General features: G+C 33.9%; 11 protein-coding genes and 1 pseudogene across 13 annotated transcripts; 5 read left to right on the forward strand and 7 right to left on the reverse strand.

The window, feature by feature from the left end:
- The first annotated feature begins 12,152 nt into the window (after positions 1 to 12,152).
- On the forward strand, positions 12,153 to 20,377 carry LOC148199631 (protein REVEILLE 6-like). Its single transcript, XM_088114219.1, has 8 exons — positions 12,153 to 12,471; positions 14,313 to 14,370; positions 17,082 to 17,205; positions 17,284 to 17,448; positions 17,605 to 17,718; positions 18,255 to 18,364; positions 18,903 to 18,962; positions 19,878 to 20,377. Exons 1-8 carry the CDS (start codon positions 12,239 to 12,241, stop codon positions 19,935 to 19,937), a joined length of 924 nt encoding a protein of 307 aa, XP_087970345.1. The 5' UTR covers positions 12,153 to 12,238; the 3' UTR covers positions 19,938 to 20,377.
- A 7,879-nt stretch (positions 20,378 to 28,256) lies between these two features.
- On the reverse strand, positions 28,257 to 31,570 carry LOC148199632 (heat shock protein 83). Its single transcript, XM_047316526.2, has 4 exons — positions 31,265 to 31,570; positions 30,547 to 30,688; positions 30,160 to 30,440; positions 28,257 to 30,044 (listed from the first exon to the last, which is right to left on the reverse strand). The coding sequence occupies exons 1-4, from the start codon at positions 31,385 to 31,387 to the stop codon at positions 28,491 to 28,493; spliced, it is 2,100 nt and encodes a 699-aa protein (XP_047172482.1). The 5' UTR covers positions 31,388 to 31,570; the 3' UTR covers positions 28,257 to 28,490.
- Positions 31,571 to 31,616: 46 nt separating this feature from the next.
- LOC124840471 (uncharacterized) lies at positions 31,617 to 33,408 on the reverse strand. The gene is made up of 3 exons (XM_088112732.1): positions 32,875 to 33,408; positions 32,373 to 32,609; positions 31,617 to 31,745 (listed from the first exon to the last, which is right to left on the reverse strand). Exons 1-3 carry the CDS (start codon positions 33,406 to 33,408, stop codon positions 31,617 to 31,619), a joined length of 900 nt encoding a protein of 299 aa, XP_087968858.1.
- Positions 33,409 to 35,506: 2,098 nt separating this feature from the next.
- LOC148199633 (uncharacterized) lies at positions 35,507 to 35,968 on the forward strand. The gene has a single exon (XM_088112733.1). It carries the CDS (start codon positions 35,507 to 35,509, stop codon positions 35,966 to 35,968), a length of 462 nt encoding a protein of 153 aa, XP_087968859.1.
- A 3,684-nt stretch (positions 35,969 to 39,652) lies between these two features.
- LOC148199634 (glutaminyl-peptide cyclotransferase-like) lies at positions 39,653 to 47,196 on the forward strand. The gene is made up of 11 exons (XM_088114364.1): positions 39,653 to 40,048; positions 41,049 to 41,105; positions 42,060 to 42,095; positions 42,897 to 42,961; positions 43,865 to 43,928; positions 44,456 to 44,573; positions 44,728 to 44,825; positions 44,916 to 44,986; positions 45,291 to 45,318; positions 45,525 to 45,579; positions 46,663 to 47,196. The coding sequence occupies exons 1-11, from the start codon at positions 39,797 to 39,799 to the stop codon at positions 46,776 to 46,778; spliced, it is 960 nt and encodes a 319-aa protein (XP_087970490.1). The 5' UTR covers positions 39,653 to 39,796; the 3' UTR covers positions 46,779 to 47,196.
- Positions 47,197 to 60,682: 13,486 nt separating this feature from the next.
- Positions 60,683 to 61,120, forward strand: LOC148199635 (uncharacterized). The gene has a single exon (XM_088112735.1). The coding sequence runs from the start codon at positions 60,683 to 60,685 to the stop codon at positions 61,118 to 61,120; it is 438 nt and encodes a 145-aa protein (XP_087968861.1).
- Positions 61,121 to 72,277: 11,157 nt separating this feature from the next.
- On the reverse strand, positions 72,278 to 74,146 carry LOC148199636 (uncharacterized). Its single transcript, XM_088112736.1, has 3 exons — positions 73,919 to 74,146; positions 73,459 to 73,789; positions 72,278 to 72,783 (listed from the first exon to the last, which is right to left on the reverse strand). The coding sequence occupies exons 1-3, from the start codon at positions 74,144 to 74,146 to the stop codon at positions 72,278 to 72,280; spliced, it is 1,065 nt and encodes a 354-aa protein (XP_087968862.1).
- A 4,991-nt stretch (positions 74,147 to 79,137) lies between these two features.
- Positions 79,138 to 80,020, reverse strand: LOC148199637 (uncharacterized; annotated as a pseudogene).
- A 719-nt stretch (positions 80,021 to 80,739) lies between these two features.
- Positions 80,740 to 85,628, reverse strand: LOC124833874 (receptor-like protein EIX2). 3 transcript variants are annotated; one of them, XM_088111439.1, is made up of 3 exons: positions 83,832 to 85,628; positions 82,177 to 83,612; positions 80,740 to 81,279 (listed from the first exon to the last, which is right to left on the reverse strand). In XM_088111439.1, exons 1-3 carry the CDS (start codon positions 85,537 to 85,539, stop codon positions 81,202 to 81,204), a joined length of 3,222 nt encoding a protein of 1,073 aa, XP_087967565.1. In that variant the 5' UTR covers positions 85,540 to 85,628; the 3' UTR covers positions 80,740 to 81,201. The 3 variants fall into 3 exon arrangements, with proteins under 3 accessions (XP_087967565.1, XP_087967563.1, XP_087967564.1); XM_088111437.1 differs by having other exon boundaries at positions 82,177 to 85,624; XM_088111438.1 differs by having other exon boundaries at positions 80,740 to 81,282; positions 82,177 to 85,624.
- Positions 85,629 to 120,442: 34,814 nt separating this feature from the next.
- On the forward strand, positions 120,443 to 124,476 carry LOC148199638 (mannan endo-1,4-beta-mannosidase 2-like). The gene is made up of 5 exons (XM_088113866.1): positions 120,443 to 121,344; positions 122,018 to 122,215; positions 123,063 to 123,185; positions 123,540 to 123,751; positions 123,979 to 124,476. Exons 1-5 carry the CDS (start codon positions 120,985 to 120,987, stop codon positions 124,370 to 124,372), a joined length of 1,287 nt encoding a protein of 428 aa, XP_087969992.1. The 5' UTR covers positions 120,443 to 120,984; the 3' UTR covers positions 124,373 to 124,476.
- A 180-nt stretch (positions 124,477 to 124,656) lies between these two features.
- On the reverse strand, positions 124,657 to 125,655 carry LOC148199639 (uncharacterized). The gene has a single exon (XM_088113867.1). The coding sequence runs from the start codon at positions 125,488 to 125,490 to the stop codon at positions 124,828 to 124,830; it is 663 nt and encodes a 220-aa protein (XP_087969993.1). The 5' UTR covers positions 125,491 to 125,655; the 3' UTR covers positions 124,657 to 124,827.
- An 8,346-nt stretch (positions 125,656 to 134,001) lies between these two features.
- On the reverse strand, positions 134,002 to 134,853 carry LOC148199640 (uncharacterized). Its single transcript, XM_088114376.1, has one exon. It carries the CDS (start codon positions 134,752 to 134,754, stop codon positions 134,134 to 134,136), a length of 621 nt encoding a protein of 206 aa, XP_087970502.1. The 5' UTR covers positions 134,755 to 134,853; the 3' UTR covers positions 134,002 to 134,133.
- Positions 134,854 to 139,898: the final 5,045 nt, after the last annotated feature.

The raw sequence follows: 139,898 nt of genomic DNA on the forward strand, positions 1-139,898 counted from the left end.
ACACATCATATGATCAACCTATATGAGATAACTACATCCAAAAGATTGTGCATGAAATAGAGCCCAAAGATTTTACACTTGTCATAAGGATCCCGATAGCATTTTGGCTTACAAGCCATGACTTTACCAACCTTCCTACACGACAAGGTTAGTTCACCTATATTAGCTATAAAAGGTTCTCATTCAAACATATTCATTTCCATTAAAATCTTCATTGACTCTCATTAACTAAGTATCTTAACTCCATGTGTGTTGGGATGCCCAGTAGAATTTGGATAATCTCCTTCTGAGCCCCTATTAAATACATTTAACACAAGAGTGAATTGTGTTGGTTAAAAACAACTGGTATCGTAGAGTCGCGCAGCGGAATAAAAAATTAGCGAATAGCGGAAAGCATGTTACGGTTACAACTCAAGTTACGATAGTCCGTTTTAGAAAATTTATTTTCTTAGAGAAAATTTATCGAACAGTTGATGTGCGAAAATTATAAAGAGTGTAGGGAGTAGAAAAATTCACACACAAAATTTTTATCCTGGTTCGAATTAAAAGATTCTACGTCCAGTTGTTAATCACTATAAAAAGTTATTAACGTTTTTCACTACAAACAGTTCAACACATTACAATAGAGTGAAAGATAACTATAATGATAAAACCTTCCTTCGACGAACGAACCGGAAGGGTGCTTCCTTCGACCAACGAACCGGAAGCGAGCAACCACACTTTCCTTCGAACAACGAACCAGAACAGTGCAGTCAGAATCTTCCTTCAACCAACGAACCGGAAGATAGCAGCGTTGCCAACTCGAAGAGAACCGCTCCGACCTTTGACACACTCCTATTCACGAGACCAGGCAATGCAATGAACCAGCTTTTTAGAACTTCCTCAGTTTCACTGTATTCTTAAAAAGCTCAGAGTCACTTGCTAAAGTGTTTGGCAAAGGTGTATAAAGCCTACTGGTCTGAAAATGAAAAGACGCATTACAACTGTCAGTGATAATCGATTATTGTAAGTGATAATCGATTATATGCGAGACTTGGAACATTTTGGATTTTTAACTCTTCAACCGATCGGCTCGAGTTCTTCATCTTCTGCCGCTCGATTTGATTTGTCACAGCCTCCTGTCGTTCGTTCTTCAACTATGTTTGGCCTGAGCCCTTATCACCTTTTATCATTCGGCTTGGTTACTTATATCTTTCTAACGTTCGATGCTAGCTGCTCAGTCTTAGTCATTCCTCGCTACCGCTCGGTCCGAACTACTTGGTCTCAATCAAGTCTTAAATCGTTCAGTCATGCCTTGAAGTGTTACAAATTGTTCGGTCTTTTACTGTTATGCTCCATTCAGCCTTTCATCAGTGTTTAGCCTTCAACTATGTTCAACACCGTTCGGTCTCAGTTATGCCTTTGCTCTAAACTTCAGCATCCACCCGCTTGGTCTCGTTCATGCCCCAGTTGATCTTGGTCATGCCTTCTACCGTTCGGTCTTAAGCTGTGTTGGGCCATGAAAAGTGTCCGGCCATAAATAGTACTCGGCCTTTATCTGATTGTAGTCGTTCGGTCTTCATCTGCTCGGTCCTGGTGTCTTCTCTTATACAAAAATGATTTTAAACTTCATAATGCAAGAGTCTTCATATACTTCACTTTGTAGCATCATCAAAATCATTAACTTCAAGACACCAATGCTCCACATTGGTAACAAATTGCTTTCAACATTGAAAATCTTTCCACTTTCATCGAATCCCAAACTATATCATCATATATTCTCATATTAAATCACAACAAACATCACTGTTAGCAAAAAGAAGAAGATGAACATCTTGCTTCAATAAAGGATTTTGATGATGATTGAGGTAATCTCTTTCCTTTTCTTTGGACCCGAACGAAATTAGTGTCTTTATCTTTATTTAGCTTTTACTATGATAACACAAAAACTCTAAGGTTCGTGTTATCTAGCAAAATCTAAATAGAGAGGGGCAACTGTCAACACCCAATTTCGTCTGGGTAGGTAAATAAATAAAAATAGAGAATAAGAGAATAATAATTAATGGTGGGTAAAAAAAAGGAAAAAGAAAATAATAAAATAAATTTCCTTAATGCAGGACACATCACTAAAAAATATTTTTGAAATATTAGTTTGATATGGTAATAATTTGAATCAATATTATGCCAATAATTATGAGCAGTAATTAAAATAGTATATTTTGTTGCGTCAATTGCTTTTAAAGAGGAACAAATGATTTTAAAAATGGACAAATTTTCTGACAATAATTATAATCAATGTCTTGAATATTATTTGATTTCTTTTTCTTGGAACCAAGACATTTTCTTTCCCTATTTTGTTCATTGTCAATTAATTCACAATTAAGGGCAAAATTATCATAATATTATAATGTGTGTATATAAATACGCACACTGTCATGGAAAAAGAGGGATGAAAAATAGAGAGAGACACTCTAAAATCATAGAGATAGAAAGAGTATGAGAGAGTATAGAGAAAAGTAAGTTCTCACGCTAGAGGGACTCTGTCAACAGAAACTATCAAGGAAGAACTAGAGGACTATTGAAAGCTGAAAAGGTATGTCATCTATGCACCCTTCTTTTTCTCTTTTCGTTGAATGTCTTTCTAAAGGTATTATTTTTTTTACTACATACCAATAATGTTTTTATCAAAAAAAAAAAGAATATCTTCTCTCATCTCTTTTGATATTGGTTATATCTTCTGCATCACGTGATATTTATTTTTTATAAAAATAAATAAAACAATATTTCTTATAACGTATTTTCCTATAAAAAAAATAATAATAAGTCATAAAATAAATTCTATAAGTACTCGTCGACCTATGGCCGACTTCTTTCCTTTTTCCCGCCATTTTCAAAATAAAACAATTTTTTCAAAATAAAAAAAACGATGTCAATTCTAATCGAGTTCACTTTTCAAAAATCCAAAATAATCCATAATAATTTTCAAACAAACTCATAAACATTTTTTCTAGATAAAGAACTATGTGATCCCTGATTTTCCATTAAATGGATATACGTAGGAGCAAGGTCAATCCTTGTCGGGTTCATAAAACAAAAAAATATTTTTGTTTCTTTGTATTTTTTTATTAGGAAAAATTAAACATTTTGAAAAACCACGTCAACTTTACACATTTAATTCAAACAAATGATTGATGAAGTAAAAAATATAAAGATGAGGAATAAAAAAGGTTTAAAAAAAATGTTTTAGTGAAGTGATATTTTTTATAAAATAAAACTCAATTAAATATATATTTTTATTATAAACTGACTTTTAATAATAAAATAATAAAATTTATATAATTTACATGTCCTTACAAAAATGATATATATGTAACTATTAAATTCACTTTTAGTTCATATAGACCAGTCAATTTATAATATAAAAGAATAACAACATATATTTATCTTTTTAAATGTCCAAAATTAAGTAATTATAATCAATTTAATATACATCATCTAATCATTAAAAAATTAGAATGAATTTTTTTTTTGTAAATGTTAAAATTTATGATAAAATATAGTATTAATAGTTTTATAAATTAGTATATAATATTGTTATTATGGGACCGTCATCATTTTTATTGGTAATTAAAAAGTACATTATATTAGATAAAATTGCACAATTTAAAAGTTTGATGGATTAAACGTGGAATTGAATGTTTGTAAAGCCTAAAATTTTACATCTGAAAATTATAAGCACCAAGAGTCATCTAAACCATATTTTTAATATTTGGTAATAGGTTTGATGTAATTGGCCTGTCTATCTATACCTTGTTAAGTCCCAATCCGGGCCATAGTAGAAGTAATAATGGCGTAGAAAAATTAAAACTAAACATGTTGAGTGTATTCTTAACAATAATACTATAAATAGACAAATGACGTCATACGTACTTACTTGAATGGCATAGAACATGGAAATTATTTGTTAACTATATTTTTTCTAAACATGTTCTTACAATTTTTCAACTAAGTTGGAAAATTTGACAACCGAATGAAAAATAATGATAATAAAGTATAATATAGTGTTGTAACAACAATAAAGTTTTTCATGATACATCAAATGACTACAAAATTTTAACTATTTAAGGGTTAAATATGTTTTTAGTCCGATATTTTTATTTTTAGTTTCTCTCCCAAATTTTGGTACACTTTGATTCTTGTCCTTAAGGAAACTCTAAATTTTCGTCCTCCATGACTAACGATGTTAATTTTTTTCTGACGTGATTAACAGTGTGCCACGTGAAAGGCCAATTTAAATCTTGTTTCTGATTCTAATTAAAATTAAAAGGAAAAACATTAAATTGTAGGGTCAAAACTGGAATTTTTTTTCTTCGTTCAAGGGTTTTATGGGCACTCTTCTCTTCTCCATCTCCAATCAGCCATGTTCAACACTTGGTAATACTTTTTCTCCTCTCCTTCCCAATTTCTCTCTCTATCCTTACACACACCACTGAGTAAAACAGTGTCAACTAAACACTCTTTTAGTATAGCTTTTTTCCAATAACCCATTTGTTTATTCTCAATTTTCCTGTTGAATTTTAACTTCAATAGGTAAATTGCGATTTCCCCACCAGAAAGCCTAGCCATTTCTAGATAACCCACTTGTAAATTTGCAATTTTGTTGCTGAATTCCAGTTGTGTTTGATAGTTTCTTTGCATCTTCTTCACCAATTTTGGAGAAAAAATGTCAGAACTCGATTTGTTCAAGAAAGTAGCCAATGGGTATCTCAAGCGTGAGACTCTGGGTGAAGGTACATACAAGGTTGTGTACAAAGCCATCAATACGCATGTAGCTTTTTTCGAATGTTTCTCTTGTTCTTTTCGAAAAACAAAGTAAAAGAACAATTATGAATAAAATTACGACGATATTTTTAGGGAAATATGTTTTCCTATGGATTGTGAGAAATGGGTTTGAATAAAATTTGGAACTTGGAGAGGAGTTGAAATCTCCTATATTGAAGGTTGGTTGGAAAAATCTTAGGATAGAGAGGATGATGATGAGAGGATTCTTGCAGAAACTGGGAAGAAGAGGGGACCATGGCTGATTGGAGATGGAGAAGAAAGGAGTGTCCAGAGAACCTTGAACGAAGAAAAAAAAAGAGATTCCAGTTTTGACCCTATAATTTAATGTTTTTCCTTTTAATTTTAATTAGAGTGAGAAACAAAATTTGAATTGACCTTCCACGTGGCACACCGTTAGCCACGTCAGGAAAAAATTAACGCCTTTACTCATGGAGGACGAAAATTTACAGTTTCCTTAAGGACAAGGATCAAAGTGTATAAAAGTTTGCGAGATGGACTAAAAATAAAAACGCTTAATAGTTAAGGGACTAAAAATATATTTAACCCACTATTTAATTACACCATACTGTAATAATATATATATATATATATATATATATATATATATATATATATATATATATATATATATATATATATATATATTCTAGAAAAGATTTTCATAAAACAATCTTTAACTTATTGGCTACCTCATCATCACCTGCATTCCCATTTGTTCACATTTCAAAATAATCATTGCAAAATAGATACAGTAACTAACAAATAAAGAAAGGGTAAGTAAATGATAATTTAAAAATTACAATTATTATATAGAGATAAATTAGAACCAACTTAGTGAATCATTACCTCATTTATCATAAACCAATTATTAATCATTCACAAATATATAACTAGACTCGATTATTTGGATTTATGCATCCATTAGAAATTTTTCTTTGTCATGTAAAATGAAATCATCATTGTTACAATTCTAGTAGTAGTACCAGTTTCTTCTCTCTCATGACAAAGTGAGTTCACTTATAGTCTAAAAGAAATGGAATCCATGACTCCAAGAGCAATTATAAGAACCTCTTTCGCTTTTCACCACCTAAACTCTTTCTTCTAAATGAGTTTATGAGTCTTGTAGAGTATAAGAATAGTTTCTAAATAGTGTCTATAGTAAATGAATAACACTAAACTGAAATGTCATCATCCTTATTTAGGAATGATATGACCATAAAAATCAACTACAATACTTAATCACATATCACATTCTACTTAACCTTGTAATACTCTTCTTGAATCAAAATCAATCACATTTCATTTCATATTTCTCCTCAATGAATTATACCTGAAATGCATAGACTTTCCCTGTGAGCACATGCATACACTTAGTTAGTGATCCTTGGAGGTTTACTTGCCCAATGACTGAATAGCTCACCTAGCGAGTCCGACACTGGAATTAATTTCAGATTAATTCGCCTAACGAGATAGACTCGTTCAATGAATCCTCATCCTCGTGACTCTCGACCAAAATCAAATTCAGCATTCACTGAGCAAGAGTCTCCTCTCCTAGCAAGAAGACCTCCTTGACTCTCTGCCAAATTCACTTTTAGTTGTTGCCTAATGAGAATGGAGCTCGTCCAACGAGTCTGCATAACACAAACAACAAAGTCCTAAAATCAGGCAGTGCAACCCACAAAAAATATCATTCCATACATCATACAAGTTACAAGTCAATTAACTTCACATTGAAAACTATTCAAACTAATCTATACAGAGACATTTATAGTATTTCCATTGGAAACCCCAAATTCTCAACCAAAGAAAGAAATTCCAAAAAATTTAAACCATCAACATATACTAATTTAACTAATTTCACTATTAACATGTTTTATGCAACCCAAACACTTATTCAAAGAAATAATACAATTCCACATTCAAAAACATATCTTCATTTAACAACCAATAATTAAAATTAAATTCACATGAAATAACTAAAATTTTAGCTTCTTTCACCTAAGACGAAGAGAGTTTCCCTTTCATATACTACTCTCTAAAGTTCAAAATGTAGACACCTAAACAACCAATCAAAAATGTCTATTAGAGTTCTAAGCATAACATCATGTTCATAAAACAACATAGATATATGTTATGAATATTAGTAAGTGTATCAAATCGTACAAGTAATAAAGTGATTAAGTTTAGATATTGTTTTCCCCATAGAGACTTGCGTTGTTCAAAAAAATTATGTTTATTCACTAATTAAGGCTAAAAAAAATGAAAATTGTTAATGTGTATGAAATAAATCTAAAACTAAGAAAACAATAAAATTTATGAAATTACTATATGGTAAAAGTTTCACTAAAGTTGAATTTTATGCATAAAATCAATATGAAAAACACTAGACAAAATACGTCTAATTTCTACTTTAACATTCACACTACTATTTAACAAGTCTTAATGTCTTAGAGATAAGTCTAAACTTATTAATAAGAACCCTAATGTCTTAGATCTTTTCTTATTAAAAGTTTACATTAAGCATTAAATTTGGATTCTATGAAACCAACGATGAAATTCTATGTCTAGATCCTTAATCAATTAGTAGTTTTATCCTAGTCTAGGTTTTAATATTGTGTTCAATGATCATATACCCATAAATATACAATCAATTAATTCATGACATTAAGATTGAGAATATAACACAAGAATAATGGGAAATAAATATATTGATGGGTAAAATATCACAATGAGTTAAAATACATTATGTCAACCTCGTGAATGAGAACGTTAGTTACTCATATACATCTTAAACATTGTTTTGGATGTGGGATCAAGAATCCTAATTAACACTTCACACTTTCCTTCCAATCCTTTGACAGTGTCTTAAGTCTTCGTTACAAAGTTATCCTTAATTCTTCGTCTTCAAACTCCAAGTCGAGTGAGTGAATACCTGTCAAAGACACTCTAACGCTCAAGTCAGTTATATGTGTTTGATCGATTATCACAACAAAGTCTTAACTTGATAATAAATGAAATCACTTGCTTTTTTAAATTACTTCCATATTTATGGGTTTCGAAGTGGATTTTTCATTAGAGTTGGTTTAATCACAGTTCAAAAGTCAATAAATATGTTTTGCTCATAATTATGTTGAATTTGTAATGTTGGTGCGTAAGTCGTCCAGTTTACACAAACTTAGACTCAATTAATGAAAGACCATGTGTATAAACACTATAAATTAATAATAATAAATGTATCCGATTTTCTGTAGATTTATTTTCTTAATTCCTATTTTAGATATTTTAAAAGGGTAAAATTGAGTAAGAGGATTATTTTCCCGGTAATATATTCCGTAAGAATATTTTTTTTTATTTGCTACATTTACCAGGATTAGTTAATTTAAATTGTATTTTTAAATTGGTATTATTTTCTGTAAATAACTTTTGAAGAGTTTCTTTTTACTATACTAATAGGTGTCTCTTACGCAATTTATATTTGCGTCGGAATTGATTAGAGTTATGAAAGTTATGGAATATTCTTAATTAATTTTACTTGTAATTCTTGTTGCAAGGTTTTAATCCTATTAATTAGAGCCGTGTCTGGTTGAAATTAAGTCTTCTTGGTTATCCTAATTTTTTTTATAATTATATGAATCTTGAATTATTTATGACTTCATATTCTTTTAATCTTTTCAATTTTAGTTTAATTTCTTTTTTCTTTTTTTTTAAAATCTTTTATGGCCATTCTTTCCGAGATCTTGTAAATTGTTATAATATTTTTGAGATGAAGAAAAACTCTATATTTATTGAACTCTTGATACCGAACTTTTTCTTAATGTAACGAAAGAAACTTCCAGAGCTCTTGAATAATATTTAATTATAGTATCTCATTACATTTTTTATTCTAATAAACATTTTAATCCACTTATTATTTCGATGTACTATTACATTTTTAAGACCAAAACATTTTACCTTTTCAAGATTTGTTATTAAAATAGTAGTTTCATTGTCAAGAAACATTATAATTTTGGAGCTAAAGTTTTCACTACATTATACTATATTGTGTAAATTACAATCATAGGTATAGAATTTAATTGTCACGCCCCAATAATTACTTCGCTGAGTCACCACTGTGCTCCCATTAATGCACCGTGACACGCACATCCTTCCATTAAAACGCACTCACACTCACACTGCATGCATGCTGACAAGTGTCCCTTTGGAACGTTCTAAAACATTAGTGGGATCCAAGTGGCAGCCGGCGAGTGGACGTTCGTCCTGCTTGGGAAGAGAAAAGAAAAATTGATTTCTAGAAAACTCTTCCCCTTCTCTGCACACTTCATCTCCTTCCTCAAACTCTCTGACCTCTCAAATTCTCTACCTTCTCTCTAGAACCTCCATTCTTCTCTCTACCATAACTCACGTTCTCCTTCTCCGATCCAATTTCAGAAACCGAAGAGGAGATCCAGACGTCCTGAGCTTTCCATCAAACCGAACCATTTCCAGTTCTAGTAAGTTCACTTGGACGTTCGTTTATGGAATCTCTGCAAACTTTGATCCAACTACATGCATGGGCGTGAACTCAGTTCTTTCGTCTTCTTTTTGTATCTTTTAGTGGAAGAGTTTAAGAGGAACGTTGAGAATAGAAAGTCACCTTGGTCAAGTAGAAACCACTCATCTTAGAACGCGCACTACAATCCGGGTAAGGGAAGCTTATTAGATTTAATTCATGTGATCTCTGTACTGCATGTGCGCGTGTGAAGTTTGAAAATATGATTATGATTCTGAGATGATATATGAAAAGTGATGCATGTATGTACTGAGAATTCTATGCTTGTGTATATGAATGATTTGTAAAGTTGTATGTTGTATGATCTAGGTATTGGATGATTGGATATGATTTTTAATTCAAAGCTTGAGAAGTATAAGATATGTTATGATATGATTAAATGAATGTAAGTATACTGGAAAATATGGTTACTGTATGTGGAATGTAAATATGAAAATCCTATGAAAATGAACGTTCGTATCGATACGGTCATTGACCGTTCGGTAGTCTTGGTAAATTCCTTGAAGTAGTCGAACCCTTTCATTTGGAAAGGATTTCCTTTGAGGACGAACGCCCTCTTATATAGCTTTACGTTTGAGCATTTGGCCAGACGTACACTTCATGAGTGTGGCGTGAGAATTGAGAAGCTTGATAACATCCTTTTGAATACTTAGTCAAATTGTAAGACATAAATTTTAAGTATCTTATCTTATAGAAATCCCAAACTTCTTTGATTTAGAATCTGTGATAGTTCCCTACCTAAAAGCGTACGTCTTGAAGTGGCGCTCGGCCTTAGACTGAACGTTCGTCCTAAAATTGTAAATGTTAAGTAGCGCTCGGTCTGATACCGAACGCTCGTCCAAATGCGTATGTGATAAAGAACGCTCGGTCATATACCGAACGTTCGTTCCTTCTTTAATTATCAACGAGCGGTAATAGCGTTCGCCCTTAAAATCTAAATAGCGTTCGTCCAAAAGTTCTAGTGACGTTCGTCCAAGACTTCAGTGACGTTCGTCCAAAAGTTTCATTTTAACGCTCGGTCATTGACTGGCGGTTGACTCTTGAATTAAATCGTGTACGGATTCTTTATCTAAACAATTTGTGATGTATCTATCCATTTGATTCGTTCCAGAGTTAGTGAATTTAAATTATTCTAAGTATTATTCGGGTCGTACTACAGCCATTTCATTTAATTGATTCAAAGGAGTCTTTCTCGGTCTCGTCCTCGACGTTTGTCCTCGTTATGAAGGGGAGTGAACGTTCGTCTTTTTATGCAAGTGGAACATAGAATGAAAATGTATTTAAGAGAAAGAATTAAGATGTGCGAACACTATGAAAACTGAAATTGTGATTATGGTTTATGAACGAGCGTTCCAGGGAGGAACGACTCTTGAATGGAAATTGAGATTTGTAAGTATGAACGTGGTAAGCTTAGATGGTGGTTCATCCTGATATTCCGTGAGTGCTCGTTCTCAAGTAGAGATGAGTATGTCATGCGTGGGAATGGCAGGAGGTCTAGTCCATAACTGTAACTTGGACAGAAAAGACTAACCTCAGGTGGCTACTGATGAGCATTCCAGTTACCCACCTGAGTGCACGGACGCCTTAGCTACACAGGATTCATACAGTCCGGACGGTCGGTCTAATATCAGGATTTTGGATTGAATAAATGTATGAATTGTATGAATATGTTGTGAATTTACTTGCTGGATTTTGATATGTATGAAATGTATGTTTGACTTGAATTAAATTCAATAAGCTTACCCTTGCATTTTCCATTGTGTTGTCTTGTCTATGTATGTCCGTCTTGTCAAATGCAATGATCATCCGTGTGGATGTGAGCAGAGGGTGATGCATCTTTGGAGCAAACACTTGAGGAGGAAATCATTGCTGAAGAAAACTTAGTGGAAGTCGAGGTGAAGGCCGAACCGTAAATGCGTTCGGTTTTAGTTAGTGTAGATAGGATATCGAGCGGCTGTGAGCGAGTGTTCTTTTGTTGCTGTACATATTTGGACGTTCGGTCAATTCTTTTGTAAATCGTTCGTCCTCATTTCTTTTGTAAACGCTCGTTAATTTATACATGAAAGGCCGTTCGGCCATTTATTTAAATCTGTTTCCTTCACTTTTAAAACTGTTTTGAGTTATTGATACGTGTAATTATTCTAAGTATATGGTTGATGACTGTATAATTTTTGGGATGTTACATTAATTCTTCACTAATAATTATAATATCTAATATACTTTTTATATATATTGGATATTATAATTTTCATAAAAATATAAAGGTCTATTATTTTTTTAATATATGGCAAAAACATGTCTATTTAATGTTTGCCTTTTATTGCTATTTGGATTGGCCTATGGTTCTTATATTCTTCAATATTATGATCGAACTCATATTTTAAATATTTTATGTGAAGTTAGGTAATCTATAGATGAAATTTGCCCAACTATCTATTATCATGTTAAGTTCCCATCTAGAACAAAGTAGAAGCAATAATAGCACACACAAAAAATTAAAAAAAGTATTATGAATTAATAAAATAAATTTTTGTTCTCTCTTAGGAGAAATAGAAAATATAACTATTAATTAATTGAGTAGAAAGTGATTAAGTGAAGAGAGAACACATTTGATTTTCTGTTAAATTCCTTTTAACAAAATTTAGGCATCTAAAAGTTTGAAAATATAACTTTAGAAAAATAATACAAATTATTAACTATTTTAACATTTATACCTAAATAAATAGTTTTTTTTAATATTTCTCTGTGTAGAAATAGCGCCAGTCGTATACCATACCTAACAATTGTTCTTACATAAATTTGCCATACGTTTCGCCACAAATTCAACGTTAAATCTCTCTCTCCTCTTTCTCTCTCTAGAATCTTTGAATGGTATCCAAAAACCCGAACCCGCCGGAGGGATTCTACTTGGATCCGACTGTCATGGCTCTCCCAGGGATGCCTCCCTTCGCCTCCGTCTCTGCTGCTGCTGCTGCCGCCGTCTCCGCCTCCAACTCCTCGGAAGATGCAGCCAAGAAGATCCGTAAGCCCTACACAATCACCAAGTCGCGGGAGAACTGGACCGAACCAGAACACGACAAGTTCCTCGAAGCCCTTCAACTGTAATAAAGTTCGCTCCTTTTATTGTTGTTCAATTCTGGTTTTGCTTCTGAGAATTATTCAGTGATTGAGGTTTAAAGCTCGGTTGAGGTATTGAGTAGTTGAATTTTAGTGCTCGGGGATGGTTTTCTGAGTTGCATGTGCTGAGTTGTGTGTGAGGGTGTGGGAATTAGGGTTTTGGGGTGGGTTTGGCGGAGGAAGAATTGGGGTTTGTGTTTTATGACGGTGAGTGTGTTAAAATGGATAGGGTAAAGCTTGGTTTTTTATGCTGCTTTAACATTGTCAAAGCAGTGCTGAATTAAGGGCGTATTTGGTGTGATAAAATGTTTTATGTTTTTAATTTATCTTTTCCCTAAAGAAATGGGTATTGTTTTTTCTTTCATTTTTAAATTTTTTAATGTAGAAATATTTAAAAATAAGAAAAAATGGTTGGAAAACAAAGTAGGATTTATTTAATTGTGAATGAAAATAGGAGAAAAATTAAAAACACAGGGAAAACAGGTAGAACACGTTATCTCAAACCAAACTGGTCCACGGGTGTGGTATTGCTAATATTAGCATGGATTCTCGTTAGAACTTAGAAATGGTGAATAATGTGATGGGATGCTTTAAAAGAGAGTATTGGAAACCGAAGCTAGTTTCTTTCAAAATGTTTTGTTACATGCTGGCATTGACATAGTTACTTATTCTTTATGGTGTCTAATTATCATTGCTGGTTGAAACCCTGTCTGGCACGCAAACCATGGTGAAGGAGTTTAATTTGAGATATCAATTGGATAAGTGGTAGATTCGGGATCTTAAGCAAAGTTTGAATGTCCATACCAAGGACAGAGAGTGGGGATTGGGGACATCTGGACAATACTCAATATTTTAGTTGATACTAAAGCAAAACAATAAAAGTTCTATTCAACGTACCTTGTAATCCTCCGATTGCTTCTATTACTATTGTTGGCTGGGGTTTAACCAGTTGAAGATGGCTGTCGTCTTCCCTTCTGACCAGTGCTTGCTTGGCTCCAAATATGGACTAGCCGGAATAATTGGAATTAGTTGTTTGAACCTTTTACTATTTCCGTTCTGATCTTTCCACTTGTAATTATAACGAAAGCTGATTTTTCCTTACAATGATAAATAAGCTAGTAAGAATAGGTGCATTTGAGCCCAAAGACATTGGCAATCACAACGTTAACAAAATAGATCAGACAAAAGAAAAGGATTACTGCACTAAGTAATCTTAAGAACATTTTAATATATTTAAGATTTCTTTTTCCTGCACATAATGCCTATATTTTGACATGATGTTTCTTCTTGGGATTGTATTAATGTGTGTTATTAGTTCATGATAGGACACAGAATTACCTGAAGCTGCATTAATGTAGATTCCTTAGTTTAATTTATATGATCATATTAGGAAGATTATTACCTCTTTTGGTTGAGGAAAATATTATTAAGTACAAATAAGAGATATATATAAGTGAAAGATAAGAACTCTACCTTAAAAGGAAAAAAAAAGGATCTAATGGGCCAAAGTGACTAAAAAGGCGTAGTTATGTGAGTTTTTTGTCTTTCAGTAATAGAACTTCCATTGAAACATATATTAGGGCACCAGAGAGAAACCATATACACTGCTATCCAATAAAATATTATTGAAAATAAAAATACTGTTCAAATTATCTTTCTCTTTATTTTAAATTTTGGAAAAACTTGATAATGTTGTAAATCATTGGATTATTGTGGTGGACAGCTTCATTGAGAGGTCATACTTAATACCATTCCCTAGTGTTGCAATTTAAAGCTAGTATTTGTTTCTGCCCTCACATTGCTTTGCTCCTTCATTTGTTTACAGGTTTGACCGTGACTGGAAAAAGATTGAAGCATTTGTTGGATCAAAGACTGTTATACAGGTAATTCTAATGAGCAAAAATCCCGTTTTTGCTAGAAGTGCATAATTTTCTTTAACATTTCTGGAGTTAAGTATAGATATTTCATTTTAGCTTGTACAGTTAAAGTATGCCATCTCTCATTTTCTTGTTAAATTTTCTGTTCTCAATTTTTTGGGATGAGATTCAATAGATCCTAGGCTAGAAAAGGCTTATGCACAGTTAAAAATTTGGGCCAGGGTATCATGTTAAGTGTGAACATTACGTAAAAATAATTTGAAATCCTTGGTGTTGGAATGTCGTTAATTGATTATGTAGTTTTCAAATTTTCCCGAAGGAACTATATCTTGTTGGAAATTAAATGTCAAAAGATAGGTGATAGGACTCCTAATAAGGATCATGGGAAGTGCACATGGGCTTGTTACTCAGCAAGGAAAAATTATAGAAGGAATAGATAGGCCCAAAATATGGAATGTGTATGTAAGAAGAAAGAAAATGGGGTTAGGAAAAGAAATAGGGAGAAGTTAGTTAGGATGGGGAATGACGTGTCAAGAATCCAAGGATGGGGGAAATTCTGTTATAAGAGAGAGTAGGGAGAGTGTGGGGGTACGGGAGTAGGAGGTTGTGAGTTGGTTAGGTTGGTTAGGAGGAGAATAATCCTCTGGAGGAGTCTAGGACTCTGGGGTTTTCCTTGTGGCTGTAGAGCTTTCAGCTCAATCATCTTTTTACTGCATAATACTCTAAATAATACAACTTTGATATTCAGTAATTGTTTGGTTTCTATCAATAGGTCTTATTCCCACCCACCCCAAAGAAATGCTCTTTATTCAACCATATTCTCCTTGATTCACCATGTATTTCTCACTGTCATATTGTGCTCGCTGCTATAGTAAGGTTGGTTTGTTGACTTGCAGTCCATTTAAGGAAGGTTATATGAGTCAAAAAAATGTTAAACCTAATACCCATTTTACTCCTGTTTTTGAGGCAAGATACTTTAATTTAAAATTTGAGGTATAACGTGAATTTCCTGTTCTTTCTTTCTATTCAATGCAAGTTATTGCATTATAGTGTTATTGAGCTTTCTATTACTTCATTGTCAAACAAATTGTTTATTCCATAAACTAGATTAGTAGTATAGGTATTCTAATTGTGGTCACTTTGTGATATATGTTAATATATGCATCGTTTTAACCTTTTGAATTTTAATCCTTTATCATTAAATTATTGTTACAGTTTATACCCATCATTCATATCATAACTTGTTACTCTCTTAAAAAATGTCATGTACCTAAAAGCTTAGGTGTTAGATGCAGATTCAGCATGGTTTTGTAATCTTTAACTTAGCTACACATGTGGGTAGGGAATGGTTTTTCCTCTGAAAGAAATAATGAAAAATTGCTTTTGATGACATGCTGATTCTTTTGACTGAAAGAAAAGCAAGTGTGACAAGGAGGAGTATTTTATGTTAGATATTATTTATGACAGAACATTTAAAGTGTAATTTGATCCATGCCACTGACCACGCTTAGTGGGAAAATGCTTTTTTGTTGTTTTGGTTGAGACAGAAGTATGGAGCTGAGCTGGCTTGAAAATCTGAATATAAATGAATGTTTGAGTTGTTAGGGCTTGTGTTATTTTTTTTTTTCGACTTTAGATTTCAATTTCCATTCCTTAAGGTAGTTTCTGGATAGAGAATCTTAAAAGTTCTAAGGAATTTGAATTGCATGGGAATTTACTTACTTTAATTACATTCCTTTCATTTTCGTAATTCTTTATTTTGGATAAACAATTCAAATTCATATTATATTTTCAATTCTTTGTGCAGATAAAATTATTTAATATCCATCATATGTGAAATTAAATGAGTAATTATATAATTTTTTCATAGGTAATCTTTAACTACAAAGTCAAATATTAAGCAGTTTGTGATCTGATTTTAATGTAATTTTGTAACTAAAAATGTATTGTTTAGCAAGGAGGGGGAAAAGTAAATATTGTTAACATTTTAATAAATAAAGTGTAATTTTGTTTCATATAAACTAAAAAGTATATATATTTGCTAATGGATAGAAAGAGGTGCGGAAGAGAGGGCAGAGTGAGGGCGAGAAGAGAAGTGATAAAATGATTGGGGGAGGTGTGAAAGAGAGATGCTTAGAAAAGGGATAGAAAGGGAGGAGCAGCGTGGATAGCACATACGAAAGAAAGGTCAGAGATGAGAGTTTGCAGTGACACTGATAGAGAAGAGAGGAACTACAAAATGCTTTTATTTTAGATGTTATTCGTGTGAAACTCTAGGGAAAGAGAAACATTAAGCTGAAACCTTGTGTTTCTAAGACATCGTAGGTGCTTTATTTATATTGAGAAAAGAGTAATTCAATACAATAAATAGAGGAGCTTTGATATCCTCTAATAACAAAGATATGATGTGTAAATAAATAAAAATATTCCTAATAATACATATATAATCTATATTCCTGATTATATAAGACCAACTCCTTATTTCTATAATTTCTATAATTATAACAATTTGAAATCCCTTCATTTTACTTGAAAATAAAACCTCTTTAAAATTCCCAGCATTATGAATTTTATTTGCATTTGATATCCAAGTAACTCATTTTGATATGCTATATGGTTTTAAATCCATTTAAAACTTGAATGCCTCTTTCAATTCCTCATCCAAATTCACTATAATTTAGCTTAAGGACTAATTATAATTTCTACTGGGTTTGTAGATACGTAGTCATGCACAGAAATACTTTCTCAAAGTTCAGAAGAGTGGAGCAAGTGAACATCTTCCGCCACCCAGACCTAAAAGAAAAGCAGCACATCCATATCCCCAAAAAGCTTCCAGAAATGGTAATAATCTTTTGCCATGTTTTTTGTAGACAATTTAAGTTGATTTACATCTAATAATTCAAAATTGATATCTGGCAGCTCCTGTACTCCCACAAGTATCAGGATCTTTTCAATCTTCATCTTCTTTGCTTGAACCTGGATATATCCTGAAAAATGATTCCCCAGCAATGCTTAAAATTCCTATGAACACTGTGGTGTCATCCTGGTCAAACAACACCTTGCAAACTGTCAATTTATCCCCTGGTACTAAATGCTACAACTTTCTGTACCTTCTTTATTTTATTGATCCTGGGATTTTGTTCATGAAAAGTAGACTTATTATTGAAGATACTTGTTGAGAATTTTTTTTAGATATACTAACTAACTACTTATGTTTGCTACATTATATGTGTATTGCAGTGACAAAAGTGAACAATCCTTGCAGTAGTGGTGAAAGCACTCCTAAAGTGCGCCCAGCTGTTGAATCTCATGGTCAAGGACCTCATCAAGGGAATAAAATCCATCCATTGAGAGGCAAGGGTTTAGTAGTTTTCCTTTATAGTTTGAAGTTGATTTTTTTATGGTTACATGCATGCATCATGAGTTCACGGAATATTGTTATAGGAAATGTTTGTCTGATAGTGGCGTATAATGTACATTCAGTGTGTGCTTTACGTGAATTTTATGCTAAAAACTAATTAAATGGGATTGAAGTAACTTAATTTTCAATCTTGGATACGGATTGTCTTATGCACAAAAATTTCACTTGAACTGTGATATAACTGGAATGCTGAAAATTATAAGCTTTCAGCTTTTATTTGAATTCAACAAGTATGATGTTTTTGGGACTCATTTCATCTCATATTCATCATGTCATGTCTCCAAAGCTGTTTGAATAGCTTTATTTATACAAACTCCCACTTTAACCCTCATACGGACAGACTTAAAATTTCCTTATACAAATATAACTTTTTCTTGTCATGCAAGTTTTACTTTTACAGTAATATTGATTTTTATATTCATTATTGTCTTGATTTTCAAATTGACAGTTTTTAATTTTTGTTATGCAGTTCTTCCAGATTTTACTCAGGTATATGGTTTCATAGGCAGTGTATTTGATCCAAATGCAACTGAACATCTGCAGAAGCTAAAAAAGATGGACCGTATAGACGTTGAGACAGTATGTTTACGTTCCTCCATCTAGTATTTGTTATTCTTTTCAGCTAGGTTGGATTGTGTTATAGATACTTATCAAATTGGTTTTTAATATGATTCAGGCAATTAATTACTACTCCTTAAGTGTATTTTGGTCTCAGACTGGGTTTTCTAGAATCACTTTGAAATACCAGTTAATTTGATTTTAAATTAATTTCCATATGTTTGGTTTCACACTAAATAATTCATGCTGGATATAGAATTGATTCAGAATTGAAACTACTTGATTAGCTTTTGCATTGGATAAAAAGTTGTATGCTGACTTTAGTTACTAACATGCCTTTACAATAAAAACATCCAAACATAAATCACATGATCACATCACATAAAGGCAATTTTAACCAAAATCAGTTTTGTCATCATTCATCCAGACATACAACTAAGTTGACATTGAAGATTTATTTGAATCTGACTTTTTATTAGCTCATGTCTACTACAGTTATATAAATGAATTTATGTTTGTTCAAAAGTACTTACAAATAAATTTTCATGGATATTTTTAGGTGCTACTGCTAATGAGAAACCTGTCTATCAATTTAACTAGCCCAGATTTTGAGGATCATGTAAGTATTTATGTCCCTGATATTTAGATTGCTATAAATATGTATATGTCATGATGAATAATTATATAAGTACCGTTTGTCTTTATAATATAACTATCATGTGAGTTCATTTTTGTAAGTGTTGTCTTCTTTTTTCCTTCATTTTTTACTGCCGTGTAAGTTTGAATAAGACTTTCACTGTTGGTGTTGCAAGTGATCTTCTTATCATTTTATCGTATGTATTTCTCTCTCTCTCTCCTAATAAGGTATTTCTTGTCATCTTATCAAAGGAAGCAAAAGAGTATTTATAAAAACATGTTAATTTAGAAACAATTATCAATACCAGTTACTTGTTAACTCCATTATGTCAACTAATCAAGTGGTTGATATTCTGTAAACTGTATACTTTTTGGCAAGAAAAATGAAACTTTGTTATAGCCTTCTTCTGGATACCAATGTTTCATATGTTGTCATGGAACTTATAAAATACCAGGCATGCGTCTATAGTCTCATTGTACTATCTGTACTATCCTTATTCATTTTGTACTTGAGCTAGTTCAAGAAACATTAAACTGGGAGCCTTTTAGTAACGAGTTTAATTATTCATTTAATCCTTATAATTGTACAAACTTTACCTGTCCCTATCCTTTAAAAGCGTCCATTTTAGTTCCTGTGTATACCAGTTTTATCCCTTTAGTCCCTATGATTTGGTCTTTTAGAGTTGAAAATATTTTCCTGTTGGTCTTTATACTTTAAAATCATTTATTTTAGTCTTTAAAGTATAAATTCATATGGACTAAAGAAATTAAAAATAGTATGTATTAGGACTAAAATGAATGATTGAATTAATTGGCTGAATGGAATCTCTTAGAGGAAAGAAAGAACAGTAAGGAGCTGGATTTACTAATGTGCATCCATAATTTTTCATTCATACAGAGGAAGTTGCTTTCATCATATGAGGTTGAACCAGAGAGAAATAACTATCAATGTGGATAGAGCATGCACAATAACAAGTTGAAGAGTTCTAATGAGATGGAGGCAGAAAGTGGCTTCTTCTCCCATCAATTGGATGCAGTCATGGTGTTACTATCTTCCATGATTTGGTAAGAGCTCATGGAAAGGCACAAGGTGGAGATGTTGGAGTAACAGCTAAATTTTTACCCTGCACTTGGTTCTTATTGCTGTTGCTCATCATTGTAGCTAAGGAAATCGTTAATTCTCATAATTCAATCATGACTTTGCGTATATATGAATCAACCTTTCAAAAAGAAAACAATAATGTGAGAATGTATATAGCTATTTCTTAGTTTTATAGCACCAATAGTGTATTAAATTTAACCAAATATCAAATATTTGGAAACAAGAATGTTATATTCTAGTTTTGTGAATGTCTGTACAGCTCCTAATATTTCTGTTAGGTTCAACCAAACATTGAATACTTGGAACCAAGAATATTAAATTTACCTATCTAAATGTTATATATGGAAATGATTATAATAAGCAAGAGTATTACATTCCAATTCCATTGCATTAGTTAAATTTTTTTTTTAATTTTAAAAGATAACGTTAAAAATTTGTCAAAACGACCAATACATTTCTAATTTGATAAATATGACTTTAAACTGTCCTTTATAGCAGCGGTCTGCATATTGTTACTACTGTCGCGAAATGTAGTCTGCTTTAATTTTTTTACTTTCTTTATTAAATAATATTTTTATTGAATTTTTAATACTATAATATAGTAATAATGATTAATGTTTTATTTTAATTTATTATATTTTAAAGATTTAAAAGCATGAATAAATTTATCTTAAAAATATAATTCAATTATTTAAATTTGATTTAACAATTTCGATCTTTTTATTTTCAATTAAGTTTTCATTTTATTTGTATATAAAAAAAAGTCAACTTAGTTCCTTCTTTTATACTGGCTTAACCTTTCAGGTTCTGTTTGTTTTAATAAATATTACATATTTTCATAAATGTATAGCCGGAAAAATATAAAGTGAAATATTGATAATTTGATCCACACAACTTTTATATTGGAAAGTTAGAAATCGTGTTGGGAGAAGACAACATCTCCACAATAAAATTGTTTCACTTTGACAAAATTTACTCATTAATATTTTTTTTAATAGTTGTCAATTTTAATAGTTCTCTAGGAAAATTACACCATATTCATAAATTTAAAGAAATTCTATTTCTTCTTCAAACAAACAGCATTGCACTTATAAAGTTAAAATCAAATAAAACATAAATAAAATCATATTCAACATACGATAGTGAAAAAATAAAGATCACACAACCCTCCACTTTAAACTCCTTCTATTTCAAGATTATTTAAAGTGCTTCTAGACTAATTTTCAAAACTTTTTTTTTGTAATTTAAGTTTTAAACTTCATTTAATCTTATAAAGCCAACTTATAAATTATAAATTGTATATTATAAATTATAAATTGATCACAAAGTTATACTTTCAATTAAAATTATGAATAATTGATCTACATTTTCAGAAAAGTAACTATTTTATTTATTGAAAGAAAACATCAATGCTAAAGCAATTATAATAATAAGATACTTTATAAATCCTTACTAACAGATACCTCATTAAAATTAACTATATTGAAATATTTGAAGAAGGAAGAACAAAGAGAAGAAGATTTGAGGAAAAAAGTTTAAAAGAAGAAACAAGAAACATAAAAAATTCGTAATATTCAAAATTATTTTAAAAAATGTGATGAAATATTTTAGAAGCTTTTAGAAAATTCTAGGAACTTACAAATTATTAAAATAAAGAATGAAGTAAAAATGTACCTGAATTCAATTATCAGCTGCTGAAGTTTCACATTATACTCAGAATTTTGGTTATGTAAAGCTGAATATACCGCATTGATTATTTTTTTAACACTTTTTTTAATGATTTTTTAACCCTTCTACGTCTATAAGTAAAAAGTTCCACTTTTGTACTGTAAAAACCTAGAAAATAGAATATTTGATAAGTGTATTAAAATAATGAGATCGAGTATTTTATTATTAATAGAATTTTTTAAGCTTGTCTCATTACTTTAAGAACACTTTATCTCTCTAAAACCTTTTCACTTCGTTCTCTCTCTCACTTCTCTCTAAGAGTTCTTGATCTCAAGTCATATGTTCGATGCTCAGGAGGTGTCTATGTGATCCTAGCGTTGAAGGCTATCTCTTCAATTGATCAATTTGTTCATTAGAGCAAGTAAGTAAAAAACCCATTTTCCTTGGTTTTTAGGGTTTTTGATCATGCACGACAATTCTATTTTGCATGTATCAAGTAATCTTCTTCCTTGATTCTTGGTTAGTTAGTGATTCTAAGGTTGGTTTCATATCATCAATCGGTAAAATTGTAGGTTTTATAGAAATTCCTTCTGCCGCAAGTAATCGACGGAGCGTTTAAAGGATCTTGAGATGTTGAGTTCAGGTAAGGGAAGCTAGATAATTGTTTTAATTGAAGTATGTGGTGTGAGTTGATGGTATATAAGGATTAAATTGTTTAGCTAGAAAAGTGTTGTTTAGTGTTAGTAATAATTTAAGTAATTGGGTGAAATTCATGCTTTGAATGTTGATGGATGTTGTAAACAGGTGTAATCTGTTGTGTGTATGTTTATGATGTTGAAATTGATGTTGATGAAGTGAATTGTGCTAATTGAACTGTTAAAGGAAAAAAGAGTAATTTTGGTTGTTGGTTATTTGGTCTAAAATATAGTTTAAGGTAGTGAAATAGTGAGAAATGGTTGGTAAACTGATGGGATGAAGTTGGAGTTGTTTATGAACTGGTTTGGGGTCATGTTCAACACTTTAGATGGTAGAGAATTTTGTTTGGAGCGAGTGGTGGTGTTTGTGTAGAGTTCAACGTGGTTTAGAACTCAAATGGAGGAAGTGAACTAGTGAAAATGTGAGTTAGGGGTTTTGTGTGCAAATGGTCAGTTTGAGAAGTCTTAGTAAGTCATTTGGGACTTGTTTGAGTTCCTAAGTTGCTTGAAATTGTGCCACAAGTGGTAGAATTCAATTTGAGTCTCTAAGTTGAGTTTTTGGTTGAGATCTTGTAGTCATTTGTTAAAAATGAGTTTAGAAAGGTTTAGGCACACTTAGTTAAGTATAATTGAGTATATAACATGATCTAGGAGGATTAGAAGTTGGGAAAAATATATTCATTTGGTCAAGAGTGGTTTGAGGTGATAATTCTACAATTTTCGTGCTGCAGAATTATGCAGACTCGTTGAGCGAGTAGAGTTGCTCAACGAGAGGACATGAGGTCTGGGTCACTGTTTCAGGGCTTTTGCTCAACGGACTGGGTCGCTAAGCGAGTGAGTTGGGAGTCTAGACCACTGTCTCTGATCTCGCAAGCGAGAGGGTCGCTAAGCGAGTGGGTTGAGGTCTGGGATCACTATCTTTGTATTCGCTCAACGAGTGTGGTCGCTGAGCGAGAGAACTCTGTGGTCGCTCAGCGAGCTTGGTCATTGAGCGACTAGTTCAGAGGGTGTCTTATTCTTTCTTTTCTTGTTTTCTTATGGAGTGGAGTTACATTTCTATTCATTGTGAATGATGTATAAATATGTATGAGATTTTATGATCAAAGAGGTGGTGTGATGATGATGTTCAAGTTATGTGTGAAGTGTGAATTTCAAGTACCATGTGAGAAAGGAATTCCAAGGAGGAGTATCCTAAGTTGGTTATGTGGTGTTATGTATTGATGTAGGGGCTTCTAGATTGGGGAATGATCCTGACACTCTCAATAACCTCATTTCATGTAGAGATGGGTGATTATGTCGTGAAGAGTAGTAGGAGGTCCTAGTCTATGGTCATTGGTTAAGGCTATAGATGTTTGACAGATTAACCTTGGTGTAGGGTATTATTGGTGGTGGTTGAGGATGCGGTTATTATTATTTCTGAGTTAGGTTGCTCCACCATACACGGGTGCAGTTCCCCATGAGTCCGATATCAATGCATCTATCCGGATAGTAAAAAGTGTTTCAAGTGGATTGGACAAGTTAATGTGTTGTTTGATTCATAATATGCATGTATATTGTTATTGTTTTAAATAGTATGTAAAATCTTTTGATACTCTAGCTTACCCTTGTTTTTCTGTGGTATGTCTTTGTATGTTGTTTCTCTTTTGCAATGATCACCTTAATGGTATGAGCTTAGGAATACAGTCTTTTCAATTGGAGCAGCTGAGGTGGGAAGTGAAACTTATAGTATAGGTAATTATTTTGTTTTTCAGGTGAAATTTTTTGTATTCACCAAATTTGTAGTTGTTGTTCTATCATTATACATGTAATGTTCAGTTTAGTAGTTTTATATTACTAAATTTAGGATGTTACACAAATAAAATTAGTAAATTTCGTAAGAATTTTAGAATCTATAAAATATGATTAATTTTAGTATTTTGAAAATATAATGTTTTTTACCTTATATTCTCATATTGAGAATCATTATTATATTTGTTTTTGAAAAAAAAAATGATAGGTAACATATTCACCCTAAATTTTTTTTTTTAATTTTTCCTTATTTAATGTTTATTTATGCTTTTTCTGGATGGTAAAACATAACGTTCTTTGAATTGAATACATCTTCATTAAATTCAAAAGGACGTTGTGAAGAAAAGTATAAAAAAAATGTTAGTTGTTACTCTTTCACCATAATTTAATCATTTACAAAAGATATGAAAAATGTCGACTACTAATCTTTCACAATAATAAAACTATCCATATGTTTTATAAAATTAGGATACAATGTTAGTTTGTTTAAATACTTATCAAATTTCTTTTAATTTTAAAGAGTTTGAAACTTGTATTTTCTTTAATTCCTAATACAATGAAAAGCTAGAAATGAAGCTAGTTATTTTATATTTGATTGAATTTAACTAAAATTTAAATTCTCATAAGTTTATATCTTTTTTACTAAAATCTCTCATTAACTTTTTATATTTTTTAATAAATTTTTTACTGTTATTTTTACTTATTAATATAAAAAATATATTATATAACTATGAATAACCAACATTTATTATTTTAGTTAAAATATTTTGAATAACTGTAACATCCCAAAATATATAGCATAAACCATATAAAGGAGTTATCATATAATAATATTGTAAGACACTTAAAGATGTTATAATAAGATTACAATTATCCTAAGATAACCATAAAATTTAAAACTTTAAAGAAGTTCTACACAATCCCAAAGCTATAAACTTAACCGATCGGTAATTCAGTATTACAAAATTCAACCGAACGGTTCAATCCAAAAACTAAAAACAGTAATATGACTAAACGGTCATATTTTAAACTGCAGGATTCCCGCTCTCCAACTCCTGCTCCAGCGTACATTCCACATCCTCTGATCACACCCAAGAGGTGATAATCGCAAGGGAAAAAGCGAACAGGAACATGGACAAAACAGGAAATAAGGGTAAGCTAATGTAATTTAGTTATGCAAACATACATACAATTCGTACAAGTACAACTAATGCAGAACCGAATACTCCAACCTCCCAAAATAATACGTATATACATATACAAATGAACACTATACTTCATGCTTAAACCGTACACCTGACTTGACCATCCGGATTGTATGAATATGTAGTTTGAGGTCGTTCATGCACTCAGGTGGTGTAGTAACTGGAAAACCATCAGCTTCCACCCGAGGTTAGTCTGTTATAACTCACCCAAGAACCTATGGGCTAGGACCTCCTGCCATTTTCACACAATGTCTTACCCCTCTCTACTTGAGAATTAGTAATCATCAGAACATCAGGATGAACTCCGTGAATTTACCACTTCAATACACTTTTCACTTGAGACATTTACCACTTCAATACACTTTTCACTGAGACATTCTTCCTTGAAATTCTCTTCCACATTACTTGAAACATATGCCTTGTTTGAAATATCAATACAATTCCCCATACTCAGTAGATCAATACAACTATCTCAACCCACCAAAGTCAAACAGTGATAATATCATTTAAAGACCAAATATTCATTCATAGCAGAAAATCAAACGTCAAAAACACAAATAACGAGTACGACCGAACGAAAGATCAACAAATCTTATGGACCAGACCAGACGGTAAATCAATCCCCAAATGAGAACATGACCGAATGGTCATTTAAATGGTAAGACCCAAACAGGAGTCGAACAATATTGGCTTAGGTCAAACACTATTAACTTAGAACAAATACGATATTGAGCACTAGTATAAGAATGAGCGCTCATAAGAGACCACACAACCCAATAATACTAATCGCTAACACTACCATAAATGCTAGTACAAAATCGAACACTATATCAAACGAGAGCTGGTCCAAAACCGAGCACTTACCAAGAACGAGCGCTAGTACAATACTGAGCACTACCAAGACAGCACATGACCGAGCGGTCAATAACAATTAAAACCTATGATAAATCGAACGTTGTTTATACTCAAATGTTATGTCTAGACCGACTACTATATTTACCTGAATATCAATACAAGACCGATCGATCATTAACTAAGGATCCACAAAAGTAGAACTCAGTTAAGACCGAGCACCAATACAAACCGAGTACTATTAATAACGAACGCTAAACTTATTACGACTAGTAGCAAATAATAATACCCACCATGAGACTGTCGAGATAAAAAACTAATACTTTTAAAACTGAACATCAACATTAAATCGAACAACACTTAACCAGATTAATACTACGAAACCTAATATCGCTAAGCCTGATGACATGAACAGACCAAGCGTTCTATACCGATCGTTCGATTTTCTACCAAACTTGCAGAACTTCATAACTGCTACACAGATTTCTTCCAAACACAAAATATTGCATACAATTCAATCAAACATACAATTGTTCATACATTCAAACTTTCAAACAAAGATTCCAACCACAACCACAGAAAACAATTAAATTACTAGCTTCCCTTACCTCTTTAACTGGACAGAGATCTTTCAGTACAGAAATTTGCTCACCACCAAAAGTCTTAGAAACCTAAAGTTCATTGATTTGTGAAAATAAACCAACCATAAGAATAAACCAACCATAAGACCAGAAATGTGATCAGAATTTAATAGAAAGAGGTAATAAACTCATGCAACCAGAAACTTGGTTTGCATGTGCCGAAAAACAAACGTTCTAAGAAGAGGATAAACTTACCAGGTCAAAACGATAACTTGATCGGTGCAAAGTGAAGCTCTTGACACCAGAAAGACTCAAGCGTTGCTTGATTGATGATCGGAAGAAGAAGAAAGTGAGAATTTGTAAAAAGAAGTAAGAGGATGGTAGAAAGAAGGAGGAGAAAAAGAAGAACTCAGAAGATTTGAAGAGAATGAGTGCATGCAAAAGAGTGACACGAAATTTTTGAAAAACTCAATTATATACTATCCTCAAAAACCAATCAACCTAATCGCATGCACCCACATGTCTTCCACTACCTCTGATTTTTTCTCATGACAATAATAGTCACCTATATTAATAATAATAATAATAACTATCAAGATAAATAATTTTTTCATCATTAATATAATTTTATGCTAATCACATAATTTTAAAAGTAAAATTAAAAAAAAAATGAAATAAAAACTAAACTTAACTGAAAAGTATAAATATTTTAAATATTAAAAGAAGAAAGTATCCTGATTTATGATAAACTTAAAAGTCCATTAAAAAAAGAAAATAATTAATATAAATTAAAGTTGCAGTACCATAAAATGACAATAAAAGGTTAATTTTCTAAAATCTCCTTGCAAAAATTTACTTGTCTTCTTATATAACTTGACTTAGAGTGAGATAGAAGTATTTAACCAAAGTTGAGAAGTTTTGTACTTAACTTTCAATTTACTTCAACACAATAACCCTAAAATACTTATTAACAAATTACTTGAAATGGAAGATAGTCCTGCTTAACTATTCTCTTTCTTAATGCATCAGGATTCAAAATAAAATATCCTAAGAACTACGAATACTAAGACCCAATAAAAAGAAACACTAAGACCCAATAAAAAGAAACACCGTTTAATATTTACTTTTCCACAATTGATTTATCTATTTGAATGTCCAATGTTGTTTGAAGTTAAAACATTTCAATTCAAAGGATAGAAATCAAATGATTGAAAGCAAGCAGTTGCAGATAACAACACAAAAAATAACAGAAAAGCTTGTCAAATCTGCATGCTATACCCTCCCCACTCACCCACAAACCTAAACATAGAAACGTAGAATAGAATTACTTAATGAAGGAAGCAAACCAAGGGGAGACAGTGATGCAGAAAAGTGGCGTAACATAGGTTAGCAAAAACACGGTTCCTTTCTTTAATTGATATATCTTAGATTTGACAAAGTAAGATAGATGCAACAGACAGACACATTTTCGCATCACAGAACAGACACATTCTCTCATTACAAAACTAAAAACCTATGAAGCTAAAAAAAAAAAATTTCGCCATCCACGATCGTTTTGTTGACAGACAGACAAACAGACGCGAGACCATAACTGAACATAAAACTATAAAAAACAAGCATTTAGTCCACTTCTTCCATCTTGCTCTCCTCAGCACCTTCCTCTTCCAATGGGGGCATGTCAACATCATCGCCACCAGTCTCATCTTCATCAATGCTCAGACCCAGCTTCAACATCCTGTGAATCCTCGAAGCAAATGTGTTTGGATCATCAAGGCTGAAACCTGAAGTCAAAAGGGCTGTCTCAAACAGAAGCAACACAAGGTCCTTCACAGACTTGTCATTCTTATCAGCTTCAGCTCTCTTCCTCAACTCCTCCATTATACCATTGTCAGGGTTGATTTCCATGGTCTTCTTGCTAGACATGTAGCCACTCATGCTGCTGTCTCTCAGAGCCTGAGCCTTCATAATTCTTTCCATGTTTGCGGTCCATCCATACTCACCAGTAACCAAACAGCAAGGGGAATCAACAATCCTGTCCGAGACAACAACCTTCTCCACTTTGTCTCCCAGAATGTCCTTGATGACCTTGCAGAGCTCCTCAAAGGATTTCTTCTTCTCTTCTTTCTTCTTCTTCTCTTCCTCAGTTTCATCATCCAGTTTCAACCCCTCCTTTGTAGCTGAAACCAATTTCTTCCCATCATACTCCTTTAGTTGTCCGACTGCATACTCATCAATAGCATCCACCATGTACAGAACTTCATAGCCCTTCTTCTTCAGTCTCTCCAAGAAGGGTGAATTCTCCACAGCCTTTTTGCTCTCTCCAGTGATGTAGTAAATGTCCTTCTGTCCCTCCTTCATTCTCGTAACGTAATCCTTCAAGCTTGTCATTTCATCGCCACTTTTTGTTGAGTGGTACCTCAGCAAGTCAGCCAATTTGGACCTGTTCTGGCTATCCTCGTGGATACCCAGTTTCAAGTTCTTTGAAAAAGCATCATAGAACTTATTGTAGTCTTCCTTGTTCTCTGCAATTTCGTTGAACATCTCAATACACTTCTTCACAAGATTCTTTCTGATCACCTTCAAGATCTTGTTCTGTTGCAACATCTCACGAGAGATGTTGAGGGGCAAGTCATCGGAGTCAACAACACCTTTCACAAATCCAAGGTACTCAGGAATGAGCTCTTCACAATTGTCCATGATGAACACCCTCCTGACGTAAAGCTTGATATTGTTCATCTTTTTCCGGGTGTCAAACAGATCAAAGGGTGCTCTCTTCGGAACGAAGAGAATGGCCTTGAACTCAAGCTGACCCTCCACAGAGAAATGCTTCACTGCCAAGTGCTCCTCCCAGTCGTTGGTCAGGCTCTTGTAGAAAGAAGCGTACTCATCTTTGGTGATCTCTTCTGGCTTCCGCAGCCAAATTGGTTTCTGCTTGTTGATCAGTTGCCACTCGTGAGAAACCTCCTTGATCTTCTTCTTTTTCTTAGAATCTTTCTCCTTTTCCTCGTCTACCTCCTCGATATCCCCTTCTTCCTCCTTCTTGGGCTCATCATCTTCGTCATCGCTAATTTCTTTCTCGGTTGTCTTCTCCGTCCAAAGGTAGATAGGATAGCTAATGAATTCAGAGTGCTTCTTTACAAGATCCTTGATCCTCCTTTCCTCCAAGTACTCCAACTGTTGACAATCAAAGAGGTTAATCAGTCAGAACACGAGTAATATAAACCAAAACAACATAAAAAATCCAGCTTCTCAACAACAACATGGGTTCAGATTGATAAATTAACAGTACCTGATCTTCCTTGAGGAAGAGAGTAATCTTAGTTCCCCTTCCGAGTTGCTCGCCCTCAGTGTCCCTAGTAACAGTGAAAGAGCCACCAGCTTGAGATTCCCAAATGTACTGTTCATCGTCATTATGCTTGGTGGTAACAATGACTTTCTCCGCGACAAGGTATGCAGAGTAGAACCCCACACCAAACTGCCCAATCATGCTTACATCAGCACCAGCCTGCAGCGCCTCCATGAATTCCTTGGTTCCAGACCTCGCAATGGTACCCAGGTTGTTCACCAAATCTACAAACAACACAACATAAAAGCACGGTCAACAAAATTTCCTTCCAAATCAACAGTCGAAACTCCAAACACATTCATTCCATCTCATGCATGACTAATGTATTACCTGCTTTAGTCATTCCAATGCCACTGTCAATAATGGAAAGGGTGTTGTTGGCCTTGTCGGGCACGAGTCGAATGAAGAGCTCTGGCTGAGCATCGAGTTTGCTCTTATCGGTTAAACTCTCGAATCGAATCTTATCTAAAGCCTACATTTGAACAAAAATGAAATAAATCAAACACCGTTATATTCAAACATTTACGGTTAAAAAACTAACATTAACATTGCTGCAATTTCGTTTCGTTTGCTCAATGATGCAGTGTACAACTGTTAACGTATCACTATAATGATTAAAACTATGTAATTTACACGGACAAGTAATTTCTTCAAAACAAAGAGTCTCTAAATAAAATATTTCAATCAGTTAAAGTAACCATAAGAATTAAGAATCTCTATGTCACAATGTTGAAATTGTAGCAAAATATCTGGATAATAGCCAGATGACGAATATCTCTAATGACACAGTACCCATGACATTTACAATCTATCATCTTAAATTTGCAACTAACCTAAAACAAAATTGTTCCAACAAAATTCCAACGTATACTTTGTTCATTACACTAATAGCATACATTATTATACACACAATTTAATCTGAAAAACAACTAAATAGAACGAGCAATGTAAGAACAACAAAATACAACCTATATTATACATAGTTGATGGGATTTCATGCATTCAATGAAAAATCTGAAACCAAGAGTGAAGGATAGAAGAGGCTTACATCAGAAGAGTTGCTGATGAGTTCTCGCAAGAAAATCTCCTTGTTGCTGTAGAACGTGTTGATAATGAGGCTCAGAAGTTGGTTGATCTCAGCCTGGAAAGCAAAGGTTTCAGCGTCCGCCATTGAATATCAGATGATACCCGCAGAAAATCACCGATTTATCAGAGAAGAGAAGGAAACGCAAGAAGGAAAATGAGCGAATTGCACAGAGCAGAATGCACAAGTTATAAGAGCGACTCGCAGAGAAATATGTTGTTGAAGGTAGAAGAAATGGAAGAGGTTTATATAGGAATGAGAACATGCGTGAAACAAACAGGTTCTGGAGTGTTCTACCTCTCTCTCGACATTTTTATTAGTAAACTGAACCAGAAGAAACGTTGTCGTTTTGTTTTTTGAGTTTAGCAGCAAAGTATCCGGAACTTTCCATGGCAATGGTTGTGTTTGAGGCACTAGAATGTTCTTTCTCTCTCATGCACAATGACTAAAATAGGGTCCCACAAAAATATTAAGGAGAAAATGTTTTTTACTCCATTATATTATATTTTCAAATTTGTAAAAGCTATTTTAGTTTCTTGAATTTGGAAATACTGTTTTTTACCGTCTTTTGAACTAACGATAATTTTATAAATTATTTTAATGTTTCTAATTTATTAATAAGGAAGTATAAATATATCTTTTCCAATTTAAAATACTAAAATAATTTATAAATTTCAACAAAATAATTTTTACCTCCTCTAGACATGGTTTATTTCAATTAAGCTAGATCAATATGAATTAACCCTAACAGTTCAGTTTGGCGTTTTACAGAAAAATATGTTTTCTTTGTTATTTTAGATTTTACACATATATCACACTTACTACTCTGTTTATCATGTATATTAATCAATTCTGATAGTTGTAATTTCAAAACATACGAGAAATTCACATGTCCTAATCTAACATGCCATATATCATACGAGTCAACAATATAAGCAGAAGAACTTGATTCATTAATATTTTTAGAAACATTTAGAATGAAGAGTCCTTGATCACAATATCCCTTCCTCATGAAAACATTATTTTTTGTCATAATGATATTGTATGACTCAAATGACACTTTAACCCCCACCTTTCCCAATAGTGCTACAGAGATTAAATTAACTCTGATTGATGGCACATGTAACACATCACTCAAGGCCAAAATCTTTCCAGATGTGAATTTGAGAAGAACTTTTCCTTTTCCCAGAACAGGAGTGGTTCTGGAATCACCGAGGTAAACGTATTCTTTTCCATCCCCAACACTAGTGTAAAAGGTAAAGGCACTTATGTTTGCACAAATATGTCTGGCAGCATCAGAGTCTACCACCTACTTGCTCACATTGGTCATCAGGTTTACTTGAGAAACAACCGCAATAATAATGTCATCTCCTTCGCTATATTGGCTCTAGAAGGATTGTCGTTCGCCCTGCTCCTGCACTGTGGTGCATGATGGCCCGACTTCACACGTACGAAGCAATTTTCTTTCTTCTTAAAGGTGAGTTTAGATTCATTGGGACGTGATTTAAGAAAATTATTTTTCTTTTTGTGATCATGTTTGTATTTGTACCTTTTTGGAGCAGTTTTACTTCTACCATATTTGCTTTTGCAGATAAACCTTTGGCCGTTGCAGTAGCAAACTCCTTCCTGTTGGTATCTTCAATTATTATGCGTGTAATGAGTTCTGGTAGAGACATCTGTTTGTGCATGTGTTTCAAATGTTGTTTGTAATCTGTCCAAGATGGCGACAGTTTCTCGATCAGAAGTTCTGAAACAAATTCATCCGGTAGAAGAATATTTTCTGCTTTGATATCTTCCAACAGCTTATGATACTCATTGATTTGGGTTTTTATGTCCTTGTCTTCAATCATCTCCCAATGGTAGTAGTTTCCTATGACGAATCTTTGTCTGACGACATCTTCGGCAATGTATTTGAGAATCAACGAGTCCCAAATGTCCTTTGCTTCCTTGTAGGAACAATACACATCGAACAAATAATTAGAAAGTGCATTAAGCAGAGTGTGTCGGCATACCTTGTTTGCGTAAGTCCACTCTTCAACTAGTTTTGAGTTTGAAGGAATAGTGTAGTCGGGCTTCGAAGATGAAAGAGCAACAACAACTCCATACATGTCTAAAAGGGTGGCACGCGTTCTTGTCAGCGCCGAAAATTTTGTCTAGAGAAAACCTCGATTTTTGACACGTCCGGAATTGATTTTGCAAAGACAGTCTAGGTTCTGGAAACAATGGTTTGGCTCTCCGAAGGCATGTTGTTGATGTCAACCATAAGTCCTTAAGATAGTTGTAAAAAGGTCACAAAATAATATTTAGGCGTGTAGAGTCATTGTCCTTAAGGACTTATCCATAGTGTATTGCGCAAGTGCCCCAGGATACAACATGAACTTCTCATAATATCTGACAATCTCAAAACTACCAAGGATCACTAAAAAGAGTATAAAATAACCTAGAATATTTTTAGAAGAAGAAAAGAGGATGAAACTAGGAAGGAAAGGAGAATATTGATTTTGGTGTGTTTTGGAATGGAGGAAGAGTTCTCTATTTATAGAGCTAGGGAAGAATCAAGAAAATAAAAATAATAAATGATTTGAACGTTTGCAGTTAGTTTTTCTTTCCTTTTGTCATTGTGAAAATACTTCACGTACACACCATGTTCTGTAACGTACCTCTCAAAACCAATCTAATTGAGAAAACTATCAATACGAAGATTCTAAGCTCTTGGAGCTTGTTTGAGGCCATATAAAGCCTTGTTTAGCTTGTACACTTTGTGTAATTGTCCCTTAATTTCAAAACCTTGAGGCTGCATAACGTATACTGCTTCATCAATTGGCCTATTCAAGAAGGCTAATTTCACATCTAATTGGTGTGTATACCAATTCTCATATATTGAGACAACGACACGAACAGTTTCAATTCTTCCTACTAGAACGCATATCACACCATAATGAAGCCCATCCTTCTGCAAAAGGACCTTTTGGCACTAGTCTGACTTTATGTCTCACTACTTCCCCCTTTGGATTCATCTTTACTTTGTAAATCCATTTTAATGTTATACGTCTTTTGTTGAGAGGCAGATCAACTAACGCCCAAGTTTGATTCTTTTCTATAAAGTTGATTTCTTCATGCATTGCCTTCAACCAATTTGCATCCGTGATGGCATCTTCGAATTCTACAGGTTCAACTTCTGCAACTAATGCAAAGTGCACTAGATTTTCTTCAAATGTGATTGCTGAGACATTGAACATCTCATAATCCTAGAAATGTGATGGCAATTGAGTGATCCTGTGAGATCTTCTTACTTTTTGACCACTTCGTTGTTTGTCCCCCCTATAGTAGAATTGTCATCTAGTATGATGTTAGGTTGTGACATATCTCCAAATCATTTCTTTGATTACTTGATTTTCAACTCTAACATGATGTCTCATCAACTACAACATCCATACTGATTGAGACTCTTCTTGTTTCAAGATCAAATAACTTGTAGCTGCCAATTGAGTGATACCTTATTAAGACAAGAGGTACCTTTGTCGTCCATTTTTTGCAACAGTTGGTTTGGTACATGTTGGTAACACGTTGAGCCAAAATTTCTCAAGTGTGTATTTTCCTCTCGGTCCAGGCTTCTTCTGGAGTTATTCCCTCAAGAGGTTTGATGGGTGATCAGTTCAAAATATAGGTGGCTGTCAGCACAACTTCTTCCCAAAAAATCATAGGTAAACCTTTGCTTTTTAATATGCACCACACCATGTTGAGGAGAGTTTTGTTTCTCCTTTGAGCAATACCATTGTGTTGTAGTGTATATGGAGGAGTTATCTCATGAGTGATACCAACCTCTTCAAAAAATTTCTTGAATTCGTTAGAGGTATACTCTCCACCACCATCAGTTTTCAAGATCTTCAGACATTGTCCACTCTGATTTTCAACCATACTCCTAAACTTCTTGAAAACAGCAAATGCATTGAGCAGATATGTCCACATCTTTCTTGTTAGATCATCAACAAAAATGATGAAGTATTTACTTCAACCAAGAGTTTCAACTTGCAATGGTCCACATATGCCTGAATGCACCATCTCTAGCTTCTTGGTTACCTTTTGTGTCACAATTTTATAGAAACGATTTCTTATTTGTTTGCACTGCACACATGAGGCAATCCAACAACCCATTTTTGTTGGCTTAGATCATGTAGATGTCTAAAATTTAGGTGTCCAAACTTCATGCAAAATAAGAGAAGAAGGCCTTTGGAGTTCACTATAGGAGAGCATGTTTTTCTTAGACTGAATCCAACCACTGGAGTGGGCAGAGTCGTTCATCCTAAGAAGCTGTCTCCCAAGTTCGTTGGCCCTTATCAAATCCTAAGGAGAATCAGACCAGTGGCGTACAAGTTATCCTTGCCTCCTCAACTATCCAATCTTCATCCAGTCTTCCACGTTTCTCAACTTCGGAAGTACATAGCAGACCCTTCTCATGTACTGGAGTTAGAAGACGTTCGTCTTCGTCAAGACCGAACGGTTGAGATGCAACCAGTTCGTATTGAAGATAGTCGCACCAAGTACTACAAGAGGAAAGCCATTAGATTGGTGAGAGTGGTCTGGGACGAGAAGACTAGCGACTTTACATGGAAAATGGAAGATGCCATGAGAGATTTATATCCTCATCTATTTTCGGGTAAGCATTAATTTTCGAGGACAAAAATTTTTGTAGTTAGGGGGAATGTCAGACCTCATTTAAAACGCACCCAAAAACCCTCTGAACGGACGCCAAGTTTCAAGCGAAGGGGATCCAGAAATTAGATAGTGGAAGGCAGGTGTCGGCAGATGAGCGGACGCTCGTTTTGACGTGGGAAGCAAAACTGATTTTTCAGAAATTCACGTCACACTCTCTGCATGCACCCTTCTTCCCCAAACTCTGAAAAATCTCATTTCTCCTCCTTCTCACTAAAAGATCTCGCTTCTCTTTACGAAATCTCACCATTTCTCTTCTCCGATCTCCGTTCAGGCACTGTAGAAGCACTTTCGGCGTCAAGAGCTTCAGTTTGAACCGATCGGTTTCGAGTTCTGAACTGGTAAGTTCTCATTCTCCTTTAGTCGTTCGTTCTCTGACACATGCAAACCAAGTTCTGGTTGCATGAGTTCATAGTCTCGTTCTGAACCATTTTGGTCTGTTGTTTGGTTTAGTTTGAAGAATTGTTGAGCGTTGAGGGTAGAAGGAATTGTAGTCAGGCGAACCTTATTTCTGCCTCTAGGAATGTTCGTTCATGCTCAGAGGTAAGGGAAGCTTATTAATTTAATTTGTATGATTAATTGCATTGCATGAACGTTCGTTGGATTGACTGAATTAATATGATATATGATGGTTGATATGTTTGGATTGTATGAAGTATGAAAATTGCCTATGATATGAATGTATGAAATTATGAAAATATATGTTGAGAAATGAGTTTTAAGATAAATGATTTCTGAATATGAAATTTCCCCTATGAGAATGTACGTTCGTAATTGAACGGTCCTTGATCGTTCGGTTTTTCTAATAAAATTGGAGTCTTTCATTTAGGAAGAATCCTAATTAAGGACGAGCGTCTTCGTTTCGAAATACTATGCATGAGCGTTCGGCCAAGCATAGTTGGTTCTTAGCGTTCGGTTATAAACTTAAGTATATATATGTATTTGCATATTTTCGTTTATTCTTAAACACTACTCCAATAGTATCTTATTATATTTATCAAGCCTTCTAAGACAATGTTATTAGTGCTCGGTCTTATACCAAGCGCTCTTACTGAGTAGTGCTCGGTCTTACACCAAGCGCTCATTCTCTTTCCTATAATCTATCTTGATGAAAATAACGTTCGTCCAACTTCAATAGAGTTCTTTCTCTACCGTGTTCGGTCATTGACTGACATTCAGTTTTTCTTGATGGTAAACTCAAATAATCTCAGTATTTATAAGCGTTCGGTTTCTTCATGTGAATCCTTTTAAATATTATTCTTTGAATATCTTGAAATGTCTGCATCCATTGGTTACAGCCTAGAGTCTTAGTACTTGGCATGGTTTTTCAGTGTTCGGTTGAAGCTCTCAAGAGTCAGTTCATCTAATTGGCTCACTTTGTAATTAATGTTCGTTCCATTCTTTTCTTGTGATATTTATTGCCCTTCTTTCTCTACCGTGTTCGGTCATTGACTGACATTCGATTTTTCTTGATGGTAAACTCAAATAATCTCAGTATTTATAAGCGTTCGGTTTCTTCATGTGAATCCTTTTAAGTATTATTCTTTGAATATCTTGAAGTGTCTGCATCCATTGGTTACAGCCTAGAGTCTTAGTACTTGACATGGTTTTTCGGTGTTCGGTTGAAGCTCTCAAGAGTCAGTTCATCTAATTGGCTCACTTTGTAATTAATGTTCGTTCCATTCTTTTCTTGTGATATTTATTGCCCTCGGTTTCTTTCTCAACTCGATAGTAACCCTCTTGGTCTTAATCCATTATGGAACTGGAGACCTCTCGGTCTCGCTCAAAAGTGTTCGGTCTATTTAAAGGTGAAAGTTGAACGTTAGGTATTTGGTACCCTTAGTGAGCTTGTACAAATGGTTAAAGTGAGATGATTGATAATGAAAGATGAAGAGAATATGATATGGATGAAATGTGTGAATTATGGACGAGCGTTCCGGAGAGGAATGACTCATGAATGAATATTGGAATTGGTAAAGTATGAATGTGGGCATGATAAGCTGATGATTCATCCTGATGTTCCGTGAGTACTCGTCCTCACGTAGAGGAGGATAGGTCATGTGTGGGAACGGTAGGAGGTCCTAGTCCTTATGGTTGATTTGGACAGATAGGATTAACCTCGGGTGACAACTGTTGAGGGTATCCCAGTTACTACATCACCCGGGTGCACGAACGTCGTAGCTACACAGATTTTATACCGTCTGGACAGTCAGTCTAGTGTTAGGCTTTGCATGAAATGTATGATGAAATTTATCTTGTGTGAAATGTATATTTATACATGAATTAAGTTACATAAGCTTACCCTGTGTTTCATGTCTTGTCTGTTTTGTACGTTCGTCTTTGTCATTGCAATGATCATCCATGTGGATGTGAGCAGAAGGAGACGAACTGTTGGAAGAGGCGCTGGAAGAAGAAAACCTGGTCGAGGTAGAAGTTAAGACCGAATAGTAGAACGTTTGGTCAGTAGTTTAGTTTGATTGTAAGGTGGTCGTTCGATCACCTTCTCCTTTTGTTTTGAGTGACCGTTCGGTATAGGTTTTTGTAAACCGTTCGGTCAGAATTGTACCTCTGTACGACTTTAATTTCTCGTACTGCTTTGTAAGACCGTTCGGCCATAAACGTGCACTCTACTTTAGTGTAAGACTGATCTGTATTATTATTCAATGTAATTATTCTATTATATAGTTTTAGACTGTATTTTTAGAATGTTACAAATATCAAACGAATAAAATACTAATTTTTAAAATACTTATCATTAAAATAAACATAAATCATAAAATAAATTTATTAATATTTTTTTTCCTTATATCATAATATATTAAATGAGAAATGAACTTTAGTGTGTGGTCGAAAATTTAGTCATTTGACTCAAAATAGGAATAGTCATTTAAAAGAAAAAAGTAATTACAAATCGACTTATTTTCTCATTTTTCAATAAATCAGTGACTGTTTTTCATTCAAAATTGTTCTCAAATTACTATTTTACTATTTCTTATTTAGAACAATAAATTTATTTAAAGAATACAATTATTTCGTTAAAATTGATTAAAAATTAGTTTATTAATTGTATTTAAGGTTGTTATTGATATACATGAAAATTAATGTAAATATATATGCAATTGAGTAAACGAGAATTCTCGTCGCTTAATCAAGTCAAAAGTTTTGAAAATGACAAAAGTGCAGAAAACTCGAGTTAAAAGTAAAATTCACCTATCTTTTCAATAGTAGAGAAGGGAAAACGGTGAAAAAATAATGAAGAATACTTGTTTTTATTTTTTAATTTTTAAAAATAAATCAATATAATTTTTTAAACTCAATTATATTATTTTTTTTAACATATCAAGCCTATTTTCCAGTTGATATTAAAAACAAATGTGTTACACGATATTATAATTAACATAAAATATTTTATGTTTGATACGTTAAAAGATATAATATAATTAAATTAAAAAAATAATTTTTTTTTTAGAATTTAAAGATCAAAATCTATGTTGAAAAAAACAAATTTTAATTTCGAATGAAATTGGAGACTAAAAAATACTTATTCTTCATTTTTAACAGAAAAATAAAATAAAATAATAATATATAAAATTATAAATAATTAAATAAGGTCAATATGCGACAGATCTGATTTACGTTAACCCTGTCACTGTCCTTTGATCTTACAACCCCAAACACAGACAGAGAAACTACTAGCGCATGTTAGAAACATCGCTGACCTGCCACGACCACCCCTGTTATCGTGCGCTGTCTCTCTCTCTTACATGAGGAGCCATTGCCTCCATGGGAACCAAATTACTGAAGCGGAGACTCCGTGAGTCGCAGAACCCTCCCATGGCCGCCGCGGTTCCTCCGCGGCGCAAGCCTCGGTCCTACGTCACGCTCTCCATGCTTCTCTCCGCTGTCCTCATTGTTTCCGTCATCGCTCTCTTGGTCCTTTCGTCGAACAATTGGCGCGCGTTCCAAAGCAGGCCTTCCTATGGAACGGTCACCGTCGTCAATGTGTTTCCTCATGATCCAGAGGCCTTCACTCAGGTCAACCTTTTTCTTTCGTTGTTTGAGTTAGTTTACAACTTGATGACTTGTGTGTTTATCTATACAAATTAGCCCTTTGAGAGATGAACTTGATACTCTAATCTGATGACTTCGATTTTGGTGCATTTTCTGTGTAAAAATTGTTGTAGTGTTTGATCAATCAGAACTTACGATCAAGGTTTTTGAAAACAGTCCGCTACTGCTAGGATTGAATTGCAAGCTATAGGACTGGAGTTCCACATTGGAAATTTAAGATTGTAGTGTGGGGTTTATTAGGCCTTCGGTTCTCCGACTACAACAACTAGTTGTACCGGACTTGAATGCATTTGTCTGTAATATTTGGTAATATCAAGAAATGTGGCTAAACCTTGCTTTATATATATAACTTTCGCTACACAGTTACATAAGTCAACAATTTTATCATGGACGGTAATCTATGATTGGATGACTGTGTAAAGATCATACTGTGTTTTCTTCTGTAGTTTTATTTTCAAGTAGTTATTTCTCAGGCAACTAGCTCATTTGGAGAGTGAATGCAATGAGAAATCTAGGTATTTTAGTTGGGAAAAGTAAGAGATTTGTTGGAAAGAATTAGCCCTTGGTTAAATATCTTATTATTAAAACCATGTATTTATTCTGTGAAGAATGTTTACATAAAAGAAGCTGTCACAAGGACTCTTGAAGGGATATTTTAACATAAGTTCCTTAAAGGGATACTTTTAAGTATAGTGGATTTCAGTTAATTTCGAAGAAACTGTTGGCTTCTGCACAAAACGAAGATAAGAAATGATATAAAAGAAAAACTGAATTCAGTGTTGGATGCAAGAACATATGGAGCACATTGTCTTCCTGGTAAAAATGAATGTTGAGCTTTATGCTGAGGAGACATTTTTTGAAATTATTAGTTGAAGTGCACACTGCTTTGTTAATGAAATGCATGTTGATTTGACTAGTATTTGTTTTGTTACTCAAAAATGGCTGTCTCATGTTTTGATTTCAGGGCCTTGTTTACGATAGAAATGACACCTTATTTGAGTCAACTGGTCTCTATGGGAGGGTAATAGTACTCATCTTTCCCTACATTTCCTTTCTCTTTCTCCCTGCTTTCTTTATGACCTTTTCTAATTAGATTTTTGCCTCACTCTTTTCCTTTTTAAATTTGCAGTGGGATAAGAAATTGTGTATTTTTTTATTGTAAATCTCTCACCAGCCATCTTTACCTCAATTTGCTCAAAAAATCGTTATATAATTTATTTGAGGGTTAATCTTGGGCACTGCTCTAGGTTGCTACCTTGTGACCTGGTGGTGGTCATGGGTTTCCACAAAATAAACTACTTGGTGCTGGATGACTTTGCACATCCGGTCCTCCCCATACCCAACAATGATAGGAGACTCGTGCACTGGGACACCCCTTAATGATCATAAGATTTGGTTTGGAATGGATAATATTAATGTAAAATTGAGCGTTTGACCTTTCTGTGTATATTAGTTAGGTTAGTGAACTAGAGTAGCGTCTCTGTTGCCTTTTTTAATTTTTGCTCATCTGTCTTGAGATACTGATAAAATAATAAGGACTCTTTACTCTGGATATTTTCTCTTGCAAGTCTTATTTTTGGTTACTCATTCTCCTGGTAGAGTGTAAACACATATTTGATATTTCTCATTTATAAACCATCTGGAAATTCATATCTCCCCTGGGGTCAAATGACTCAAATCCTTTGTCTGGACCCTTACTCTTAACACGATTAACACTAATGACTCTTTACTGAAGCACAGACCTCTCAGTGGTTGTTGGTTGTCCCAGCATTAGAACTCCAGATAATAGTAATACAGTACAATTGCCATCTATTGGATAAGACCAACATTTTTTCAAGTTCTATTTATCCTAAAATTTATCACGATTAAGTTTATTTTCTAATTACATTCTAATCTTTGTTTTATATGCCTACAACTAATATTGCTTATTCTGTGAAATCTTGTATTTTAACATTTTAATTATTTCTTGTTTCAGTCCTCTGTCCGCAAAGTTTCCCTTCACACTGGGAAGGTACGAATTGATCCATTTCTTGAACTCTGATGTACCTTTTCCAATGCCTAGGTTATTTGGTTTTCTAATTACTCTACACTTGTATGAATAAAAATTGGTGGAAAACAAGCTATGCAGTTAGTTTGTGCAGTATGAGACAAGTTCTTATGTGAGTCTACTTGTATTTTGGGACGAGAGACAGTTTCTCCGACAAGAAATATTGCACTTGTTATATCATATGAAAAGAAGGATAAACATGTACTCTGTTAACTTACCTGTAGGTTTGGATGTACATGTTATGTGGATAAGGTACATTTATAGAGGTCAGAGGGATTAACCACACTAATACAAATATATGCATGAGTTGGCTTCAAAGTAGATGACTATAATTGTGCATCAAGGATTTATAAACTATAGTCTGCTTGTGACATAAAACACAAAAATTATGGTGATGATTGATACGTGCCTTTCTGATGAAAAAAGGATATTTGACTTATTAATCATGGTAAAATATATGTTATTGGTATCAATGTAGCATGCTCATTATTAACTAAACTAATACAAATATATGCATGAGTTGGCTTCAGAGTAGATGACTATAATTGTGCATCAAGGATTTAGAAACTATAGTGTGCTTGTGACACAAAACACAAAAATCATGGTGATAATTGATACTCATCTTTCTGATGAAAAAAAGGATATTTGACTTATTGATCATGGTAAAATATGTTATTGATATCTATGTACCATGCTCATTATGTTTTATAAGTGTTGGAAACTATTGAGATTATTCTAAATTTTGTAGACTCATTATTTTTTCAGGTTGAGGACATACAGAAGATGGATAGTTCTATATTTGGTGAAGGTTTAACTCTCCTCAATAATAGGTGCGAAAGGCAAATTTTGTTGCATTTTACTTTGTTTTTTAGTTGTGCTGATAGATTAGCTAACTTTGGAGTTGATACTAGGCAGGATTTTGTCTAGTGGGACATGACACTGAGTATTATTGGTACTGATGTTTTTAGGAATCAAATTTGGGTTTCCTTTTCTCAGATTCTCCTAGTGGAGAATGCCATGAGGTTTGGTTGATGTCCCCTCATGATTTGTTTGTATGTATCTTTTCTTTTCTTTTTTATTTCAGGGCTAGCTGTATTATTATTGGACTTGGGTATTTCCACTTTTGTTGAGATGCCATTGTTCATGTCATATATTCCAGTCATATATGGTTCTATATATGTGTGTGTGTGTATATATATATATATATATATTTATGTATGTATATATATATATATATGTATATATATATATATATATATATATATATATATATATATGTGTGTGTGTGTGTGTGTGTGTATGTATGTATATATGTATGTATGTATATACACACTTTCTTTTTATGTAGTCTACTAGGCTTATAGTGATTCTGTTGCCAATGAGTTTTAGGAGGTGGAAAAGAAAGAGGGGGAAAATGTCCGCATATCTTATGAAGTGTTTCTTGAATATAATAGTCTCAGCTGTTTCCTTTAAAAGGATAGGACTTTGTTATGCATCTTAAGCGCCATGTATTTTTGTGATAGACATGAAAACTTCATAGTGACTGCCAAATTTTCTCTTTACTGCTATGTTGCAATTATTCTCATTGCTTCTAGATGTCGTAGAGGATGTTTACTTCAATTATATCTTAACAAATTTTTTTTTGGCTGTGATTAAGACATTAAGTTATTCTCACCCTGACATTTGATGTTTGGATTGGTTCCCAGTATATTTATTTGTTGCACTTTTTGTAGGCTGTTCCAAGTAACTTGGTTGCAGAAAGCTGGTTTCATTTACGACCCAAAAAATTTAAGCCAAGTTTGTTGCTTCACCTTCCGTCTCTTCTAATCCTTTCTGAATCATTCTCTGTTTTGATTCTACTAGATTCTGGAGGAAAAGGACTGCACTATCAAACTATAGGAGATTTGAAAGCATTTTTTTTATTCTGCATTATTTTGTAAATATTTCGCCTAAAAGTTTATACTGTATAACCTCACATACCATTTCCATTTTAAATTTATTACAATCTTAAACTGATTTGCTTCTTGGCAGCTACGACGTGAAATTTTATTAACATTTATGTTAGAAGTAATATAAGTGATTGCATGGTTATATAAGTGATTTTAGCTTACTATATGTACAAGCTGGTTGGGTTTTATCTGAAACAGTATAATGCTGAGTTGGTCCCCATGGTGTTGTTTACATGAAATTTGTGAATATCAATCTTGTATTTGTTGTTTCAAAATTTTTCCTGAGATGCTATCATCAGCTATAGACGAATGCCCCAAATTGCCTGTTATCATAGCTAGCCAGATTCAAATAGTATATCTTTACAATTTCTGTAGACAGGGACATTTAATCATGGTATGAAAGATGGTTGGGGTCTGGCAACTGATGGAAAAGTCTTGTTTGGAAGTGATGGCAGTTCAACATTGTATCAAATTGATCCTCAAACGTTTAAAGGTTTGTCCGTTCAATAAAGTTATATTCCTTTCCTTTCACCAATTAAGTGCATAACCCCTTTCTCAAACTGTTTTATGTTCATCTTTCAAACTTGACAGTACTTTTTTGTTTGCTTTGCATTTTCATGGAACTTACATTCCCCTCCTTGTTGTAGCTTTATCAAAACAAGTTGTCCACTATAAGAGTCATGAAGTATACAATCTCAATGAATTGGAATACATTAATGGTGAAATTTGGGCAAATGTTTTTATGGTATATCTTTGTCTAATCAATCATGATGTCTATGGCCCAAGATTCTATGTTTGGCCTAATGGTTTGAAGTTGACCCTTCTTTTTGTGTAGACTGACTGCATTGCGAGAATCTCTCCCAATGATGGCAGTGTTCTTGGATGGGTTCTTCTCCAAAATTTAAGGTGTCTTTTTCTTTCTCAGTTGAAAAATAATTTCTTACTGCTATTGTGTATGTTGATAATATAATTTGTGAATTAAATCCCAAGGTGGTTAAAGATTAGTTGACGTCAAATTGGACCTCAATGATTATTCATTTCATGACATCAAATTGGTGCTACTAAATGGTTAACTTTTGGCATTATTTTGATGCCAAAGTTATTATCCGAGGGTCATTGATTAATAATCCTTTTGAGAAGCAAACTGATACTGTACTCTAGTATTTTTGTCCACTTACATGAAGTTACATTTAGTCTATATCATGTGCAGGAAAGGACTTATGGAAGCTGGAAATAATGTAAGGAGTCTGTACCTTTTGATATCAGGAGATAAGATTTTTGTCCTGTTATTCAGTGCAAATATTACATTTTTATGCCTCAGCTATGATTTAAGAACAGCAAAAAATAAAAACCCTCTTTAAACTGCTAATCTTCCTTAGTTACTCTTTTGTGATTATAGCCATTAGAAGTAGCTGTTGCACTAATGTTATCTTTTATATTTTAGAATATTGATGTTTTGAATGGGATAGCATGGGATGATGAACAAAAACGTATTTTTGGTAAGTTCTTGTCTTATTAATTAAATTTTCAATTTGAAATTTGTCATTCCTGCATATTATTTCCATTTCAACCCATCTGAGACTTTTTCCTTTTTAAATATTAGTACTATCAGGCATGGCATATGCTGAAAAAGAAATGATTTTATCGTAAAATCCACCTGTTAGTCGTGTGTTTGGATTTCAACTAGAAAAGGTTCATACCATGGTTTTGTAGTTATCTTTTATCAACTCAAAGAGATGCTAACTACACGTTTTTTAATTCACCTTTTGTTATTAGCTGAAAGTGCATAATATATTTTTTGTTCCTCTATCTAAAATATCTAAAGTTCAGTTTTAATCCCTTTAATTTCTTCTCTGTTTTCACACACATTTTTTTTTGTGATGAGTTGAAAGGGTATAATATATTTTTTGTTTCTCTAAAATATTTAAAGTTCAGTTTTAATCCCTCTAAATTCTCGTCTCTTTATTCCTTCTTATTTTGAAATGCACCACTTTTAGTTTTCCAAAATTTATCTAAATAATTTTTTTCTCCTATATGAAGTGTAATATAAACTACTTAAAGGACTAAAAATGATATTTCAAAATTAGAGAACTAAGAACGAACAAAATTTTTAGAAGAACTAAAACTGAACTTAACTATTTCTTGTCTATCCTAGTTTAAAGTGATATATTCTGTAAAGTGTTATCTAAACCACTTAGAAGATGACAAGTTTTTATGCTAAAATTAATATAAAATACTCATTCCAATGTGATCAGAATATCGATTTTCGTTTTGGGATATAATTCTCAACACTCTTATGTTTTTATCTTAGCATTTTATATCTGTTTATAGATAAATTATTTGTTCATTACATGGTGTATTTTTTTCCTTTAGATTTTTTAATGACAATATCTTCGCCATTAAATTTAAATAATAATTTTCCATTTTATATTTGTGCTAATTTTAATAGGTCAAATGCCATGTTCTTTTTCCATGTAAGAGTTGTCTAGTATGCATCAATGAATGAAAGTTGAAGCTTTTGCCTCTTCCCTTTTTTCCATTTACAACTCAAATAAGATCATGTAACATGTCTTTGCTTGCAGTGACTGGGAAACTATGGCCAAAGCTGTATGAAATAAAGGTTTCTCCTGTAAAGAAACCAATTGAAGAAGGGATCATTGAGCAGCTTTGCTTGCGTAGGCCTTTCAAATATCCATGATTGGTTTAGCTATTTCTGCTCTGCTTTCTGCAATATACTTGGGAGATGCAGCAGCTGAACTTAGTTTTGGAATAGTATATATTATGACACTATCATTTTCAATTCAGTTGGTAGAATGCTGCCTCCTTCATTACCTTTTATATTATCATTCTTCTATAGCAGGTAAAGAATTTTAGTTTAGTAGTTCACTAAGAGAGAGGTCAATCAATCTGTGTATGATACGGTTGGTTTTGTAAGTAGCTGGAAAGTGCTAAAGAAAAGGAAATTTGAGATGTTATTTTGTATTGCAAAAGGATAGAATGAAACACAATCAAAACAAAAGAATAAATGATGTCTTCAGAGGTTGAGGTGTCCTCATTCAAAGACTATTGGTTCAAGTAAAGATTGAGTTTTAGCATATTGATAAAGTTTTTCTCTTGATTGTGTTTTACCTTATTTTGGCTGTTCTAATATACATAGAATTCAAATATTTTTCCCACTTGACATCTGTTTCATGCTTAAAGGTTTTACTGTCATTCAAAGTCCGGTTTATTGTTAGATATATCTATCTTAACTTATTTTAAATATTTTCATTTTGATAATTTTTCAAAAATTTACTCCAAAAAGGAAACAAAAAATTCCCACTTTTGTTTATGCTTGTGAGAAGGATTTTGACATCGAATGACGGAGTTTGAAAGTAACTAATTTATTTTAAATAACTTTATAATTTTGCAATCAAACTTTTATGGTATTTATTCGTGTTAATTTCCTTTTTTTTGTAGGTTATATTTTAGGAGTTTTGAGATGTTTGATTTGTGTATTATTTCTCACATTATAATTTATTTATTTAGTTATTGAACTATTAAAATTATTTAAAACAAATAAAAATTGAGCGTCAAAGTCAACTAAATTCAATGCATTCATGTGAGTATTTTATTTGGACATTTATTCCACTTATAAAAATGTTAAACTATTTAACAAAAATAAACACTGAACAAAAGTAAAGTTTAAATTGACTTTTTTTGCCTTTATCTTTCACCATAAATCTACAACAGAAATTATTTTCCGTCTTAATATGAAAAATAGTTTCCATAAAGTTTTACAATTTTGAATTCAATTATACAATTTGTATGGAAACATATTTTGAATTTGATTATACAATTTAAAACTATATTTCAAAATTTTAAGATTGCATAAGTATCTTAGAATTACAAAATTCAAAAGAAATATGTGAAATTCAAAAATATATTTTTAAATTTAAAAGATATATTTTAAATTGTATGATCTAAAATATATTTTTAAATTATATAATCTAAAATAAATAGATTATACGATATAAAATATTTTAAACCATAATTTACAACAAATTGATAATGTTCATGTTGAGTTTGGAAAAGAACCTATAGTTGAAGAAAGGACAAAAAGAACAATGGAGAGTTGATTATCCTAAGGTAGACACTCTACAATGGCAGAAGAAAAATATTTTTTTTTAGCTTCCTTATTGGGTAGATAACTTATTGCACCACAATCTAGATGTTATGCACGTTAAAAAAAATGTTTGTGACAATATAGTGTTTACATTATTGAATGATAGTACAAATTATAAATGCAAAGACAATGTAAAGACAAGAAAGGACTTACAACTTTTGGGTATTAGACCAGATTTATGGCCTGATGAGAATGGTAGATATCTTCTTCCTATATATACATTGTCAAATGTAACTAAGAATATGTTTCTCAAAACTTTGAAGAAAATAATTGTACCTAATGGTTACTCAAAAGCCATGACTCACATGTGTTGATTGAGCAACTTCTTCCTTTGGCAAGGAGAAAGACACTCCCTAAAGAAGTGTCCTCTATTTTGATTGATCTATGCTATTTTTTAGAAAATTATGTAATAAAGTTTTGAAGATAGATGAACTTGTCTAATTACAGATAGAGTTGTCCTCACATTGTGTCACAGAGAGATGTTATTCCCTCCTTTTTTCATTGTGATGGTTCATTTGATTGTTCATTTAGTAGAATGGATGTATCCTATTGAAAGGTACTTGGGAAAATTGAAGTCTTATGTGCGTAATAAAGCACAAGTTGAAGGCTCAATAGCTGAAGGGTACATGGCTAAAGAGTGCTTAACCTTTTATTCTAGATACTTAGATGAAATTGAGACTGTGTTCAATAGATTGTATCGTGTCAATGATGAACCAAACATTAGCCCTTCTACTATAATCACTTTGTTCCCACCGGTCGGAAAAGCAGTTGAAGGTTTCACTTATTTCACTCTATCTGCAAAGGAAAAGTTACAAACACATCGTCATATCCTAATGAACAATGCCATAGTTGAGCATTTCTTTAGTAAGTATGATCACTTTATATGTTAATTAGTCTTTTTTGGAAAGTAACTATGTATACTTTCGACACATCTTAGAGACACTGTACAAAGACAATTGAGAAATTGGACACGATTCTCATCTTTGATAAACAAGAGAGTTCATAAGGAATTTGCATATTGGTTTTCATGTCATGTAGGTATATTTATACCATTGAACATTGATTTCTTTCTATGTTATAATTGATAATTGACATGAACATTTTTTTTTCCTTTTAGATAAGGAATGACTCAACTAGTCTCAAATCAACTAATTTAAAATTCTTAGCCATGAGTCCGATTGACTGTGCAAAGCGATATAATGCTTACAATGTTAACATATTCAAGTTTAGGATATTAGAACGTGACTTATGGCTTAAAACACAAAAATAGTGGAGTGTTTGGTACATTTAGGACAAGGAGTTATACAAGTAGTAGTGATAATCAAATGCAATTTGGACATAACATTGAAATAAACTACTATGGTTGTTTCTCAGTTGTCTTGTTCAAATGTATGTGGGCTAATACAACTACTTTTAGAGGGATTGTGATTGATGAGTTGGGATTTACAAATGTATGTTTTGGACGCTTGATTCATACCAGTGATGATGATGAACCATACATTGAGACATTAGAAGCACAAATGGTATACTACGTAAAAGATGAGTTTGATAAAAATTGTGCATCTCTGTAATAAAGCCTAGAATTGTACAACATAGGTGAAGATAATGTTGACAATTTTTTTTGAATGCGAACCATTTCAACAACAAAACTTAGATATATTATTTGCAGATGAAAGAAATATACCATTAACAAGGTTTTAATTTTAAAAACAAGGTTTTAATTTTAATTGTTAGTTATTATATATTTTCTTATTATATTTATTTACTTATTCATTACGTTATACAGGTGGTTTATGTTTTGTTTATGTAATTGTTTGTAGAGCACCGAAAGATGGAGAGAATGACAATTAACAACAAGACACACAACTGAATACATTCCAAAGTGTCTCTTGTACATGGGTCATGTAGTTAATCATCTACCACCACCTTAAAGTGAAGTTTTTCAAGTCCAATCCTCTTCCTCTCTGTCTGTCTCTCAGAGAAGTAAGTTTCCTTTATTGCATGTTTGATTATAGTTTTTTCATGTTGTAATTTTATGTCATTAATTTATTTGTAGGAACATTGAAACTCAAGCTACCTTCGACGAGCCAAACCCTATCCACTCTTGCATTTCTCCAGCTCCCAAATCCAACTGCAAATGATTGGTTTCTTCAGCCCCCAAATGAAGCTGTCGTTCATTCACCTGTTCAAGTTGGAGTAAGTGTTATGATCCTCTGTATAGTACAGATTAAAAGAGAACTTTGAGATATTTGTTATTTTATATAAATTAAATACAATTAGGTAAGTGTGAGTTGGAAGTTTTTGTGGTGGATGTAACATTGTTTAAGATACAAGTAAGAAATATAAGATTAGTCATTAAAATTTAAACACAAGTACAGAGCCATGAATGCAAAATTTCCATGTATTTCTCCAAGTTCTATACTACATTATAAGCAGCACCAAAATTCTAGCCATTAAAGAAAGACAACACAGCTAAGAAGAAGCTAAAAAAATAATCTTCAAGAAACTATATATATGCACAGACGAAGCAATGAAGCATATGAACTTGCAAGGTAGCTCTGATGTTGTACTGAAAATGGTTTACATGATTAAACATGCATTGGGTTTGTCATCACTGAAGAAAGAGGTGAGTTTGTCATCATTTGGGTTGGGGAGTGCCTGTTCAATGTTTTTCACATACCCAGATGGTGCCTTCTTGTCATCTGCTTGTGCCATGTTGGGATATGCCACCAAGTTGTACTAAATATAAGGCCAAAACTCAGCTCTTTTTATGACACAAGACAAAATTTAGATATGTACTACTGTAATAAACTTAAAAAAGTAAATATTAGTATTGTTTATTCAGATAAAACTGTAATAAACTTAAAAAAGTACTTATGATATAGTGTATATGCTGATTTACCACGATAAAAGGTGAAAATAGTAAGAACAGTAAGGTATATTTTTCATAATTCCTTGAAAAATTTGAAACTGAGAGTGATTATAAAGAAGAAAGATACACACATACGATTTAGGAGCTCATGAAAACCTGCATTGGTTTGCATTTCTTTTTTGGGGTGGAAACTGAGAACTAGTCAGAAAGGAAATAGAGAGCACCCATTTTGTTGGTTCTTTTTTAGCACAAAAAATGAATGAAGAACTAAAACAGAAGTTTGAACAAGGAATTTGTCTCTAATTATGTTGTCTTCATAAATATGTGACTTGATTTGACTTCAGGCTGCTTGACTCCCCTGAAAGTTCATTTAAATCTCCTTTCTTTGAGCTACTGATTCACATAAATATTACTAAAACCATTTCCTGTGGTGGTTCTTTGTTGTTGTATTGTTCTTCCCTTGTCCCCTAACAAACCAAAATTTAGATGGTGATCAATCACAAGGGTGACCTCTAATTCCCTATAGAAGTCAATCTCTGTTTGTTCATTGATGTGTTGGCTACTGCTATGAATTTGTTGGGTTTGGGCTTGTATTTCTTTTTCTCTATTTACGGGTATTAATTGGATTACTCTCTCGTTTCCTAACTTCATTCAATGGCCTGTACCTGCACCAGAACATCTCAAGCCGTTATTCCTTTTATTTTTCTCCACTCATTAACATTTGTTCTTCTAATACAAAAAGAAAGTGTTTATCTTGAGTGTAGAGAGATATGATATCAGAGTATTTGAATATAGTACAAGCATTTCAAGTTTTGACACTAATGACAGATTTGATTAGGAAATTGAAGCATGGTGGAATATTCTTGAGATTGAAATGGAACAGTGTGAATAATGTGTTACTTAAAATTCAGTGATTAGTACTAGTAAATTTGAATTTTATTTGAGTAAAATGTGATGGTTAAAAGGATATAGATTTGGTAATGGAGATATAGAGAAAAGAAAAGATGTATGTAAGAATGTGTTAAAGAGATTTTAGCAGTGTCTGCATTAGTTGGAGGTAGAAATCTGTGTGCTATCATGGTCTAGGCTTCCATAAAAGCCAGTTTAATTTAATTCCTTTTTTATTTTTTTTTGTTCAGAAGAATTGCCCTGAGTTTGGGGATCATCATTTCAAATATGGAAAATGAGGTGTCTGCTTGTAATATTACTTTTATTGTTTTATATAGAAAATGTAACGATGTCACTTTCTATCACTGCTTTAAATGAGAGGTGTTATAGAACCTGTAATTCAATGTTATGGAATTATTCATCTGGCATTTATAAGCATCATTCACAATATCACAAGTATGTACTAATTATACGTGTAAAATAAACATAAAAATAATGCTTGCTTTCAAGGCTCTATATATGCATTGCAAACTCAGACTTGTCTAAATTGTAAATGCATCTTCCATTAGAAACTCTATATAATATTTTGTTGATATTTGTTTAATATTCTTCTAACTTTCCATACATATACAAAAATACCAAATGAAGCTATTCTTCATTTACCACCTCAAGTTTGAGGAACTTCACATGTTAAGTCTCAACATCAAGATGAAAATAAGGATATTTTGTTGGAAGTGCAACAAGAAAGGCTAGCAACATACAAGAAATCATGGTTGGTTGACTTTATTGGTAAGACACTCTACACGTATAAATGCTTGCATTATATCGTATATCAATATTTATTGCTGAATGGGTTTGAAACAAGGATATTTGACACAATTTTGATTTCTTTACAGATGACCAATGAAGATGACAAAAAAACACTTAAAAACAAATGATGTTTGGAATTTGCCTCAGAATGAAAGGATTGTTGTACGTTATAATGATGAGTGTCAATCAATTGGAGATGATGGAGCATTGTTGAATTAGTTCTTAGGGAGTATGGTTAGAAACTTCAAGGCATTCCCTATTTGCTACTTTACTTGGAAGAAGATTCCTAAAGAATACAAAGAAGACATAATATAGAATATCATTCAAGTAAGTAATGTAATTTTTCAATTTACAATTCAGTTTTTAGGAAATTGTTGTTAATTTTTATTAAAAATTGCTTTGAAGGCAAAGTTTGTAGTCAATTCCGATCTTCAAATAAATTACATCTTGAAATATTAACCTTAAACAAATGTGAGTATCTGTCAGCGTATGTCAACATCCGTTAAAGGTAAAACAGATGTTGACATCTGTTTTACCTTAAACGGATGTTGAAATCCGCTGACGGATACTCACATCCGTTGACGGATAGGTTAATAAATTTTTTTCTTTTTTTTATTAGTATATTGTTATTGTTATTTTTGAAGATATTTTAATAATGTAATTTATATGTTTTGATGTATTATTTTTTAATATATTTTTGATGTATTTTAATAATGTATTTTTAAAGATCATTATTGTTATTAGTTTATATTTATATTTTTGTATTTAGCACGTGTAATTAGTTTTAAACTTCATGTTTTTTTGTATAATATATTAGTTTTTTGTTATTCATTATGATAGTTTAACAATGTAGATATATACTTTTATATGTGATTTTTGTATTTTTTAATTGTTTAACAATTTTATAATTATATAAAAAATTACTTATTAGTTTAAGTATATGAAATATATAATTTAATTATATTAATATTTTTATATTTATTTGATTAATTATTAATTATGTTAATGAGAGTCATTATAATGTTATAGGTGATTATTGTTTAAAATGGATGAATATCTTCGTATAGATTCTCAAATTGATTCTAGTTTCATATCCGATTTCTCTTCATTCTTCAACGAAGTTGTAGAGGGAGATTTGACAAATAAATTTATCACAAATGAAATTTTTCGGTCACGGAACACTTAATTGAATGAGTAAGTAGGATGACTTATGATTTAAGATTTGTTGTGGTAATTGTAAGATCTGACATAGCTACTGGTGTACGGGGAAGAAAAACGTTCGTCATACTTGGATGTGAAAGAGGGGGTAAATATCGGAAATACAAAGCTGATGCGGTGACTAGTGTATACGACACTCGTAAATGTGAGTGTCTGTTTAGATTAAAGGGTAAATCATGTTTAGATGGGGACGAATGGGTGTTAAAGGTGATGTGTGGACATCATGATGAACCAATATTTTCCTCACTTCACTTAGTTTAATGTGCTATAATTAGTCGGGGAATTATGCTTAAACGTCCAGTATTTTCTTGTTTTTCCTAATTGTGCTTAATTTGATCGGAAATTCTTATTTTAACTAATTTGAATTATCTGAGCTTATTGTTTTGCATTATTAATTATGGGAAAATTTTGGATAACTTTTTGGGACATTAGAAAGCTAAATGAGAAATGGAAATTGAGCCAATGCATCTTAGCCATTTTTATTTTCGCTGGCTGCCGCGTGAATGTTGTGTCAACTTGTGTGTCTTCGTTTGAGTTCAATTCTTATCCGTTTTCCATGCAATTTTTTTTCATAGTTTCGTCTAGATGTCTATTTTCACGTATAGTTTTTACTTTGTTCAAATTCATTCTGTGCTGTTCCCAGTATTTATTTTACTCTCATATGTCAGTCCAATGATTACTGCTGTTTGAGTGATTTCTAATCTGTTGCATTGTTTGCTTGCTGTTTAGTACTTGTGGTGGCTGGAATTTATCATTGGACAATGCATCTCATGGCCTAAGACAAAATGGAGGAATATTTTATTCTTTTTGGAAGGAAGTGGGAGACACCAAAATAAACAAAAGAGGAGACCACCACATTGCAAACTCACGGTTTTATAACTCTTTTGGAAGATAACAATTTTATTTTGGAGGAAACCACACTCTTTAAGTGAATGCCACAGCAATATAAAAGAATAGATGGACTTGAAGTGGAATCAATGAAGGGGACCACATTCCTTGAGAGACGACCTAGGAGTCAAATCCTAGCACTATACTGCATTCTTTTATGCACAACTTTTGTTGGGAGGTGCGACCCTCTCATCAAAATGGCGCCGTTGCCGGGGACCAATGGTTCAGTCTTAGGTCTTTTTGTTGTGTCAGTGTGTGTTGTGTCTTGTCTTGTGTTGTGATGTGATATTCTGTTTTGTGTGTGCGTGTTGCATGTATAAATGTGTTGTGTTTTATTTGTTTCGTAATTTTTAGTATTTTTTTTCCTATGTCTACCTATTCTGGTTATGTGAATAGTGCTTATTCTGTGAGTGCCTCTGATTATGATTCTCCTTCTGCATGTTACTCTGATTGTAATTCACATTCTGCTGATTTGTATGTTGAGAACAATATGGCTCATCCTCCGACTTTTGAGAGTTCTCTTCGGGAACCGGTTTCACCTACTGAGGATGATGTTCATTGCGTTCTCAAGACTGAACTGATACATTTGCTGCCTAAGTTTCATGGTTTTGCAGGTGAATGCCCACACAAACATTTGGAGGAATTCCACAGCATTTGCTCTTCAATGAAGCCTCCACATGTACCGGTTGATCACATGTTCTTAAGGGCATTCCCACATTCATTACAAGAAGCAGCAAGGGATTGGCTGTATTGTCTTCCTCCAGGATGCATCACTTCTTGGGAAGATCTTAAGCATCTGTTCTTGGATGAATTTTTCCCCGCTCAGTATGGTTACAACAACGATCCTGGATGGAATGACCCTAGCTTGGGATGGTATGATGCTCCACAGCAATATCAGAAAGCACCATTTCATAATACTTATATGCCTCAACCAGTCCAGCAACAACAACAGCTGCAACTTTATGAGTCTGCTCAGATAGCTCCTCAGCGTTCTACTTCTGAGCCTACATTGCAGGAGTTGTTGGAGCAGATGACCATGCAGAACTTTCAGTTTCAGCAAGAGAACATGCAATTTCAACAAGAAATAGGAGCTGTCATTCATAGTATGACTGATCAGATAGGGCAGATGACCACTCAACTCACTGAGGAACAGTCTCAAGATTCAGAGTTACCATTTCAGACCGTTCAGATCCCAGATGATGTTAGTGTCATTCGCATAGGAGATGGGGAGCAGAGTCATGAGTTTACCATTGCGCCACCTACTTTCCCATCGCCCTATGTCCCCACTCTTGCACCTGAGGAGACTGCTGAAGATCTTGAGGACCAGGCAGGTATAAGCAGTAATTCTGAACCAGGTAGACCACCTTCATCTTCCCACACTTTAGCAATCTTCAAGGAAGAGGAGGTAAGCATACCTCAATTTGATTATGTTGATGATTATGTTATTGAGAGGTATGCTGATGATTGTATTGTTGATGAGTCTGTTTTTAATTCTTGCTCTCTGCATGATGAGAATCAATTTTTGATATCAAATTCGTATGTTTATTCTCCATGCACTGAACATGAATCTGAGTCTGTGGTTGATATTGTTTCTGAATTTGAAATTGATTCATGTTCTGAGAGTTTATCTGTTGTTCAGCCTGTTACACTGGGATTGGGTGTTATACCCCTGTGTGTCAATTCTTTGGAGCCACAATGTACTAACCATGCTGCAGGAGGTACAAATGAATTTGATCAACAAACACCCACAGTGGACAATAAAGGTGCTAACACTGACAAAAGCTTCAAGATCAATAGGCACCAACTGAACCTGCTCATCAACAATCTTTGCTTCTTAGATCCAGCTGTGGATGATATCTCCCTGCTAGATCAAATCTGGAGGATGAAGCAGTTCGTCCTCAAAACTTCCTGGCTGAACCCTAAGATGGAAGACATCTCCCTGCAAGTCCAAAATTGGCAACTGCCACCATGATCAGGGGAGTTTCCTTTCTCTCTTCTCCCCCTTTCCCTACTGTTATTGCACTTGTCCATGATCTGTTGACTATTATGATTTATGATCTTATGCTTATGACACATTGAGGACACTGTGTAGTTTAAGTGTGGTCTATTGGGGGAGATTTTTATTTTTCTTTGTTAGTTTTTGTTTTTCTTGGTTAAATTTTTTCTTTTCTAGGTTATTTTTGTCGTGTCTTGTATACAGTTTTACATGTTTCTCTTGATTTCTGGACTTTGTTTAAGTTGTAGATGTGTCTTTCACTTCATTGATACTCTGATTTGTTTGAAATCCTTGCTTTTCTCTGCTTGGGAAAATGATTATGATTTTTGAGAGTTGAATTGATTGTGACAGAATTACCCTGTGTGAGAATTTGAGCCACTTTATGTTCTTTCTTGTGTGTGATATGTCTCTTAATTGCTTGCGCATATGCCTTGGCTTGACTCTTGTTGATGATTCTTGATTGATATGCATGTTTGGAAGTGATAAAGGCAGTTTTGTTCTTGAGCCTCTCTAGCCAAATAAGCCTACCTTATTGTGATCCTTTGATAACCCTTTTGAGCCTATACTTTCCCCCAATTCTTTGTTTTGAAGCTCATGCACTAGCCCTAAGTGAAAAACCATGTTTAACTTAACCTTAGGGAATTTTGGAGCTTTGGAAGTGTTTTGGGAACAAGTGTGGTCTTCTTGGGGATTCATATGAATTGGCTAGTTGGTTCCTCTTCTTGTTTTATGTTTGTAAATATGTTGTGTATCTTGTCTCTTATAGTTGTGTCCTAAACGGAGAGAAAAGAAAAGAGACAGGATGAAAAAAGTGAGAAAGATGAAAAAGAAAAATGAAGAAAAAAAATTGTGAATAATTGTGAATAATGGAGTCAAGAAGAGGATGGAATTAGAGGTTGTGGGTGTGTTTGAATGTGTTTACACTTGTTCCCCATTGCTCCTCTGTTCCTTATGGTTTGTAGCTTCTTATCCAGATATATCCTGCCTTGTCCTTGGCGCCATTACAACCATGAAAAGACCTTTTGATTTGAACATGCATATGTTTTTGAGTGTTGATATTAGAGGCTTGCCAAGTCTGTTGTTGTTTGCTTTCTTGAGTGCATTGAGTGACATTGATTTACCCCAAACACTTGAGAGAAACACTGATAGTGCATCTGTGAGGTTTTGTTACTTTTGATTCACCTCTTGAGCTGATTAATCATTTTGCCATGTCTTGAATTGCTTGGATGATTTCATGAGTATCTGCTTTCTCTGGTTCATTCTGTGTTGGAATTGTCTACTTCTTTTCTCTGTCCAGATTTCTTGAGGACGGTGTAAATTCTGTTTGTTTCCTTGTGAGTCTTTATTTTCTGTGTGTCGACGTTGTGTCACCTTCTTAAAAGCCCTTTGAACTATTCCCTGATTTGCGTCTTGATTTTGCCCAGGAGTGCAAAAGACTAAGTGTGGTCTATTTTGATGAACCAATATTTTCCTCACTTCACTTAGTTTAATGTGCTATAATTAGTCGGGGAATTATGCTTAAACGTCCAGTATTTTCTTGTTTTTCCTAATTGTGCTTAATTTGATCGGAAATTCTTATTTTAACTAATTTGAATTATCTGAGCTTATTGTTTTGCATTATTAATTATGGGAAAATTTTGGATAACTTTTTGGGACATTAGAAAGCTAAATGAGAAATGGAAATTGAGCCAATGCATCTTAGCCATTTTTATTTTCGCTGGCTGCCGCGTGAATGTTGTGTCAACTTGTGTGTCTTCGTTTGAGTTCAATTCTTATCCGTTTTCCATGCAATTTTTTTTCATAGTTTCGTCTAGATGTCTATTTTCACGTATAGTTTTTACTTTGTTCAAATTCATTCTGTGCTGTTCCCAGTATTTATTTTACTCTCATATGTCAGTCCAATGATTACTGCTGTTTGAGTGATTTCTAATCTGTTGCATTGTTTGCTTGCTGTTTAGTACTTGTGGTGGCTGGAATTTATCATTGGACAATGCATCTCATGGCCTAAGACAAAATGGAGGAATATTTTATTCTTTTTGGAAGGAAGTGGGAGACACCAAAATAAACAAAAGAGGAGACCACCACATTGCAAACTCACGGTTTTATAACTCTTTTGGAAGATAACAATTTTATTTTGGAGGAAACCACACTCTTTAAGTGAATGCCACAGCAATATAAAAGAATAGATGGACTTGAAGTGGAATCAATGAAGGGGACCACATTCCTTGAGAGACGACCTAGGAGTCAAATCCTAGCACTATACTGCATTCTTTTATGCACAACTTTTGTTGGGAGGTGCGACCCTCTCATCACATCACAACCATGAGTTGGCTGAAACTTTAGTTGGTCACCATTATGCTGACAAGTTAAATATGAGTGAACAGTCATTATTGGTTGATATGACAAAGAGTAAAGTTACACCTACAAATATTTTATTAACCCTCAAAGAAAATAATGATTGAAATGTCACAATGATTAAACAAATCTACAACGCAAGGCAAACATATAAATGATCATTGAGAGGATCCAGAACTGAACTACAACAACTTATGATGTTGTTGGACCGAGATAAGTACATTCATTGGAGCAGGTGTGCCGACGATTCAAAGGGGCTTACTGACCTGTTTTGGACACATCTTGATGCATTGAAATTGTTAAACTCATTTAATGTTGTATTTTTGATGGATTCCACTTATAAAACAAAAAAATATAGACTTCTGTTGTTTGAGATTGTGGACATGACGTCTACATAATTAACCTTCTCAGCCGCATTTGGTTTCTTGTCTACTGAAAGGAAAAGAAATTTCACATGGGCTTTGGAAAAGCTGAAAGGTTTATTTTTAACATCTGAGGGTGGTCCTAAAGTCATTGTCACTACAAATGTATTTCCTAAGTCATATAAGATGTTATGTCGGTTCCACATCCTTAAAAATGTTAAAGCTAAAAGCAAAATGTTAGTTGCTTCTACTGAGGCTTGGGATGTGTTGATAGATGCATAGGAAAATGTGATGGATTGTGCTGATCAAAGCTTGTTTGCTGAGTATGTGAATGGTCTTCAATATGCAGCGATTCATTGCCTCTGTTCTTTAAATATGTGAATCAGACATGGATTATTCCGTACAATACATACTTTGTAAAGTTCTGGACGAACATAGTAATACATTTAGGGAACACAACCACAAATAGGTATGTTGTAATGTTATTTTACTTTTTTTTTTCTAGATAAGTATTTTTTTGCACTTGTTGATGTTTTTTTTTATTTCAGGGTTGAGTCTGCTCATTGGAACCTGAAGAAAGTTCTGGGGAATAGTATGTGTGATTTGTGTTCTTGTTGGGATAATACACAACAAGATTAAGGCGTCATTTGAAAGAAGTCTGTTGCTCACGAGCGACTCTTTTAAAGGATACAAATATAGAAAACTTATTGGGCGTGTATCTCGATATGCATTAGATCTCATTGTTGAGGAATTGGAAATAGTGTAACATATAGGATTGAACTCATCAAAATGTGGATGCATATTGAGACGTATATTTGGTGTCCCCTGTGCATATGAATTAGCACGCTATGATCCTGGGATGATCCCTCTCGGTGAATTTCATATCATGTGGCGAAGATTGCATTTCTCAAATGTTGAATTAAATGAAACCGAGCCCTAGTTATCCATTAAAGATGAGTTGAAACAAGTAGAAGAACGATTCAATAAGGTTGACATTAGAGGTAAAGTCACCATCAAGCAGAAGTTACTTGACATTACTTGTCCTACAATGACATCAATGGTCCCTCCATTACATAAAGTCAAGACAGAGGGTGCACAAAAAAGTAAAGTCCAACGAAGAGAAAGGTCTACTACGCGGGATCTATCATATTTTGAGCATGTGGACGCCTTTCATTCAACCTATGAATCTTCATCTGTGAAAAGTAAATTACAATCAAATCCAAATGCAGTGAAGAAAACGAGAGTTCCAATTATAGACCAGTTTCAATCTATTACTCACCCCTTCATTGTAGACGTTGTTGATGTTGTGGCTGATGGTCACTATGGATATAGATGCATTGCTACGTCGTTGGGACTCGGAGAAGATTCATGGCCCGTTATCAGAAATGATCTGTACAAAGAACTTAGTCAATGTCGTGATGAATACGCAAGCCTAGTAGGAGGCTATGATAGACCAGAAGAACCGAGAGAGTCTTTATCGGTGTAGTCATAGTCGGCGGTAAGTGTTTCCCGTTTTATGTATTTTATTTATTATATGTATTTTTTCTAACAACTTGTTTTATTCATTACAGACTAACAGGAAAAAGTGGATGACATTACCAGACATTGGTTATGCAATTGCTAAAAGATATAATGTCATCTTAGTGTGTATGTCACTATCACAAAATTATACTATCTTCCCACTATGTTCTACACCACCTTCTGGTATAACTCAACATCACTTAATTTGTATAGGACACGTTCATGGATGTCATTTCGTGCAGGTAATTGTATTATTTTGTGCTTTCATTTTAAATTTACTTATGACTCAATTAACTATTGTAATTTGTATAATGCAAGTTAAGGTACAAAAGGGTTGTCCTTTGCCCATGGTGAATATCATCTCTTCAACCCATTATTATCCTAAGGCACGAGCGTGGTCATCTATTTATACTAATAGGATGCAAACATTTGCACAGTTGATGGGCATAACGAAATCTTATATTGTGCCTCGTGATATTTATATTATGTCTTAAGATATGTAAAAATTCACTATTACTTGTTAATTAAGTACTTATTCATTTACTTTTAAATCGTATAAATCTCGTATAATCTCTATAAACAATAAAATAACATGTAAATGAAAATGAAATCGTTAATAAAAAGTGAAAGCGATATCACTATTCGTTGGATTCTTAAACGGATGAAATGAAATGAAGAAACGAAATAGAAATTGATAGTCCTAATACAAAGTGAAACAATGAAACACAAAGTCCTATCAATTAGACTTTGACTGTCTACCACGTACATGCCTCTAACCTCTCCTACTCGGGGAATATTCCTCAATGTCCTCATTAGCAATCTGAAGCCAGTCTACCATCGTCTGATGTGCAACAGTTTCCTCGGTCACATGACGACACGATAGCATGGACTGTAACATTCTTGCCATTCGCCTAAATTTGGCATGCATTATAATTATGTCTAACAATTAAATAAACAAGGTGAATAAAATTTAATGATATAAGTAATGAAAAATAACATACTAGGGCACCAAATGGTGAAGGTGGAGACGGTCTACGATGGAGTCGCGCCACTTGTGGAACATCGGGGCATTGTGTAAGCATAAGAGTCGATCGCGCATCATCTGCAGCAGCAATAATACAAGGATGCAAAACCCTCCTTAAACACTTAATGTACCATCAATATAGTCAGAAGGGGATGCTGCATGTCTGACATTACTCACAACGTGAGCTCTAAAGTGCGACCAGGCATGATCAATGGCAATTATATATGCATCTAGAACGACAATGGGTGATCGTGAAATGTTATGCTAAAACCCAAATTACCTCAGCATACGCTCAGGAAAATGACGACTAAGGGTGTCACCAATCCGAATCCATCAAGAATACATACAAATGCCGAAGAATGGTCAAATGCCTCGATGTCCCTCATACGGATGTCATACAACTCCACTGTATGTCAAGGCATCCAACTGTGACCGAATCTCCTCGAGAGTGATCATGCAGTTAATCAAAGTAGATTCTTAATCAAATGTAAGACATTTCTAGATTATTCACATTAAATTCAACCAAAGTACATTCTCAATCAAATTCCATTGTGTTTAATCATGTCTATTCTTAATTCTCCTAACCAAATTAAAAACAAATTAATCAAAGTAAATTCTCAATTAATTATAGTTGAAATTATTATGGTTATAATTAATGGACCTTGTTTCTCAACACCAAGAGGGGGTGAATTGGTGTTTTATCAAAACATGCACTTTTTAAATCTTTTTCGCAAATATGAATGATCTTGAAATCCTTCTTGTGCAGTAAGCAAATATATATGCAATGAAATTTGAAATGTAAAGAGATAAGGAGAGAAAATCAAACACAATTTTTATCCTGGTTCGCCACAATGCCTACATCCAATCACCCTCCCAATTAACCTTAGATTGGAGAGTATTTCACTATAATGATCATAGCATTACAACCAAGGCTTTATAGAGCATACTCAAATGTAAACACCTTACAAACTCTCAATCAAATATAGAACAAAATACACCTGCAAACACAAAACCCCTTGTTCCTGTTGTAGAAACCCTTTGAGAATCCCCTCTTAGAGTCAAGAGCTCCTCACTCTTCTTCCTGATGCATACGTCTAGGGAAACAACAACATAAAGATTGCAAAATCTTCTCCTGATAAAAAAAGATGCACCTTCAGTCGTGCTAATGTGATAAGCCAATACAGTCTAGTCAATTGCCTCTCAAGAATTCCTCAAGATTCTTCAAATTCCTCAAGAGTGCCTCATCCACACACTTATTCACCACTTACTTCTAACACGATCCATTACTACTTCTTCTTTCCTAAGGTAAGGAACGTATGATTTTTCTTCTTTTCTCATTTGATAATGACTAAAAACAAGGAAAATAGTCTTAAGTCTTAAAGGGTTTTCCAATGGATTAATATTAGGACAAGCTTATTTAGCCAAGTAGCTAAAACAAGAAATGCCTCAATCATTTCAAATCATGCATATCTAAGTTGCACAACATAGCATCAAGTTAAATATTAGAGTATCAACAAAACATGGGCAAATCACTCAAGAAAAATAGGCATGGCACATAGTGATCCATCCTTAACATTAGGCCCAAAACTCACATGGTTCAAATTTCTTTCACAAAAGATTTAATCAAGAAATTCTCAAGCCAACTCAATTAGCAAATCAAAGAAGCAATCCACTCATATCAACATGACTCATTTTTTTTCTCTTGAATTCATGATCATCCCAATTACTGATTCAAACTTTCAAATCCATTGCAAATATTATTTAAAAAAAATAGAATAGGGAACAAATTAAATTGTTTCCCCACACCCTGACACTTAAATCATGCATTGTCCTCAATATATGCCTTACGTAGAATGCAAAGAGGAAGTATGAGGGTACTTACCTCCTTCATGGTGAAATGAGTGTGGAAGTGGTCAAATTCACCTCATCCATTGTCTTGTTCAAAATGTCTTGATTTTTATTGAATGTTCACAGACGATGGCCATTAACTTTGAAGATTCTGTCAGAATAATCTTCCTTGATTTCCACTGTTCCATAGGGAAATACTTGTGTTACAATGAATGGGCCTTCCCATTTGTAGCGTAATTTACCACTCATAGGCCTCATCCTAGACTTGTACAATAACACCTGTAAATACTCAATTTCGTCTGGATAGTTAAAAAATATCTAGAGTTAAGAAGAGGTAATAAAATAAAATAAACGAGTAAAGATAAATTTGATACGAAGTCTCAAAAAAAATATTTTGTTCCGTTTTCATTTTTTTATTATTTTTATCCTCGGTTTTTGCTTTGTTTCGTTTTATTTATTTTCTCTCCTGTTTATATTTTATTTTATTTTTTAGTTTTTTTACTTCGTTTTATTTGGTTTTATTTTATTTTGTTTTATTTTATCTTATTTCTTTGTTTTATCTTTATTTTATTTTATGTTATTCCATTTTGCTTTATGTTTATTTTATGTATTTTACTTTTATATTTTTTATTTTATTTTGTTGTTTTCCTTTTAATTTGTTTTTTATTTTTTATTTTTATATTTTAAATTCAAGAAAAGGTTACTTTTTATATAAAAATTTGCACTGCAATGCTGACATAAAAAAAGGAAGTCAACTTTGTTCCCTCCTCCTGAAGCCATCGGTTGCAGTGTTCGAGCATATAGAGAATGCTTAGAATATGTTTACACGGTGGCAGCGTGAAAAAGGTATTTATTTTTCTTGCTGAAAATTCTTAAAGCAGCAACAACCGCCATACATGGAAGGGGAAAGAGTTTTGAACGAGTATCTGCCAACTGCAAAGTGGAAACATGAAGAAAGAAAAGAGACAAAAGAAAATCCCGCGCCAGAGGATATCCCAGAGTTGCCATGAAGCAGTACAACAGGAAGGAGTGTGCGGTGGTTTTGAAAAGGGAGGGACTATCACATTGGAGAAGGAGGATCACTGATCATCACCACTTAGAGAACGAGAGACCTCAGACCAGAAAAAAAAAGAGAGCGTAAATTGCCTTCACCTTCACTGTGAACTTTGGTGCCCAATCAACTTAACTTTTCGGTGCCCGGAAGATCATTTTGGTAACCAAAAGAGAAGTTCCATAGAAGAGATCAAAAGGAACTAGAACCTAACCAAAAGGAGAAGCTTCTTGAAGCTGTGAAGGTAAGTTTTCGTATACCTAAACTCTTTGGTCATGCTCATCTATATGTTCATAGATATGATTTCCTTATGCATGCTGAGAGATGAATGAAATGGTGTTCGATCAATGTATACGGTTGTATTCGCTTTCCTCTGTTAATCAAAACTGCACCCAAAATGTAGTTTCAACAAGATTCAAGATTCATCAGTAACAATAGAATATAGGTGTGTTTTCCCTCAACACAAAAACTTCAGTATCCATTTACTTGCACCCAAAAAACACGTAAATAAAAAGCAAACGAAAACCGCAAAGATGTTTTCATACCAGCTCTCATGAGAAAATAGAAAAGAGAAGTAGTTTTTCTCTCTAATAGACCATGCGCATGTCTGCCACAGCTGCCTTCCATCTCAAGATCATCTTTCACCTGTAGTAAACACAGTGAACAGACCAAATCATGAATCCCATGCCATTAGGTTCGGAGCTTGTCTTTTGGATCGCCTTATCGTTTGCCATATCCATTGCATTCAAACAAAGGTGCCAGATTAGCCATTTTTCGGACCTTAGCATTAGCTCAACATTCTCAGGATCCATGACTTCAACATCAAGTACCAAAATTCCTCTTAGCTTCTGCCTGTAACACCAAGTACTTCCCCCAAGGGCACTCAAGAATTCATTTCTTCTTTTCCTCTGATCCTGAAGTGGACTCGGTATCTCGGCTTTTCTGCTTCGTACCTCTATCATCTTATTCCCCAAATCACAGCTATTAGTGTTTGCTGCCACCGTTCACCGGAGTGGGTCTACTCCTTGTAAACTCCATGCCAGGGAAAAACTTGCGGTGGAGGAGCTAGAGGGTTTCCCTCTAACGCAGTAAGAGAAAGGAAGAGAAGAGGTGGCCGAATGTAGCTCTGGTGACGCTTGGAGTCGCCGATGACGCCATGGCTCGCGACGGCCGACTTCGGTGGAGACAGTGGCGGCGATGTTGCAGGGTGAAAGGCGAATTCCTCCCTCGCACGCAAAAAAGGAAGAGGGGAAGAGCTGGAGCGACAGCCGGCGATGGTCTCGACGGTGGGCAGAGAAGCTTGGCGCGACAACCAGTGGGGTTTATGGCGGCAATCGACACACTGGTGGCGTCCTGGTTTGCGGCTGGCGGCGGCTAGTGTCGTTCTCAGACCGAAGGAAATTCTCCTCTATCGCACAAAAAGGGTGCAAGAGAGAAGATCTGACGTCGCAGCCAACGGCGGCCCTGGTGGCGTTTGGGGTCGCCGGTGACATCATGGACCAAGCGGAGGGCCTCTTCGCGGTGGCCGTTTGGACGACGGCTGAGGCAGAGTAAGTGGTGAGTGCCTCTAGGGTTTCTCGTCCATGGGGAGAAACTTGAGTCTCTGGGTGCATCAGTGTTTGAAATGAGTTGGGATATGAGAACCCCTAGGGGTTTTCCAAATCTGAGAAGCGAAAAGGGCCTTGGGCCTGATCCAGCTTACAAAAACATAAAACATTTTCTCTCCTATGCGCACCTCCATTTCTCACCCTTACACCCCTACATCCATTCCCTGCCTTGGGCTCAGGCCCGTTCTGTTCCTAAAAAACAAAAAAAAAACGAATTTCTTTTCTATGCCCCCTTATTCTCATTTTCGCACCCCTCTCCGCCTGGGCTTTGGCCTAGTTCGTTTTTTTGTTTAGGCACCCTTGTTTCTTATTTAGCACCTCCGCACCCCTTTTTATTTACTTATTATTTTACTTTTATTTTATTGGTTTAATAGCCAATTTAGTCCCTACTTTGGTTGAAAAATCTCAATTTAGTCCCTCGTTATAAAAGTGTTTTACATTAGTCCTAACTTTTAAAATAGTGGGTCAGATTGGTCCCTTTCGTTAAATATAAGTTAACGAAATTAATGGATGATGATGTAACACAGCTTAAAGCTGATGTGTTAGATTGGTCCCTCGTTAGCTTTAAGTTGTGTCACATCATCATCCATTAATTTTGTTAACTTATATTTAACATAAAGGACCAATCTGACCCACTATTTTAAAAGTTAGGACTAATTCAAAACACTTTTATAACGAGGGACTAAATTGAGATTTTTCAACCAAAGTGAGGACTAAATTGGCTATTAAACCTATTTTATTTTATCCTTTTACTTTTAACTTTATTTTCATTATTTATTTATTTATCCTTTTATTTTATTTTTATTTTTTATTTTTTTTTCTTTTTTTCTCTTTTGTTTCCATTTTAAATATTTATCTACTTTTTAAATGCACTTTTATAAGAAATGATAAAAAAAATATTTTAAAGGTTTAGGCACATGTGTGATCGCACGCATCGTCCTTGTGCTAAAACTTTTTCTTCTTCTCTTCTATAAAATAATAAAAATGTTTTTAAGGTTTAAGCACATGTGTGATCGCACACATCGTCCTTGTGTAAAAACCTTTTCTTCTTCTCTTCTAAAAAATAATAAAAATATTTTAAAGGTTTAGGCACATGTGTGATCGTACGCATCGTCCTTGTGTTAGAACTTTTTCTTCTTCTCTTCTAAAAAAATAATAATAAAAATGTTTTTAAGGTTTAAGCACATGTGTGATCGCACACATCGTCCTTGTGTAAAAACCTTTTCTTCTTCTCTTCTAAAAAATAATAAAGATATTTTAAAGGTTTAGGCACATGTGTGATCGTACACATCGTCCTTGTGTTAGAACCTTTTCTTCTTCTCTTTTAAAAAAATAATAATAAAAATATTTTAAAGGTTTAGGCACATGTGTGATCGCACGCATCGTCCCTGTGTTAGAACATTTTCTTCTTTCTTAAATAATAATAATAAAATTTTTTTGAAAGGTTTAGGCACATGTGTGATCGTTCGCATCGTCCTTGTGCTAAAAAACCTTTTCTCCTTCTCACATAAAAATACCAAAATATAAAGCATTCACATCCTCAAAACAACAATCAACCTTTCAGAAAGAACTACGTAACCCTGATTTCTCATTCTGAATGAGAATACGTAGGAGCAAGGTAAATCCTTGTCGGACCCAAAAAACTAAAACATATATTTTGTTTCTTTAGAGTTTTATTGTAGGGGATAGTTAAACATTTTGAAAAACTACATCACATTCGCGTATTTAGTTAAAGGTATTGCCTTCGAGCAGGCGTTGTAGGGTGTTAATACGTTCCCTACGCGTAACTGACTCCCGAACCAAGAATCTCATTTTCGTAGACCTGACCTTATCATTTTATGGTTTTTCAGTAGTTTTCTAGAATAAACTATGGTGGCGACTCCAAATCTCTTTCCGAAACTCGTTTCTTTTTTTGATCGTTGTCCTGTCGCGATTCCGGTTGCGACAACACCTTTTGACCTATGTTGAAATCCTTTTTGGTCACAAGCTTTTAGTCATGGAATTTCTTGATTTTCTCTTTGTAGAACTTGGTGTTTTCATAGGCTGTGAGTCTAATCTCCTATAGTTCTTGCAATTGGAGCTTTCTCTCTTTCCCTGCTCCATCCATGTCCTAGTTACAAGCTTTCACAGCCTAATAGGTCCAGTGTTGAATCTCCATGGGTAAATGGCAAGCCTTTCCAAAAACAACCCTGAAAGGTAACATGCCTATTAATGCTTTGTAGGTCGCTCGATGTGCCCAAAGTGCATCATCCAATCTTGCGGCCCAATCCTTCCCATTTGGCTTCACCAACTTTCGCAATATCTTCTTGATCTCTCTATTAGAGACCTCAGATTGTCTATTAGTTTGGGGTGATATGGTGTAGCAATGCGACACGTCACCCCATACTTTTTCAACATATTCTCTAACAACTTATTGCAAAAGTGGGTCCTCTGATCACTAACGATGGCTCGTGGTATCCCAAACCTACAGAAATTGTTAGACCTAACAAAACTCATAACAACTCGAGCATCATTAGTCCTTGTAGCTATTGCTTCCACCCACTTGGAAACATAATCTATAGCAAGTAAAATATAAGTAAACCCAGAAGAGGAAGGAAATGGATCCATGAAGTCAATACCCCAAATATCAAATACCTCACAATATAACATGTGTTGTTGAGGCATATCTTTTGGTGATGGATCTGGATGCCCTTTGACATTGCTCACAATTTTCATATAACCTTCGTGCATCTTTAAAAATGCTAGGCTAATATAATTCACAATCCAACACCTTCCTACCTGTCCTTTGCGTGCCATAGTGTCCTCCAAAAGGTTATGAAATAAAAAATTCAAGCATATAAGGTATCTCTATGATAGGAACACACCTCCTTATAACTTGGTGATAACGATTGAAAATATTGTTATCTGTGATGCAATTTTGATATTAAATCAACCATTTTTTACTTAGAAGTTTGCTTGAACTCATGTTTTTAGTTTAGTTTTGTGAATAAGTAATTAGAGGTTATACCTAATGATTTTATCACTAAATTCCCTTAATTTTGTAGGTTATCGGTATGTTTTGGAAGAGGAGCAAAAGTATCAAAGAGACGGAACTCAAGAGAGACAACAAAAGCAAACAAAATAGCAAAAAGAGAGAATTTTGCAGTCGCTGAGCGCCAATTTGTATCGTTGAGCGGTGGAAGTTCAGAAAAGTAGAGCTGAGCGCCAGACATCAAGTGCCGCACACCGCTTGGCTGCCCTCTAAGGGGCCCTGAGTGCCAGTACTCTCGTAAGCTTGCCCGGGCGCCCTTAGCTGGGGCGCTGAGCGCCAGCAACGTTGGCCCATGATCCAATTTTGATCTATTTAAGGACTTGCATGCCCTAGGATTGGTATCTCTTGATGGCTTGAGAACAAAAATACATGTTTCGCCCCTTTGGAGGCAGATTTGGGGATGTAGGAACTCTCCTCTTCAGTTTCTAGGGTTTTTCTATCTTTTCCATTCCATTGTACACATAGTTTCTTCATGACGATGGAGAATTAACTCATTTGTTGTTAGGGAAGATGTAACCTCTAAACATTCATGTATTTGAATATGATTTAAACATTTAATGCTTCTTTCATTGAATGTTAGTGATTTTCATCTATTCTTAATGCTTGTTATGTTTTGTCCATTTATGACTTGATGTTGGATTTATTTAAGTATTGGGAAATATCTTATGAATCATGATCTGGAGGATTTCACCCAAAGGGAATATTTCCTAGGGATAAGGATATGACGTTTGGTTGTCTTAAGCTTCTTTTCTTAATGCGAAATTAATTATTAGGATTTTCAAGGGATTGTTGTCTAATAATCAAGACTAGGCTTTTTACGCCGAGACATTGTTGGTCGATTTCGGCAAGCGTACCGAATCGTTCAAGTAATAAACCGTGGTAAGACCAGGTATCGTTTTCCCAAGAGACTCGTAATACTAGAGAATTGTGCGATTAATAACTCATCTAGACTCAAGAACAACTCAACATTTAAGAATATGTGCAAAAAGATAAATTCATATGTAATTACAAGTTTGGACTTTGGTATTGAAGGCACTTGAAAATGGAAAAGACTAGAAATGGTATGAAATGACATTGTTAAGGTTGGTTTTCACCAATGCACTCTTGTGTAAAATCAATTTCATCTCCTCTCTATCAATTTACTAAAGTCAATCCACTAAAACACTCTAGCCCTAATCCCTTAGGTGAAAGAGCCTAGGTTTTCCTTATCAAACTCCAATCCCTTGGACAATCTAACAAGCAAATCCGCATTAAAGAGCTAGGATCTTAAGACAACATGTGAATCATCTTCCATCCCTAGAATCAATGAACCACAAGGACTCCTATTTCAGTTCTGGGTTCCATCTTACGTCCCCATAACCCATGAAACCCCAAAATCAAGTCATGAACGTCCCCATTACATGCAAGCTTTAAGATCGGAAACAAGAATACTAGCAATTGATAAAAAAGGCATATATATAATCAAATCATTCAACAATTACACAAGAATTCAAAGGCTACAACTAATCCCAACAAGATGGGTTTGGCTCTCCATTTCCATGGAGAGCCTTTAAGCTTACAAAATGGCCATGGAAGAAGATGAAGAACCCAAGAGGAAGAAGGGAGTGTTCCCACGAGCCCTAGCAGCCCTCCAAGCTCTCCTCTCAGTGAAATCGCGCCTCCAACGAACCAAAGACCCAAACCCCTTCGCGTTTTAGGGTTAAATAAGCTGGATCTGACACATCAGCAAAAGTCGCGCCCGGCGCCCTCTCAGTCGCGCCCGGGCGTGAGACTCTCTGGAAAGTCACGCCCGGGCGCCCCATTTCTCACGCCCGGGCGCGACCAGTACGCAGAAACTGGCTTCTGTGCAAGTGGCGTTGGGCGCCCCTGACCCAGGGGGGCCCGAGCCTGACTTTTCAGCACTGCATCATTTTCACTTTTTCCGCAGATCTACTTGCTTCTAGTGGTTGGTTCAGCTTTAGACATTATTAAAGACCCTTCCAAGCACATTATTAGCTACAAAATAGGGGATTACAGATGAAATTACATCAAAGTAGCCAAACACACAATTATTTAGAAAACAAGACAAAAGAAGAGGATTTAACAAGTTATAAGTTAGAAAGGAGTTGATTTTGCTACTAAAATGATGCTTAAATAATGGTAAAATTTAGCATTATCAGACATCACGTTCTAAGTAATTTAGAAAGTGACATTAACATTCCAATGAAAAAGATGAATTCTAATATGCATGAAAATGAAGTAGGTGAAATCTAATCCCAACAACATTATCATCTCATATTATCAACCTCATCCATTCATTCTTGTGTCAAGCCTCAATTGATCAATTTGCATTCATATTTACTTTTGTTGCATTTGCATTTAAAAACCAACAAAATATCTTTTCAGTCTTAATTAGCTAAGTAATTACACAATTGTTAAGTAAACACGAGTCTCTTGGGAACGTTACTTGGTCTTACCAATTTATATTACTTGATACGATTTGGTACACTTGCTAATATGTTAACACTTGGTCACTACCAATGCGTCATAAGAATGGTTTGTCCCATACATAGTACTTCGCATCACCTTTTCAGTTTGGCCTTCTTAGATTTGGAGAAAGATGGAGGAATAACTGAAACAACCAAGTAGTTAACAATGTTAGCAAACCAAGGTTCAGGATACATACCTTTTACAATAGTCAATGCTAGTAAGATTTCATCAGGAAAATCATTCTGAATAGGAATTTCATCATCTTCTTTTTCAATCCTACTAAGATGGTCTATTAGTAGATTATGAGCTCCACTTTTGTCCTGAATCTCAATGTCAAACTCTTGGAGCAATAACATCCATCTGATCAACCTTGGTTTGGAATCTGCTTTATTTAGAAGGAATTTTAATGGAGCATGATTTGTATAAACAATTACCTTGGATCTAAGTATGTACGATCCAAATTTATCTAAGGCAAATAAAATAGCTAGTAATTTCTTCTCAGTTTTGGTATAATTTGCCTGTACAGTAGCCAATGTCCAGGAAGCATAGTATATCACATGTGGTAACTTCCCATCTCTTTGTGCAAGTACCGCTCGTACTGTAAAGTTTAATGCATCACACATAAACTCAAATGGCAATGTCCAATCAGGTGGTTGAATGATAGGAGTGGTAGTGAGTGCCCTTTTCAAGGAATCAAAAGCAACTTTTCACCTCTCTCCAAAGTCAAATGGTATGTTCTTCTGAAGTAAGTTGTAGAGAGGATTAACTATCTTTCTAAAGTCCTGTATAAATCTCCTATAAAACCCTGCATGTCCAAGAAAAGATCGAACCTCTCGTACAGAAGAGGGGTAAGGCAATTGTGAAATAACATCAATTTTAGCAAGGTCAACAGATATACCATTCCTGGAAACAACATGACCCAAAACTATACCTTGTTCCACCATAAAATGATAATTTCCAAAATTCAAGACAAGGTTAGTTTCCTTACATCTTTGCAAAAGTCTTGCAAGGTTAGTTAAACAATTATCAAAAGATGAACCATACACACTGAAATCATCCATAAAAACCTCAATACAATGCTCGAATAAGTCTGTAAAAATACTCAGCATACATCGTTGAAATGTACCAAGAGCATTATAAAGGCCAAATGGAATTTTCCGATAAGAATATGTGTGAAAAGGACAAGTAAAGGTAGTCTTATGTTGGTCCTCCGGGGCTATACAAATTTGAAAATACCCGAAGAATCCATCTAGAAAGAAATAATGTGACTTACCTACCAAGCAATCTAGCATTTGATCAATGAATGGCAAAGGAAAGTGGTCCTTTCGAGTGACTTGGTTCGATCTCCTATAGTCAATACAAACCCTCCAACTCTTATGAATATGAGTAGGAATCAATTCATCCTTCTCGTTCTTAACCACTGTGATTCCAAATTTCTTGGGAACTACATTTATAGGGCTCACCCAAGTGCTATCAGAAATGGGATATATAATACCTGTTTGTAGCAACTTGGTGACCTCTTCCTTTACAACCTCCATCAGTTGAGGATTTAGCCTTCTTTGAGGTTGTCTCATTGGTTTAACATCCTCCTCCAAAAGTATTCTCTGCATACAAAAAGAAGGGCTAATACCAGGAATATCTGCCAAAGTCCAACCTATTGCTTTCTTATGATCTCTAAGAACCTATAATAGTTATTTTTCCTGCTCATCAATAAGTAGTGTAGATATAATAACATGGAGTTTCCCATCCTTCTCAAGATAAGCATATTTCAAATGGGATGGTAAAGGTTTCAACTCCAAAACAGGTGATTGTACCACAAATGGCAACATTTTACTGCCTAAGGTAATCTCAACCACCTCAACATCACACTCGGATGCCACAGAGGTATCATCTATTAACATCACGTCCTCAATATCACCTACTTTACAACTTTCTTCATCGTCTATAGTTAGGCATGACATATTTGAAAAAGAAAAATCCAAAGATGGAGAAAAAGTTGAAAAAATGTCTAAGAAACTAAAAGAAAAATTGTGTAAACATCACTTAATAAATCAATACAAAACAGATAATTCTCTTCCATTGGGTGTTTCATGGCTTCCAATATGTTAAAATGCATCTTCTCGTCTCATATCTCCATGGTCATTGTTCCTGCATGAACATCTATCTTTGTTTGTGTTGTCATCATGAAAGGTCTTCCCAAGATGATAATTGATGACTTGATTCCTTCCTTATCCTTCATATCCAAGATGTAGAAATCTGCAGGAAAAATTAACTTGTCTACTCGGTCAAGGATGTCCTCAAGCACACCTGCAAGGTTAACTATGCTACGGTTGGCCAGTTGAATGACCAAACCAATAGTCTTAAGAGGTCATAGAGATAGAGAAATAAACACTGATAAAGGAATTACATTTATAGAAGCTCCTAAATCTAACATGGCATTGTCAAACCTTGAACTTCCAATAACATAAGGAACAAAAAGCATACCTGGATCCTTGCATTTATGTGGTATCTCGATATGTTTCTATTTGTGCACATTTCTTTCAAAAACTTGGCGTATTTAGGGATTTTCTTAACATTATCTATCAAGGAAATGTTGATATCCACTTTTTTGAAAGTATTTAAGATCTCTTGGTCTAATTCCTCCATGTTTTTTTTTCTCGGCTTCAACCGGTTTGGATATGTTGACCAAACATTAAAGCAGGCAGTTTATCTGACTCTTTAGCCTCTAACTTATCAATCCTCTGAGTCAATTCTGTAATTGATTTCTTCATTTCTGAATTTTGCTCAACTATCATCTTCATAAAATCTTGTACTGACATTTCAGGTTGAAATTGTTGCCTTTGCTGAGGTGGAACATAAGGTTGTTTGTGTTAGTGATATGGTTTATTGCCTCCAAACATGTTTGCAACAAAAGCTTGACATGGTTCCTCCATAGTAGTTTCTGTTATACTAAGACATTCCTCAATATAATGTCTTGTTGAAGAGAAAATTCCACACACTTTAGCAACTTGTGGATTTGAAGTTTTAATCAACCTCACAATTTCATCGAGCTTTTTCTCTAGTTCGTCTATTCTTTTATTTATCATCTTTACTAAACTAATTTTCATCTCATGAACTCCTTTTAACAGGGTCACTGAATGTGCTCTTGTTTCAAACTGCTGGATATATGCTTCCTTTCACTTTATTAGATATATAGCGTCTTCCGGTGATCTGTCTAAGAAGGATCTTCCGCTTGCAGCATCTGCCCATGACCTATCGGTTGAACTTAAGCTTTCATTAAAGTTAAAATGAAATCTTCTATTTGAAACTGAGGGCAGAAAGCACAGAGTTTTTTGAATCTCTCCCAATATTCGCTAAGCGTTTCTCTATCTCTTTGCCTTATATCTTGTATCTCTCTACGGATGGTAGATACTCGAGATGCTGGGAAATATTTTTCAAGAAAAATTCTTTCTATGGCTTCCCAATTAGTAATCCGTGTAGAGAGATAGTACCACCAATCTTGGGCTTCTCCTTGAAGTCTAAAAGGAAAAGCTCTCAGCTTCAGATTTTTTATCGAGATCCTAGGAGATCTAAAATTTTCACACAACATGTGGAACTGTCTAAGGTGTTTATCTGGATGCTCCCTTGACAACCCAATGAATTTTGGTAAGGCATTTAACAAGTCAGGTCTCAACTTTCCCTCCTTATTAGGGTATTCAATGTTACTTCGAATAATTGTATTATGGGAGATGGCTAGTTGTCTGATAGTTCTTTGTGTCATTCTATTTGGGTTAGGATCGTGTAAAGGATGAGATAATATATTTGTTGCTGAAGATAGAGAAGGTGGTATAGCTTCAGCTGTAGGAAGTGTTCCCTCAATAGAACACCCAAATAGCAAATTTTTCCGCAGCTTACGCAAATTCCTTTCAATTTTCGAGTTAACTCGATAAAGTTCTCCCGGGTTAGCTCGAGTCATGCACTACACAATCTGCTTGAGCTTGTTTCTCTATTTTTGACTTCTCTTTTTCTTTTGTTCTTGCTTTAGAAAAAGATTTCAAATAAGAGATAAAAGAGGCTTTGTTTGGGTCCACTCATAGAAAAGAGAGGTGTGTCACAATGGACAACTTAAGTACCAATTCTTTCCTAGCAAGAGTATATTCAAACTTGCCTCAAGTATTTCTCAAGAGAAATTCTTAATTAAAACAAGAACAAAGATGTTGCTAATAATAAGAATAACTAAAGGCTACAAAATAACTCAAACTAAATTAAATGTATGTGCATTAAAAAAACAATTAAAATTAAAAATAAGAATCAAAATACTAACCGTATTCCCTGACAATGGCGCCAAATTTGATACGCTATCGTTGAAGCTATCACATTAATACTACTTTTCAAGGCAACTTCAGTATTGCCAAGTCAATAGTCAAGAAAGTAGGTAGGGTTAAAGTAACCCTGAGTCATCTCCCAACGAATACGGAATTGCTTTTCAATATTTGAATCTTATGAATGCAATGCTAAAAAATAAAAGTGAGAAACTATGGTAATAGAATTAATGTTTGAAGAATGTTTGAAGAACAAAGTGGAAACATAAAAAAATTATGATGAATAGGCTAATTTCACTGCTTTTCCAAGATAGATTCATCATCGATTACCACAGATCATTGTTCAATTGATTATTGTTCAAGTTTCAAATTAATTAAAGTACATTCTTAATTAATTTGTGGGCGATCGTGCAGTTAACCAAAGTAGCTTCTCAATCAAATGCAAGACCTTTCTAGATTATTCACAATGAATTCAATCAAAGTACATTCTCAATCAAATTCTATTGTGTATAATCATGTCTATTCTTAAATCTCCTAACCAAATTAAAAGCTAATTAATGAAAGTAAATTCTTAATTAATTATAGTTGAAATTATTACCACCAATCAAAGTACGTTCTCAATTGATAGCAAAAACTCGTTTAATCATATGAAAGTTCCTAAATTTAATCAAAGTAGATTCTCAATCAAACCTAGAAACCCTTAAACTCATATGATTAATATGCATGTAGATTCAAACACCTTATGATGCAAAAATCATTGCTTTTAATATGATTGAAAGATGAAAGACATAGAAAGAGAGCAACTCAAATCAATAATCAAAAGAAACAATTGCATTAATTCAACTTAACCTCAGAATCCATAATGAAATTAAAATGGAATAGCCCTAGAATATTAGCCCTCCATGAATACAATGAAACACATGATAAAATAAAAGTGAGAGGAGTGGTGGATGCTTGCTTCTAGTGGAGGAGTCTAAGAATGAATGAGTTGTGTGTTTTTGCCTCCCCTGGGTTTCTTTATATAGGCTTGATTGGGCTTGGACTCCGAATCTTCTATTGATAAGATATTTTATCTTATATCTAATATCTTCCAAATATTCAACATATTTAATCGATTTTTGAAAATATTTGATAATATTTTTTCTAGATTCAAAAAGATTTGGCAAATATTATCTTTTGATATTTATTGATATAGTTAAATAAGGTAATTATTTAACAATATCAAATAAAATATCTTAAGATATATTTTCTCCAAATTATCTTTTAAAATATCTAACAGATTTAAACTTGCCCAAAATTACAATTCAACCTTTTTTAATTTATTAAAAATTGCACAGAAGTCTAGAAATTTTCTCTAATTGCACTTTAGCCTTTTCTTTCTTTTCAAAATTGCAATTCAAACTTTAATTCCAACTACATCAACAAATATTAGACTCCCCAAAATAATTTATGCAACTAAAATCATATTTTAAGCCTCTTTAATTCCCAAACCCAATAAAGTCAATCATTCAAAATCTTATTCAAATCAATCATTTAAGCACAATTATCCCATTAAAATTTTGAAATTAAATCTAAAATGTGGGCATAAATATGCACTCATCAGTTTCCAATGGTGCAAGGGATGGTGAAGCTCCCCGGATCTTTCAATTTTGGAGGGAGAGTCTTCTGCATGATGGCATTGCAATTTTCGTGCACTTCAATTGTTTCCTCATCTAAATACTTCTTCTTGTTGAGGATTTGCTTCATGTACTTCGCATAGGCGGGAATTTGTTGCATTGTTTCGGTCAAGGGCCTAGTGATCTCAAGTTGGTTGAATATTTGCTTAAACTGGGTCAATTGCCTCTCCTTCTCTTTATTAGAGGTGCTTTTGGATAAGGCAAGTGTTTTACAATTTCTTTTTCTTTTTGCTTTATCTCTTTTTCTTTGCCTTTATTTTCTTCTTCTCCTTCAACAATCACTTCTTCTACTTCTTTTTCTTCTTGATTCTCTTCTTTTTCCCTCTTTTTTCTTTTCTTTTTCTTCTTCTTTTCTCCCAACCTCTTTTGCAATTCTAGTGAATATGACATTACACTTTTCCTTAGGGTTGGCTTGAGTATTAGTAGAAAATTGTCCACCTTGTTGGTTTGCCAATTGCTTAGCTAATTGACCAACTTGCACTTCTAAATTCTTTATGGATTCATCAGTATTTTTCTAGTTTTGGATGGACTGTTGCTTGAACATTTGCAATGTTTCTTCTAGTTTTGAAGTCCGATCAATCTGATATGGATAATGTTGAGCAGGTTGATATGGATTTCTACTACTAGCAGCTTATTGAGCTTGCCTCCACCCTTTATTGGAAGGATTAGGAAAAAGGTTGTTGAAGAAATTTTGTCTTCCTTGGTTTCCCATATATTGATTTCTTTAGATTGAAAACTACTAGGAATTTGATAATGGCCATTAGGATGGTTATCTTTACATAAATCGCATCTCATTACCTGATGATTCGGTTGAGAATGAGCTTGCATTGCTTGCAACTGTTGAGGTAGCTTGGCCATATGTTGAGTCAGGAGCTCCATTTGTTGAGTGAGAAGTTTGTTCTGTGCTAGTAGTGCATCTTGAGCACTAAGTTCATAAACTCCTCTCTTTTGTGCTTGTGTTCTCCCATGTTGACTCTACACGTCAGTGGAAGCCATATTTTCAATAACAGCAATGGCTTTATCAAAAGTTTTGAATAGAACTGAACCACCAAAGGATGCATCGAGTATCATCTTTGTATGAGGTTGAAAACCATTGCAGAAGGTTTGCACTTGCATTTCTAGGCCAAATCCATGATTGAGACACTTTCTAAATAAAGCTTTAAATATTTCCTAGGCTTCACATAATGGTTCATCCACTCCTTAGACGAAAGTAGAAATTGCAACCTTTATTTCTATGCTTTTTGATGGTGGAAAGAAGCGAGCCAAAAATTTGTGTTCCATATCCTCCCAGCTAGTTAGACTTTGATTAGGTTGTGACTGAAGCTAGGCCTTTGCTTTGCCACTCAAAGAAAATGGAAATAGTCTCATGTACAACGCTTCTTCCTCCTCTCCCATTACACCGACAGAACCACATAATTCGTAGAAAGTGAGTAGATGAGCATGAAGTTCTTCATTGTCCAGGCCAGAAAATTGATTTGAATTGATGAGTTGGAGTAGAGTAGGTTTCATTTTTACCAACTTGTCACTCATAATGGGCTTTACAATGCTTGAGAAATTTCTCGGGCTTGTGTAAGTAATAGAGTCCCCTATGGTTCTCCTTAGAGGTGATCCATTGCTATCCATTTCGTTCACTAAAGAAGTATCAAGAAGCTCACTGTTTTGATTGTTGAAAGAAGATGAAGATTCAAGGGTAGTTTGTTGACTTATAGCTCATCGTCTCCTTGTGTCACTATTGGTTCTACGAGCTATTTTCTCGATCGCAAGATCGACAAGCAGTGGTTCTGATGACACAATCCTCTTTGTACAGATATTTCCCTGCATACACTAAAGAATAACCAAACTCGAGCCACAAGTTAGCCCAAAAATATAGAGATAGTAATTATAATGAAACAGAAAATTAAACACAAAAGAATAGAGTCTAAATTGGTTAAAAATCACACAAAAGTCTAGTTTTAAACACGGGTCCCCAACAGTGGCGTCGAAAACTTGTTGAGACTTTGGCAAGTGTACCAATTTGTATCAAGTAATAAACCGGTAAAACCGAATATCGTTTCAAAAGAGACTCGTGTCATCAAACAATTGTATAATTTCTAACTTAGACTAAAGAATGATTCCATAATTTAGATTTTAATGCAATTAAGATAAATATAAGACAAGAATAGTAAAAGTGAACTTTGGTAACTCAAAAACTTAGGAATGGAAAGATTAGAAATTATATGAAATGATATTGTTGGGGGTATGATTTCACCTACTTCACTCTTATGCATGGTAATTCACTTCCTCTTCATTAAAATGCTAATGTCAATCTACAAATTTACACAAACACAATCCCTTGGTAGAGAGAGCCTAAACTTCCTTATTAGATTCCAATCCCTTGGAAAACCTAACAATTATTTTCGCATTAAGAATTGACATTAACGACAACCAAAGGTCCTAGTTCTATTCCTAGATACAATTTTCTTTAGGTGTTTAATCCAGTTCCATACTCACAATATTTTATAATATTAAGCAAACCCTAAAATCATGTCATGGTTGATTAAATCATAACAAGCTTTAAGTAAAGGAAGTAAACACTAATAATCAATGAAAGAGGCATATAATCATTCAAAACATTATAGTTTACATAAGAAATTTGTGGTTACATCAATCCCCAACAATAAATGAAACTAGTTCTCCATGAATGGAGAGCTTAAGCTTACAACAATGGTGGAAATGGAAGAAGGGAGAGAACCCAAGGAAGAAGAAGGATTGTTCCCACAACTCCTAGTTCGCCTTCAAGTGTTGCAGTAGAGAGAAATCGCATTTAGGTGCCCAAAGATGCAGACCCCTTCGTGTTTTAGGGTTAAATAGGCCTAATCTGCCAAATTAGCGAAAGTTGCGCTAAAGTTTGCGCTCCAACGCGCATCGGTCAGCAAAGACGCACTTAAGCACCCCTATGCAGTGGGCACGCGGGTGTGACCCAGTCAAGCTCAGAAGCTGGTGCACTGGCACTCAAGCGCCCATGGAAAAAAGGCGTTCGGACGCAGTTTCAACAAAATTCTAGTTCTTCATTTTTTGTTGTTTTTCTTGCTTTTCTTGGGTTCTGGTGCCTTCATTTGATGCATAGATTTCTTCCAACTACTTTAAGAACATGAGAGCATGGATTAGTCATTAAATTATCTCATTAAAGCTCACTTAAGAAACTAAATGAAAACCAAGATTTACAAGGCAAAAAGTTAAGAAAGAGTTGACATTTTCTCTTAATTCAATATTGAAATCATTGTAAAATAAGTCATTATCAGTGTTTTTGACCTAATGTTTTTTCTATTTCCTAAGAACCTAAGTGTTTTCTTAAGGTTTTCTATGTTGGGGATTAGATTCTAAGTTTTATGTAGGTTTTCTATGTTGAGAATTTAGGTTCTAAGTTTTTGTGTTTTCACCCTAAGTTATTTTCGGATTATTATCTTGTTTCGATGTTATTTGGTTAAATTCAAAACATGATTTCATGGTAGCAAGGGAAAAAACTAAAGATAGATAAAGATCTCTTAAGTTTAGTAAGGAAAAAAACATGATTTCATGGTAACAAGGAAACAATTGTTTTTTCTTTTTTTATAAGACTATCCAGTATTGAACATAAATTATTTTGTTGCTATTTTATTTTGTGGTCATGCAAACTTTTCATCTAAATTTGCAAAAGGTTGTCAAGGGCATAATTTTATTAAAAAAAACTGAAGTAAATAAACACTAAAGGCACTCAACATTCAAACGAGCAAGAAGTCATTTTCTTGATTACTTAACATGCTATATTTACACATTTAATGGCTCTTGTGCATTCAATCTTATATATTTGACATAATTAGTTTCAAAAGCAACTAATTGAATTGTAAAAATTGGTTCAATATTTAGCATAATAATAATTTGATAATTTTATTTTAATTAATAAAATGCTACAGAAATATGGAAAAAGAGATATATGGTAATGTGCATTTAATACATAGAGAAAACAAAGTTGTATAAAACATATGATATTATTACCTTGTAATCTTTGTCCTGCTTAAGTGCTCTGACAAAAATTGCTATTTTGACATGAACATTGTCTTCTAAGTTGTTCAAGAAGTTGAAATAAGACAGTTGCCAAGAACGTTTGAATAAGATTGAGCCAAACACTGTCCAAAAACTTAGAACAAATCCAATTGCCATACTTATGAAAAATTCATTATTGAAAAATGAATAATCATCTTTACAAACATTGACATTTGGTTTTTGTGTTAGCTCCCCATCAATAATACACAATTTTTCAAGTGGTGGTCCACAAAGATCAAGATTATCTTCATAACTAGATTTATTGAAACTTTGCAATTGTGTGCTTGAAGGAATTTCTCCACTTAGATGATTATGAGACAAATCTAATACACCAAGTCCATAAATTTGAGCGAGACTTCGAGGAATTGAACCAACAAGTCGATTTCTTGACAAATCAAGAGAATCAAGTAATGTTATGTTTCCAATGTTTGAAGGAATTTTTCCAATCAAATTGTTTCTTGATAAGTTCAATGAAATCAGTCTAGATAATTTCTCTATTTCTATAGGAATTTCTCCTGAGAACTGATTACTTGAGATATCAATGTTTTTTAGAAGTGACAAACCATTATTCATAAACATTTGTTTCGAACCTTTCCATGTCAACCATGTATTCAAATAGTATTGTTTGAAGTCCCTAAAATAACCATTTTTCAACACATACTCATGCCTTTCATCAAATATTGAAGATGTTGTTTGAGCCATTGAAGTAAGGTTGTTTATGCATTTCGGAATTTTTCCAGATAAGTTGTTTAGTGAGAGATCCAAGAGATGAAGGTTTCTTAGACAACAAACCGTTAATGGTAAACTCCCAAAGAATTGATTCTTTCTCAGATTTAATATTTGCAACTCTTTTTTTGTCCCAATCCAATCAGGGATAGATCTTGATAATTTGTTTTCTGACAAATCAAACATTACTAGCTTTGTGCAATTTCTTATGGAGAAAGGGATTCCTTCTACTAAATTGTTGTTTCTCAACAATAATACTTGAAGATCAAGAAGCCATCCTATTGAAGTTGGAATTTTTCCTGAAAAGTTATTGTAACTCAAATCTAAATAAACTAATGAGTTAATTTGTTTCCAACAATCTGGGATATCTCCGGATAAGTGATTATACGAAATGTCTAAATGAATATGAACTGAAGTTGCATAATCTTCACACAAAAATGAAAGAGGATTTGAGAATTTATTTTTTGATAAATCAAGAATTTGAGAGTTTCGTAAAAATAGAGGAATAGAACCTTCAAATTGATTTGATCCAAGATGCATGGAAGTAGAAACATACGTTGATGAAACATTTGGAATTGTACCTTGTAGACTGTTGTATGAAATATTCATTGTCATCACTTTTTGTAGAGGTAATTTAGCCCAAAACCATTCAGGAATAATACCTGATATTGTAGCATTTGAAATGTCAATATAGACAAATTTATTTTGTGTCCGCAACCACATGGGAAATGTTGGACCTAACTGGCAAGATCTCAAGTATATAGATAACAATTGAAAAGGTGGAACCCAGTTTTGAGTAAATGCCAAGTCCAATGAGTTGTCAGATAAATCCAAGCGCTCTAACTTAGACATATTAGCAAAGTGGTAGTCAGTAAGCATACCCGTTAAAGAGTTTGAATAGATGTAGAGCTCCTCCAATTTAGGTGGAAATTGAATGTTCTTATGAATCTCTCCATTTAGCTTATTGTTCTGAAGAGATAATATTTTTAAGGATGTGAATGTTGAGAAGTCAGGTAGTGTGCCATTGATTTGATTCCCTTCTAGATATAATTCTTGCAATGAATATCTAGCACATCCAGACAAGTGAGAAATTATCATCGGAAGCTCATCAGTCAGGCCATTCATAGAGATGTCCAATAAAAACAAAGAACATGCATTGCCAAATGATTTTGGAATTCCACCTTGTAAGAAATTTGACCCAACTGACAAATACTCCAAAGTGGACGGTAACTTCACACCTTCCGGTATCCTTCCAGTTAACCGATTTATTTGAAGAAACAATGTTTTCAAAGAGGAGAATACTGAAATGTCAGACAAAGTGCCAGTGATGTGATTCCATGACAGATCCAATTCTTGCAATGAGTGTCTAACGCATCCACTGGACAAATTACCGAGAATGGAGGGAAGGTCTTCAGCCAAATGGTTTGAGAATAGGTTTAAAGAATGTAAAGTGCATATATTAATGAAGGATTTCAAATCCCTGACCTTTAAATTATTAAGTGAGAGGTCAAGATGCCTAAGCGAATTCATGACGATGCCAAAATCACTTGATGTGGAACCCTCCAAGTGGTTGCCACTAAGGTCAAGCTCAACAAGGTTGGAAGTGATGTTTGACACCCACTGGAATACCATTGGTGATGTGAAGATGTTTTGAGAAAGATCAAGGACAGAGAAGGAAGTAGAGAAATTGAACTTCAAATGTTTGGATGAAAGAATGAAATGGTCGGAAAGGCTACAATCAACTAAACTTAGTTCTCTTAGTTCAGGTAGCTCCGCAATCAGTTTCAACCAAGTATGAGAAGTATTAAGATTTGATACAGAGTACAAGTAAAGATGGGTTAAAGAAATGAGATTTGAGAGCCACTGACCTCCGTCACTAATTTTGAGATTGTCCAAATTTTCTCCAAGATAGAGCTCATGCAATTGGGAGAGATTTCCAAGTTGAGGAGGTATATTTCCTTCGAAATAATTGCTTCTGAGATCAAGATGCTGCAATTGGGAGAGATTTCCAAGCTGATAAGGGATTGATCCGTTCAGAGAATTATAAGCAAGATTTAAGTATTCCGAATGAGAAAGAGAGCCTAATTGACTTGGAATTCTTCCGCCAAAATAACACGAAGAGAGATCAAGGTATTTCAAGTTTTTGAGAGAACCAAGAAACTCTGGGATGTGACTGTCTGGAAAATCATTATGACTGAGGTTCAAATACTGTAATTGTGGCAACTCCATCAACGACTTGTGGATCTCTCCGCTCATATAACGTTCTTCATATATATTTCCATGAAAGTCGAAGTTTACAATATAACGTTGTTCATATATATCTCCATGAAGGTCGAGGCTTACAATATGGGAGGTGAGGTTGCTGCAGCGAATCCCCTCCCATTGGCAGCAGTGAGGAGTGGTCCAGGATGATAGCATGCCGTTGTGAACGATAATGGCTGCCTTGAATTGGAGGAGTGCTTCCCTCTCCTCTGGAATGCATCTAATCTTCTCTTCACCATGAACAACCTGCGACACCACACACAGCACAAACATTATGAATCTGAAACGAACTGGATTCTTCATTGAGGTTGTTGAGGGTGTTATCATCACACACAAAAACTGATGGATAGAATTCTGTGAGTATCAAAACTAGATTGCTGTTGTTGAGTTAAAGCACTTTCCATAACCACATATATATAACAAAAGAGTTCTATGATTGCCACAATTGACCTTGTTAGTAATTTTTCCTTAAGGCACATATTCACTAAACTCTATTTAATTTTTTAATGATACTGGTTTTCATTACTTTTATCTTCTTTTTTTATTTTTTTATTTTTTTATTTTATCTTTATAATAACTGTAACTCGAATATCAATGTGTTTACAAATTTTCTTTCTTTCTTCTACCCAAAACGTATTGCACTAAACCCTATTTCATTTATGTGTTAAACCTAAATCCTAAACTGATAATTTCCAATCACGATTCATTCTCAAATCTTCGTTTAATTTCAAATCTCATATCGGTTCGTAAATTCTATGTGAACCTCAATTCTAACCATTCTTACATTCTTTTCGTCAAACACGTGGTGAAGTTTGAACAACAAGACATTTGTAAATATATACGACACACACGGATACATGTGACACATATCCGAACACGCGAAATCATCTGAATTCAAAAATATAATACACATGACACTATTATATATATGTATTAATTATATTTCATAATTTTAAAAAACAAAGAGAAAAATTTATAATAAATTAAATATAAAATATTCATCTCATGTAATTAGATATATTTATCTTAGTTTCTTATGATAAAAATAAATTAAATATAAAAACTTTACTTCAATATAAAAATCAAATAAGGTAATCTAATAGAAGCTAATTTATTTAAATATAAGAAATAAAACATGTCACACATTAGAAATTAATTACGATATAATATATTATATATTTTTAAAATAATATTGAATTCTTAAACTATTTAATATTATGTTATGTTTTTAAAAAATATATTAACATTTAATTTTTTTTCTGAAGTAAAAGTTTAATTTATTTTTTATAGTTTTTATATCTGATAAAACTTTAAGTTTAGTGCATATAACTAGTTTATTTAAGTTTTTTGTAACTAGTTTATTTGAAATATATTATGCTTAGTGTAGGTTTGTAGACATAGGATTGAGAGGGAAATGACTAAGTTGATATGTCTAAATGTAATATTGCATAAACAGTCTTTCCAAGATTCACATATACTTTAACATTTAAAAATGATGAAAGCACAAATCACAATATCCCCATACATATGGCACTCTATATCTCAATTGAAGAAACATAAATCTTACTCACAGATACCACTATAAATTTATATTAACTCTATCAATTTTACTTTTATGCTGTTTCAAAGGTAATACAAATTCTCTAGGAATTTGTATCTTGACTTCAAAATTGATTTCAATTTAAAATAATATATATATATATATATATATATATATATATATATATATATATATATATATATATATATATATATATATATGATTTATAATTAGCGATTATGACTTAAGATTTAGACATTGAACTATAGTTTTAGATATGATAATGGGATGGTTTTTACACCACTTGTTCAAACTTCTCTTCAACAGTCCTAGTCGAATCTAGCACCATCTTAGCAATGACTCATTAATTCCAGTCCAATTCATCTTAGTTCGTTCATTTTTATAATAGTAACAGGACGATAACCCAAAAAAAAAAAACAATTCTGACAACTGTATAAATTATTAGAACTATGTTAGTTATAAATATATATTTTTAAAATTTTTATGTTTGTTTGAATTACATTATAAACATGTTTATGTTGTGTCATTTTGAATTTGATTGTCCTTTTTCTTGTCTAATTAGCTTATTAGTGTATATCTAGAATTTAATGTGTGATAAAAAAATATAATCTACTATACTTAAATCTGTTAGGTCATTTATTGATATATTAATGTTTTGTATAGATCACACAGTTTATCGATGGATATATTTTTTATTTTATAGTTTTTAACAGACATCAATTGTCAATAAATCTAAATTCACAGACTTTATCAGAAAATATAAAAAGTTCATATTGAAAAATGCATATTTCTTATAATTCTCACATAAAGTACTCATAAAAAATAGTTTAAACTATTTTCTATTTTTCTTCAACCTCCCTTTGCATTGGCTCAAATTGTTTTCGTATTATATTTGAATATTTAAATTACCAACGCTGATTTTTTTTCTGACCATTTTCTTAATCACGAAAAATGTATTCAGACATGAATGTCAAATTAAAACATGGTAAAAGTAGGCATTTTTGTAGTATCTTATTCTTTTGTTTTCATTAGTTATTATTTTCGAGTTATATTTAAATACTATTTTATAAAAAAATCATAATACGAATGTAATTAACTTTTTATATTTACTGATTCTAAAAAATAAAAGTTAGAACATTGAAGGTTGTGCTGTGTTTATATATTTCAGGATGACCTTGATTTATATGATATGATTATAGTGTAATGGTTGTTTATTATTATTTTTATTTTATATTAGTCAAAAAGTGAAGTGGTGTAATGCTTTAAGAGTGTTTCATCTGCATCTCCAAATACTAACTAATAATACCTTTATCCGCATTCGAAAACTGATTAAAAAAATTTTCTTAAGTGAATTTGTTAATCGATTTTCGAATATCAATTAAGTAAATTACTGAACGGTTTTTGAACTCCGGTAAAGATATTTTTGAGAAATATAAGAACTGCTCATGCTTTAGATCTTTTGAAGGTTGTGCTGTGTTTTGTCTACTGTTGTTCTCATAAAAGGCAGAGCGCGTGATTCATGACTGTCGATTTGGTGTGTTTTCAAATATGTTTTCAGTGCTGCAGCCACCCAAACTGTACCAAGATCACGCGGTTCTGCAAAACAGCGGCCGTTTGCAAAACGTTGTGTATATCTATTTTTTAATGTTTCGAAAAAGCCAAACACGACTTTGTTGGGAGAGAACAATAACACGAGTTATGAGTGAATGTGGACACCTGTCTGTCCCTCATATCTATGACTTCAACAGGAAAACGTTAGAAAATAATCCAATAATCACATTTAGTCAAAGAAAATATTGGTTATGCAATGTGTAAAACGATAAGTTCTACAAAAAAGAGAAAATGACCATCAATTAACTGTCTCCGTATGAACACGCTGAACTTCAAGGCAACTCTGTCCTCTCTTCCCCACTTAACTATGTCATTCAAATCATATCTCTATCATACTAAAACTAATCTTACCTTCAAAATTTCGTGTTATCTTTTAACTAAATATTAAATAAACTAATAAATTATTGATCGTAATAATTTGAATCATCACTTTGTTGATTTAGTTTACTAGTTGTTTCGGTAGATACTTTTAGGGACCGAGAGACTAACCTGCTGACGCGTCTGGGCCGCTCGCTCGCTTCCAAACTCCTCCTGTTGGCCGATCGGTGTTGGCGCAAACCGATCGGTCTCCTTCTTGACGAAGGGGATGTACCTGCAAAAGGTACTCCGACGCCCAAGTTAGGCGTGTGATTTGAAGAGCCTCGGCTCTTGGTTTAATATTTAGTGAATGGTTATCACTATTGAGTATTTGAGAGTCATGTAGAGTAAGTGGAACGTACCTGGCTTTTGGCCCTGGCTTTGTATTTATAATTTACCTCATGGATTCTGAGCTGATATAAGCCCAATAAAATATAAACAGAATAAGATATAAATAGATTACCTGAATATCCGGTTGGTTGTTTGTAACCACTCGGTTAATATTTTATACTATACATTATGCCCCCCAAGTCCGAGTTAAGCGGTTGGCTTTAACCGTGGTTAACTATAGGACTGATGAGTTTGAGGGAGGCTGCGTTGGCGGAACTGAAAGCGTTTTATCGCTCGACCTTCAACAGTAACCGAGAGGGATTTACCACTCGTCCTTCAACAGGAACCGAGAGGAATTTACCGCTCGGTCTTCTACATTAACCGAGAGCGCTTTACCTCTCGACCTTTGACATTAACCGAGCGGGATTTACCGCTCGTACTTCAATAGGAACCGAGAGGAATTTACCTCTCGGTCTTCAACCTTAATCGAGAGGATTTTACCTCTCGACCTTCGACATTAACCGAGCGGGATTTACCGCTCGTCCTTCAACAGGAACCGAGAGGAATTTACCTCTCGGTCTTCAACCTTAATCGAGAAGATTTTACCTCTCGACCTTCGACATTACCTGAGCGGGATTTACCGCTCGTTCTTCAACAGCTCTCGTTCTTCAACCTTAATCGAGAGGATTTTACCTCTCGACCTTCGACATTAACCGAGCGGGATTTACCGCTCGTCCTTCAACATGAACCGAGAGGGATTTACCTCTCGGCCTTCGACTTTAACCGAGCGGGATTTACCGCTCGTCCTTCAACATGAACCGAGAGGGATTTACCGCTCGGTCTTCGACCTAGGAGTGCTTCCCAGGGAACGGGCTTTACCGTTCGGCTTTGAGAGGGTTTTACCTCTGCTTTGAGCTAGGAGTGTTTCCTAGTGAACAGGATTTACCGTTCGTCTTTGAGAGGGCTTTACCTCTCTCCCGAGAGGGATTTACCGCTCGGTCTTCAACATGAACCGAGAGGGATTTACCTCTCGGCCTTCGACATTAACCGAGCGGGATTTACCGCTCGTCCTTCAACATGAACCGAGAGAGATTTACCTCTGTTTTGAGCTAGGATTGTTTCCTAGTGAACGGGATTTACCGTTCGTCTTTGAGAGGGCTTTACCTCTCTCCCGAGGGGGATTTACCGCTCGGTCTTCGACCTAGGAGTGCTTCCTAGGGAACGGGCTTTACCGTTCGGCTTTGAGAGGGTTTTCCCTCTGTTTTGAGCTAGGATTGTTTCCTAGTGAACGGGATTTACCGTTCGTCTTTGAGAGGGCTTTACCTCTCTCCCGAGGGGGATTTACCGCTCGGTCTTCGACCTAGGAGTGCTTCCTAGGGAACGGGCTTTACCGTTCGGCTTTGAGAGGGTTTTACCTCTGTTTTGAGCTAGGATTGTTTCCTAGTGAACGGGATTTACCGTTCGTCTTTGAGAGGGCTTTACCTCTCTCCCGAGGGGGATTTACCGCTCGGTCTTCAACATGAACCGAGAGGGATTTACCTCTCGGCCTTCGACATTAACCGAGAGGGATTTACCTCTCGACCTTCCACATTAACCGAGAGGGATTTACCTCTCGACCTTCAACATCAACCGAGAGGGATTTACCTCTCGACCTTCGACTTTAACCGAGAGGGGTTTACCTCTCGACCTTCGACTTTAACCGAGAGGGGTTTACCTCTCGACCTTCGACTTTAACCGAGAGGGGTTTACCTCTCGACCTTCGACATTAACCGAGAGGGATTTACCTCTCGACCTTCCACATTAACCGAGAGGGATTTACCTCTCGACCTTCAACATCAACCGAGAGGGGTTTACCTCTCGACCTTCGACTTTAACCGAGAGGGGTTTACCTCTCGACCTTCGACTTTAACCGAGAGGGGTTTACCTCTCGACCTTCGACATTAACCGAGAGGGATTTACCTCTCGTCCTTCAACATGAACCGAGAGGGATTTACCTCTCGGCCTTTGACATTAACCGAGCGGGATTTACCGCTCGTCCTTCAACATGAACCGAGAGGGATTTACCGCTCGGTCTTCGACCTAGGAGTGCTTCCCAGGGAACGGGCTTTACCGTTCGGCTTTGAGAGGGTTTTACCTCTGCTTTGAGCTAGGAGTGTTTCCTAGTGAACAGGATTTACCGTTCGTCTTTGAGAGGGCTTTACCTCTCTCCCGAGAGGGATTTACCGCTCGGTCTTCAACATGAACCGAGAGGGATTTACCTCTCGGCCTTCGACATTAACCGAGCGGGATTTACCGCTCGTCCTTCAACATGAACCGAGAAGGATTTACCTCTCGGCCTTTGACATTAACCGAGCGGGATTTACCGCTCGTCCTTCAACATGAACCGAGAGAGATTTACCTCTGTTTTGAGCTAGGATTGTTTCCTAGTGAACGGGATTTACCGTTCGTCTTTGAGAGGGCTTTACCTCTCTCCCGAGGGGGATTTACCGCTCGGTCTTCGACCTAGGAGTGCTTCCTAGGGAACGGGCTTTACCGTTCGGCTTTGAGAGGGTTTTCCCTCTGTTTTGAGCTAGGATTGTTTCCTAGTGAACGGGATTTACCGTTCGTCTTTGAGAGGGCTTTACCTCTCTCCCGAGGGGGATTTACCGCTCGGTCTTCGACCTAGGAGTGCTTCCTAGGGAACGGGCTTTACCGTTCGGCTTTGAGAGGGTTTTACCTCTGTTTTGAGCTAGGATTGTTTCCTAGTGAACGGGATTTACCGTTCGTCTTTGAGAGGGCTTTACCTCTCTCCCGAGGGGGATTTACCGCTCGGTCTTCAACATGAACCGAGAGGGATTTACCTCTCGGCCTTCGACATTAACCGAGAGGGATTTACCTCTCGACCTTCCACATTAACCGAGAGGGATTTACCTCTCGACCTTCAACATCAACCGAGAGGGATTTACCTCTCGACCTTCGACTTTAACCGAGAGGGGTTTACCTCTCGACCTTCGACTTTAACCGAGAGGGGTTTACCTCTCGACCTTCGACTTTAACCGAGAGGGGTTTACCTCTCGACCTTCGACATTAACCGAGAGGGATTTACCTCTCGACCTTCCACATTAACCGAGAGGGATTTACCTCTCGACCTTCAACATCAACCGAGAGGGGTTTACCTCTCGACCTTCGACTTTAACCGAGAGGGGTTTACCTCTCGACCTTCGACTTTAACCGAGAGGGGTTTACCTCTCGACCTTCGACATTAACCGAGAGGGATTTACCTCTCGTCCTTCAACATGAACCGAGAGGGATTTACCTCTCGGCCTTTGACATTAACCGAGCGGGATTTACCGCTCGTCCTTCAACATGAACCGAGAGGGATTTACCGCTCGGTCTTCGACCTAGGAGTGCTTCCCAGGGAACGGGCTTTACCGTTCGGCTTTGAGAGGGTTTTACCTCTGTTTTGAGCTAGGATTGTTTCCTAGTGAACGGGATTTACCGTTCGTCTTTGAGAGGGCTTTACCTCTCTCCCGAGGGGGATTTACCGCTCGGTCTTCGACCTAGGAGTGCTTCCTAGGGAACGGGCTTTACCGTTCGGCTTTGAGAGGGTTTTACCTCTGTTTTGAGCTAGGATTGTTTCCTAGTGAACGGTTCGTCTTTGAGAGGGCTTTACCTCTCTCCCGAGAGGGATTTACCGCTCGGTCTTGGACTTGATCGTTAATTATGAACTTTGCTGACAAAATTGGCAATCAGTGCTTGCAATAGGAGACTTCCCCTTCGTTAGTTGAATTCCATGATACTTTAAGCATGAAGTTCGTTTATGACTAGATCTTAGTCTGCACTTGCATAGTTGATGGCGTGGATTTCGATATATATTTGTTCAAGATGTTCATTGCTGAAATTCTCATGATGATATATATTATGGTATATAACCGTATAATAAATGATTCGGTTACCAGATATTATGAATTGCACCGAATAAATAACATAGATAATAAACAAGGTGTCAAAACCGTTTCGAGATTTTATAATATTGTTGTTGATAGTTATCTCTAACACAATAATTTTGAATCATGCCAGAAAATGTTTCGGTTATAATAATTAGATAATTATATTTATAGTTATGTACTATATTATATATCATATATCATATAATATATTCTGGATTATACTATATATTTAACATAAAAATAGTTGTTATAATATCTATTATCAATTATATATTTTATGAAATATTCATATTTAAAAAAAATACTTATCTTGTTGACGACGTCTCACGTGTAGTTTTTACTTTATCGAAAGTTTCTCGTGTTGATCCGAAATAGTGATGGCGAGACCGAACGCTCGTCTTGGTTTCTAATAATCTTTCTGGTGCTTTGTTGTTCCTCCATGCTCCTCGTGGTCATCATTGGGTTTGACGCTCGGCCCCACGGTGGGCGCCAAAATGTTTCGGTAGATACTTTTAGGGACCGAGAGACTAACCTGCTGACGCGTCTGGGCCGCTCGCTCGCTTCCAAACTCCTCCTGTTGGCCGATCGGTGTTGGCGCAAACCGATCGGTCTCCTTCTTGACGAAGGGGATGTACCTGCAAAAGGTACTCCGACGCCCAAGTTAGGCGTGTGATTTGAAGAGCCTCGGCTCTTGGTTTAATATTTAGTGAATGGTTATCACTATTGAGTATTTGAGAGTCATGTAGAGTAAGTGGAACGTACCTGGCTTTTGGCCCTGGCTTTGTATTTATAATTTACCTCATGGATTCTGAGCTGATATAAGCCCAATAAAATATAAACAGAATAAGATATAAATAGATTACCTGAATATCCGGTTGGTTGTTTGTAACCACTCGGTTAATATTTTATACTATACACTAGTGTTTTTCTATTTTTGATAATTTACTTTCTCTGGACTTTACTTTTATGTAAATCTTTCGTCTCTACTATTCTTCTCTTCATTTGTTTTTTATTTTGATTTCTCTATCATTTCATTTCTAACAATAAAAATACCAAAAATATGATTCTATACGTGAGTTGTTGATTGAACATCATAATGAGAGTCTATTAATTAAAGATTTTTATGACTTTGTTCCAATGGAAAAATAAACATTGAAACACTTAAAACCAAATTGAAAAACATTATAAGTTTGCTAGTCAAACGAATTTGTATCGAGTAAATTAAATTTATTAAAATATACTATATCAACATCGAATCTTAATCCATGAAAAACACATGTGTTTCGGGTATAGGATACCACAAAATATATTTTCGCAGTTTGTACTAAGTTAGTTTAGGTAATCATGTGTATCTTAGTCAAAATCTTTTCTTATTTATGCTCCAAGTCGTCCAGGAGTACCTACTAAAGACACTTCAATACTTGAGTCAATAATTAGTCCAATCGGAGAGTCAGAAAAATGAATTCACCTACTTTCTTACCTTTAACCTTTATTTATGTTTCGAGATAGGCCTAAGATTAGTAAAACCCTAATCATGGGCCAAAATCACTAAGTAGTGCTTACTCGTTAATCTTGATTTGACGTGGTGTTTAAGAGTGGTTGATGCTAAGGAATGTCTACTCGGCTTTCTCTCTTTCTCGGTCGCTCGATCGATGGATTGTTCATCCTTAACTTCCTTAACTTGCGGCTTGTGGACTACTTGGTCGATCGAGTTCCTTTGACGCTCTCATCTAGTCGGTTTTGTCATGTACCATTTGATCATATGATACAACATGTGTTTTCTAATTAACGGTGAAAATGTTTTTAATTATTAGTGAAAAGGGGCAAAAATGAGAAAGCACGGAGTGGAAGGGTAAAAGAGAGAAAGCACACTTTAGATCAGGATTAAAGTCTAATCCTACGCAGCAAGAGAGAGAAATGCAATGTTCAGAGTTTTCTAGAGAGAGAGGGAGTTAAGAGAATGAAGAAGCACTACTAGGGTTTACACACTCATAAGCACCTATCAGAGATGAAGATGATGATCAAAGAAGAGAAAAACAGAAAACATGCACATACAAGGTACTGAGTAAGTAATCTGTATATTCTGTTTAATCTGCTTTTATAGTAGATGAAATACACTGAATCAGTTTTCTATTTTTTTTGTTTATTCTAACATTAATTACCACAATCGATTCGTTTAAGAATTCATACATAATTTCCATACTTATTACATAGCTTAACAAGTTAAAATATTGGAGTACAGCATGACTTTATAACACTCAAATAAAAAAATAAAAAATCAATTCATTTGTTTTTTTAATAAAGAATCAAACTCAAATGGAATTCAGTTTGACATTGTAACACACGATTGGGAAAAGATAGTGTTATATATATACATACGGTTTGTTTGTGAAAGAAAAACAAACAAACAACGTGTTCCTAGAACGATATCCTTCCACACACTTTAGAATTTAACTCGAGTCTTCTCATTTATAGGAATACTCTACTCCCAGTATACCATTTTATAATTTCATTTTTTTTATGCTAAATTGACCTATCGTCTAGTACCTCATAAAACTTGATTGTTTTTCTATTTATTTTATTCTTTGAACTTGCTGTATAATGTGTTTCCTTGTTTCTTTTCGGAAGTCTATAACATTAATAGAACTTTCAAAATAAATAACCATAGTTTTCATTTGTTCTTACAAAAAATGAGTGTTCTTGACGTGAGAAAAGAGGTATTTTTGGAAAGTAAAACGTAAATCACTTTTGAAGATTTATCATTGAGTTGTTGATAAAGATAGAGGGAAAATATGGTTGAGTGTTGAAGTGTGTGCAAAATATTATGGAATATATGAATAATGAATAAGAGAGTTGAGGCTATACTTGAGGATTTTATCACTAAATTCTCTTGATTTTGTAGGAAATTGGGATAAATTGGAAGAGGAGTTAAAATATCAAGAAGTTGGAACCCATAAAGGACAGAAAGAGCACCAGAAGAGAAGGATGCAGAAGGTCGCAGAACGCTTGTGCGCCCTTTTCTAGGGCCCTCAGCATAGGGGTCTCACACCCACGCCTAGGTGCCCTTTTTTGGGGCCCTCAGTGCAGGGGTCTTGCACCCACGCCTGGGCGCCCTTTTCTGGGGCCTTCAATGCAGGTGTCTCACACTCACGCCTGAGTGCCCTTTCAGGGACGCTGAGTGTCAGTCTTCGAGTACCGTTTCACGCCTGGGCACCCTTCTTGGGGCGTTGAGCACCACTTCTCTCGCAAGCTCGCCTGAATGCCCTAAGTGGGGGCATTGAGCGCTGGCGACGTTGGTCCATGATCCAATTCAGTTGTATATAAGAACTTGCACGTCCTAGAGGGGATATCTTTTGACAGAAGGGACGAAAATTCAGATTCTTTCAACTCTCTGGAGGCAGAATTGGATGTGGAAGCTCTCCTTTTCGGTTTCTAGGGTTTATCTTTCATTCTCATACCATTGTACATCTAGTTTCTCCATGACAAGGGGGAACTAAATTCATTTGTTGTTGAGGAAGATGTAACCTCTAAACTTTTATGTATTTGAATTGATTCCGATTTATATATGTTTCTTTCATTAATTGTTAGGGTTATCCTCCTATGCTCTATGCTTGTTATGTTTAACTCATTCATGGCATGATTTTTGGTTTTCTTTGTTATTGACAAATACCTAGAAACCTAAAATTGGGGAATTTCTCCCAAGGAAACTATTGTCTAGACATAGGGATAGAACGCTTGGTTATCTTAAGCTTTCGTTTGTAATACAAAATTAATTATTAGGGATGCAAGACATTGTGGTCTAGTAATTAAGGATAGGCTTCTTTCGCCGAGACATCGAGTTTTAAGTAATTTAGAAAGTGACATTGACAATTAATAAAGAAGAAGAATTCTTATATGCATGAGAGTGATTAGGTGAAATATAAACCCCAACAACATCTTCATCTTATAATACCAACATCATCATTCTCTTCAATTGATCAAAATTGCATTCATATTTACTTTCTTGTTTTTACATTTCAAAACCCTAAATTGTTCTTTAAAGTCTCAATTAATTAAGTAATTACATGATTGTTTAGTGTCGTGAATATCTTGGGAAACGATACTTGGTCTTATCATTTATTATTACTTGATACGATTCGGTACACTTGCCGAGGTATTAACAGTGTACTTTGTGGAAACAGTTTTATGGGTCATACGAAACTGAGGAAATAAGAAAATATCCCCTTTGCAAAACTTTTATGCACCACACAACTGGCCATTTGGGAGGTTTCAGTATCAAATTATGTCATCCTTCACCAAATGTCCAAAGACTATTACATAGTTGCATCTGCCTGCTTCACCCAAATCATCCTCATTAGAAAGGAAATCATCTCCTACTGTAATTATTCAGATTGAAGTACATAAGATCCAAGCAATATCAAGACATACCAAGTGGTGTCAATCCCAAAAACAAGTGTAAGGTAGCATACTATCAGCTCTAACATTTGTTGACTATTTTGCTCATAACCTTTTGTACAAAACTCCAAATGAGATTATTGTTGGAAACTAGAATCAAATGACTTTAAATTGATTATAAATATGTATATTTTAGACCTTTGAACAAGATTCAATTAAGTTGGAGAAATCGTGAAAGGCTTTGAATCTTTGGAGCATGAGAAAAAGGCTTATTTTTTAGATTCTAAGTTGTGATAATCAATTACCACCTTTTATAATCGATTATCATAATGAGAAATATCAGTTTTGGATTTTTTGGCTTGTGATAATCAATTACCAGCCTTGGTAATCGATTATCCATAGAGGAATAGCGCCCAACGGCAAGAAAGCACCGCTCAATGTTAGGTTACTTAAGATAATCAATTACCACTACCATAATCGCTCAATGTTAGGGAACCAATTCACTCCCCTCCCCCCCGCCTCTTGGTTTATTGTTAACATGCTAATCAATCCGTTGCACCGCTATGTGACATTTGGTTCTAAAACTTTTGTGATGCAAGCAATGTTATTTTGCACCATTAATGACTTCCCAGCTTATGGTAATTTTCCAGGGTACAATGTGAAGGGTCATAAAGAATGTCTTATATGTGAAGAAAACACTACAACTAATTAATTGAAACACAAAGGAAGATAATATATATGCCATCAGAGATTTTTACAATCTAATCATCTATATTGAAGGTTAAAGAAAGTATTCAATGAACATCAACGATGCATCAATTCCGCTAACTGGCCATCAAATTCATGAAAAAGTTAGTAAAATACATCATGTATTTAGAAAAACATCCAAGAAGTCATCTGCAACGAGCCCTTGGAAAAAAAAACTTTGATCTTCCATATTGATCAAAGTTAAAGGTTAGGCATTGCATAGATGTAATGCGTGTAGTGAAAAATGTGTGTGATAGCTTAATTTGTACATTACTCAACTTTCAAGGAAAGACAAAAAATGGAGTCAATGTTCGTTTAGGATAACTAATGTATTGTAGCTTGACTTAGACAACAAGGATACTTTACATAATAGTTTCAATTGTTTGTCTAATGAAGCTATCTTGTAATATTGTATCTTGATTTAAACTTACTCTTGTTATTCTTTCTACCACTTTTCGACTCTTTTTTTTCTTGATATCTCCTATTTTATGTGACAAGCATATTAAATTGGTATGAAGAACTGTGTTTTCCTTCTCATCTCTTCATTAAAATTCTAAACCCTAAACAATGCCACTAAGGATTGAGTTTGTAATTTAAATTCAAAATATCTCCGAAAACTAAAGTACAATATCCAATAGCCATTGTCCTAAGACTTCCTTATCAAAGTTGATACTCATTCCTAACAATCGATGTAAGAGTCCTGGAAACTCATTCAAGTGATCTGAAATGGAAGAACTCTATGTAAGTAATTCAAAAAATAATATGTATTATTTCTTGACTTACAAGTATATAAGTACTCAATCTTCTCCCACAAAGTTTTAGCAAGTGTCTCATTAATACGTAGATACATAAACGTTTTCTAAAATAAGAAATATAAAAAAAACGTAAAAACTAAATAACTTTTAATGTTGGATGTGAAAAAACATCACATAAAAAAATGTATGGCGCCAATTTTATAATTATCGTCTAAATTTTATGTCAAACCCTAAGACATCCAACGTACACATCCAACATTTACATTGGGCACTTATTTCATCTAATAGAAAACATTAGCATTAACCATTCCAAAATTATAATATAATTCAAATATCTCTACCATCTCAAAGCTTCTGATACATACATGAAATATTTTGAATAAAAAAAAAGGAAAGAACTTACCCAAAGTTTCAATCTCAAAATGGTCTTTTGTTCTTTTTTAGTAGCTTGTAGCCCATGAAATACATGAAGGAGAAAAGATTTTCTGAAGAAGCTCAGAGAAGTGGGAGAAAAGAAAAAAAGAAGATTGAGGAACTAAGAGAATGATGTGGTTTTTGGTAAAGGAAGGAGAGAAAAAAATCAGAATTTCCATTTGCACCCTTCGCCATTTCTACCAGCACCTTAATATTTTCTTCTTACACCTCATACTCACTAAAATCCCAAAAATACCTATGCTCTAAAAGTTATACAATATGAGAGTTTGATGGGTTTTGGATAGGTGATGTTCGATGGTGTGAATTCGTCTTTCACAGATGGTGGTGGTGCAACAACAACTTCTCTTACAAAGATGGAGTTGGGTAGAACTGTCAAAATGGGACACAATCCGCGGGTCAACTCGGTCCACCACGGGTTTGAGCTGGGTTGGATTTGAAAAAATTGTATTTTTTCATGCGGGTCAAATTTCAACCCAACTCATTTAAACCTGGCTCACGCGGGTTGAACTTGTGGTGGGCCGGATTGGCCCACAAACCCACCTACCTAATTTTATTTTATTAAAATTTAATTTTAATTTTATAAAACAATATTTATTATTTTGTTTTTGCTTGAAAAAATTATTTAAGTTCCTTATTTTCAAAATTAATTAAACACTCATGTTGGAAGTGAAATTTGTTTAGATTTGAATTATAGAAAGTTTGTAATTTTATTTTATTTAAAAAAAGTGTAATTAAGTGAGCCAGTGAGCCAACCCGTTTACCCACCAACCCGTGGTGGGTCGGACCGGGTTCAAATTTTCTGGCTCGCTAATAAATGAACCGGGTTGGGTTGATTCACTAAATGACCAACTCGTGGTGGTCGGGTCGAGTGACCCATTTTGACAGCTGTAGGGTCATTTTTAATGTTATGAATTTCAATATTTTTAAAATCAAGGTTAGTAGGTCATTTCCTTTAGGTGCTGGAAGAAATTATGGGGGTACAGAAAGCAACAGCAGGCACCCCTTCACACACTAAACTAAATCCTTGTTTTCCTTTCGTTTCTACTAAAGCCCAAAACTAAGCCCATTTATGATTTCAATATACCCATTATCCCAAGTTACTAATTTCACCCTTCCCTGAACTTAATTACCATGTTCTTCCTAATAAACTTGTCCACTAACCCACAAATGTCAAAAACGTCCCTAATTTCATAATTAAATAAATCAAAACTTCTATTTATATATATACATCCTTAAAAAAGGTTACTTGTAGTACATTTCGAGTATTTTACCCTTTCTTCTTTTAGTCTATGGAGCACACAGGTTTTGATGTCATTATTTTGAGTGTCGTTTAGCAAAAAGAAATAAAGCCAGAATGAGTGAAAAAGAGTGGACAAACAAAACGCCAAAAGGAATAAACGACGTCCGCTTTATTCCGTAAGCCCAAAACAAAATGTACAAATTAATGCAACTCACTCATTCTCCAAGCGCGTGGGACCATGCTTACTGAAAAACCAAATTTATATTATTCCCCTCTTATAGAATAAGACTGTTTTACCCTTTTTTTAATTTTTTTTATGTAATTTTACTTTTTTATATGTATACCTTTTCTAGTTTTTTTTTTCTCCATATTAACAAAAATGTTGCACGTTTATAACTTATATTAATTTGAAAGTAATGACACTGTTTATTTGTCCTCCCTGTTTGTTTTATTCATTCATTTATAACTCTCCATGTTAATGTTAAGAAAAAGAAAATGTTACTAAGAATAACACTACATTTATGTTTCTATCACATTAATTATAACTACATGTAGTGCCTTCTTTTTCCTTTCTCAATGTGAATCTACTCTATTTTTTTAATCTGTCAAAGAGTTATTGTTGAATTTGAAGTTTCCTTTTTTTATTTTTGTTTGACAAAAGTTAAATTTATTCCATAAATTTTAATCTGAAATTTTTTAGTGACTTGTACTTTTCTCCTTTAATTTTAGATTCAGGTAAATATCATCATAGGTTTTTTCTTTTAGAATTAAGTTAAACATTTGCAAATGCTCTATGTCCATCAATATGCATTTAATGTTGGTTTAATAGCCAACTTTGTCCCTAGTTTGGTTGACAAATCTCAATTTAGTTCCTCTTTAGAAAAATGTTTGAAATTAGTCCTTACTTTTTAAATTTTTGAGTCAAAATAGTCACATTCTGTTAAGTATAACCAAACGGAGTTAATGGGTTAATGATGTGGCACTACTTATTGATTACATATCAAAAAATGTGCTTACGTGTTGGTTAATTAGGAAATAAATTAGGGAATAAAGGATTTTATTCAGAAAGGATTTTTTAATTGGGGAAATAAAATAATTTGCAACTGTTTCATTCTTTTTTTCTAAAAAAAAATAATATCTCTTGTATCTCGGCCCATAACCCAATCTATCTTCATCCTTTTCTCCCCTCTACACCACCCATATCAACAGAGAACCATCATCATTTTCATACCCCTTCTTATGCTGCCACCAACCATCACACTCTTCATCTTTATGTACCTTCATTCACCAACATCTCTTTAACCTGCACCCAGAAAGCAAAGCAATATCCAGAGAAGAAAAAATTAAGTGGAGAAGACTAGCCAATAAACATCGCACTCCCCAAAAATCAAATTCAATCTGCTTCATTTTCTTAATCCAATAAAAAATGAGGCAGAATCTACTCCCATCATCTTCATCAAATTTTAACCTAGGAATTCATTCCCCATTTCCCCAATTTCTTTTTAGTACGCAAACCCTAATCTGCACCCTTTAGTGAAGAAATCTGTTGTCCAACGATAACGATAACAGAGACCGATCCTTATTAGATGATTGGTGCGTTCATTCGCGTTACCGATGCCGAGGTTGTTGCGGCGAGTTCCCTCGCCCAGAAGATTGGTTCCTTCTCCGTTCTGAACCACGACGTCGTCGGCGACAGTCCGACGGGTAGTATGGTGGTGCTCTTGGTGGCGGCGTCAGCGTGAGTGGTTGGCTGCTGCAACCGGCACGGGTCTCAGCCAGCCGGAGATGCAGCGGATCGAGGCGGAGAATCGCGACGGTGGCGATCTTGGTTCATGTTGTTGGCATTGCAGGAATAGACGAGACTCCTCTCGCGCGCGAAAAGTGGGGACGAAGGTTTCGACCTGCTGCGTCCAGCGTAGGTGGCGTCGTCGGTGATGCACTTGGCCGGCAGAAAAGAGGTGTGACGCCGCGAGTGGGGAGAAGATGGCTGCTCAATTAAAAAACCCAATTTCTGAATAAAATCCTTTCTTCCCCAATTAAAAAATCCTTTCTGAATAAAATCCTTTCTTCCCTAATTTATTTCCTAATTAACCAACAGGTAAGCACATTTTTTTGATACGTAATCAATAAGTAGTGCCACATCATTAAATCATTAACTCCGTTTGGTTATACTTAACGGAAAGGACTATTTTGACTCAAAAATTTAAATGTAAGGACCGATTTCAAACATTTTTCTAAAGAGGGATTAAATTGAGATTTGTCAACCAAACCACGGACAAAGTTGACTATTAAACCTTTAATTTTCAAACAATTTTCAAAGTATAATAAAGTTAGAGTTTTTTACCTCAATTTTTATATGAACATTACCTCATTATTATAAGATAATCAATTCGGATTATACAACCAATTACTTTATGGTAGAGATTTTATATTTATTAAAGATAAATTACATTTATCGTAAGTAGATGTATATTTTATTTTACATGTAATATAAATTTATCTTTTAATATATTAATATTTGAATCATAACAAATGTAATATATTGATAAATGTAAACTTCATTTTACACGTTAGTTTTATAATATTAGATTAGACTAAATTTTATTTCTTAAGAATATCGTAAATAAAGAAAAAAAAGAGAAGATTTGATAGAGATAAGATTAAAATCTTCTTCAGCATCTTCAATTTATAGTTTTCTTCAATTTATAGTTTTCTATTATATCAGTAATTTCTGTTTTTATGCTTTTTTGATGGCTTAAATATTTCTATATATTCAATGTCTCTCCTTTGTATTGTTTCAATAAATAAAAAGTTTCTTTTATTTCTGTTTCGGTTGAATTGATCCGAAGGTCGGTTATTCTTTCTTGTTCTGCTATCTTTTGATCTTCAATCCTCTCCGAGAATGTAATATTCTCCGAGAATGTAATCCACTCTGATGAGTGGTTGACCTGCAAAAAAAACTCTGACGCTAAAGTCAAATATGTTTCATAAAAAGATCTATATTTTATTAGGATAGAAAATGATGATTTTACCTTAACATCAATTCTAAATTTGTAGGGCTTGTGGCAGAGCCATTGATACCGTATATTAGTAAAACTTAAGACAATCTGACCTATTAATATATGATAATTGTTCATGAATGACCATTAACTCTGATCGGTCTATTTTATATAGTACAATTTCTATTTTCTTATCCAATACACTCACAAATTTGATACTTTGTTCATAAATAAGAAAAGGAAAAGGAGTTGACTGAACTATTAGCTTAAAGTGTGTTCAATGAATTTGCTAATTACCTGCTAAACAATCTTCCATACTCAGCCTAATCTATTAATCAATTAATCCATTTTACAAGCCTTATGTCGTTTTCATTGTCTCAAATTCAACGGTGTTTCGAAGGTTGGTCTTCTTAGTTTGAAATTCATCAGATTCTTACTTTTGTGAATTTTAAGCTTTCGCCATTAAAAAGAAAATCAGTGAACTGCAAACAAAGTTTGACAATGGAATGTGGCTACTGCGTCAATCTTCAAAAATCAAATCAATAAGATGATTAAGAAATAGTCGCTCTTGGTGAATCACAGGAAATATAAAAATAGATTGTATAAAAATAAATCCAAATTAAGATATCTATTTAACTTAGAAAATGTGAATTTTAGCTCCAATATTTTTTAATGTAAAATTATTACTATTATTATATTTTTATGTTCAAAAACACTGTTTATTTTTTTAATTTTGTAAGAAAAATGTCATCTCTCCTGTTTCTGTGCACTAGATGGGGAAATTATTGAATAATAAGAACACCAAAGTTCTTTCCTATTTTTTTCTTCTTTATTTTTTTCTTCCCTTATTTGGTCAATACCTGCTTTGAAAGATACCAAACCCTAAATTATTTTTTCTCCTGATTAAGTGACACACTTCAGGAAAATAAAATCCTTTAATGGAAAACTTGGAGAATTCGTGTGAAAATAAAATAAAAAGCATTGATAATAACATGGACTTTCAAATTGAGCATTTTCTTGTGCACTCCAACGTACCACATTTCATATTTCTTTTTCCCGTTATTTGATTATTCAGTGAAAAAGACATACCCAACAACACAATTGAAACCTTACACTAAACTCGTATATGTTAAAAAAATTTAGAATTTATTAAAGTAATTTGATTACTTAAATTATATAATTTTATATTTCAACAGAAAAATAAGAATTTAATTTCTTTTTATACTCTTTCATGTTTTCAAATATATATATATTTTTTTATTTTCTTTTCGATTCAATCTTACTTGAAAGTGGTTTATTCTTTATTATTATCTTGATTATCGATTTTTTCACTTGTTATCATTATAAATTTCTTTTATGTTAAAGTTAATTATATTTAGGGAAAAAACAGATAAAATATAAAAAAAAAATTGAATTGTATATTAATTTTTTATAATTTTTATATATATTATCCTATACTATTCAGTCAAACGATAATATTCTGTTTAATAAATATCTATAAAAATACTTTTTCAAAGGCTAAATTTGAAAACTTCTTCTGCATATTAATATATAAGTACAGATATAATTAGACCCAAATACCTACAAAATTGAAATAAATTAAGTCCATATATTTCTACTACATAGTGGCTTTCCTTGAAAATATACGATGCAAGTATATCTATACATAGTCTTTAAATATTATAGTTATTTTTGAATAAATAATTATGCAATTGGTCAAAATATTATTTTTGAAGGAATAAATAGATGTGAATTTCACAATAAGTCAACAAAATAAAATATACAAGGAGTTAGGGAACACACCGCAGTCTACTCCTAAATTTTCGATTTATAAGACCCACACTCCATTTTCAAAGGAAAACTATCAAATTCCAACTCACTTAAAGAGAAGAAAAACAAAATGAAAGATTAAAAGGAAAATAACAAACATGACAAGCAATCTAATTAACAATTTTTCACGTTGATAGATCTAATTACAAATTTTAGGTCTTGAATTAGTTTACGAATGATTTAAAATTTAATCAACCAAATTTCAGAAATAAATCTATTTAAAAACAAAGCATTAAAACCAATTTAACCAATAAACGATCAACTCAAATTACGTTTTAACTCATATATTTGCTTCTTAAACTGTAATGTATTGTTTGAACGATGTGATAGAAAGTAAAATATGAAATATACAAGAATTATAGCGAAAAGTTAGATTATTAGATAGTTGAATCTATTATTTAATATTATTTTTATTATAAGTTTAGTTATTACATAGTGGTACCACCCAAAGAGCAATGGCCGTAGCGTTTAACATGTGATTTGATGTTGAATGACATTTCATCAAACTTTCCACTTTTGACTGAAATTTAGTTTTAATTCATCAAATTTATTTTAAAAAATACAACATCTATTAATAAAGAATTACGATATATATATTAAAAAAAAGTACGAATATATATAAAATAAAAGGTTGGTTGTGTATGAATATGATTAATCTAGGTTAAGAAAATATGTAAGAGAAAAAGTTGAATGATTATTGTTTTGATGAATGGAAAATTATTTGTATGTGTATTTGTGTTGTTATTAGAAAAGACATTAATGAATTGAATGCAACATAATTTTGCTTAGAAGAAGTAACGTGATTAGTTTATGATGCATAAGTGGAACCCCACATTCAACCTCAAACTGAAAATAAAACACTAAATATGTAATAAATTATACCTAAACAAGTGACATGTATTGAGAATGATCTCTGACTTCCCATATAAGTCTGGGCCCTTCTCAATTCACAACCTCCTGTCACTTCTCATTCTATTTTCGTTTGTCGGTTTGCTTTTCTTCCTGTTCTTTATTTATTTGTTTTTGAAAAGGAAAAACCTATGTTTAGGATGTGTTTGATAATAGTATGTCTAATACACACCAATATAAAGGCTTTCAAAATGTTTTTCTACGATATACTTTTGCAGTGTTCTAATCTTCTTATAAAATAGATGAGTTATTTTAAAAAATGGATTTTAATTGTGAAGACCTTAAGAGGACTTAAAAAAATAATATTTAAATATTTTATTAATAAAAGTTAAATTATATATAATTTTTTTTATTATTGAATTTGTTTTTATAAATTTTTAGTATTTCTTTAAAAAAATTCTCCTAATGTTTTTCTTCTTTCTTTTTGAGAGATCTAATTCATTCTTTATCTATTTTTCAATAGAGACCATTGTTGGATTTACAACAAAGAATTTTACAATATTAGTTGATAAGAATAGTGAATAGAATAAATTCTTTTTCTACCCTTAATATAGATTCAAATATGTCTTTTCTTTCTTGTATGTGAGTATAATTGGTTGCATGTGGCTTAATTATACTAAAATTGATTCTTTGTGTGTTTATGAACTTCATAGTATGTTCAAAACGTTGATTTAATGTTCCTTTGTGTAAATAGAGTTACCTATAAGGATGAGTTGTTGAAAGAGTACTTTGAGAGCTTTAGGATCAACTAAGGTAAGGGAAGCTAGTATGTAGTATAATGATAACTTTGTGTAAATTGTTAACCTTCTTTGTGAAGTTAAAAATTGCATTCAAATCAAGTTGGTAGAGTGAGATTCAACGTAATATTGATTGATAAATGTTTTGAATTGAATAAGTATATTTAAGAATGAATAATGGAATTAATTTGTGGATTGATTGAACCAAATTGGTGAAATTATGTTCTGATACAGTGTCGGGCGTCATACCAATATCGTTGGGCATTGGATTAAAATTCCAAGTCAAAGAGCTCTAGTGGAGGTAGTGTCGGACACCACTCCAAAAACGTTAGGCACTTTTTGTACAATGAGGTTCACTGGTCTAGGGTTTTAGGCACCAGGTTGGGATGGTTGGACGCTTTATTAATGGAGAGCATAAATGAGTTTTGGCACTAGACCACTACCCTTGGGTGCTACTTCAAATTTTAAGTCCAAGAGCTCCAAGACTGTTGGCCTTGGGAAGGTCCGTTGAGCACTGCCCTGTTTTGCATGTGTATTTCTATTGTATGACTTTTAAGTAAATTTTTATTAAACATCAATCAATTATAGATGAAAAAAATAGTATTAAATGTGTGAATGATGTATACACTTTGTTTTAGTTGAAATTTTCTTTGGATTGATATGTATGATTTGAATGAGAGTATAGTTATTTCCAAGGTGAGAATGCTACTATTTGGATGTTGTGTGGAGTGCATTGATGTCATAGTTCAAAATGAGACTATCTTGATTGTACTAAGTATTGGACTCATATAGAGGAAGATGCTTAGAGTGAGAGTTGAAAGAGGTCTTTATCGATAAATTTGACATTGAGGGTTAAACCTACAAATGGGTGATTTACTTTGTTATATTCCTTGGTATGGGATGTGGTCATGGGATCGTGAGGACCCTTAAAAGGTGAGGCTAAGTATAATAGGTGCGGGTATGAAAGAGTGTGAAAGCTATGAATTAATGTGTGAATAAAATAATATGTATGATTCTTTATTATGGTCACAATGTAGAATTTTTAGCAAACTTATATAATTATATGTATGATATTTTATTATGGCCATAATGGAAAATTACTAGTATAATTTTAATAATTCTAATTTACCCTATTATTTTGTTTTTGTTGTAGTATTGTTATTTTTTTGTTATGATTGTGTGATTTACACTAGTACAAAATATGTTTTTTAAGTTTATTATTTTGAACTTTTTAAGTTTGTTTTAGAATAGACTTAGATTCGGCAAACTTAAATTTTAAATTTGTTATTAAGCAACAAATTTAAATTTTAACTCTGTTGTGAATCAACAGACTTAGACTTTCCATCCAAAATTAAAAATTCAACCATAAACACTTCTCCAAAAAATTGACCAGCAATCAACCACCACAAAATTAATCTTTCTTATATGTCAAGTTCTCATGCATAATAAAAATAAAATTGGAATATAGTATAATATAAATACATCTTGACAACCAATCACTCTCCCACTTCAGTTCATCTTCACAATCAATCAATCGAATACAACAAGAACCCATAAATTCAATCACATTCTTTTCACAACATAATACAAATCAAATTCAGGATAAGAGAAATTGAAGTCATTAGTAATCACTCACAAGAAATCCTAAAACCTTAAAAATTCTTAACCCTAAACACTACCAGAAACTTGTACTCAAAATTGGAGACAAGAAGAGTGAGAGGACGTCACAGAACACGGCGGCACGAGAGGCAACGACAACAGCAATAGTGGCACCGCGAGAGGAAACGGAGGTAGCGACAACGCGAGAGGCTACATCGGTAGCATGGGAAGGGGCGAGGAGATGCGACTACGACACGCGCGCCCTTGGACGCAGAGGCAGGGAGATCTCACACATAGATGAAGGTGGAGGTTGCGAGCAACAGACAACACTTCCCATCGGACTTGGAGGAAATCTCTCCACGCGAATACGAAAGTGGAGGACGCGAGCAAGTGTCGGAGGTGCAAGACTAGCAACATAGAAAGAAGCTCGTTGGGTTTGGACATGAGAAAAATAGAGAAAGGAAGAAATTTCTCATAGTGGAAGAAAATAAAGAAAGAAGTGTTTTGTGTTTTGAGTAGAAGAAGAACGGGAACCAATTTTAGAAAAAATGTGATTCAGGTTAAAATTAGATTTAGGCCTGTCAGAAGACTAACATATACAAAATTAAAGTCTTGTTATTTTTTAGGAGACTTAAAATATTAATTTAAGTCTGTCAAAAAAATCAACAAATACAAACTTTAAGTCTAGGGAATGTTCCAAGTGAATTCCTAGAGCTAGTCGATCGGTGAGGAACGTTCTCAGTGAACTCTCACTATGTCACATCTTTTTCAACCTAGGGAACTTTCCAAGTGAACTTCTAGAGTTGGTCGATCGGTGAGGAATCTTCTTAGTGAACTCTCACATTATCACATTCTCTTCAGCCTTAGGGAATGTTCCAAGTGAACTCGTAGAGTTGGTCGATCGGTGAGAATGTTATTGGTGAACTCTCACCATATCACATTCTCTTCAGCCTAGGGAACGTTCCAAGTGAACTCCTAGAGTCGGTGAGCAATTTTCTTAGTGAACTCTCACCATATCACATTATCTTTAGCCTAGGGAATGTTCCAAGTGAACTCCTAGAGCTGGCTAATCGATGAGAAACATTCTTAGTGAACTCTCAACACATCGCACCTTCTTGGGCAGAAAGAATGTTCTAAATAAACTTCTAGTTCTAGCCTCACAACAAATAAACATCTGCCTGTTCACTCGGTGAAAATCATGTTAAAAGAATTTTCCTCAAATTGCTAAGCACACGCGTCCATTATTATGTTTTTCAAAGCAGTTTAAAGCACCATGTCGAGCATTCTAATTTGTCACATAAAGAGAAGGTGAAAACATGCATAAAGAAACATAGAAGTAAAGGAAAAGGCGAAACAATTTCATTAATAGTTGTATGTGAAATATACAAAAAAGGCCGAACGAAAAGCAAGGGAGCCTAACATCAAAAGACCTATTTTCTGGACGGCCCATCACATTGTCAAAAGAGAAAGTAAAAAACATAACAAACAGACCCTTCATTCCTCTCCTCTTGAGCGGTTAGCAAGGGAACATCAACCAGCTGCCCATCGACCACCATCTTCATAACATCATAACCCTCGTGGTCAATTAGAACTTCAATAAAGTAAAAGCATTGTGTTATTCCCTTCTTAAAGTCAGCCACGTGTTCAATATAAACTTCATATCCAAGATAAGTATTTTCTTCTGCTAGCTTCACCCATTGAGCCAGAAGATCATCTCGCTCAGCTAGGAGGTTATCCCTCTCAGTGAGGAGATCCTTGTATTGAACGCTCATTCATTGAAGATCCAACCTCAGATCATCATTTGATCATTGAAGTTGATGGTTGGAGATACAAGCATTGGTCAAAGCGGCTGCAGCCTTTTTCTTGTTTTATTCATCAACCTTTTGAGTCTCCTCCAAACGATGGGTCAACTCCTAGTTTGCCTTTAAAGCCGTCTCCAAGTCTTGCTGGGCAGTTTTGAGCTCTTCAATTGATGTTGTACTCTTGGTAGTACCCACCAAATACGCCATACACACGTTCGCCCAAATGCTCAATTCATAGTACCCAAATGCTCAATTCCCCTTAAAGAACTTTTTCTCCTCGGGGGAGAGATTAAACTGAGCGCAATGAGCGGTCCGAATGGTCGGTTAAGCGAAAAAACAAGTAGGGGTCCCTCAGGAGCACTCTTCCTACTCTTTTTATGAGATGGACGTGCAGAGGGGCCATCGCCATATTTCTTTAGCTCTTCTTTACACCCAGCGGCCATCAGGGAGAAGGCGTTTGACTTCCCTTTGTCCATTTAAGCCAAGAGATGTTAAACGCAAAAAAAAAAAATTAGATAAGTTACAAACGACAGTTCTTACATAGTACATAACAAAAGGCTTATCGAACACTCTAGTACATAGAGCGTTTGAGCCCATATAACTGATGAGCGTGTAGGAGGAAGCCTTTCAAGGTAGTTGATTGAGTTGGTCGATCGTCTCCATTTCACCTGGAGTCATCGCAGATTTCGTCCAAGATATTACTCTCTTAGGATGTTCGATCTAATTGAAAGGAAATTTGGACCGACCATCATTCATGTAAAATCGTGATCGACCAGCCTCACTTATTGCAACTTTAAAAAGGTTCCTTTTGAACTATTTGTACGACATGTTAAAAAGGGTAAATAACATTTGTTCTTTCACCGACACAAGTGATACCCACGACTTGTTCGGGTGCGCGTTGGCATAAAAGAAATACAAGAATGAGGCGGGAGTTGGAGTGAGAGCGAGGGCCTTGCACATGACCGTAAACGCTTGCATAAATGTCCACCCGTTTGGATAAAGTTGGGTGGGCGCTACATTCAATTCACGTAGAACGCCTATCTAGAAGTCTAAAAAGGGCAACCAAATGCCCAAGTCACAAAAGAGGGTAGAATACGCATAGAAAAATCAGTCGCATAACCCTTTCTCCCGTGCCAAGCACACTTATTTCTTTTGCAAACGGCCAACTTAAAGCATGCAACATCATTAGCCCCCGCCACCAAGTCCACTTGGTCCTTCAACTCCTCCAAAGACAAATCGGTACAAAAGTAGGGAACATAAAGCCCTACTTCATGAGGAGCCCAATTATAACCTGGAACGGACAGGGGTGGGCCAATGTCCCATCCCATTCCCTAGTCGTGTCTATTTCTATAACAACCTCCAACTCTTCTTCGGTCGGAATCACACCCTCTACAATCGGAGCAACTTTGTTATTTATGTGCATGCTCACTCCGCTGTCAACTGAAGCCGCTTCCCGCTCGGTCGACCCTAGAATGGGAGACCCAACTGATGATGACAACTATGTCGCATCATCAGCATACCCCTGGCTTTCCCTTCCTATGGACTCCTCAGAGGACAAGAGTTTTGCTTAGGACATTATTACCTTTGAAAGAAAAGAAAGATTCCAATGCTCGGTTGTAGAAGAGAGAAAAAGTGCAGACGTGAAAATGACAGCGATCCCCGCCCTTTATTTATAGCCGAAAAAGCAGTTTTCGCAAGCAAATCTCGGCCATTGATGCTACCCCAATCCAACGATCCAAGACACGCAACCTTTCGTTTTACTGGCTATACGAATCCCGAAAATTCATGTGTTCCACTCACACTGGTTCCACTTCTTTGTAACTGCCATTATAATTGCCATCACTGATAGCTCCCATGAACGCTTGGCACGAAAACAATCATCTCCACCCCAACACGAACGGTCTTTCAATATTCATGATAATCCATGCGCCCCTCTTTAAGTGAAGAGGTTGTTTGGACTTGGGGGGTCTGTGTATTGTATGACCGCCAAGTTGGTCAACGAATCAGACAGTCGGTCAACCAACAACCTAGTAACCGATCGGTAGAGACAATAATTAAAGTAATTAATGGGTAATTAATAGAGCAATAAAAGTCATTGATTGGTGATTAAGAATAATAATAAAGACCATTCATGGGAAATTAATGGGTTTGCTTTAATCAGAAGAAACAGGTAAAAGATACATTTTTCATAAACCCAGTTTTATTACTAAATCATTGAGTAAATTTGTTGATTCGAGTGTCAAAGTATTTTTTGCAGGTATCCAGCAAACCGAACGACTCAAGGATTTTTTACAAACAATTTGAAGACTAAAACTTAGGAGGACAGGACGATTAAGCAAGGAATTAAATTTTCAACCCCACTGACTAAGTGACATAATTACAAGATAGATATAAAAAAAAGATGAAATAACGTATGCTAACTTAGGTGATTGATATATATATATATATATAATCAAGGTTTAATAGGTTCGGAGGTCCCTATATTTGTGAGTTCGTTTCAATTGGGTCATCTAATTTTGAAAGTGATCAATTGGGTCCCTAATTTGGTCAATTTGATTCAATAATAGCCTTTCCGTTAAATACAGTTAATGACGTTAACTTTTTTAATATGTGGCAAGCTGAGTCATCCTCGGGACATTGTTTGAGCTGTATAGGTGGATTTTTAACATTTTTAAATTATTGACAAATAAAATAAAAGGCAGAATAATGAATAAATGAATGAGTGAGTCAGTGGAGAGGTGAAATCTGTGAAATTGGCGAAATTAGAGAAATTAGGGTCGTCCTTGTATTTGAAGGTGAAATCCGTAAATTAAAAGGGTTTGCAAAGAGATACCAAAAGGGTGGAAGAGTCGAGGGAGGTGGTCGGTGGAGAGGTGAGGGTCTAAGTTGAAGACCACGAGGATGCCTTGGTTGTGGGCGTCGGGGATGGAGGAGGAGGAGGGGAGCACGTAGTGTGCGGAGATGGGACGAGAGGAGAGGAGGCCAGGGGAGGCGGGGGCGACCTGAGGGAAGTGGTGGTGCATGGAGCAGATGGCGGCGAAGGCGGACTCTACATGGCGGAGGTCGTAGAAGTGGACGATGAGGATTCCGTGGCAGAGGGCTTCCGTTTGGAGCGCTCTGACGTCGCCGAAGGCCTGGAGTTCGGCGCGGAGGGCGGAGTCGGAGGTGAAGGGGAGAGGCGTGAGGAGGAGGGAGTGGACAATGATTCCTTCCAACCGGTCCAGCCGGACAATGATTCCGGTTTCTCCCACTAGACCAACACTCAACTGAACCACTCTATTTTCCTCCTTTCCCTCTGATTCTTCACTTATGTTATGTCTTTGTTTCTGTGACAGACACAAAGGTTTTCTTTGTTGTTTTTGTGTGGTGTCGGAGCGAGGCCTCTGAAACAGGTTAGAAAAGAAAAGAAAAGAAAACCAGAGAGAGAATGGAGAAGGAAGAAAGAAGGACAGAGAGAAGACAGGAGCAAGTCATTCAATAACTGACTTACTCACTCATTCATTTATTCATTATTATGCTTTTATTTTATTTGTCAATAATTTAAAAATATTAAAAATCCACTTATACAGCTTAAACGGTGCTCCCAGGATGCCTCAGCTTGCCACCTGTTAAAAAAGTTAACGTTGTTAACTGCATTTAACGGAAAGACTATTATTGAATCAAATTGACCAAATTAGGGACCCAATTGATCACTTCCAAAATTGGAGGACTCATTTGAAACGAACGCGCAGATATATGGACCTCCGAACCTATTAAACCTATAATCAACTATGTCATTAATACATGCCACAATAACACACTTCAATGTTGCAATTTCATATCAATACGCGCCATGTACACAACTATGTGAGAAAGAAAGAACCATTAAAAATAAAAGCTGAATAAAAGTTTGGAATAACCAATGATAAAATAAAGTAAAAAAAAAAAAGATAAAAACAATTGACAGAATGTGAGAATAAGTTTGAAATAATTGATGATAGAATAATGAGAATGAATCACGGATTTGTTGGTTCCAATCCAAAGGTACTAATTTTGGTCCTTAAAAAAGGCTTAAGGTTCATGTCTTGTGAATGAAAAACGTAATTAGGAGGGAAGACTCAACTAAAAATAATCAGGTAAAGTCCCCTATACAAGTTAATCATTACTTAATGAAAAAAAATATATAAAATAAAGAAAAATACAATGACTAAGGATATTTGAAAAAGAGAGAAAGCAACATAAACTATGCAGAAAAATAGAATAAGAAATATGTTGTGGGAGAGAAACACCTATACTTTTAAAAAAAATATTAATAATTAATTATTATAAACATTTAAGTTATTTAATTAAATATCTATATTATTATAAAAAAATCACTATTTTGAGGTATATATTGGTTTCTAATATTATCTTTTAAATATTTTTAAAATTAAAATAATTATTTTTATCAAATTTATTTTGATATTTTTTTTATGTAACCATTCTTTTAAAGTGACTTATTTCCCTAAATTTTAACTATTTTTTAAACTAAAATAATTATTATAATAATAAAAATATTTAAAAATACATTATTTGCAATAAAATTTAAAAATTAATTAAATTTATTTTTATAATTAAAATAATAATAATTTTATTTTTTACCATAAAAAAATAATACAAGAATGTGTTTTCACTAGTTTATAATAATAATAATGACTTTTAGCTCAACTTATTTTTGTAAATTAAAATAAGTTATTTTGAGTTTATTTTTAGCTTGTTTTAAAAAATCTTTAAATAATATTAGAAAAAGTGACTCTTTTTCTAAACAAACGCATCATATTATGAATGAAAAAGGGTTAATTAAGAATAATTGTTTGAGTTTTCATTTTGATTCAAAAAGAAAAAAAAAACATTATCTCCTAAGTTAGTGAGATGTATTTTTTTTATAACTTCGATTTTTTTTTCTTCCAACCCTTTATTTTACTATCCTGTAATCACTTTTGAACTCAACCATATTACAATTAATCACCCTCAAATTTTACCACTATAAATATGCTAGTTAAATGTTTATAATTATTAGAACCTAATCATGATTGCAACAGAAATAAAAGGAAAATTTATTTATTTATTTATTCATCATGCTAGTTACTAACTTATTTTGGTAATTAATTATTATATTTGTATTGGTTTAAGTAATCACCTTCACATTATTCTAAACGTTAAATCTTAAATCCTAAATTCAAATTCTTATTCATTGGTTTTGTGCATGCTAACTTGAAGACATAAATCCAAAAAGTAATCAATAAGTTATAATACTAAACATGTTTAGAACTATTAGTTGCAATCAATTGGGTTTCTCCCTGGACAGTTAATTGAATTTGTATGCACTGATTTCTTTTAATCTATAAAACCCGATATTTTTTAAGTTAAAATATGCTTTCTAATTATCCTTTTTTGTAATATTTTTTTCTAACGCTTCTTGTGATGCAATCAATTTTTATTTCATGTTTAATCACTTCTTTCTTTAATCTACAAATATATGACACAAAATACAAATTTTCTTGTTTATTTCATTAAAGAAGATAGATTGACGAAGATTTAAAGGGAGACTTGTTCCTTTTAATTTACAAAAGTTTCATATATGATATGAAAGTTTGGTATTTTAGAAGCTAGTCAAGTAGCTTATTTAATAAGAATATTAAGCTACCAAGACTTTGATTTGAAAGTTTTTCTCTTTTCAAAAAATATAAGTTTGCCAGTTTTTATTTAATAGGTTATTAGAAGTAAAATATGACTCATAAGTTAGGATTTCTAATTTTTAATTTATCCTATTAGTTTTTAAAAATAACCATATACATTCGGATGATTATAATTTTTATTTCTTTATTTTCAAAAAATCGCATATACATTTTATTTTTATATTAAATATACTTTAAATGATAATAATAATAATAATAAATTATTCAAAACTTTAACACGTATTTTTGGGTTTAGGTACACAATCATAGTTTCTAGCACAGAAACTCATCAAATATTTAAATAAGTGGTTCAAAAACATTTCAGCATTAGCCTATACTCCAAAACTTTCAACCAATTATTCATATCTATGAAAGCTTTTTGTGCACACTTTACTTCATACTTGTCTTTTTCCTTTTAAGCAATAAGCTAAATAGTGTTCAAATTGAATATTTGAGAGTCATTCCAAAAAGGAAAATTGGAGAAAATTCATCATATCAATCATGTACTTTTAAAAAGATAACTATGAATTTGGTATCATGACTTCATCAGCATCACAAAAGCTCAACTATATAGTTTATTTCAAATTAATAAATTGAGTTTTTCTATTACAAAAATTAATTACCTTTGAAATATTTTCAATCTATAAAATAAGACTTAAAATAATCTATATCTAAGATACATGAGAAAAACAAATCCTAGAATATATTTTCCAAAATATTGAAATAATTTTTGTTGAATAAGAGATTTTGATCTTCAACTAATGAGATCTTAAACCACTCTATAAAAATACTAAGTACTTAGTTTTGTTGAATATAAACGATAATTAGATTTTTACTTGAAAGTAAAATGGAAGGTGATAAATGTGAAGAAAGTTTTGAAGAAAAGTTATAAATGCAACACATGTTTGTTGGATTGGTGGGCTATTGTTCTATAAAACTCTGTACAAAACCTATATTTATTATGGTTGAAACTTAAATACTCCAATCTATTATGTTTTCTCTTCTAGATAACAAACCCAAAATGTATTCATTGATTAATCATATTCACTAGTTTAATATTGAACTAGCCAAAAGCTATTACATTAATCTCCTTTAAATGAATATCTTCTAAAAAGTAAGTCAAATTTTAAAAAAATAAAAATAAAAAAACAATGCATTTTATTATAGAGGATCTGCAAGATACAATAATATTTACATATATACACAATATTATCACATTCTAAATTTTTTTAGGTTTATTATCAACACATGTATTATTTTATGTTTATGTATAACATATAATCATAGTACGTGGAAATTATTACACAACAAAATACATAGAGTAAAATAGGGAAATTAAAACATTTTACATATAACATTATCATTTGTTCAAGTCAATAATTTATATTGAGAATAAAATGTCTATTACACAACATAGTCTTTTTTGACTCAATCTCATTGTTCACTCATAACATTATGAAAGAGTCATATATTACATAAAAACTAAGACACATGCACTTGTTATATTTTTTTTCTATTTTTAAAAAATCAACATAATACAAAACACAGTTGCTCTCTTCCTTTAAGATTTACATCCTTGTTTTCTTTTAACATTTTTTTATTTGATTGTGAATTTCAAATAAGATAAAATAAAATATCACAAAAAAACAAAACAAAAATTCTATACATGTGATAATTTTTAGGTTTAAAAATAATTTTAAAATAATACATATCTCATCCTACTCAATTATTAATATGATAACTTAAGGCTCAACTTATCATTTCAGTCGTGTAAATAAACCAAAGAGATCAAAAGCAACTTTTTTATATAAGAAATGAAAAAGGTTTTTTCATTTTAAGAATACCAAGAAAATATAAAAAATTATTAGAGCTTAAAATTAAAAGTTTAATACATATTGCAAAGATACTTGTTTCTTCAATACAATTTTAATAAAAACAATAAAATTTACTCAATAATAATATTATTATTTTATATTAATTACAAAATTATATATATATATATATATATATATATATATATATATATGAGGACCTAGAAAATATTTTAGAATTGATAATGGTTTAAAGATAATGAAATTCAGTTATGTTAATATTAAAAAGGATTATGTAAATAGAAAGTTTTATAAATGAGTTTCATTATTTTAAAATACACCATCTCTTTAAAAATCACTTTTTTTAGAGTTCTTTGACTTATTTTAAGGATTTCTTACCTGTTGTTCATTTATTTGGAGATAAAAAACTGTTTGAGTGATCATCTTGGTGAACTTTTATTCTATCCGACCAATTTCTTCAATTGTGTTAATCGTTTTCTGCTCGATTTTCTCTTGGTTCAAATTTGGCTTGCATGTAACCTTTCTCTTGGTTGTATGTGAGGTTTTAACCCTATGTGTGAGCTTGTACTTATCCTTGATCATAATGGTATGGTTTAATCATGTTTATGATGTTCCTATGTGTACATAGAATATTCTGTGAGTTGGAAGGTGTGGTTGTTATCTTAAAGCTCTGAGTTTGTTTTGTCAAGGTAATAAAAGCTAGTGTCAATATGTGTTATGAGTTTTACTAATTTTGATGATTTGTGTGTTTTTTTCTATTTTGAGTGTTGGGAATGACTTTGGTTTTTAATTAATCTATTTTGGTGTGTGTGACCTATTTGATCTTATATGAGTTAGTTGATAATTTATGTTAAGTGTTTTTGATTGTTTGGGTGTGTGAATTAGATAATTGAAATTTGAACAATTGAACATTTGGTAGAAACTCTATCTCATGAAAAATTGTTTTAACCGAAAATACTAAAAGAGGAGTACCAAATTTATCAATTGGATAGGTTTAAATTCTCTCAATCACTGCACAAAAATTTTGGTTTTTGATGCAACGTTGAGTGGTAGCAAACTATGTTGAACGCTAGTCTCGTTGTCTAGGTCTCTTATCCTTATAACTCCATACTATTGAGTGTTAGATTGTATCGTTGAGCATCATGTTATGTGAATGTTTTAGCGTTGAGTGGTTGCAAGGTTCTGTTGAGCGCCAACTTCATACTGCAGGTTTGGAGCCTTTTAACTCTAGGACAATGAGCGTCAAAAATGTCGTTGAATGCCACTTTTTGCGAGAGGTTTAATGTTGAGCGTCATCGCTACGTGTCGATTTTGTTATTGACTTTGTTTTCTTCTTTGACTGTTTGAGATAGATATATGATGAATCTTATTTATATTTATGATTTTGATAGTTATCTAATTGATGTGAAATTGTGTTATGAATGTATGATGATGATGGTGTTTAAGGAATTTTAAGGAGAAATTCTTTTTAGCGATACTTTTAGTGTATGCATTGATGTGTGAGACTAAATAAATCAGTATCCTGATACTAATAATCATACACACTCAAATAGAGAATGAGTTATGTGGTGAAAGTTGGATAAGGTTATTCTTGTATGTGGTAGGGTGATAACCTCTTGGACTATGACTCTTCAAAGCATAGAGACCACCACAAGTGCACGTGTCTAGTGAATTCTAACGTTAATGGCATATATTCAAATAATTGAATTTAAAGTCATTTGTCTTATGTGATTATGCATTATTTATTTGTGTTTAAATTATATCTACAAGTTATTTTGTATATGAAATAACTCTTTTATACATTAATTTATCTTCTTTTTTTTTGTACTTTGTTAGTCTTTTTTACAATTATCACCTACCGAGTGATATGCCTGTGAAGAAAAGTGACTATACTTTTCAAAACTTGTAGTAATTTCTTTATATAAGAATTAATATTTAAAGACTTTAATTCTCGTTAGTTTATTTGTATATATTTTAATATTATAATTATTATTTTGGGATAATTATATTGATACTATATATTTTCATTATCTATTTTATTTTATCTTATTTAATAATTTTATATTATTAAATGAGATAATATATATATATATATATATATATATATATATATATATAATACGTTGGAATAAAATAGCAATCCATAATTAAAAATAATAAATTAAGCAACAAATATTAAATTAAAAAATATAAAAATTTTACGTATTTAATATAAAAATATTTAATTAAAACTCAACTTAAAATAATCATATTTATATCAACTTAAATTTAATTAGAACTAAAATAAACTTTTAATAAACACAAGGGAAGAAAGAGAGTTGAGACAATTTTTGTTTTTTTGTATTTTACCCTGCTGAGTTCATTCTATGGACTGCATTGATTAACATGGTAAATACTTGAGCATTACGTGACATTAGCATGGAGCTTCTCCTTAATGTTGATGTAACTGATACCGAATGAAGGTTGGGTCCATAACATAGTGTCGTTAGGTTCCTTCACTCGGTGCAAAACATTTCACCACACACTCACCGTTCTTCACACTCTAGTTTATTTTCAACCTAATCATCGCTGTTAACTTGGACTATATTTCAAAGAAGATAAACATGTGATTATCTTTCAAGTTCCTTTCCTTCTATGGGGTTGAACTGGGAGCACAACCATAACCATAACATTTCATCATTTCATGCGCAGCTCACCCTATATAAATCCCCAAATTACGGCAAATTAAAAACGCACTAAAGTTTCATTGCGCATTCCCATTGGGTTCAGTTTTGTTTTTGCAACTCATTAAAGTTAATACCTTTCAAGCCATTCACACTGTTGTCAGTTCATACAGAGAGATCTAGACATTTTAACCATTTGGGGGTGTGAAGAACAACCAAACTAACTAGTGGGGTGTGAGGTTCAGCAATCTTCATCAAGTGTCACTGAATTAGTGACCCTTTGATCAAAGGGACAAAAGGGTACCCCGGGAACCTCCTCAATCGGTTGAATTTCGCCACCAGATAATGGTGTTTGGGAATAGCCTGTTTTATCCCATTCTGGGTTTTGCATCGTTTGTGGTTTTCGTTTACATGTCTTTTGGGGGCATAAGGTTCAGCTTTTTGGAGGAAGGGCCAGAATTGAGCTTTGTGGAGAGAAACGGGACGCAATTTGTGTTGGATGGAAAAGCGTTTTACGTAAACGGGTGGAACTCTTACTGGTTAATGGTTCAGTCGGTGGATGTTTATTCGAGATCCAAGGTTAGAGAAATGATGAAAACCGGTGCTAAGATGGGTCTCACTGTGTGTCGAACTTGGGCATTCAACGATGGAGACTACAATGCCCTTCAAACTTCCCCTGGTCATTTTGATGAACAAGCTTTTCAGGTAATTGTTTATGTTCCTCCTTGTTTTTTAATTATGTAACTTGTTGCTACGACAATTTTGATAATTGTGTTTCAGTGTACCGTTTTTTAAGCTTCAGGTCGGATACCGACACAATTGTGTATGTCGGTGTTTGCAAAACTGGGGATTCGCTTTGGTTCAAATTGTATCGAGGGAATTATATTGGGTTGCGATAGTCGTAAAATATGAAACGAATCATGACATAGTTTTTGTCTTTAGACCTGAATATTATCGTTCTGTTAATGGAGATACCATTTTTTTTCCTGGTGCTTGGTGTTTCTGTGGTTAGTATAAAGCAGAATCAAATGAAAAATGCTTTTTTTTTCTTTGATGCTGCTGAAATTACGTTCATTGCGAAGATGACTCAATGTGATATACGTGTTATTTTTCTTTACCCTTTTGCCATTCATAATCAACCAATCACTTCTGCAATTGTCCTAAAAATGGTGTCCGTGGTGTTTCTGACTTTTGACAACAAATAATTTATTGGGACATACCACAATTAAAAGGTTATGATGGTTGAATGTGTCCTTCCTTTATGCCTGATGAAATAAAAATGCTTTGTGTCGGTAACTCCTTATGCTCATGTGATTAGTAGTATAGTTTTATTTGTGAATGAAAATCATGGTGAGGATTGATGGGTGATTGGTGACAGGCCTTGGATTATGTGATAGCAGAAGCAAGGCAACATGGAATTAGGCTCCTTCTTAGCTTAGTGAATAATTTGCAAGCATATGGTGGGAAGAGTCAGTATGTGAAATGGGCATGGCAAGAAGGGGTAGGCTTAAGCTCCTCCAACGATTCTTTCTTCTTTGATCCTTCTATCAGAACTTATTTCAAAAACTACATCAAGGTATCACATCTCTATCTTTCCTTTCTTTTCTTTTCTTTTGATTTCATTTCCCCCTGCATCCTGCATTTTAGAATAAACAAAGGAGAGTGACTATTGCCACTTGTTAAATTAACATTTATAGAATTTCTGAGTCAGTAGTTTGATTAAAAAAGAAGAAAAATAGTATTTTACTTAAAAGTTGTTAGAAACATAAATGTAGACTTTAAAGCAATAAAATATGTCCTCATCAAATAGTTTAAGCTTTTGACTAATTTGTTTATGACACGGTATCAAATCAACGTAGAGAAACAGAGCTTGCACGAGGGGTTTAGAGTATAATATAACATAAACTAATGAAACTTTCACGTGTCTTCATAGCATAGCTTAAGCTTTGGAATAATTGGTTTGTGACAATGTTGTTGTACCATTTTACCAATTAACTGTCTGATTTTTCCATCCTATAAAGGTTCTCATTGGTAGAATTGGATTAAGATTCTCCTCAATTCTGAAAAAAAAAACTGCATGAGTTCTCAGCCGTTTCTTGATTTTAATATCTGATAATTTTAATATATAAAGTAAGGGAAAGGTAGAATGAATTGTGAGATTGTGCAGTTCTTTTTCATATTGTAGGAGATCCATTTCCCACCAATCATAACCTTATTTCTGAGGCTTCATCTACAGCCATGATTCATGACTTTATATGAAGCTTGTATCTCCTGCTTCCCTGGATCAAAATTGTCTCTTCCTTTACCTTCTAAATTGTACATCTAACATTTACTTTTGTGTAGTTGCCATGATTTTTTGCAGGTCTGCAACCCTTGAATCTGTCTTAGCTCAATTAATTGTTTCCTTTAATATTTTTTTGCAGAATGTCTTGACAAGGAAGAATAGTATTACCGGCATTGAGTATAGAAATGACCCCACCATTTTTGGTTGGGAATTGATTAATGAACCTCGTTGCATGTCTGATCCTTCTGGTGACACTCTACAAGTAAGTTCTTCACCTGTGCTTTAGCACCTTGAATTAGTAATGGAAAAAGTATGCTGGCAATATCAAATTATTTTTAACACGGTGGCTGAATTTGATAAACTCTGATAACAAGGATTCTATATTCAATTTTTAGCCCCTTTTACTCTCTGTGGAAGGTTAGACCAATTATAGATCTATCATAAGAAGGCCTTAACTTACCTTTGCAAGAGGCTGATTCCACAACCTGAACCTGCAGTGAACCTGCAGTTTCACATAGCAGCAACTATAATTGTAGTAGAATTTATAGAAAAGGATAGCGTTCTTTCAGTTATATTTTGATATTTAAGTATACACTTAATTGTGGTAAAATTGCAGGGATGGATAGACGAAATGTCAAGTTTTGTCAAATTGATAGACACGAACCATCTGTTGACTGTGGGTCTGGAAGGATTTTATGGTCCAAATGATCCAAAAAGTTCAACTGTCAATCCTGAGCTTTGGGCATCCAGACTTGGGTCTGATTTTATTCGGAACTCCAAAATATCAAATATTGATTTCGCCTCTGTTCATATCTATCCTGATCATTGGTAAGCATTTCCTGAAAACTATGCTCTTTAGTTGAGTTTGCTTAGTGTTGTAAGAAAAATAAACCTGCAGAAGGAATGTCTCAAGGTTATCTAAGAGATTCTTATGTCTGGGAGATCAACTGTTACAGCAAGTTCTGTTGAAATTTATGTTTACACCCTTTAAAGCACGTATATCCAAACTTCGATTGTGGTTATTTCATGTTTTAATGTGCATTGCCTTTTCACAGGTTTCATGAGCAAATATTCGAAGACCAACTTAAATTTGTTTCCAAGTGGATGCTTTCCCACATCGAAGATGGTGACAAAGTTTTGAAGAAGCCCGTCTTATTCTCTGAATTTGGATTATCAGAAGAAAATCAGAACTTTTCGGTGTCAGACAGGGAAAAAATGCACAGAGCTGTTCTAGACATAATTTATAAGTCTGCCAAGAGAAACAGATCTGGAGCGGGGGCTTTGGTTTGGCAATTCCTGGTCAGTGGTATGAAGGAATTTTCTGATGAATATGGGATGGTGCCATGGGAAAGTTCATCTACTGCTTCTGTATTTGTTGAACAGTCTTGCAGATTGGCCAATGCAAAGGGATGGACTCAACTGGATGTAAGTTTCAAAGAACATTGTTAACAAAAACAGTGGAAAACAATGTTCAAAATTATGGAATAGAAATCCGTACAGATTGTCGTGGATGAGGTCTTGTACAATATTATTATTCTGGTTTCAGCTTTTCATCACCAAATTCTGGAGAGGAGTGATTAGTTGAATACATGTTATAGCTTGAACAAAGTATAATTCAAATTGTGTCATACAGAAAAACCAAAATCTACAATGTAGATATCAAGGAAAAAAAATTACTTTGTATGTAACTGAATCAAATTAAATTATCAAAATATCCGTGGATTGTATGCGGAGATTAATGAAAACATTGGCATCTACTTTCATTTTGTTGAACAAATCCTAAACCTTGGAATTTGGACAAAACCCGTTTTTTTGCACGCGAAAAGAGAGCATCATGAACAAAATATAATGCGGAAAAGAAAACAAAAATAAAAAAACAATGTTCTTCTAATTACAACATGGATCTAATATGATAGACGCTTAGCCAATCTTGGTGAATTTCTAACCCTAGGGCTCTCAGTTTCACTGGTGCTCTTCTTTCCATTAGGTTTTGATTTCTGCGCCGTTTCAACCACTGTTCTCTTTTCAGTGCTCTTGACCAATCTCCTAGTTCGAGTCAGAGTCTTCAATGGCATCGTATCGGATTCATCGTTCTCCTGAGCAACCCTATCGAAATCATCGCCGAGCTTCTTGACTAAGCGGCTCTTCCGAACACGGGTTCGGGGAGGCTCAATCTCTTCTGGTTCTTCTTCTTCTTCCTCTTCGTCTACGATGAGATCCATGTATCTTCGGCGTTTGGTCACCACCGGGGCCGGTGGAGGGGAAGGCGAGGAAGATCTTTCCGATGGGGCGAGGACGGAATGGGCCGGGGTTGGACTTTGGGCCTGGGCCTTCTCGCGCTGGGAGCGGAGTCTTTGGACGTTGCCTTCGATTTTGCCCTGGAGGCGCAGGCGCTTGAAGCTAAGGCCGCCCATGGACCAGTGGGCCTCTTGGGCCCAAGACATGAGTGGGTCGGTGACGGGGACCGGGGGGTCGACGCGGTGGTCGTTGAACTTGACGTCGGTGTAGATGCGAGGACGGGGGAGGCTGGTGCCGTAGAACTTGCCGGGGCCGAGAGAAACAACCATTGTGATCAGAGATAGAGGAAGATGAAGACGGTGGTGGTGGCGCGAAGAAGATAAAAGGGTTAGGTTTCTTAAATAGGGAACGCGAGAGAGGAGGTGTTCATGGCGGGAACACAACCCTTGGCGGGACTAGTTCGCGCTCCAACGTCTAAAATTTTGGGCCTTTTCGCTAGATGGGCTTGGGCTTTGTCCGAACGAAACAGCTTCGTTCGTTGTCGTTAAAGCATATTTAAATATCTATTATTAATAGTAATTTTTCAAAATAAAAATATAAATATTTTTTTCTCTTATTTGTTCTTACTAACACTCTTAGACTTAAATAATAGTATAGTTATCCAATTAAACACAGATCACAGATCACGATGGAAAACACAGAACCATAAAAATTAACCCAACAAAAATAAACATAGAATCTGTAAAATTAAGCGGGGATTTCAATTGTTCTTTGGTAGAAAAGCAAAACGTGTTTTTAAATTCTAAAGCAAAATTATACTTCAGTTTTTCCAATTACAATAACAATAGATTACCAAACAATTGGAGTTCAATCTCTGTAACTTTAATAGCACGATTGTATTAATGATCATGCTAGGGATGTATTATTTTCATTTTTTATTTCTAAATCTAAACTAAATTTAGCATTCTTAAAAACTATTATCCATGCTTAAAAATAATCTATTATGTTATAAATTATTTATCATGAACTGAAAATATTATATAATTTTGTATTTTTTGAAATTGATATAATCATATATAAGCATATATTTATCATAAATTTTAGTTGTTCATGTGATATAGTTTTTAAGAAAATGTTAATCAAAGTCCTGAATAAAAATATGATTTTTTTTAATCTCTTAGCAAAACTCCAAAATCATTTAGTTACTAATGGTTTAAAATTTTGCATTTAAGCATGTTTAGATAAAGTTCCTAGTAAGTAGTCCTGTTTTCCTTTCTTAGAGTAATAAATTTCGATTTTACATCATGGAATTATGACTCACACGGTCCATAAACATATGAAAAAAATAATTTACACTTCTATATCATTTAAAACGTTTCCTTGAAACTATATGATTACAAAAGTAAATAACTTTTTCTTTAATATTTTTAAAAGGAAATTAATTTTAAAGTCATGGAAGTAAATTAATGTCACTACCCTAAAGTTAGGGACCGAATACGAAGTAAGCACGCGGTAAATATAAACATAAAAATACTTCTAGATATTGAAAACATGTGTATATATATTAATGTCATTTAAATCGGGTATTTGATCTGACGACGCGGGTAGCGTGAGGATCCAGGATTCTTCGCCTATAAATATGGTGAGCCTTTCATGTCATTTTCACCTTCTTTTTTTTTAGCTTAATCTCTCTTCAACTGTTCGACTTATTCTTACGCAAGTAGTAATGACTACCTAAACTTGTCTTCGTCTAAGAAATGTTCAGGGAGGGGTAGACGAGGCTATGACGACGGTGCTTCATCTTCCGCGGTGCCAAAGTCTTCTTCCTCTTTTGCTGAGTCAACCGAACTGAATGAGGGTTTAGTTGATAGTGCGACCAGTGTAAATGAAAATAAGGAGGTTGTGCAGAGCGGTTAGCGAAATTTTGTTTATGACAGGGTGATAATTGAGGGTGTCGAGGAGGATGAGGGTTAGGAGGGACGCTTCCAGCCATAATAGGTTATGGCTGGGCGTTGCACGACGTGAGCGAGTTCTCCGGCTTTTGCACCAAACTAGGCAAATATGCCATCTTTATTACCAAAATGGGCAAATTTTGACCCAAAGTGAAGTCGTGGGGGGCCAAAACGACTTCAATTGAAGAAGTCGTGCCCCCTGCACGACTTCATCCTGTTCATTTGACCAGGGTTGAAGTCGTGCACCCAAAAAACGACTTTAGGGTATGGTAATCGATTACCACACATGTTGTAATCGATTACCACACATGTTGTAATCGATTACCATACCGTTTTTAATAAAAAAAATAAAAAAGATTTGAAATCGTAGGGGCGGTTCACGACTTCAATAAGAGAAGTCGTGCACCCCCAACACAACTTTACTTTCTTATTATTTTTAACTTTTATTAATTAAAATCATTTACAATTTCTAAAAAATATTTTTAAATGTATTTAAAATAATTAAAATTATATCTAATTAATAATAAAAAATTTTAATATTATTAAATAAATAAATTTCATACTTTTAATTATTTTTGTAATTAAATTAAACTTTTTATAAAAGAATTTCAATTAAATAATTTATAACTATAATTTAAAAATTCAAAAAAAATTATATTTTATTATAATTTATTGTTTTTAATTTTTATTATTATAGTATATTTTTTTACAAAATTATAATTAATTAATAATAATTTCTTTCATTATAAACTATTTAAATTAATAAAATTATTAAATATAAACTAATTAAATTAATAAAAAGATTAAATAACTAAAATCTAAAATCGTGGAGGGGGTTAACGACTTCTTTATTGAAGTCGTGCTCCCCCACACACTTTCACTTTATTACTTTTTTTTATTTAAAATGATTTATAATTTTTAAATTATATATTTAAACGTATTTAAAATATTAAAAATTATATATAATTAATATTTAAAGTTTCTAAATATTATTAAATAAATAAACTTATTTTTGTTATTAAATTAATCACATTTTTTAAAATTATTTTAATTAAATAATTTATAACTATTATTATTATAATTACATAAATTAAAATGCATAAATAATTTATAATGAAAAAAATTATTATTAATTAATTATAATTTGTAAAAAAATATACTATAATAATTAAAATTAAAAAAATAAATTATAATGAAATATAAAATTGTTTGAATTTTTAATTAGATAATTATAATAAGGGTTAAATATGTTTTTAGTCCCTAAACTATTGGCTGTTTTTGGTTTTCGTCCCTCTTTCAAAGTAAGGTACAATTTGATCCTCATTCTTTTCGAAACATTCGTTTTAGTCCTCGGAATTTTGGTTTTAGTCTTCATTTGTTGCTAAATGAGGACCAAATTTTTAAACAGTGTTTAGTTTTCGAGGACTAAAACGAACGTTTTGAAAAGAATGAGGACCAAATTGTACCTTACTTTGAAAGAGGGACGAAAACCAGAAACGGCCAATAGTTTAGGGACTAAAAACATATTTAACCCTTATAATAATTATAGTTATAAATTATTTAATTAAAATTGTTTTATAAAAAAATTTAATTTAATTACAAAAATGATTAAAAGTATAAAATTTATTTATTTAATAATATTAAAAAACTTTAATTATTAATTAAAGATGATTTTAATTATTTAAATACATTTAAAAATATTTTTTAGAAATTATAAATGATTTTAATTAATAAAAGTTAAAATTTAAAATAAAGTAAAGTTGTGTTGGGGGTGCACGACTTCTCTTATTGAAGTCGTGAACCCCCCTACGATTTCAATTTTTTTTATATTTTTTTATTAAAAACGGTATGGTAATCGATTACAACATGTGGTAATAGATTACCATACCCTAAAGTCGTTTTTGGGGTGCACGACTTCAACCCTGGTCAAATGAACATGGTGAAGTCGTGCAGGGGGGCACGACTTCTTCAATTGAAGTCGTTTGGGTCCCCACGACTTCCCCATTTTCGTAATTTTGGTTGAATTTGCCCATTTCGGTAATATTAAAGGCAAATATGCCTATTTTGGTGCAAAAGCCGAGTTCTCCACATGCTTCCGTAGAAAGACCCAACTAGAAGACTAGGTCAAGCGAAATTACGTGCTAAAATCGATAGAGTTCGGCTCTTTATTTAAGCTAATAACATGCAAAGGGAATAAACGAGTTTTTCACGGGAAGGGAGATAGTCAGAACGACTTCTTCTTTGCCTATGGATATCTCTTTCACAAGATGTTCGTGCGACTTCCATTCAGCTCGTTCCATATGAATGTGTTGAGGGTCCTCAACATCGCTCCATCCTAGTTGCACCCGAACAGTTGGGCCTATATGCAAGCCTGCTCGGTAATTTTCCAAACCCTCGACCTTGTGCGTACTCCTGCGACTTTCTTACACTACTTCCGAAGTCAACCCGTCGCTAAACGTGATTGGGTGTCTTTGATATCAAAACACACCAAGATTTTGTTCGAGCTTTTTTCCCTTTCTTTCAAAGGTTTTAAAGTTTCAAACGCGACTAGCCGAGGCCAAAGAGATGAACAACGAGCTAAAGTTGAAGCTGTAAGAGACTATCTCAATCCATTTGAGTTATGAGGCTAAACATGAAGAGTCTGCTCAATTTCTTGTTAAGGCTCGGCAAATCATGACGAACACCGTCGATGCTATGCGTTCTCTTAAGCAGCAAAATAATGATGTAGCGGAGGATAACCGCTTACTGAAGGCGCGATTAACTGAGTTGTCCTTTAGGAAGCCAGTAGGAAGATTACTGTCGAGAAGGATGCTCTGACCGCTCGAGCAGAAGTTTTGGTTGAGGAGGTGAAGGAGATGAACAAGGCTATCTACGAAGAACACCACCTCGATTTTAAGAAGGCCCTTAGACAAGTCCATTTTTTGTTGAACGTCTCTACTGAATTATTAAGCTTTAATACATAAAGGATATTTACAAGGGTGAGATGGTGCCAATCAATTAAATCCCGGATGAATACCTAGAGGTCGAGGCGGCTATAGGCGCGGGCGATCAGGAGGCGGGGAAGGAAGAAGAAAGGTAGAGGTGATAGAAGTCACGGGCGCGGGTGTGGCTGAAGAAGTTCTGAATGTGTTAGACTAGGTTTTTCATTCAAAGTTTTTTTTCTTTTTGTCATGCATGTGTTTTTTGATGGTGATAAGTTAGTAAACAATCGTTAGGAACTGTTAGGAGTTGTTTGCCCACCGGTTGCTCAATACTGATTGTTGACATATACCTTGTTAATGCAACTTGTCTTTTGCATACTTCTTTTTTTCTTTCAACATTTATTTTTTCTAAGTTATCTTCCTTTAGCTTACGCTCGCTAAGTTATTGAAAGAGTCTCTCATCGTTCGATCAAAACTAGGAGTTCACTTAGGAATATTCCTTAAGTTTGCATTGAGTCATCAAGGGTTCACTAAGAATGTTCTTCGTTGTTCGATTTGAAATAGAAGTTCACTTAGAACGTTCCCTAGGTCTGTACTGAGTCAACGAGAGTCCACTAAGAACGTTCCTCGTCGCTCAGTTTGAACTAGGAGTTCACTTAGAATGTTCCATAGGTTTGTCTCAAACGTTTTTTCACGCGAACAAAAACACAAAAATGTGATGAAAAATCTCTGATTTTATTGATTATGAGAGCTCTTTTACATGAGGCTTCAACTGAAATAAAACTTCAAGCGTGAGGCATTCTAAGTGTTTGGAATTGCCTTCCCATTCGGGTGCTCGATTCTATACACTCCGTTCTTCAGATCTTCAGTCACTCGAAAAGGTCCTTCCCAATTGGCAATCAATTTTTCATGTGTTCGGTTCTTCATGGCTTCACATGTTTTCCTCCAGACTAAATCCCCTTCCTGAAAAAAAGTTGTGCGGTTTGACTTTGGTGATATATCTTTGGGCAACCAATCTTTTATGTGCTTTTTCCCTGACGACCGTTATTTCCCTCCTTTCCAGTAGAGTATCAAGCTCTGCCCAGAGTTGCTTGTTATTGAGGCTCAGGTCCTTCAAATGTCTTATGAGGGAAGGTTCGCCTACCTCTACCAGTAGCATGATGTTTGTCTTATATGTAAGGCTGGACGAGGTTTCTCCTGTTGTGTCGTGCGGTGAGCATTAGTATCCCCATAGTACATCCGGGAGCTCGTCCACCCAAGTGCCCTTTACATCACCAAGACGTTGTTTCAGCTCAGCCACAATGGCTGTGTTGGTCACCTCAGCCTGATCATTCATTTGCGGGTGCTCGACAGAGCTGGTGACATGCTTTATGCCTAAGCCTTTGTAGAACTCCTCCAACCTTTTGTCAATGGACTGGCATCTATTATCAGTTATTACCATGCGATGTAAGCCGAAGTGGCAGATTATCTTCCAAAAGAAATTTTTGACCTACTAAGCTGTTATGGTGGCTAACGGTTTGGATTCTATCCACTTAGTGAAATAATCCACAGCGACAAGGAGAAACTTTTTCTGGGCCTAGTTGATAAGGAAAGGTCCAACAATGTCCATCCCTCATTGAGCGAACGACCAAGGAGAAACAACATTATGTAGCTCTATGGGCGGCAAGTTGGCGTTATTGTCGTGCTCTTGACAGGTCTTGCACCTTTTGACGAACGTGTCACAGTCCTTTTCAAGGGTTGGCCAAACGTACCTTACTCGCAAGGTTCGAACCTTGAGAGGTCGTCTTCCAAAATGTAGGTCGCAAATTCTGTCATTCAACTCATTCAAAACATACTCCGCTTTGCCCTTGAAATGCATTTTAAACGAGGAGTGGAGAAACCTTGTCTATAGAAGTCCTCTCCGATAAGGACGTAACGAGCTATCCTCTTAGAATTTGTCATGCTTATTTTCTCCCCCTCTTCTTGTTTATTCATCAGAGCACGTATGTCAACCCTCAAGTCCCCTTATCTTGCGAAACTTCAACCACCAAGACCTCTATGGTCGATTTTGATGACTAACAAAATTTACCATAATTAATTTCAAATAATAATAATAATAATAATAACCTTTAATTCGTTATTAATCATACATAACATCCTTGTTAATTTTAATTTAACAATATACATTTATTCACATAAAATTTATTATGTGTCATAATTAAAATTGAAAAACCTAATTTCAATTTAAGTGGGTAAAATTTCATAACGGTGATAAAAACTTCTTCAGTTCTAAACATTCTATGACTTTAATTCTCCTTCATTTGCACAAATAATTTATTATATAGTGTGCCACGTGAGAAACTTTCACTTTGCAAAGTTTGCACCATTAATTCATATAAAACAAGAAAGTTGCCTTTCATTTATGTGTGCAGACCATGTTTGTCCCATTCTTACAATTTTTTAATACATATATTCATAAAGTTAAACTTTAATAATTAACATTTTGGCATGACTTCAATTTGCATTCCCGTAAGCTTTCAAACATCCAGAATACTATTCATGATCTTCTACCCAAAATACTATTCATATAAACTAAGTTTCATGACATTTGGAAGACAGAGGCGGAAGACTTGTTAATTTCAATCAGGTTTGTTTATTTCAATTAGTTTAAGATGTAAAATCCCCATTCATCATTTTTTACGAAAAAAAAAATATGAATCAAATTTCTTCGTTCCATGAGAATCATAAATCTAGTAACTATGGTTCTGATACCATATGTAAGTTTCTTAACTTTTTATACTATCATTTTTTTGATTTAGGATCTTAAAAATTTATGATTCTCACAACATCAAACATAATTACATAATTAGGATAAGAAAATCACTAACCTTGATCCATGCTTTCCTTGCTCTAGATCTTCAACAGAGATCCCTCCAAATCTCTGACGTTGTATCCATCCACATCACTGATTGCTTGATCGAAGGAGTCATGGAGCGGATGAGCCAGGAAATCACCATTGCCAAGCCTCGTGGAGGGGATCTGTGAGAGGCGGACAAGAAAGAGTGTCATGAATGAACCTCTCCTTGTTTTTGGTTTCCAAATGCAACAACCATGTCACATTCCTATTGGTGAAAATTGTTCTCCGTGAGAAGAGGCGTAACCAACACTAATGTTGGATTTTCACCAGGATGTAGGTATAGAGGTTGGGTGGATTCATTAGGTGATCCAGTGTCTGGGTACGTTTTGGCTAAGGAAAGCCACAGTCAAATACTGAAGAAAAAAAAAAGCTAGACAAAAAAAGCAGTAGGTGTTAGGAATGATACCATGACCAAGAATAAAAAGTAGGAATGAAATTTAGTAAGAGTAAACCTCAATCCTCATTATTCAACCCAATACTAAAAGAGTGTGTGTTGTTCAATTTATACAACAAAGTAAATACAAGAGATGATGCTAGAAAAGTTAAATAAATATCCTAACAAACTAAGAAATGTAATATACGGTAAGTAAAGGAAATATTGCGAGCTGTAGAGTAAAACAAAAATCGTGTATTTTCTCATTGCATCGTATAACAATGTCAGTAGTATGACTAAAAGCTCAACAATATATATATATATATATATATATATATATATATATATCAAAATATGTAATTATTAGATCATAATCAAAGCCTTAATAAATTTATTACATAATATTTCTTGATTTATATGTTATAAACGAGTTAAAAAGGTTATATTCACATTTAGATTTTATAACTATATATAAACTATAAAATAATGTACAATTGGACTTTATAATTATTATAATAAAATTTTAAAATAAATATTATGATAATGTAATTGTGAATTTAAATCCAAATCATAGTTTCCCACATACAAAAACCTGTTAAATACCTTTCGCATGTCAATACAAAAATTTAAATAAATGTTTAAAAGTTTTATATAATTTCTTTTTTCTTTGAAAAACAATCGTTCTTTATGAGAAAAGATTAAAAAAGAACATTCCAAAAATTTATAACAGAGTCTTGAAATCATATTTACATTTTCTCAGCAACTGAAATGCGAAGGATTTACATAAATTTGCGTCTTGATCCTCATAAAAATATTAAATTAAAAACAAGCTAATTGGGTACACGCCTAGCAAATCTGGGTGAAGTTCTAACCCTAGGACTCTTCGCACTTCCATCGCTACTCTTTTTTGCTTTGGTATTTGATTTCTCCGCCGATTCAGCCACCGTCTTCTTCACAGTTTCGCCACCCTTAACCAATCTCCGACTCGGAGTTTTAAACGACACCGTATTAGAACTCTCGATCTCCAAAGACGCAACCCTATCAAAATCATCACCAAGCTTCCTCACTAACCGACTCTTCCGACCTTCACAAACTTCCTCCTCGATCAGATCCAAGCACCTCCGACGTTTCGCCACTAACGGAGCCGGTGGTGGCGCAGGAGAAGCGTCTCTCTTGGATCCAGAGTGGGCCGGAGGTATTGGGCTTTGTGATTGTGCCTTTTCGCGCTGGGAGCGGAGTCTTTGGACGTTGCCCTCGATTTTGCCCTGTAGACGGAGGCGCTTGAAGCTGAGGCCACCCATGGACCAGTGGGCTTCTTCGGCCCAAGATAGTAACGGTTCGCTGACAGTAGCGGGTGGATCCACACGGTGATCGTTAAACTTGACGTCGGTGTAAATGCGAGGGCGGGGGAGACTGGTTCCGTAGAACTTGCTAGGGCCAAGAGATATCATTTTGTGAGAAAATGAGTTGAGAAATTGGCGATTGAGTTTAACCTAATTTGAAATAAAGAAGAGGAAAAAATAGTGATGGCGAGAATTGTAGAAATGGGTGTGTTTGTTAAATACGAAATGAGAAAGAGAAGGTTGCTATGGCGGGAACATTCCTTCGCGGGACAATTTGGCGGTTGAAAGTTTGGTACCTTTTTCGTTATGGGTTTCCGAACAAAGCCTTTAGTTCGTGGGCCTTATATTTGCTGGCCCATTAGTTTGGGTAATTTCTTTTTGCACTTTCATACTTTTCTTTTGCACCCTCATAAATATTAAATTATCCACTTTACTATTCGGTTTAATATTCTTTTTGGATTGTATAAGTTACAATTTAAAAAATTATATGGGATTACACAATTCAAAATAGTAATTTGGACATCAATGTTACATTTCAAATTACATAATTTTAAAAAAAAATAATGAAAAAAATGACTTTTGGATTGAATAATTTGAAAGTCATCTTTTTGTATAAAAAAATTTGTAGATTATAAAATCTGAAAGACACTTCCAACTGGCACAATAAAAAATCAGTCTTTGAAAAAAAAAAAGTTTCCAAATTGTACTATTCATAAGACCTTGCCAAAGTAAAATGCAAATAAGGGGCTGGTGATGAGAAAAAGGGGGTGGCGGCCCACAACAAGAAGGTGGCAGAGATAAAGAGTGGCAGCAAGGAGGCCAAATTTGTCTTTTACACACCCCGTTGAGGTGGGAGGTGCAAAAACAAAATAGCCTTCATTTTGAGATTATTACTTCTTCCACCGTACGATTTCTCCATGTCATCAAAATGCTTATGGATTTATAGACCGTGTAATTTAGAATATATTTTTAAATATAAAAATATGTTATGGATAATATAATAATGTATTATGAATAACACACTCTACAATATATTTTCAGATTCGAAAGTATATTTTGAACTTTTATATTATATAATTTGAATACATTTATGAGTTATGTAATAGTAATTTAAAATATATTTTTAGATTATACTATTTAAAAATAATTTTCATATTATATAATCTAAAATTTATTTTCAGAATACATGTTTTGAAAATGTGTTTTAAATTTTCCAATTTCATAATGTATTTCCAAAATCCGTAATCTAAAATATTTTTTTAACACTGAATATATATATTTCATAGTATATAATTTAAAATAATTTTTTGAATTACTATACAATTTAAAATACATTTATGGGTTATACAATCCAAAACATATTTCTATATCTACAAATACGTTACAATTTAGAACAATTTACATTTCTATATCCAAAACATTTATTTAAATACTCATTTGTGAAATGAAAAACACTTGTATATTTCTTCACTTTTTTTTGGTGTTTTTTCATGGTTTATGTTATGTATTTTTGGTTTTCATCAACTTGATATTTTTCCTCACTTTTTAGCGAATTTAAGTATCTTAAGTGAGAATGGACTATAAATTTATCAAAAAGTGAAAGTTTTAAAAACTAAACCGTATAACGTTAAACAACTCATTTCTCTTTTTTTCTTTTTACATGATAAGAACTTTTCCTATCTATAATTATCTTCAAACTTAAATGTCTTCAGTTAACATAAAACCATTAAATTATTTACATAACTAGTTACAAGTCATACACAATGCTACAACTTCTGCATTACATAAAAAATAAACATTCAAAATCACATATTTATTAACTTTTCTTTATTATTTCTTTTCATGGGGTGAATTTAAGATGATTTGAAAAGAAAAGAAGGTGAGAGTGGATTGTTTATATTAAAAAGAAATAATGTGGTTTGAGATTAAAGTTTTTAAATATTTGTATATGATGTGATATATATATATATATATATATATATATATATATATATATATATATATATATATATATATATATATATATATATATATATATATATATGATAGATTAAAAAATATTTTAATGGATAAAAATTATATGATTACTATTATATTTTTTAAAAATAAGTGTGCTATAAATTTAGATATAAATAGTTAAAATTATGTTAAAATGAAATTACAGTTATTATTTAAAATTACAAAAATATAATTTTTTATTATGACTATATTATTATTATCTCATCTCCTGATATTAGAACCCATCCAACTACTCCTATTAGAACCCATCTTACAAGGCACCGTTATGCCGCACCTCCATACCAAACCAGTAACGGCACCATCAAGCCATATTACTATGGACTTTGTCAGAACGCGACAACCTCCATAACCATCACCTTCTGTTGCTTCTGTTTTTTTGTTTTCCTTTTTCGTTTTTCCTTTCTTCTTTCTCCTCTCTCTCTCTATATATATATATTTTCCTCTCATGCAATAAACATATATGCAATATACAAAAAGTTTTCTTTTACATTTTTTCTACGTTTTCTCTTCCTCTACTCCTAGGTTCGTGTTTAACGTGTTTAACAGTCTGTTCTTCACCATACATATAGCCATACACGTTTACGGTACCAAGTATGATTGCACATACAATTTCCTTCCAGCATGGCTTACGATGATATCAGAACTCTTCTTTTGAAGAGCTCTCTTGTGCTAAACTCTGACTTCTTTTCTCTTTTCTTTCTGTTTCTTTTCTTTTGTTATCTTTCAGTTTATTGCATCATGTCTCAAGAATATAACAACTCCTCAAGTTTTTCTTGTACCTTTATCCTAGTGAGAGTTCTGCTATATTTCTTGTATCTCCTCTTCTTGAATCCAACAACTATCATGCATGGAGAAGTCCATGTCCACCGCTTGAGCGCCAAAAACAAAGTGCAGTTCATTGTTACAAAGTTTTTTTACCAACCTTCGTATTATATGGGATAAACTAGAAACCTTTCGACCACTTGTGAAATAAAATGTTCTTGTAAGATGTTGTCAACCATTGTCCAAAAAAAGCATGAAGATCGCGCCCTACAATTTCTTCGTGGCTTGAACAAATAGTACAATAATTTCAATCTCACATTCTTCTAAGGGATCTCATTCACCCTATTTCAAAGATATTTTCCTATGCTATGCAACAAGAATGAATAATGACTTTCTTAATAATCTAGAAATAAAAAATATTGTTGTTGTCCATACTATAACGTGTTCTCATTGTGGAAAAACTAGACACACTAACTCAGTTTGCTTTAAAAAGCATGACTTCCCTACCAGCAGAAATCCAGAGCAAATAAAAAATCATGTTCCTCATTGTGGCAAAAATGGTCACACCATTGATGTTTACTATAGAAAGCACGATTTTCCCCCTGAACATAAATTGCACAATGGAAAAAGTCTCCTATCCAGAAGCCAAGAATTAAGAAATGATAGTCCAGGAGAAGCTTCAGATCTTGAAGTGCGTCTGACACAACAACAATATCAGCTCTCATCAAACTTAACAGAGAGGTAATTTCAGATTCCCAAATCAGTGCCACAGTTTCTAACCCCCTGACACCGGTAAAAGTATTTTCAATTTTAATACTGATAAATGTATTGCTTCTTGGATCCCGGATTCTCGTGCCACTGATCATGTTGCTTCTTCTCTTGGTCATTTACATTCTTATGAAAAAATTAATCCTGTCACCATCAACCTACCTAATCTCAAAATAACAAAAGCCACCATAAAACGGAGTGTCCAAATTTGTGATAAAATCTTTTTGAAAGATGTCCTTTTCATTCCAGATTTTTGTTATAATCTTATTTCTATATCAAATTAGTTGCACATAATAACATTCACATAATCTTTACTAACACAACATGTTTTCTACAGGACTCCATAACACACAACAAGATTGGTTCAGTTGAATCACATGTTGGCTTATACATTTTTCGTGGTATCAGAGCCACTTCCTCCATCAAATTTTTACAATATCACATCCAAGCTTGGCATCATCAACATCTACGAAGCTTGAGGGGGCTGTCAGACCACATTAAAATCTGATTCACAGTCTCTATAACCACCTTTTGTTGCTTCTGTTTTTCTATTCTTCTTTTTTGTTTTTCGTTTCTTTTTTCTCTTATATATATATATACATCTTGCTCTCCTGTAATAAACGTATATGCAATATACATAAAGTTTTCTTTTACAGTTTTTCTATGTTTTCTCTTCCTCTGCTCCTAGGTTCGTGTTTAGCAACCTGTTCTTCACCATACATATAACCATGCACGTTTACGGCACCAAGCATGATTGCAGCATACAATTTTCTTCCAGCATAGCTCTTCTATAAGACTTTACCATGAGCATGAAACTAGAAACATCACCGAGTCACTAGCACCGCGAGTAAGAGATCCTGGAAGCATGTGAAAAAGGGGAGAATCAATTCTCTGATCGAATCTATTACGTGATTTTGAGCACATTGCAAAATCGATTCTTTGGTTTTCAGGGGAGAGGCGAATCGATTCACCTTAGCCATTTTGCAGTTTTTCAACTCCCATAATTGATTCCTTCCTTGGAGAATCAATCCCTAGCTTCTTCTTCATCACTTTTGTCCTTCAAACTTCAAAAACTCGACCCAATCCAAAAACAAGCAGAGAATGCATAGAAATGTTAAATTGTGAGGATGGTATAAGTAAATTCAAAAACAATGACGTAGCTTTCCCTAGGGATATCCTCACTTCAGTGAGTACAAAGACTTTATACTCAATTGCAAATCAACATTTTGAAATCAATTCAAATCAGCGGATCCAAACACAGTTGACACCCGCTTTTCTATCTGTATGTATTCTTTTGAGAGGATGAATTAATGAATAAATAAATTTAGAAATAAGGTTTATGAATAATTTAATTGATAAATAATTCTTTTTAATAAATTAATATATAATTATTATATATATATAAACCAAACAGAGAATCAATCCATAATCGATTAGATCACTCGCCTAGAATCGGTTTCATAAGTGATTCTTTCACCCACATGAACATGAATTCTCTCACTTGCAGAACTCTCTCACTTGCAAAGGTATGTGCTTCATGAATTCTCAGTTTATATTTGAGATAATTATTTTCTGAATTAGTATGTATTAAATAATATCAACTTTAAAAATGCCTATTTTTTCTTAAAAACATTACTCACTCCAGTTAACAATTTAGTAAACAATAGGCCATTAAAAACATCATAGAAACTTACTAAAATCAT

The sequence above is a fragment of the Vigna umbellata genome, chromosome 4, assembly GCF_029865625.1.
Source record: "Vigna umbellata cultivar VRB3 chromosome 4, Vumbellata_1.0, whole genome shotgun sequence".
In the NCBI taxonomy this organism is placed as follows: Eukaryota; Viridiplantae; Streptophyta; class Magnoliopsida; order Fabales; family Fabaceae; genus Vigna; species Vigna umbellata.

Bases quoted from the DNA above. Each gene is read 5' to 3' on its own strand.
- LOC148199633 (XM_088112733.1), top strand. From the start codon at position 35,507: ATGCAAAATAAGAGAAGAAGGCCTTTGGAGTTCACTATAGGAGAGCAT.
- LOC124833874 (XM_088111437.1), bottom strand. From the start codon at position 85,539: ATGATAACACCCTCAACAACCTCAATGAAGAATCCAGTTCGTTTCAGA. The intron at 81,280-82,176 runs GTAATAATATCA...TTCTTAAAGTAG, and splicing joins AGCAGGACAAAGATTACAAG to TTGGAAGAAATCTATGCATC.
- LOC148199635 (XM_088112735.1), top strand. From the start codon at position 60,683: ATGACATCAATGGTCCCTCCATTACATAAAGTCAAGACAGAGGGTGCA.
- LOC124840471 (XM_088112732.1), bottom strand. From the start codon at position 33,408: ATGTATGGAGTTGTTGTTGCTCTTTCATCTTCGAAGCCCGACTACACT. The intron at 32,610-32,874 runs GTAGAAGTAAAA...GTGAGCAAGTAG, and splicing joins TATCTGCAAAAGCAAATATG to GTGGTAGACTCTGATGCTGC. The intron at 31,746-32,372 runs GTGGGGGTTAAA...ACCCTATTTTAG, and splicing joins CTGTAGCACTATTGGGAAAG to TCATTGTGCATGAGAGAGAA.
- LOC148199636 (XM_088112736.1), bottom strand. From the start codon at position 74,146: ATGTCATGCCTAACTATAGACGATGAAGAAAGTTGTAAAGTAGGTGAT. The intron at 73,790-73,918 runs GTTATTATATCT...TTTTGTATGCAG, and splicing joins AGAAGGATGGGAAACTCCAT to AGAATACTTTTGGAGGAGGA. The intron at 72,784-73,458 runs GTAAGTCACATT...TAAACTTTACAG, and splicing joins AATGCTAGATTGCTTGGTAG to TACGAGCGGTACTTGCACAA.
- LOC148199634 (XM_088114364.1), top strand. From the start codon at position 39,797: ATGGGAACCAAATTACTGAAGCGGAGACTCCGTGAGTCGCAGAACCCT. The intron at 44,574-44,727 runs GTTTGTCCGTTC...TCCTTGTTGTAG, and splicing joins TGATCCTCAAACGTTTAAAG to CTTTATCAAAACAAGTTGTC. The intron at 45,580-46,662 runs GTAAGTTCTTGT...CTTTGCTTGCAG, and splicing joins TGAACAAAAACGTATTTTTG to TGACTGGGAAACTATGGCCA.
- LOC148199632 (XM_047316526.2), bottom strand. From the start codon at position 31,387: ATGGCGGACGCTGAAACCTTTGCTTTCCAGGCTGAGATCAACCAACTT. The intron at 30,441-30,546 runs GTAATACATTAG...TGTTGTTTGTAG, and splicing joins CATTGGAATGACTAAAGCAG to ATTTGGTGAACAACCTGGGT. The intron at 30,045-30,159 runs GTACTGTTAATT...GATTGTCAACAG, and splicing joins TCTTCCTCAAGGAAGATCAG to TTGGAGTACTTGGAGGAAAG.
- LOC148199640 (XM_088114376.1), bottom strand. From the start codon at position 134,754: ATGATATCTCTTGGCCCTAGCAAGTTCTACGGAACCAGTCTCCCCCGC.
- LOC148199638 (XM_088113866.1), top strand. From the start codon at position 120,985: ATGGTGTTTGGGAATAGCCTGTTTTATCCCATTCTGGGTTTTGCATCG. The intron at 121,345-122,017 runs GTAATTGTTTAT...GATTGGTGACAG, and splicing joins TTGATGAACAAGCTTTTCAG to GCCTTGGATTATGTGATAGC. The intron at 122,216-123,062 runs GTATCACATCTC...ATTTTTTTGCAG, and splicing joins ATTTCAAAAACTACATCAAG to AATGTCTTGACAAGGAAGAA.
- LOC148199631 (XM_088114219.1), top strand. From the start codon at position 12,239: ATGGTATCCAAAAACCCGAACCCGCCGGAGGGATTCTACTTGGATCCG. The intron at 12,472-14,312 runs GTAATAAAGTTC...ATTTGTTTACAG, and splicing joins TTCCTCGAAGCCCTTCAACT to GTTTGACCGTGACTGGAAAA. The intron at 18,963-19,877 runs GTAAGTATTTAT...TCATTCATACAG, and splicing joins GCCCAGATTTTGAGGATCAT to AGGAAGTTGCTTTCATCATA.
- LOC148199639 (XM_088113867.1), bottom strand. From the start codon at position 125,490: ATGGTTGTTTCTCTCGGCCCCGGCAAGTTCTACGGCACCAGCCTCCCC.